The 139,114-nt window shown below is 49.5% G+C and overlaps 7 protein-coding genes and 1 long non-coding RNA gene across 17 annotated transcripts; 3 read left to right on the top strand and 5 right to left on the bottom strand.

Moving 5' to 3' along the window:
- The first annotated feature begins 5,227 nt into the window (after positions 1–5,227).
- Positions 5,228–9,804, top strand: LOC309678870. The gene is made up of 6 exons (XR_014269790.1): positions 5,228–5,266; positions 6,033–6,130; positions 8,001–8,067; positions 8,352–8,489; positions 8,651–8,733; positions 9,242–9,804. It is a non-coding gene; the product is annotated as an uncharacterized lncRNA (long non-coding RNA).
- Positions 9,805–9,912: 108 nt separating this feature from the next.
- On the bottom strand, positions 9,913–21,996 carry ST6GALNAC2 (ST6 N-acetylgalactosaminide alpha-2,6-sialyltransferase 2). The gene is made up of 10 exons (XM_082492049.1): positions 21,064–21,996; positions 14,699–14,791; positions 14,520–14,577; positions 13,697–13,871; positions 12,752–12,917; positions 12,529–12,667; positions 12,260–12,363; positions 12,026–12,109; positions 11,306–11,405; positions 9,913–11,097 (listed from the first exon to the last, which is right to left on the bottom strand). Exons 1-10 carry the CDS (start codon positions 21,186–21,188, stop codon positions 10,930–10,932), a joined length of 1,212 nt encoding a protein of 403 aa, XP_082348175.1. The 5' UTR covers positions 21,189–21,996; the 3' UTR covers positions 9,913–10,929.
- An 8,027-nt stretch (positions 21,997–30,023) lies between these two features.
- On the bottom strand, positions 30,024–40,053 carry ST6GALNAC1 (ST6 N-acetylgalactosaminide alpha-2,6-sialyltransferase 1). The gene is made up of 8 exons (XM_082492172.1): positions 39,295–40,053; positions 34,817–34,985; positions 34,449–34,620; positions 33,930–34,068; positions 33,445–33,548; positions 32,773–32,862; positions 31,385–31,484; positions 30,024–30,982 (listed from the first exon to the last, which is right to left on the bottom strand). The coding sequence occupies exons 1-8, from the start codon at positions 39,889–39,891 to the stop codon at positions 30,812–30,814; spliced, it is 1,542 nt and encodes a 513-aa protein (XP_082348298.1). The 5' UTR covers positions 39,892–40,053; the 3' UTR covers positions 30,024–30,811.
- Positions 40,054–61,786: 21,733 nt separating this feature from the next.
- Positions 61,787–91,598, bottom strand: MXRA7 (matrix remodeling associated 7). Of its 2 annotated transcripts, none has more exons than XM_082492401.1 (5): positions 91,086–91,598; positions 83,696–83,791; positions 81,250–81,310; positions 76,873–76,972; positions 61,787–62,268 (listed from the first exon to the last, which is right to left on the bottom strand). In XM_082492401.1, the coding sequence occupies exons 1-5, from the start codon at positions 91,512–91,514 to the stop codon at positions 62,154–62,156; spliced, it is 801 nt and encodes a 266-aa protein (XP_082348527.1). In that variant the 5' UTR covers positions 91,515–91,598; the 3' UTR covers positions 61,787–62,153. The 2 variants fall into 2 exon arrangements, with proteins under 2 accessions (XP_082348527.1, XP_082348528.1); XM_082492402.1 differs by lacking the exon at positions 61,787–62,268 and adding an exon at positions 65,399–67,184.
- Positions 91,599–98,000: 6,402 nt separating this feature from the next.
- JMJD6 (jumonji domain containing 6, arginine demethylase and lysine hydroxylase) lies at positions 98,001–111,398 on the bottom strand. Of its 2 annotated transcripts, XR_014269802.1 has the most exons (8): positions 111,147–111,398; positions 109,948–110,336; positions 106,054–106,340; positions 104,586–104,721; positions 104,339–104,477; positions 103,579–103,706; positions 100,630–101,919; positions 98,001–100,028 (listed from the first exon to the last, which is right to left on the bottom strand). XR_014269802.1 is itself a non-coding variant. In XM_082492186.1 (7 exons), the coding sequence occupies exons 1-7, from the start codon at positions 111,312–111,314 to the stop codon at positions 101,883–101,885; spliced, it is 1,284 nt and encodes a 427-aa protein (XP_082348312.1). In that variant the 5' UTR covers positions 111,315–111,398; the 3' UTR covers positions 98,001–101,882. The 2 variants fall into 2 exon arrangements, 1 of the variants encoding a protein (XP_082348312.1); XM_082492186.1 differs by having other exon boundaries at positions 98,001–101,919.
- A 37-nt stretch (positions 111,399–111,435) lies between these two features.
- Positions 111,436–113,644, top strand: METTL23 (methyltransferase 23, arginine). 3 transcript variants are annotated; one of them, XM_082492001.1, is made up of 5 exons: positions 111,436–111,985; positions 112,069–112,173; positions 112,276–112,513; positions 112,852–112,936; positions 113,035–113,437. In XM_082492001.1, exons 1-5 carry the CDS (start codon positions 111,899–111,901, stop codon positions 113,093–113,095), a joined length of 576 nt encoding a protein of 191 aa, XP_082348127.1. In that variant the 5' UTR covers positions 111,436–111,898; the 3' UTR covers positions 113,096–113,437. The 3 variants fall into 3 exon arrangements, with proteins under 3 accessions (XP_082348127.1, XP_082348125.1, XP_082348126.1); XM_082491999.1 differs by having other exon boundaries at positions 111,617–111,985; positions 113,299–113,644; XM_082492000.1 differs by lacking the exon at positions 112,069–112,173 and having other exon boundaries at positions 111,617–111,985; positions 113,299–113,644.
- An 814-nt stretch (positions 113,645–114,458) lies between these two features.
- On the bottom strand, positions 114,459–118,033 carry SRSF2 (serine and arginine rich splicing factor 2). 5 transcript variants are annotated; one of them, XR_014269784.1, is made up of 6 exons: positions 117,900–118,033; positions 117,319–117,727; positions 116,625–116,935; positions 116,161–116,264; positions 115,401–115,512; positions 114,459–114,893 (listed from the first exon to the last, which is right to left on the bottom strand). XR_014269784.1 is itself a non-coding variant. In XM_082492002.1 (4 exons), exons 2-3 carry the CDS (start codon positions 117,678–117,680, stop codon positions 116,632–116,634), a joined length of 666 nt encoding a protein of 221 aa, XP_082348128.1. In that variant the 5' UTR covers positions 117,681–117,727; positions 117,900–118,033; the 3' UTR covers positions 114,459–115,512; positions 116,625–116,631. The 5 variants fall into 5 exon arrangements, 2 of the variants coding, with proteins under 2 accessions (XP_082348128.1, XP_082348129.1); XR_014269783.1 differs by having other exon boundaries at positions 114,459–115,512; XR_014269785.1 differs by lacking the exon at positions 116,161–116,264.
- A 3,170-nt stretch (positions 118,034–121,203) lies between these two features.
- Positions 121,204–138,039, top strand: MFSD11 (major facilitator superfamily domain containing 11; the record flags this gene model as incomplete). 2 transcript variants are annotated; one of them, XM_082492170.1, is made up of 13 exons in its annotated part: positions 121,204–121,299; positions 122,851–122,906; positions 123,925–124,032; positions 124,461–124,540; positions 124,643–124,739; positions 126,672–126,730; positions 129,005–129,146; positions 129,988–130,028; positions 131,175–131,240; positions 133,966–134,091; positions 135,119–135,293; positions 136,299–136,434; positions 137,766–138,039. In XM_082492170.1, 13 exons carry the CDS (start codon positions 121,204–121,206, stop codon positions 137,931–137,933), a joined length of 1,350 nt encoding a protein of 449 aa, XP_082348296.1. In that variant the 3' UTR covers positions 137,934–138,039. The 2 variants fall into 2 exon arrangements, with proteins under 2 accessions (XP_082348296.1, XP_082348297.1); XM_082492171.1 differs by lacking the exons at positions 124,643–124,739; positions 126,672–126,730.
- Between the last annotated feature and the right edge of the window lie 1,075 nt (positions 138,040–139,114).

Raw genomic sequence — 139,114 nt, 5'->3', positions numbered from 1 at the left:
GAATAACTGCAGGCCTTTAACCGACTGCCCTCCATAATCTAGTGACACCTCAGTTTACCACTTTGAACTTGGTCAAATTAGGCATTTGGCCTGCTTCCACTGCATAAGGGCAAGGAAAATTACCCAACAGGACCTGAAATAATGTGACCTTTCATCATTTAAACATGTTCTTTCCCACTAAGCAACCAAAGTAGCAGAGATGCTATTCTTAAAAGTACCTCAAAACAATTATCTCCTCCTTCTGGTATAAACGATGGGAAGCAAGAGGTGAGCCAGAGATAGGACAATTGCAATTCTCCATTTTCAGCCTTCAGTAGGAAGAAATGTTGGCAATTTGTATTGTGCTCTGACACAATTGCTTGACCTCAGTGCAGCTTATGCTAATTACTTGCAAGAATATGCTTGTTCGCTCCGTGCGTGCCTAGCATATTTCTTGAATCTAAGCTTGATAGATGAAATATTGCTTATGTGACAGTGCAGACTGGGTTGACTGAAGCAACGGCTGGTTGGCCGAGGGATCCAGGCAAACAGAAATACTGTTTGTGATAAAAGAGGACCTGAGAAGTTCCTCGTTAATATTGCCTAGATATTTTTATACCAACTCACTCCCTTTCTGCTTACCATGCCTTTAATCTCTCGGGTAGACACAGAAAATAGAGAGGATCCATCTCTTTGGCCAAAGCAAGGTCAACTCGCAGTTCAGCTCAGCTTTTTATCTAGCTTGGCCTTAAAGACCTTCTGTGACGGAAATCTTACTCCTCGTTTCACGAGCCTTACAGTCTTAATTTTTTCTTACCATCTTTGAGTGCATTTGTGTAGCTCTAGACATCTTTCACCTCTGTGTCTGCTCTGAGGATATATATTTTAATTAAACATATTCATCCATGAAGAAGCTGGATTCCTGTTGCTATTGTTCAAAAAGTGCATATGTCTGGCCCCAGGTTTTAACTGTGCATGCACTGCAATCAGAACAATTTGTTGTGTGCTCTCTGTTCTGATCAGCTCCTCCGAGGAATGAAGCTGTGAATACAATCTGGCTAGCTTTGACAAGACGGTCACTTTGCCTAGCTGGGACATCAGACCAGAAGCGATCAAGTCAGCGGCTCAAGTTGCCATTTTGACTGCTGTTCGGCACCATCGGGAGGATCTGTTCTCCACCTGCAGGAATCCATACCATAGCCCTTCCTCCAGATACCACCACGCTCCCAGAAAAGCCATCCCTTCATTGCACAGATATTCTGTAAAGATAAAGGTTTTGTTATTCAGTGTACAATGTTCAGCCTTTAGACAGGCCCCAGTTACAGCAGAGCATTTCTGAGCCTGCTAAAATTCTACGTAAGCACACAGGACCTGCTGAGGAGGAATGGATTTAAGCGTGTATTTAACATTAAATGGAGGCTTAAGAGCTTTGCTGCTGGGAGAAGGGAAGGACGTTTTTGTTTGCAGTGTGCCTTGTCCTGTGGGGGAAGGTGTTGCTTGTCTGCTATTGAACTCCAAAGAGTTTTTTTGATATTTCTTGGGACTGATTTGAAGCAGCAGACACCAGGAGTTGGGGCCTCGTGGCAGGCTTTTTTTTTTTTAACACTACAGATCTTTCCTCTCAGAAGTCTGGCACCTGAAATACCAGCAAGCAATCTCCAGCCGTACCCCAGGGGACTGTTCTTTGTGGACTGCTGTGCACACAGGATATGTAACAAAGACAACCATCAATCCAGCCACCCCCTGCACCTCGGCGTCTCCTCGTGCTTCGTGTGCTCAAGCCATGGAGGGGGCTGGTGCCTGCCACACACAGTTAGCAATGGGGGACTCGCTTTTTAATGTGTTCAAATATTCTGGTTTTTTCCCCCGGCCATATGTCGAAGATGATAACCACAGTAGGGTGTCTCTGAATGAACGGATGCTTTGTTTCTCCAGGCTTTGTGGAACCCTGTCTGCAGGACAGGCAGAAGGGGAAATCAAAAGGAAATCAAATTGCTGTCAGTAAGCATGGGGAATCTCTCCCTGGAGGGACTTACAGGCAGCCAAGAGGGGAAATGGGTGGGAAATTGGGAGGAGACCTCATCTTTCAATTTAAGCGTGGGATCAAAGCCCAGTTGAAGTTGGAGAAGTTCTGTCATTGATTTCTGTTTGTCTTTCCGCCTTTCCCTTCTCTGTCACATATTCTGCCCATTCTCCTGTTATCTACTCTAGGGATAACCAAATACCCAACAGCAGAGCTCAGACTTCTCTGCAGAGGGTAATGCTGTGGCTTTGCAGGACAGATGCTGAAGCGCCTTGAGAAAGCAGAAAGATGGGGACTTAATGTAGCATATGATTTGCTGGAGGAAGTGATCCCCTTCAGATCCTCTGTCACGAAGTTGAGAGCAGCCCCAAAACATTCACATATAGAATATCTCCATGCCCTTTTAATAGCTTTCCTTACTTGCTCAACACAAACAGAAGTCCTTTCAAAGACTGGAGCAAGAAAATACTGTAACTGATGGAGAGTGGCCACAGGACATCTATCGAAATTGTGTCCAAATTGCCACTGGGACAGCATGGCAACTGCCCGAGGAGGGAGAACATGTTCAACCAGAACTGTTCAAACCAGTAACTCCCTTCACACCCCTAGGAAGGCACACAGACTCTTCAGAAGACCCACCACGTTCTGCTGACCTCTGGGAGGCTTTGCCTTGTACTGCAGCTCCCGGGTGAAGTTTGCACGCCAAATATGTGTGTGACGTGGACGCCCTCTAAAGGGAACTGCTGAGAAAACTTGATTCGAAGTTGCAGAGGTCTAAGAAACCATAGGCATAGGTGAGGCAACGACCATCTCCCTTCATCCAGAGTATTTGTTCTGCCTCTAAAATATGCTTGGAAACATCATCTATGCACTGCACCCATGAATAATGACAGCAAATCTACTGCTCACTTAGCTCACGCTGTTCTCCTGAGCTTTTAATTGTTGAGTCAGTTCATTTACTTGGTACCTTGCAGAGCTTACCCATTTATAGGCACAAGCAGAGAGTTACTCTATGGTCTGAGCAGCTTTCACCCAAAAATCAAGATGGCAAAACCCTCAGCACATCTGAGCCTACATCTTCTCTCCTTCCAGGATGTGAACTCCCCACAAGGGAGGATTTTAGTTGCTTTGTTTAATTTTAAAAACCCTACATCCCTTGGGGACTTAAAGGGATAATTCTAGTTGCAGGGTTTTATGTATTTGCTTATTCAGAAAACTAAAATTGGTCAGGCAGATTGCCAGCCACATCTTCACAGAGCAAAGGCCACTGCAGTGAAGGCTGTGTCAATTACTGCCATTCTGTATCATCATCCGCCTTCCCACCAGGCCAAACACCCATGCAACAAGCTCCTGCGGAGCAGGAAGATGCTGAAGCTCTCTCCTGTCTTCACGCCAGGGCATGGGACTCGCTGCAGGCTGCCGCCTCCAGGCTTCTGCCCAACCTGCCAGGGGAGCCTGCGAGGATTTCTGCAGCTACCAGAGGGCACAGAGGGCTGGGGAAGACCTCATAGTCAGCCAGTTATTCTGGAAGCTACTTATTTTTAACAGCGTGTTGGCATGTATTTACAGCCTTCTTGCACCACTGCAAAAAAAAAAAAAAAAAAAAAAGGGCCTTTTGCAGTCTGTTGACTTTTTAAGAGAGACTTAAGAAACTGTATCAGCCATTCTGGAGAGCAAAGGACTCCTGAGTTGTGTTAAATCTACGCTGTGGAAAAAAAAAACCAACAACCCATCAGGTTCTAAAATAGAAGCAAGGCCAGGATGATCCAGGCACTAAAAATAAACATGAAGTCACACTGCTTTTCCCTGGGAACATGACTGCCCTGCCCGGAGAGGGGCCTCCCGGGGCGCAGGGCTGACCAGTGCGGGCAGCAGCATGGAGCGATCTCCCTGCCCCGGGAGGGAATCCAGGAGCAGAGAGACACCCAGCTCCTCAGCAGCGCTTCCCTCCAGCTCACAGCACTCCGCTCTTCACAATGACACAAGGTGTTGTTTTCACAGGCTCGGCAGTCTGGGCAACCAGCTCAGACAACAGAGGAGTTGGTCACACCGTCCAACACTACCATAGGAAGCTAAGCTTACCCTTGCTATCACTGTGGGGAACCAGGCAACTTTCCACGAACACATCTTCAAGTCAAACACCCCAAGGGACTGTGAATACCCCACTTCTCAGATATTTCAGGGGTGACACCTGTTACATACGGGGGCTTTCATCTGTATTCAGACTTTTCTGCTTTCAGACTCAGTTTTGTCTATTTCCAGTCACTGGAGCTTTTTACCACAAGGGTGGATTAAGCTTTGGGGCAAGAAAGTGGATATTAGCTATTCTTATTACCCCCCCTGCCCCTTGGTTCCGTTTACACTTTGTGACTGTTCATAAGCTGAACAGGATCCTATAGATTTCATGGCAGTTTTTAACAGCAAAGGACAATCATAGTGCATACTGGAAGCATCACATATTCAAAGCACAGCACATACATTTACCGACTAATCTCTGACTAATCCCCAATCTCCAACTAATTAGCCTTTTTGAAGTCTGCCCCTTCCTACATGAGCTAATGCTTGTTCGGCCTTTTGAAGCATTTAGCGTGCTAAGTACAATCATGCACGTCTCCTTAGTAAACAGGGCACATGAAGAATGAATAAATGCAATTAACGAGCAGCATGACGCTGCAGAAGCTCTGTGCAGGGAACCCAGGCCCAACTGGGGGCTCACCAGCCCGCATCACCCAGGCTCACCCCATCCACCTCCATGGCTTCCCTGCAAGGGCTGCTGAGCCCTCCCGTGAGGTGACAGCCGCAGAAGCAGCCTCTGGAAGAGCCAACCCTCACTCTAGTCATAAATTACACACACTTATTTCTTTGCCTTTCTCTTATTTGGCACCTCCACCCAGGAGACAGAGGATGAAGCGAAGGAGCCGGCCCTCCTTATGGCTCCTGTCAGAGGAGCCCTGTCGCCCAGACACCGGCTGTCACACCCCATTCTCCCCGCCCCCCGACACCCCGGGGACCAGCTCGGAGGGCAGGGTGCCTCGAGCGGTGCCCTCCGGCTGTACCGGGAGTTGGGGGGGGGGTGGAGGCTACAGGGTTGAGCAGGGCCGGCGGTGGCGGCCGCGGCCTACCGCTGAGGGGCGGGACTGCACTTCCCATCAGCCCCCGCGTCTCTCGCGAGATTTGACGGGCGCGCGCGGCCCGCCCCGCCCCGCCCCGCCCCCTCCCTCTCTGCGGTCGCGTCGGGGCAAGATGGAGGTCTGCCCAAGGGCGGTGAGTAGCTCGGAGCGCCCATCGCCGGCCATCCGCGGGCACGGCGGTCCCATGGGGCGCGGGGACAGCGGGAGGAGGAGCGGGACACTCTTGCGCGCCGCCGAGGCTGTCTATAGGGGTGCGGTGAAGCCTCCATATCTGCCTGTGGGCATGTAATGGCGCCCCCCCCCGCCATGGCCTGGGGAGGGAGGCGCGGCCGGGCTGCGCTGGGCCCGGCGGCTCCTGCTCGCCACATGGACGGGGCTCAGGCCTCCTCTGGGTGGGGGGTGCTCCTGGTAGCACGGCCTGGCCCGGGCGATGCTCGCCTCGTAGATTTTGACTACGCTTGTACCGATTCTTCCCCAGCTGTGGGAGAGTATTTAATACTGGTGCAGCTCAGCCTGAGCGTGATGGTGCGGTATCGGGGCTTGTCCTTGAGCTCCCGGCGAGCAGCGAGGTGCCGCCGGCTGAGCCAGCATCGCCCGTCACGCCTGACCCAGCGCCCGCGCAGAAGGAGGTCGGTGGAACGAGTCATACCCCGGTGCCGTTGTTGCCCGGGTGAGGAGCACGCTAGCCACAAAGTCAGAAACAGGCTGGAGCTTTTGGGATGGCCCCACGTGGTCCAGGTTTGGCTGCTCTGGAAGCTGAGCTAGTGATGATATTATCCCTGTCTGAAACTAATCTTTCCTCTGTGGAAGCATGACTCTGAGGCTCAGCATTAAAGACAGAAAGGAAAAAGAATAGTGTGTTACATGAGCTGACTCTCTGTCCCCTTCGTCTATTTCAGAGCATAGCATGGCCTCGAGCAAAGGTAAAAACACTTACGTGCCTGGGAAGCTGATTCCATCACTGGACTGACAGTAAACCTGCACCAGCTGCACGATGGTGAGAAACATCAGCATTTATCTTGTCATAGCCTAGTTTTCACCTCTTGCTAGGCTTTGGAAGTGAGACTCATTCTTCTATATCACATGATATCCTTCTGTGTCCCTGGGGCTACTGGGAGGAGGTATAAAAGCCCAGTGGCTTGATTAATGTAATTAAGCCAATCAAGGCTGTAGCTTTGTTGCAGCTGCCACCTGAGTGTGCAGCTCTTTGCTGCCATGGAGCACAAATTGAAAGGTGGCACAGAATGAATGGGAATTGCACTGTTGTTGGTGCCCAGTAGAGCACCTGCTTGTCAGCGTGGTCAAAGATGAGCAAGAGTAGAAGGGATTACAAGTAGGAGGGATTGGATGACAGCCCATTATGGAGACACTTGACACAGCTCATCTCATAACTGTATTTGTCACAGAAATAGACCTAGTGAAAGAATAATTGTTCTGCTTGCCTACCTGGTGGTGCACTGGGACAGTTTCAAACTTGCATCAGGTTGCTGGGGCTGGGGACGTGCAGTTCATATACACCAGAGGGTCATCCTAGAAAGGACACGTCCTCAAGAATCCTTCCCCAGAAGGGATGTGTCTGTCTTATGTCTGCTTAAATGCATTTCTCAAAATAAACCTGTAGACAATTTATATGCTGGATGAATGGGTTATTCTTGTGTGCAGGGGGGGAGTTGCAGTAAGATGTTTCTGTATGATGATGAGGAGGATGACTGCTTGCAACAGCTAAAAAGGGTTGAACCACTGAAGTCTCAGAGGTGGTGGTTTTCTTTTTCTAAGCGAGGATTTAAATAGCATCCATCTCCCAAAGTTTCTTTTCTCTGAGACAACGCACTGGCAAACATGGTCCTTTGTCTTTTTCTTCTGTGCTAAGTTTGTGAGACAAAAATTGCTCCTCTCTGAATGAAAACTTCCTCTCTGACCCAATGCTGGTTTTTGTCAGAAGGGGTGGAGAAGAAATGAGCAGACAGACTATTTGAAGTAGGGTTGCTAACAGTGTTCAATGCAACTTGTATTTTGGAGGAAGTCATCCTGGAGAATCCTGGGGTTGTGCTGTTGCCCCCTCTTGACAAAGACAGCTTTGTCAAGAGAGCAGCTGCTAAGTTGGGGCTCAAGCTGGTCAGAGAATGGTTCAGTATTGCACACTGCTCGTTTTCAATTCATTAATTGTGTGTCACATCTGTGGGCAGCATGACTCATCTGAGCAGAATACCTGGTCTTTGAACACTTAACAGGAATAATACTAGTCATCAGGAAGAATGCTGGTCATTGGCACATCGGCATCTGGGTGTCTTTGCTGTATGTAATTTTGTAGCACTTGAGGAGTTTACATAGCCAAGGGCAGGAGAGTAACTGAGCCTGTGATGTGCTGTTATCCCTGTCTGACAACTCAGCTGTGAGGGAGAACAACTGTCCACTGAGGCTTATGTATTTCCCCTTAGCGGGTCTCCTACCCCTTGCAAAGACTCAGGTGACACGAGTGGCACCAGTAGGGCAAAAGCAGTGTCTCTCCACTTTCCTCCTGCCCTTGCGGTGTATGACCACGGCACAAGCACTGTCCCATCCACACAGGCTGTTCGGCACCCAGCTCTCCAGAGCCCAGATACAACAAGGCTCTGTACAGGGAGTGTAAGCACTGGCTGCCGTTGTCATAGCACAGTTTAGATCCATGAAGAGCTTTTAAGTTGCATGTCCAAACAGTGAGGCACAGCGGCAGGTTAAAGGGCAGATAAGAAATGCATTTTTATCTTACCTGATGTACAGTCACTGAATACACACGCTGTAACAGCACTTTATCTCCAGGTGGCTGACAGCTGTGTTCTGCTGAATAATTTCACGCTTTATTTAACAGAATTTGTATTTGTTTGCAGAAGACCATTAACATTCACTGACAGGCTGAACTGGCAAACTTGACGACAGTGGACTTAAGAAATCAAGGTTGGTGTGCAGAAGGGGAGGGAACGGTTCTACAAACCAGCAGTGAGAGTGGTTGCTCTGTCAATATAGCTGTGTTCCAAGTAGGACCAGTTACTGGGAAGAGCACATGGGGCTTTTGGCTTCCAAGGATTAAAAGGAAAAAGGTGAAGAGGCAGCCTGGTGATAAACAGGAAAAATAAAGGCTACTCAGTGCTTTGAGAATAGAGAGGGGCAGGAGTTTTTTCAGAACAAACTTGTTAAGGAGAGCAGTTACAGCATTGCTTTGTGGTGTCTCCCAACTCTAGAAGCAGCAGCAGGAAGATTGTTCTGAGTGGGTCTCGCAAATGGCCACTGAGATGTCATCCTGAATGGTGTGAAATGGCCACCTGTGTGTAACTGTGGGTCCTCCTCTGTGCTCAGCGGTTGCTGTAACTGCATCATGGGTAAGTTCCCAGTGAAGCCAAAGAGATTTGGGTACTAGTGCCATTGGCTTGGGGGGGTGTGAGTTTTTGTTTCCTGACACCTGTACTCTCCATGAAATAGTGCAAATCAGGAACTTCTCAGCTGACAGTTGCTTTGCTCTGACACTCTTTTTTTCCATCAGGACCTGATCTACAGCTGGCTGGAGGAAATAGTGGTTCCATTCTGTCTTCTGTTCCAGAATAAAATAGCTTATGGAAAAACTTGGTAATTGAAGTTGTTTTTTGTTTTTTTTAAAGGTTATCTACTCGAACAGAAATAGTTTTGAGCAGGTAGAAATAATTTTGAGTTAAAACTCTTTCTGCAGTTCAAACAGTTGTGAGCTTACCCTTCATAGCAAAACCTGCTCCTCCCTGAAACCTAAAGAGTGTCTGCAGAGGTTGAAAATGGAAGAAAAGCAATTCATGGTAACACTGTGGCCAAAACAGTTCTTGTAGCCTGTTTAGAAGCTCAAAGATCAGGGAGAAGTGAGGCAGTAGTATGGCCATAGGGTTCCTTGTCTGGTAAGTCCTTAAAATGGAGTATGTTTAACTCCAGGGAATAGGCTACACCCTTGGCTAGAAACCCTCCCTTTCTGAAATGGGAAAGGAGGGTGTGCGTCGTTCCTCATGTGCGCAAACAGCTCTGCCCATGAGCTGGATGGGATTCCTGGCAGGATGCTGCACTGTGATGGCGCTAATTTCTAAAACCTGTTCTTTTTGCCTTCTGCATCAAGGTGCTGCTGCTTGCTGTGTTCAAAGTCACCTTCATGGGCTGTGCTGAGGCTTGGCCAGAGCTGGTTTGAGGAGGTTTTAGTGCCGTCTTGGTCAGGTGATGCAAGGATCAGGCTTGTTCTTGTCATAAAAGAGGTTTTGCTGAGTGCGTGTGAATAAAAACAGGCCGAACAGGCTGCTTTGGTACCATTGTAAGGTGGCTCTGATGCGAACAAAGGTTAATTTGAGACCTGGGAACACAAGATGGGCTCCAAGCTAGAGATTACATCTGAAACAGGCTTACGGACTAATCTTCGGTAATGCTCATTTGAACTGGCTGAAAGCAGCCTGCTGCGAGCTTGAGGGGGTTTTGAGGTTCCCTGGCTCACGGCCAGGCTATCTCTTGCCATCTCTGCAGTAAATCGCTCCTCCCCGGCTGACGGTACAGCAAAACAGCATCCCAAGTGGAAAATGGCAGTGCTGGGAGCTGCTCCCACAGATCTGGCACAGCGCCGGGCACCAGGCCTCCCTGCCAGCCCCTCGCCAGGGTTTAACCCTGCTGCCATCCCTGTTCCTGGGGCTGTTCCCCTGTCAAGGGCTCACTCTACATGCGACAGCTCCTCTGCTGTGGGAGGTGGGGGGGGGGGTCCTCACCCCCACCCCTTTCGCTGAAACAACAGAAATGGGCATAAAAGAAAACAATCATTCAAAATTTATGTAATTACACAAAGTGGGAAAGTGTCTCGCATGACACCTCTCCCACTGCTGTGCCATATCAACCCTCCGGCTACCACCAGCTGGAGTGGCCTCTCCAGTGGGTCCTCTAGCAGCGCTGGCTTACATGGGATGGCTGAAGGGTTCAAGACCTTCACCTCCCAGGGTTTTTTGTTTTTTTTTAAGAAAAAAACCGAAGAGAGCGACAATCACTTAAAGTCCCCCAACGAGCTAGCAAGTTCCCTGACCCACCTGGCACGGGGCTGCCTTTTCAAAGCACTTAGAGGCCACCACATGGTCCCTGTGCATGAAAAACCCAACCACTCTGCTACCACACCCCCCAGGGCTGTAGGCCGGCTCTTATCTCCAGGCTGCCCAAGCCTGCCGAGCCGCTGGCTTTCCCACAGACCATGAGGGCAAACAGATCCTTCTGGAAAGTGTCACACATCAACCCGGCTGGAGTTTGGGCTTTCTGCAGTCCAGGAGGGAGGTGTTCACCACCTTCCCGTTAGCTGGATGATCTAGTCTCCAGTCCAAAGATTCATCATGCCCATTGTGGTCCCACCACGGCGACCAGCGTTTGAGCTGGGGCGTGACGGCAAGGTGAAGGGTGTTCTTCCAGCCAGAGGCCGCCACACATACACTTCTCCAGCATCCTCTTCCAGCATCACCCTGCCCCTTCTGTGCTTCCCAGCTGTGTTCACGGGGCTGGGAGGTCACAGCCACATGCCATGGTGCTTCTTGGTGCCCCAAAGGCCACGTTCAATCACATAAAGCCACGAAACTTTGCCAGAGATCCCTGAGGAAATGCAACATTTCTCTACCAGCTTCGGCTCACCCCTTGCCATCATACCGCCGCCGGCTGTGGTGTGGAGGGTCTGCTCCTCGGGCTGGCTGGCCACTTTGGGGAGAGCCCTCACGAGGGAGAAGGTGGCCTTTGGGAAAGAGAAGAGCCACAGGAGTCCTTGGACTTGCTCCCGTGGGCGACCGCCCAGCCTCACCGCTGGTAGAGGGTCATGATCCCTGCTCGGTGCAGGCTCCTCCACAGTGCTGCCTCCAGCATCATGTCGTGGTTGGCGTAAAACACCAGTGGTTTCTTCTCCAGCTCGTAGTAATGGTCTGAGAACTGCTCGTAGTTGGCGGTGATGAACCCGTAGGCACTGACCTGCGGGGAGGGAGGTGGGAGGTGACAGATGGGAGAGGGGGTCAGGGATCCACTTCAGGTAGTCCATGCACCATACAACCCCCGCCAGGGACAAGGGGTGGCAGAGGTAGGACAGCCACCAGGACACGCTGGTCCCCTCCGGGAGCCTTACAGCAGCTAGTCACCAGTGCCCAGCGGCCAAATGGGGGGGGGGTCTCTGATCTCTTACCTGGTCGCAGGTGTGGAGCGCGGTGAGGAGCATGAGGGCGCCGGTGCTGGGCATGTAGAGAGAGCCGTACTGCGTGTTCAGGAGCTCCGACCGCAGGAACCTGACAGTGGACACAGCACATTGGTGGGGGGGGGCTCACAGCTGGCAGGGCACCGCGGCCCCCAGTGCCAGACCCAGCAGCACCCAGCACCCGTCCAGCCCCCACTGTGCACTTGGTGACGCCGGTGCCCAGTAAAGGCAGGAGAACCGAGTGAAACGCAGTGCTCATGTGGATTCTCTGATGGCTGCTACTAAGCTTCAGCTCATTCACTGCAGGTTGCTGACGGGCACCTGCCTGCTGCTTGAAATCACCCCAACCCAGGCACTGCTGTCATGAAAGGCAGGAAAAGACAATCCCTTCGGGCCCTTCCTCTGCTCCTGTTAGTCTAAGTCAAAACTTAATTTATTTTGGGAAATTGGAGGCGAGGCGAGCACGGTGAGGCTGTGGGAGTCTCCCTGCCAGGGGATGACGTGAGCTGTGCTGCAGTGAACGGGAATGGCAGGGGACAAGTCTCTGCTTTGACAGCAGACAGCAGGACAGAGGTGGTTCCAGTGCCTGGGGAGGACTGGGACTGCGCTTTGATACTGGGCAGCCACCAAGAGCGTGGTGGTGGGAGGCAGGCGGTCGGTGCCCAGCCCGGAGCAGAGCCAGGCAGCAGCCATGGTCCTCATCATCCTCACCTCGCTGTCAGGTACTGCAAGAAGTCAGGATGCAGCAGCTTGAACTTCTCTGCAGATGCCCCTGGTCCAAAATACTTCTGTGGCCTGCAGCAGGGCGAGGAGAAGGACAGAATTCACATCTTGGGAGTCTTGGGGCTGCTTGGGGTTTATCCCACCAGGGACAGATGTGGGGTGAGGGCAGGCAAGTCATGCTCCCTCCGGTGAGTCACCAAAGGTGCTGGGGGGGCTACTCACTCGTCCCCCTTGTCCGAGCCCTCGGGTACTGGGTTGCCCTGGATGGCCGACTTCAGCATCATGTAGTCACGGACATCCGAGGGGATGAAGATGTACCTCAGGTCCTGCAGCGAGGACACAGACGTGGCACTTGGAGGGGCTTTGGGGCACTGCCCATGCCAGCAGGGCAAGGACTGAGGGCTCCTGAGATGGGGAGAAGGTTTGGGGGGCAAGCCCAGCCTCAGGGGACAATTTGGGGTCACCTCCCCAACAAGCCCTCGGGGTCTCACCTTGGCCTGGGGTATCTGGGTGAAGCCGTACTCCTCGTAGGCAATGAGGGAGTTCTTCATGGTGTTCACCGTGAAGCCATAGAAGGAGATCTTGGTCCCGACGTCCTCCTCAAAGCCTTTGATCACGGCACCGTTGATCCTGCGGGAGAAGCACAGGACACACGTTCAGGACTGGCTTCTTCCCAGCACCCATGGCCCCATCCTGCCCCGGACCCATCCGTACCTGAAGACCAGGTCGTGCGCGTCAATCGCCTTGCCCTGCCGCGAGCCGTTGAGGATGCCGCCGTTGCCCACCACGGCGCAGCGCACGCAGCCCCCGGGGAAGGCGTTCCTGTCGAAGAGGCGCCTGTTGGCAGAAGCGTTGAGGAGCCGGAGGGTGCTGCCCACCGCTGGAACGGAGCAGGATGGGGCCGGTCAGCGGGGAAAAGGTGCGCATCAGCCCGTGCAAGCGTGTGCACGCTTAAGCGTGCAACAGCACTCAGACAAGCTTGCACAAAAGCGCACCCGGGAGCATCACACAAGAAAGCTCATGCCCTCCTCGGGCAGGAGAGGGGTCTGCAGGTGGGATGGGGGGACACCAGCCAGTCCCTCCTCTCCCAGCCTTGGTGTCACCCCCTCGCAGCCCCCCGCGTTCCTAAGCATCCTCCAAACAGTGGCCACATCCGGACATCTCCAGCCCCAGCCCCGCGGATGCTGCTGCCCGCGCTGGCCGTGTCCCCTCCTGACAATGTCTCCTTACAACTGCCACCAGTCACGCACACCCCCCTCACCGCCCCCAGCACTTCCCAGCCCAGGGATTGAAGCCAGCGGCTGCCAGCGAGAGCAGAGAGTGGGTTTGGGGTAGGAAGGGAAACAATCTCCATCCACAACAATGGAGCGGGTTGTCCGAGCCCCTCCGGCCCCAGTTAATAATCATGCACACAATGGAGCTTTTCTTTGGGGAAAATGTCACAAGACGCAGCAAGCGGCGTTTGCAAAGCCGTCCCTTCCGCCCCGCGCCCTGGGAGGCAGAGTGGGAAGAGATCAAAGTTCCTGTCTCCTCTGCAGGGCTTCTCCCCTGCCCCATGTCTTCAGTCCCTTCTGCTGGGCTCCCCTCGAGCTGCCCCGCACCCTCCCATCGCCCCCCTGGCCCCATCTCCTGCCACCTCCGTCCCGGTTGGGTCCATACCTGTGTGGGACAAGCCTTGCCACCCATAGGGGACGTGTCGCGTCTTCAGCCTGTCCCAGGTTTCAGGGGTGAAGTGCTGGTCCCACATCAGCACAGGGGTGTCGAAGCGGAAGATCTCCCCAAACTTGGGGTCTGCCTTTGCTCTGGCCATCACCGAGCGGGGGCATGTGCCCGGCTGGGAGGGAGGAAGACCCCGGTTCAGTCTCCAGCCTGGGTCTACCTTCCTTCCGACATCTCCACCCCTCAGTGGGCACTGAGGGGAGGACAAAACCAGGGACAGACATGCTCCTTGTCCACCATTGTGTTCTGCTGGGTCACCCAGGCAGGGCACTGCCTCGTGCCTCGGTTTCCTGATGCAAAACACCCTTTGGTACCCAGTTCACCAGGGCTGGGAGGACCAGGGCTCACAGAGCCACCCGAGAGCATAAACCCCATGAAAGATTCAGCACCTTCTAGCGTGGGCATCCCGCTAAAGACCTTTGCTGCACGAGAACAGCCCCAGTGCCTGGGACCAGTCCCTCCCAGAGCTGAGGTCCATCCTCACAAGTCTCCAGCCTGGGTGGCCCAGGCATCATGGGGTTGGAAGGTCGGGGTGACGCTGACTCCAGCCTCCACATTTGGGAATTGCTCGGGGAGGGGCTGCAACCACAGCAGAGAGGCTGGGGGAGACCCACGTGCATGGACGGAGGAGGGTGCTCCTTCACACACACACGCGCACACGCACGATGCTGCTCCTCCTCAGCTTCCACACACACACCTTCAACCAACAAATCCCAGCAAGGAGGGGCACCGGGAACACCAATTACACTGTGCTAATGATTACCTGCTTTCTGCTGGGCTCAGGCTCCTCCAGCTCAGCGGAAGGCTTGAAGGACTTCCCACTGGAAAGGGGGAAATATACAGCGGAGTTAAAAATCCTTCGCTTGGGCACTGGGGAACCCCACGGTGGGCAGAGGGCTCCCAGCTCGTGCCAGGACGGCTGCGCACACCTTCCCCCCTTACCTCTCTAAGCCACCTTCAAGGTTCCATCTGCGGCTGCCGGCTCGGCGCGATGTCCCCGGCGGAGCCAGGACCAGTGGCTCTGGCTGCAGCAAGCTGGGAGAAGAAGCCGGTGGGGGCTCAGCCGGGGAGGTGACGCTGAGCCACCGCACCCTGACATCTCCCTGACCTGCGAGAGCCACGGGGCAGGACCACGTCCCCTCCACTTGGCGCCCCTCCACCGCTGCCTGCGCCCACCCACCCCTCGTCCGTGCACAGTTCTGCAAGCGGAGAGCCACGGATTTCTATGATTCTATTCTATGATTATATGATTTGCAAAATACTGGGTTTATACAGAAAACAGCCGCCGTCTACCGGTGGGTCCTACCTCCAGGACCCCCACGTACCAAAACCCGCACCCAGCCCAGCCTGCAGCCTCGGGGGAACCCTGCCGAGACCTCCCCGGCTCTTCCCACCATCCCACCCTTCCCGAGCCCGAGGGGAACAGGGCTGGGACGAGCTGGGCAGGCCAGCGGGACACATTTAGTTGTTCCACTGGAGAAGCAAAGAGCAACTGGGATCCGGAGGCTCTCGGGGCGTACGGGACCCCCCTCTGCCACAGGGCCAGCTGGGACAGATCCCGATCCTTCACTTCACTCTGGGGGACGGAGGCAGAGGTCTTCCCAGCCCAAGCATCTCGGGGTCCCCTGGGACCAGGCAGAGCAGACCCGGCCCTCTGGGGGGGGGGGAGTTTGGGGGGTGTGGGGCCGGGGGCCGGGCAGGGTCGCAGTCTGGAGAGCAGGAGGTGGGAGCCCACCGGAGGGGAACAGGCTCCCATTCATCCCTGCACAGAAGGGCCCTTCAGAGCGCCCCCCCGGCGCCGCCTCCAGCCCAGCCGGCAGGTGCTCAGGCCAGAAGGGGGGTATTGTGGAGGAGACAAGGGCCCCCTTGTTACGGGATCTCTGCTTGGGAGCCCGGGGACAGGTAGAGGCAGGTGGGGAGCGGAGCTCTGCCTCCCCCCCGGCCCCCGCCGGGCAGCGGGCATTTGGTTTCCATCTCCGCCACGGCTCCTGTCGACACCAGCAGCACCCACAGCCCTGCCCGGGAGCGGGGCCAGACCTATTTGCCACCCAACCCCGGCTCCGTGCCACCCCAGGGGCATGACACGGCAGGACAGCCCAGCGCCTCATCTGGCTGCTGGAGCATCTCCCCGGGGGTGGACGGGGAGTCAGGGCCAAGCGAGCTTTAGTCCCGGTTCCCTCCTTGCACAGTCCCAGCACCGCCAGCTCCAGGCAGGGGGTGCTGAGGGCGAAGGTGTCCCCCCTGCGCAGGGGGCTGAGCATCGCCAGCGGAGCAGGGCAGCTTTTAAATCGAGCCAGTGTGTCTTGCGTTGGTGTCCCATAAAAAGGCAGCTCCCCAGCAAGAGCTGCTGCCCCGCAGAGCCCCCACCATCCCAAACACACACACTCCAGCCCAGGGGCAATGTCCCCGGCTCAGCCCTGCCCCATGACCACATCCTGCCCTCCAAAGACGTTGAAAGAGCCGTCCTGCTGCGTACAGTACAGGAGTGCCGACACTGGGGCTGGCCCCAGAGCCGGGAGAGGGGTCAGCACGGCGCTGCCCCCACTCTCTCTTGCACCCACCGGCTCATCCCTGAGCCTCATCCCGGGAGCACCCGAGCTGGCCGAGAGGAGGGAGGGCAAAGCCATGGTGGGACTGAGCCGTCGTCCCAGGGGGATGCCAGAGCTGCAGCTTTCTGCAGGACCCTTCTGGTGTTATCCCTGTGAGCATCTAAACAAACCCAGCCTGACCAAACTGGCCGGTTCCCTCGGCAGGCGGGAGGGAGCGGAGCTGCCCTGGAAGGCTCTGCGCACGGCGAGGCACCGGCTGGGAGAGGCCATCCAAAGGCTGTACCAGACCTTTTGGTTTCGCTGGAGGCTGCTCTTTCAGCCCATCTCTGCCAGGGACAGGCAGAGCTCGCCCGTGCGGGAGTCTCCAGCAGCTACAAGGAGAGCTCTGCGCGCTGAGTCAGCTTACCTGCGCCCCACGGCCACGGGAGCTTGCCGTCAGCGAGCCACCCCAGCCCTGCTCGCTTCCTCCATCCCAGGAGGCAGGAGACCCCCAGCCCACACGCCTCCTGGGTAGGAGCTTAACGACATTACCAACACCTGAACGACGGACCAGGGACTGAAGAAACCTCCCTGCTCCAAACCCAGGGCCAGAACCAGCTCCTGCAAAGCACCAAGCTCCCTGGAGCCTCACACCCCCCTGCACCCAAAGCCCCCCAGTTTGGCCATCCACCCTTTTTCTGGCCGCAGAGGCGCAACCCATCACCAAACCCCAAAAGCCATTACCTTCACACACCATCCCCAGGCTCGTGCTGCCCGGGAGCCGCACACAGCCTCCCCCAGCCCCGCTGCCTCCCCAGCCCTTCCCCATCACGCTGATGAGCCCCAGCTGCACACCTCTGCCCACCCACCCACCCCTCCGAGCGCTCCCACTCTGGTTTCTCAGCACAGACCCTTCCCGTTCCCCTCCCGGTGCCCGCAGGACGAGGCAGAGACGCGGGCACTGGCAGCAGGAGGGTGCCCCTTTCTGAACTGCCAGGGATGCTGCGGCAGCGCCCGGGGCAGCGCGGGGGGCTCGGGGGGCTCGGGGGGCTCGGAGGAAGCGAGCTGTGCTCGGGCTGACCGGAGGGAGGTGGGCGCAGGCAGCCCGGCGGGTCGGCTCCTGCTGACCTTCCGTGGGAGCTGGGGCCCACCTCCAGCCGTGGCCAGGCACGGTGCGTGTCACTTGCTCGTCCCTTCTTCCAAGACTCGTGCTGACTTGATAAAGCCAATCTGTGTGTCCGCACCTCCCTGCAAGCACATCCCTGCCGGTGGCTGCTGGAGCCACCTCCCCGGCATCGGGGCAGCCGTCCTGGCTGTGGCTGCTGCCCAAACCCTGCCAGGGAGGGCATGGGGTGGCCAGGCCACCCCCCGGCTCGACAGCAGTTCAGCGGCACTTCGGGGAGCCAAACGCTTTGACGTCACCCGCCAGGATGTGGCGAAGCACCTCGTGATGCTTGGTTGACTCAGAAGATGACAACCCTCCCTGGGACCGGCCGATGCACAATGGGGCTCTAGGGAAGGCGTGGCCCCCGGCTACCAGGGCATTGGCCACAGCAGGAGAGCGAGCCAAGCCTGGGTATGCTCTCTCACTGCCGTGGCATTCACAAATATGCCATCTCTGGTCCATGGCCACCTCCCGTTTCCGGAAGATAACACCGTTTGCGAGTGTTGTGAGCATACACTCCGGCCTTATCTTCAGCAAACACTCTCAGGGCCCTACAGAGCCATCTGAAGGAGCCGAAGGAGCAGTGCTCTCGGAAGCCCTTTGCTTCATCCCACCGTGAAGGACCAAGTTCCAGAAAATATCTTCCTGCGGTGCGGAGCCAGAGCGGCACAGCGAGGCTGGGCAGAGCTCTGCACTCATCCCATCTGCCCTAATAATAAAGCCACAAGCGGTCCCGGCAGCAATCCGGCGGGGTTTCGGGGAGACGGTGGGGCAGGGAGCGGATGGGGCTGTGCACAGCCAGACCCGGGGGCTCGGGGGGTTCGGCTCCCTGCAGCCCCGCTGACCAGGGGGTGGCCGGGGGCATTTCACCCGTCTCCGCAGGGTCCTCTCCGCTGCTGCCAGCTCTGTGCTGAACCGGAGGGGGACTCGGCATTGCCATGGGTATCTTTGCAGCCCCAGCAGCGTGGCCAGCAGGGCGAGGGAGGGGATTCCACCCCTCTGCTCCACTCTGGTGAGACCCCACCTGCAGTGCTGCCTCCAGCTCTGGAGCCCTCGGCACAGGAAGGACACGGAGCTGTTGGAGCGGGTCCAGAGGAGGCCACAGAGATGCTTCGAGGGCTGGAGCCCTTCTGCTGGGAGGACAGGCTGAGAGAGTTGGGGGGGTTCAGCCTGGAGAAGAGAAGGCTCCAGGGAGACCTTAGAGCCCCTTCCAGTATCTGAAGGGGGCTTACAAGGGACTTTTTAGCAGGGCACATAGCGATAGGACGAGGGGCATAAAAGAGGAGGGATTTAGACTAGATATAAGGAAGAAATTTTTTACACTGAGGATGGTGGAACTCTGGCCAAAGTTGCCCAGAGAGGTGGGAGATGCCCCATCCCTGGAAGCATTCCAGGCCAGGTTGGACGGGGCTCTGAGCAGCCTGATCTAGTTGAAGATGTCCCTGCCCATGGCAGGGGGGTTGGACTCGATGGCCTTTAAAGGTCCCTTCCGACCCAAACGATTCTGTGATTCTATCTGGCCCTCGGGTGAACTGGTGCTGGCAGCAGCCAGCATCACTCGAGGGGTGTCAGCCTCCTCCCGACCCACTTCATCCCCCGCTAAGTCTGCACGGAAACACCGCTTACACAAACCTCCCCATCGCAACGTGGCTGCCTGCACCGAGGCGTGAGCACCTCCGGCCCCCCCTTTTCTGCCCTGACGGCAGGCAGAGCGGGACGTGTGTGCTCTGGGACGGCGCATCAGCTATGCGAAACACCGGCTGTCCCCGTTTCACCTCCGGACTCAGCCCCGCATCCGTCGGCAGGGCAGCGCCGATTCCTCCGGGCGCGGGGTTCAGGCTGGACAAGCAGCGATCACGAGGATGGGGGGAGTGTGTGTTTGTAAACACAGGGAATCAGAGCGAACAGGACTCGCTCTGGTTTGGGTCTGGCTTTCGCAGTTGGGTTAAAGCCAAGAGGAAAAAGCCAGGACAGCTTTGGAGCGCAGGGCAGCTCCCCGTCACCTTGCCCCGGGCTCCTCTCTGGGGCTGGACGAGCTGACCCTCCGTCCCAGCGGTCGCAGGGCAGGACCCCGGGCTGGGTGGGTGGTGGGGGGACCCGGGGCTGGGGCAGGTCTGGGCAGGGTTGGGCAGTGGCTGAGTTACCTGCAGGTGCCGTGTGGTGGGGGGAACCCACTCCTGGCTCCCATTCCATGGGTCTCCTCTTCCTGGGATGGGCCACGGACACCGTGCCAGGGCATGGCTGGTTTCCATTCCCAGCTCCAGCGGGATCCTTGGGCATGTCCCGCTGCCCTCGTGGGCCTCAGTTTCCCCTCTCGTGGACATCAAGCTCTTTGTGGGGAGCTGTTTCACACCCCAGCCCCAACCTGCCCCGAGCACCGTGCGGTATGGGCTAACGCTGCCGCCGCCGGCACCGCTGCGCACCCAGCACGGCCGAGGGTGGAAACAGCCAACCTCTGCCCTGGCTGCTGGGGACGCTTCTGCTCTGCAAGCCCAGCAGGGGAGGGGATATCTGCCTCGGGCAGGACAGGAGGGGACAAGGACAGCCCCCGGGTCCCAGCTGGGGAAGACAGAGTGTGTGGAGCCCGGGGCAGCGCAGCCAGCTTCATCCCCAGCCACTCCCAGCACAAATCTGGCCGCACTCAGCTCACCCCGTGCAGGACGGGCCGCGGTCCTCACAGCATCCTCCCTTGCCGGGCAGCACCCAGGCAGCTGGGCTCCCTCGCCGCGATGGCACTCAAGAGCACCCAGCGTGGAGGTGAGGGACACCCGTAGGACTCTCCTGGCACAGTACCTGGTGCTCGGAGGAGAGGAGGGTGGCTGGTCCTGTGCAGGCTCCCTCACACCCTGCCTGCTCAGCCGCGCTGCCCGGGGCGCCCTGGGGGACCCCAGCACCCTCGCCCGCCTGTGTGTCCCTTGGTGGCACCAGGGACCCTCGGGAAGGGGCTTGGGGAGGTTGGGGGATGCAGGGGAGGCAGATGTGACCGCCAAGGGGGAGATGCAAACTGCTGGAGTTTGGGAAATGCTGCAGCCCCCGGGAGTTCGCGTGGGGTGGGGGGGCAGCCCCAGGGATCCCAGAGGGCTGCGGGCAGCCGTGCCCGGTCTCTGCACAGGGGGGGAACAGTGCAGCTCCATGGGGGGGCCAAATGTCTCCCCCAAGGACAACCAGCCGGTTCCGACCCTCACTCAGCCCAGCGGGGACACGGGGCTCACGGAGGGTCTGGCCGCCTGCCGAAGGGGGGTTGATCCTGCTGGGGGCTGAGCGCCCTCAGCCGCCCCCGGACCCAGTAATGGTTTCTTTGCACTGTGATGGGCTGAACGGGGACCCCTGCAGCCCCCCACGGTCCCCAGGTCCCACTCTGGGCACCCCTGGGCTCGGCTGGTGGCCGCGAGCAGGACCCGGTGCTCAGGACACTAAGGGGGGGGCAGGGGCAGAGCCCGCTGCAAGCACCTTTCTCAAACCAGCCAACAACCGGGGGGCACAACGGGGATAACCTGCACTAAGGGACCCACACCGGCCCCCCCAATTCCCCCTCCCCACCCCAATGCATGGCACCTCATGCTGGATTTGCACGCGCCTGCCTCCCAGCCCCCCCATCCCCGTCCCCCCCTTACCTGGCTATTATCCTCTGGCTGGTGGGCGACTCCACCGTAGCGTAGTAGTGACCGTAGAGGAGCAGGGAAGATGTTAAACCCGCCAGGAGCAAAAGGCAGAGCCGTTTCCAGTGCGGGGACCCCATCCCGGGCACGTCAAGCACTGAAGCAGCACAGGCAAGCGGGAGCGTGGGAGCCCACGTTGCCCACACCGGGTGCGCTGCCGTCCCGCCGCTGCCTGCGAGGGGCCCTGAGAACTTCCCGACCCCTCTCCTGTCCCACGTCGGTGGGAGCAGACACCGCTCCGGCCTGGGTCTGTCCTGGTGTGGGTGCCCAGCTGCACCTTGGAGCGGGCTGGGATATTCCTCCGGAGCAGAGCGGAGCGGAGCGGTGGGAGGGAGGGTGTGAGCCGGAGGGAGGAGGCACCAGGCTGACTGGTTCAGACTTGCTGAGAAAAAAAGCACTTTTGAGCTGCTTTTTCTCCGAGACGGGGATTAAACATTTACTCAGACCAGCAGGGAAATGCAGGTTGGTGGGGTTTTTTTTTCGGTTTGGCTTTTTTTTTGTTTTTTTTTTTTTGTGCCTCCTTTTCATGCCACCCACCCGCAGCTCACAAAGCGCGGAGGTTCCCCCTTTCTGTTACTTTCTTGTTCAGCTAAAATACGCTCTCTCGCCACCCGGATAAAATATGCGCTCTCGCCGCCGGCTGCTTCGCCACCGGCAGCACGCACAGCCCACGCCAGCACCCGGCGACCCACGGTGCAGCCTCCGCCGAGCGTGGCCGGAGGCATCTGCTGTTTATTACAAGTTTATCAGAAACTCCCAGCTCCAAAGTGACGCCGGGCTCCGGCCCTGGGGCGCCCGATAGCAGCACCGCGGCACATACCCGCGCCGAGCCGCTGGCAGGCAAACCCGCCGCCCAAATCTGGTGTAAAAAGAGAGAAACTGGGGACACACACACACACCAGTTGGGTGCTGCCGCCGGGTCCCTGCTCGCTCGCTGGCTGAACAAACCGCTCCCCCACAACGTGGTTTTGCAGCGAACGAAAGCGTTCGGGGCTTTGTGGTGAGTTCAACAAATGGTTTGGGCTGGGGGAAAGGAAAAAGGAGGTCGGGGGTGGGGGGGGGAGAGGAGGGAGGAGGGAAATCCTAATGAAGCATTTTGACATTTTCGGAAGGGAAGGGCTGCAGTTTCTTTTTTGAAAGCGTATTTTGAGATTACTTCAGTTAAACTCATCTAAACAAAGAAAACAGCCCTGCGAACTAAAGGATATGCATACCAAAATGTTTGTTACAGCGGGGGAAGGGACTCAGCAAGGAAAACGAGCATTTTCAGTTATCTGCAGTGATTTTGGGGGGGTTGGATTTTTAGGAAGCCACTAGACTCGGGGAGCGGCAGCACGGTGAGCCCTGCTGCGCCCAAACCCTCGGCCCTGCACCCACGGCTCCCTGAGCACCCACAACATGTCGCCCCAGGGCGTCACCCACTTCCCCAAATATTACTCAGACCCCAAAACCCCGGGGCCAAACCCCATCCCTGCTCCCAAGTCCCACCCGCGCATCCCCAGGCCGCTGTATTTTCCCCAACACTTCTTATCCCCCCCGGATCCACCCGCCCCCCCACGTCCATTCCTCCCGCACAGACGAGTTCCCATCGCTGCTGCTCATTCAAAGGAAGATAAATGCAAAAATCCCCAAATCGTTTGATGTGAGTTTGCTTGGGTCGCCGTTTGCTTGCACCACTGCAAGTCCCCCAGCTGCCGGCCCCGCTCCTCCGGGGATTTTGGCCGTGCGGGGAGGGCACCGTGCGGGGAGGGCACCGTTCCGGCATCCACGAAGTGCCCAGGTTGCATCGGTGGCGATGTCTTGGTGCGAACACGGGAGCAAGGCTGCGACCTGAGGCTGGCAGCGGTGGCAGCGCTGGCCTCATCCCACCGGGAGAGTGGACATTGGACCTGGGTCACGGCGAGAGGATGGTGGCCGGGCTGATTTTAAAGAAAAAGTGCAGGGAACAAGCGTTATGCAGGGGCAGGCGGGCTCGGCTGGGCACAGAGCGTCTTGGGGAAGGAGAGAGCAGACAAGACGCAGTAAGGACAGGTCAGAGCACGGACGTGCAGGGATGAAATCGGGTCTAAATCCCAGCTGGAGCTAAAAGTACAAAAGAAGAGCAGGAAGAGGGAGTCAACCCGTACCTTAGTGCAGCTCAGAGAACGTGTGACTGCACTGATGGAAGAATTTGATGCTTTTTGCCTCTGTGTCCACCAGCAAAACCTGTTCCCAGCCCCTGGGGGTACCGGCACAGTCTGGGAGAGTCTCGGGGCCAGTGGAGGGGGTACAAAGGTCTGGGTGCTGCTCAAAGGTCCCCCAGCCTGGAGCGTGTCCCCACCCAGCGTGACCCGGGGATCCCCCTTGTTCCTCTGACCCGAGGGATTCGCTCCCTGCGACTCAGCACCTCGGCTCATGTGCTCTTGACTCTGGCCCTTCGTTAATCACAGCTAATTATTACCCACTCTAGTAAGTCACAAGGGACATAGCAAGGCTTGGCCCCGGAGGTGGCTGAGCGATGGTCCGGAGCGAGGGGCCTGGAGAAAGTCAGGAATTTGCCACTGGGAGACATTTCTGGCCCAATTATGCAAACGCTGGTGGAGTGGCAGCTTCGGGGCCCAGAGGGATGGAGGAGCTGGTTTCTTCACATCGCTCTCATCTCTCTGTTTCCATGATGTATGGTTTTCTACTGCTGGTTTGTGGTTTTTTTTTTTTTTTTCAAAGGGGTGAAAATGAGATGCACAGTTCTTCATCTGCTCTACTTCCTTTGTGCTACAATGCATTTTGGCCCATGCCCCAAAATTAAGTGGTGCTTAATTTAGAAGTTAAATAAGTGTGAAAACCTTTTAGGATGATAGTTGCCAAATACAGATTAGGAAAAGAACACAAAAGAAATTACAATGAAAACCAGCAAGTATCATTTTTAGCCTGGGCTTTTTATCCCAGTGATTACTTCTTGGAAACAAAACCCAAGCTATCCACATGGCTAGAGAGAGCGAGAGAAAAATAAGCACATTTTGCACCAGCTGGCTGCTGGCCACGGGTTGGTGGAGGAAAGTCTTGCGGTCTTTGCCATGATGAACTGGCCAGTTGGGAGAAAGAGATCTCCAAAAATCTCCTGGAAGATTTATAGATCCCAATTTGCTCAGCACAGGTCAGAGGTGCATTTAAGAAAGTGCCAAAAATCTGCTCATAGGAAATTTCCCTGAAATGCAAAGTCTGGACCTCAGAACGCGTTGCTGTGTCAGCCCCGCTGGAGAACATGGGGCCATATGGCTGCCTGCGGAGGCAAGGCCATCGCATAATGAAAAATTCGTCAGCAGATGTCTCGGGAGGCTGACGCACAGCCCCTTCCCGATGGGGCGGGGAGAGCAGCAAGAGCGTGCCTCGGCCAAACCTTGTCTCGCCAGGTCCCCCGCAGGAACGGGGTCAGGCAAAGCGCCTGCCCGCGCTAACGCCGCCTGGGAGGTGCTGTGGATGCTCCCTCATGGTCTCTGCTCAGATTTTCAGGTGTTACTGCAATCAAAGTCAGGAGGTGAGCGGGGAAGTGACCGCACGGAGGATGCTCGGGCATGGAGACCCCCAGCGCCCACGCGGCGCAGGACCCGTGCGGTGGCAGCACTCAGCTGCAGGTCCAGAGATGCTCAGGGCTGTGCTCAGCATCACCCCACGGCAACTGCAGCTCCGAGCGCTGGGCTCTGCCGTTCTGCCTTGCGCATAACCCCACGCTGCGGGTGGGGACAGGGGCTGGGGGATGCAGCTGTGCAGTCAAAGTGAGCTGACGTGCCCCATCTTTGTGACAATCTGGCAGGAGGCGGTCCCCCCCTTTAGTCCCCTCCTGCTCCTTGCAAAAGCAGCAAGACTGTGGGGACGAGCCACGGGCTGGGGTGGCACGTCGGGACCTCATATGTGGTGGCAGTACGCGGCTTACGTTGGCTGCCTCCCCTCGGTGCTCAGCCTGGCTCTTATCGCAGAGACGTCTGCACACGGCAGAGCCATTGGTCAGCCCTAGACACCATTGACCATGGCAAAGATAAGCCAAACACACAGTCCAAAGGCCATCTCCTCCCCACTAGCCATGAGGCAACCTGCGAGGCTCTGGGTTATGCCCTGGAGGGGTGCAGAGCTGGGAAACGTCTTTGAGAAATTGGGGTGACATAATACAAACAACTACCTTCCTCTTTCTTGGCTGCTCCGGACCGGGACGTGGACTGATCCTGCCCCGTTCTCAGCAGGGCAGACATCCCTGAGGTCTGCTGAAACAGGGGAGCGTCAAAGCCATGGAGCCAGGCTGTCCCCAGAGCACAAAGCTGGGGAGAGGGGACACCTTCTCTGACCGTGGGCTGGTGCCAGCCCCTTGTCTGCCTGTGCAGTCCCCACCTGATGCGGCACAGCTGCTGTGGGAGGGATGGAGGGAGCCTTGGGCTGTTCCCAGGACTCAGCAAGTGTCTTTCTGGGATTTACCATGCCAAAGACTGGGTCAAGCCAAGGTGGGAAAGCCCTGCAGCACCCAGGGTCCTGCTGCCCAGCCTGGCAGAGAAGCCCAGACTCTTACAGCTCCTTGGTGTGGGAACCAGGGGCTGCTGCAGCCCCAGGAGCTGTTTGTCTGCAGGGCTCTGCCCCACACCTGGAGATTAGGGCTCGCTGCAGGGGAGGACCTCGGAGGTCATCTGGTGGTTTTTGCCCAACAAAGCCATGGGCTGCTCCTTTATCTTATTCTCCCTCCCCTATTATCAATAGTTTTTCTGGTCCAACTGGATTTCCCTGCTGCCACATCCTCAACATAGAAAGAAGGTCCGCACAGCATAGTGGAGGTGAGGAGGGTGGGCCTCCCCACCCCTGCGCACTGAGCACCTGCCCCAAACCTCTCTGCGCTTGGGGAACGTAAATAGCATCTGGTTAGTCACCAGCATAGAGGTTTTTGTGCTGACCTGGAGCCAGCACACACCTCTGCTACACTCCCAGGGCACCCGGTCAACCATGGCTGCTTGAGAGCGACGCATCTGGAGGAAGCACCTGCTCCGTGCTGGGAAGTCCAGGCACTGGTGTCCAGTTCTGCCTGCCCTGTGCCTCAGTTTCTTGCCTAGGAACAAGAGAGACAGAAGTGACAATCTGGATGTACCACCATGGCACAAGGCTGCCCTGGAGCTATGTGTAGCACACGCAGTGGCTCCCTCCGGCACCTGGCTGGGTTTGGTCTTGGCTGCCAGAGCTAGAAGGCACCCCAAGCCCCAGGACACAGTGCAGAGCCCACCTCCTCCCCGCTCCTGGTCAGCCCAACCTTTCAGGTTTCGGAGAATGGGGTTGGGCTGACCAGGAGTGGGGACAAGATGGGCTCCGCACTGCCCGCTCATCCCCAAAGTGCATCTCCGTCCCCCAGCCCAGCAAGTCACATCCATCTGCTTCCTCCTGCTTCAGCGCCAGCCCCAGTTGAGGAGCTACGTGCCTGTGAACGTGCAGCAGGACATGGTCCCTGCTTCGTTCTGCTAGACAGGTGAGCAGTCACACCGCAAAAGGGGAAAAGGTGGAAACCAAACAAAAGATTCGAAGCCCTGCCAGGAAAGTGACACCGCAAGAGCTCCTGGGTAACAAGTGAATTTGTTTCCCGCAACCTGGCAGGGAATATTTAGAAGCTGTTAACTCCAGGGCAATTCAGGGAGGAGTCGGGCACAGCTTATGGTACTCACCAACACCTTTGCAAAAAAGCAGGGCTGACTCTACAGCAGCTTCCAGGCGCTCTGAAGCACTGTTATGTATTTCTTCCTCAAATCAGACATCTCTGTTTAAATCCTGAAGACGCCGGAACTCCTGGCTGGCAGTGGGGAAAGATGCTGATGGCCGCTGGCACTGGGTAGTGTGTCTACGCTCGAGGAGTCATCACTGCATCTGAGACATCTCTCAGGATGACAGACCCGATCCCACTGTTGGTCCCTCCGCTTGTGCTGCCTCCAGCGCTGTGCCACCTTGCACAAGCCAAGGCTGCACCTCCGCACACACTTTGCAGCTGTGAGAGTGGCACTTGTACATACCAAACCCCTTCCATGCATGTACCTATATACCCCAAGAAGCTCCTGGGCCACAAACCCTACGGGCAGGCGGGCGTTACAAAGTGAGGGACACTGGGGGACAAGAGTCTGGTGCAAAGTGGGGAGCTGCAGGGCTGTGCATGGCACTTGGACACCGCCTGTGCCAAACCTCGATGTGCCAGACACAATGTGTGATCACAGCCCAGATGGCCAACTGTATCCTGGGCTGCATCAGAAGTGTGGCCAGCAGGTCAAGGGAGGGGATTCTGCCCCTCTACTCCACTCTCGTGAGACCCCACCTGCAGTACTGCATCCAGCTCTGGAGTCCCCAACAGAAGAAGGACATGGACCTGCTGGAGCATGTCCAGAGGAGAGCCACGAGGATGATCCGAGAGCTGGAGCACCTCTCCTACGAGGAGAGGCTGAAAGAGTTGGGGCTGTTCAGCCTGGAGAAGAGAAGGCTCCGGGGAGATCTTATTGCGGCCTTCCAGTACCTAAAGGTGGACTACAGGAGAGCTGGGGAGGGACTTTTTACATGGGCATGTAGCGATAGGATGAAGGGGAATGGCTTTAAACTAGAAGAGGGCAGGTTTAGATTGAACATTAGGAAGAAATTTTTTACTTTGAGGGTTGTAAGGCACTGGAACAAGTTGCCCAGAGAGGTTGTTGAGGCCCCATCCCTGGAGGTGTTCAAGGCCAGGCTGGACGTGGCCTTGGGCAACCTGGTCTAGTAGGAAGTGTCCCTGTCTATGGCAGGGGGGTTGGAACTCGATGATCTTCAAGGTCCTTTCCAACTCTAAACGATTCTATGATGCTGACAGGTCCCTGAACAGGAGCTGCCACCTGGTGGCACTCGGACAATGCTGCTGGCCTGCCAGCCAGGAGGACCTGGATGGGGACATTTGGGGCGGCCCTGCACTGTGGCACCAACTGTTCAGCCATGCTGGGGAGGCTGAGGCTACTCCAGCACAGGCCAGCATTGCCACTTTTGCCCTGGGACACACAACAAGTGGGGGACTCACCCAAGCCCTGGATCCCGGCTCTTGCTGAAGATGCTCTGGTTGTAGCTGCCCTCTACAGGTTTTGCTACACTAGTTTGTGCCAGGCTAGAATGTGGCTGGGAAATGCCACCTCCAAACCACCTCGACTTCCCGTGGCTGCTCCAGACCTGATGCTGCAAGGTCAGGTGGCTCTGGTGAGATGCAGCTGGACTTCTGGTCCAGGGGACATGTCCCTTTGTGTGCCGCACCTCAGCCAGCCCATGGTGGGACGGGATGCCTTGGCGCAGGGAGGACAGGAACAAAGTGAGGAGACAAAGGGGATCGTTAGGTCAGAGATGCTTTTCTGGGGCCAGAGAGGACATTGTTTAGAGCTTGCTGGGAAACTCCAGCAAAGGGCCTTCTCCAACAAAGATTATCCCTAATAACACCAAACTATGTCAGCTGTGCTGAGAGGAGAGCCTGGAAGGAACAGGCTCTGCTGGTGGAAGAAGCCCCCCGCCCGGAAGATTCCTTCCCTTGACCCTGGGAAGTCTCAGCCACAAAAAGGAGCTGGGCACCAGGGGAAAGCGTGGGCTGGGGGCTGCCAGCCCATCTCCAAAGCTTCTTCCTCACCCAGCCCAGTCTTCTTGCTCAGCGGGACTCAGGCCCATCCCGCTTCCCAGAGGAGAGGAAAACAAAAGAGGAGGAGGGGGAAGGAAAGGGTCTAAGAGAAACTTCTTCCAACTTCTCAGGAAGAGAAAAGCCCTATTCAGGCAGGAAGAATACCCGTGCGGAGCTGGTCACTAAGCAACCCACAGCAATTTGGTACAGCCTGACACACAGGCAAGGAATAAAGCTGCCTTGCTGCCCACCGAGAGTCCAGCCAGACGAGTGCTGGGCAGGGAGAGCCTGCAGGGCCTGGGGACACCAGCTGTGCACAGCCACTACGAGGGACTGAGACACCCAGCGGGGTCCAGAGCTCCTGAGTGCAGGAGTTTGCCCTCAGTCAGCTCTGGAGGGTGACTAGCCTCCATGGGGTTCTCCCTCCACAGGGAGGCCATCTGCTGCTCAGGAAGGACTTCTGCTCTGTTCCATGGGGCTACATACATCATTCCCAACACAGGCACAGTGCATTTCAGATAACTCCCTGCTCCCATGGACACTGCAGGGATTGTATGGGCAGAGGAGCCAAATGCAGGCTACACCCCCTCCCAGATAAGCTGAATTCTTCATGTAGTTTATCAATGCGGGGGGTTGTTCTTTGCAAACAAGCTTAGCAAGACATGAGAAACTGCTTGGCCTCTCCACAGCACATGGAAAAAAGGGACAAAGGAAATCAGACACAGAAAACCCTGCTGACAATCCACGCTGAAATGCCTCCCTCGGAGCCCAGGGGGTCCCTGGAGACGCTGCTGCCCCCAACAGAAATGCTGCATAAAAGGGAAACTGCTCACAGCCAGAGTAGGTCCACTGGGACCAGTCAGTGTGCAGCTGGAACCTAGTCCAGGGCCTGATGAGCCCTTGTAGATTGGCTGGACTGGCCTGGACACTGGAAATGGCTTTTCGCCTGTGTAGTGTCACAGGGAAAACATCCAGCCCTCCATGCTTTTGTCTCCAGCATTTGATATGCCCAGAGAGCAGTTGCTGGGACAACAACAGACCCTCCAGGGGTTTACCCACTTCCTCAGGGAGGCATTTGGCCAGCTCTGACCCCACCCTGTGACAGCAAGGTGAACAAGTAGGGGATGCTCAGGTGTGTCCACACAAGCTGCAGAGCACCTGCAGATGGAGGTATTCTCATTAACACTCAGTCCTGCCCTTTCCTGGCTTCATCATCCACTATCTCAACCTTTAAGCAACTGCTTTGGGTGCACACTAAATAACCACATCCCACAAGGCTGCAATGAAAAATCAACTTGGCCAAAGCAGTGCCATTTATTTTATCTATTTATTCACATGTCCTGCAGCCAAGGGAGCCCCAGAGCAAGAGGCACGACATCCGGCATGCCTGCTGCACCATGGAGAGCTTTTATCTGCCCTTGAGCAGAGATGGTGGTGCTCCTTTGGAGGTGTCATGATGAGGTCACACTGGGAAGGAGAAGCGAGACTCATCCTCTCTCAAATTAGTCAGCTGGAAATGTCCAGTCCATCCTTCTTATCTGCAGGGAGCAGAGTGGAGCAGAGTGGAGGAGCACCTCCAGGAATTAAGTCAACCTGAGACATGATCTGTGTGTCCGCCTCCATCCACTGACTGCAGAGGGAGTTTGCCTTAGACAATACACCCAAAGTCCAAGATGGGTACCACTAATGGAGAGAATCCATCCAGAACAGAAGTAGCCTCAGCCTGAGGAGCATCTCCTTGCAAAGAGAGAAAGCCTGGATGAAGATGCGGGACACTGGACCATAGGCTACCCAGATCCATCCTGGATTCTCCTCTCCCAATACCGGTGCCTACAACCATCAGCAACAGTCTTACAGCATATCCAGATGGGACACCTTTGCTGGTGTGCTGTGTTTTCTTGCTGTTCTTCTCCCAGTCTCTAGCATTTGCACATTTTTAGAAACCTTGTGAGAGAATAGAGGGGCTGGAAGAGGGAAATATCTTTGTGGGGATGAAATGTGCCTGGAAGTCCAGAGCTAACCTTGGCTCTGGTGGTCCTCTTCTGTTCCCAGTGAGGTGGTGTTGAGATTTCCCAGGCAATGGCCCTTGCCACGCAATCAGGGTCTCTGGTAAAGCTTCATGATATTCTCGTTGTGAAGCTTTTTCCACACCTCCTTCTCCAGGTTGAAGTCGTGGTTAGTGTAGAAAATCAGACGTTTCCAGTGCTTGTCATAGTAGTGATCTGAGTACTTCTCATGACCTTCTGTGATGTAGCCATAGGCACTCACCTGGGAAAGACAGAGGGCTCACTGGGGAGAGGTACCAAGGATGGAGGGAGCTAAGTGAAATACAAGACACAGTTCCCAAACAGGAATGCCAGTCAGGGCTCCTCCGAGTGACCCTGTATGGGGGTCCAGAAGGACCAGACTGTGAACACTGGCTCCAGAGAGCCTGCTCTCCTCTCACTGCCTCCCTGGGAGGCAAGATGGTTCTCAGGCCGTAGCAGGCTTCACAACCTCTACGAAAACTATTTTGGGGCTGTTTCTCTTGTCTCAATCTGCTCCCTCATGGCTGACAAGAACCCATATACCCTCAAGGCAGATGTTAGGCAGGGTTGGAGCCACTCCTACTCTGCCCTGTCATCCTATATGCCTTCCAGACTCTGTGTGCAAGAATGATCATGCACTTACTTGGTCACAGAGATGGAGGGCAGTCAGCAGCAGGAAGGCCCCTGTTGTGGGCCTGTACATCCTCCAGTAGGGCTTTTCCAGAGTTTTAGATTTTAAAAACCTGCAGCAGAAGAAAAGAAAGCACAGAGCAGTTGCTGGGGATAGTGGTTCAAGCTGGGCACACCTTGTCCCCCTGTGGCCTGTGTGGCATCTTCCCTCCTTGCAGCAGTTTGTGGCCATACCAGGCATTTCAGACAAGCCATGACTATGCCCACATGTGTGGTAACTGCTGCATGCTCAGTAAAGCACAAGGCCAGCCCAGAATGCTCCATCACCTGCACTGCAACCTAAGCCCAGCTCTGCCTCAGCTTTATGGAAGTAGTAGGTCTTGAGGCTGTGGGGATAAAGAGGGAGTGGATTAAAGAATCTAGTACATTAAAGCCCACCCTTAAACCTGTCCTTTGCCTCACAGTACAGAAATAACTTTGAAGCTCCCTGGTATATCCCGCTCCCCACCACATTTAGCAGTGAAACAAGACAGAGGAAAGGTGCAGAGGAGGGTCACAAAACTCACTACAAGCTGCAGTGTTTTATGCCAGCAGTTGTTAGGAAGGTAGGAGTCCACACCAGGAAAAAATAGCATTTGAGCCCTCTTGGCCTTGGAAAGGACCCAAGTCAGAGGGGAGACAGCAGAACAAGCAGGGAGGTGCAAGCCATCTGGCACTGCATTTGCCTTCTCTCAGAGAAGGCATAACTCAGCTCTCAAGGAGACCGAAGGGTAAACACAGCCAAACCAGGCACAACAGGAGCTCTTCTTCCTATATCTCTTGGTCACGTGTGGCCCACGATTGGCACATCTTACAGTGTCAGTGTCTTGCAGGCTTGTGAAAATTATTAGTGAGGCAAAGAAGAGCAGCCAGGCCAGGCAAATGGGATACTGAAGAACTGCCTGTTACCGTGTTTGAGGGCACAAACAACCTCCCTAGTCAAGAAGGGATCTTGAGATAAAAGAGCTGTTAACAGAGCCTTCCTCCAAGGTGCTAAGCAATAGGGAACATGAAAGGTTGGTCCTGAACTAGATCAACTATTCTGGCACTATGGCAACACTCTTCCCACATCTAAAGTTGCCATTTGCCCAGGATCTCTTTTGGGTGCAGAAAGCCAAACTGTCCAACGGATGTTGCTTCTCCAGCTCACAGATGCTGGATGTCTACCCACTGCTAACATCCCACTGCAGCACCACAGAGAATTTTAACTGACTGCACACTGATGAAGCTTACCCCCAATCTGCTGCTGTGGCTAAACTGCAGTTACAAGGGAGTTAGGTAGGAGGAGAGAGCCTGGAGACAGACAGAGATGGTGCCGGCCAGAAAAAAATAAGCCCGTTAGAGCACATAACCCCAGCTCACCTGTTTTTCATGTATCTGAGGAAATCAGGGTGAACCACCAGGTACTTGTCCATCGTGAAATCTTCATCGAATCTCTCCCGGGGCCTCTGCCTAAGGACAGGAATGGGGAGACTCAGGACAAGCACCTATATTTCATCACAGCTGCAAAGCATCAGCCCTGATGCACTTGGTGATAAGAGAAAAACCACAAACACTGTTAAGCTATTCCGCAACACTTCCCGGGTTATGACAAGGCCTCCATAACCTGTGTGCATTGCAGAGGAAGAGATCAGGGAGGAGAAGGAACAACAGGAGACAGGAATATCAAAAGCATGTGTCCATAGACAAGAATTGGTGAAACCAGGCCTTTGTCCATAAGTAGGCCACCACGTACAGACACCAGACCAGACAACAGCACGTGTTCATCCCAGAGGACCACAAAGCTTTCTCCAAGCTCTGGCCACACATCAGTGAAATCAGCTACTTCTGGGAAGGAGGTGTATTGGTTACAGCAGTGCTCAGAGCTGGGGAGGAAATAAGATAATTCTCCAGATAAATCTGCAAGGGGAGAGAGGCTTTAACCTGGCTTTATGCTGGCCTGCACTTCAGCAGGGCTGAGCACTGTGAAGAGGAAGAGAGCACAGCAAAGCGCTCCAAACCAAAGGATGTAGAGGTGGAGCCAGTTTGTTTTACCCATAGTCGTTCAAGAATCCTTCCCTGATGTTCTTGTTCAGCAGAAGAGCCTTCAGCCACTCATAGTCTCTAGCTCCCTCCAGGAAGTGAATGTATCTGACGTGCTAAGAAAACACGTGAGCATTAATGAACAGCACAAGAGAGACACATCCCTTAAAAACAAAAAGCAAGCAGACATCTAGACTCACCGAGTTTCTCAGACACACATCTTCAGTTTGCAGCTTTTAACTATCCCACAGAAGCATCATGAAGATAACACCTCATGTGTAGCTACTTGTACATGTCAAAGGGCTGGGGTAGTACTGACGCAGCTTGCTGCTGCAAATACTCTGAGCCAAGCCGATACAGGTTCCCTCACCAAGGGTAATGCTCAAGTGTTAGCTCAGCCCCTTTGCTCATCATGCATGGCAAGACCAGAACTGAAGGTCACAGACTAACAGCATCCCATCAAAGCTATGCATGTGTACAGCATGGACCTGACTTACTTTTCCCCGTGGGATGTTGCTGAACCCTCTGTCCCCCAAGATCTGGAGCGAGGACACCAGGGAGTAGGCTGTGAATCCATAAAAGGAGGTTTTTGTTCCCACATCTTTTTCATAACCTTTGATTACAGCCCCGCTCACCCTGGCCATGGAAATCAAACAGAGGAGCAGAGTTAGCAGGTGACTGTTGAAAACCCTTGCATCCATGTTTATAACAGGAAAAAACAGTGTTAGTCTGGAGGAAGAGATTAGGCCCAGTTGAGTTATGCTTCTTGATCTGCAGGAGAGCCACTTCCCCCTGATTTGGAGATGGCTCTTCATGGCTCCTCTGTGAACCCAGGCTCTTCCTGGGTGTTTAGGAACTTTCCAACTCCTTTTTGGTTTTTCATCTCCTCCTGCCATCAGTTATTTTGGCACTTCAGAGCCAGTGCAATACTAAAAGCTGTGAAGTTAGCGAGCATGAATTATCTGCTAGCCAGAATAAGCTAGCTGTGTATCTTCTAAGAAGGAAGCCTGCCTTACCGGAAGACGTAGTCATGGGAGTCAATCTCCTGGCCCATCCCAGAGTTATTCAGTATTCCTCCATTCCCCACGACAGCACAGCTGACACATGTTGGCATGCTGCTGTTGCTGTTGGCCAGGAGCAGCTGCTGATGGGCATTTGGGGGCAGCAGGGACATGACCTCCTCTACTACTGTGAAGCAAAGATGGTGGAGGGTTAGCAACAAGAGCCTTTGGGGTGGACACAGTGAAACCACCACAGTTTCCACCATGAGATCCACCTAGCCTGATGCCTTTGATGTGGAGATGCTGCAAACCTCTAGCTACTTGACATAAGGCTCCTGTTGGGAGTTTGATGGTCCCATCCTGACATGCCCTGAGGCACTCACATGAATAATTCAGCTCCATGAAGCCATACGGAGGTGCAAAATGCTCCAGGCGTTCCCACTCACTGTCATTGAAGTACCTCTTGTCTGTGAAGAGCATGATGTTGGGCAGGAAAAGATCCCGTAGCCAGTCAGACTTGGCAGCTTTGGCCTTCACTGATTCAGAGCAAGTCTTGAAAAACAAAAAGAAAACAATAAGGGCTGATTACCAGGGAGCTGATAAACTTGACTGAGTGCCAGTGCTTGTGTGCCTGCGTATGAGAGTACCGGAAAGAAGCATAGAAACTCCAGTGGTACATCATCCATTCCCTTCAGTATCCCCATCACCACGTACATGAGGCATAATTTCAGCACTACATCAATAACTAGCTGGTGGAAAGTCACCTACAGGGAAGCCAGGATCACTCCAGGTCTCTGAGGCTTTCCTCTTCAGAACAACTGGCCTGCAACGTTCATATATTGTACTGGCTTTGGGCCTCATTAACTGATGCAAATCAATATCTGTAACAGGTCTAACCTAAACTTACCCAATAAGGCCAGCAGTCCCTGTTGGGAATGCACTTCACAAGGTCCTGCCCTCAGACTGCATATGAACAAACACTGAGGAACATGTGAGATCAGATCACCACCACCACTCCCTTTAAAGATAAGAAAAAGCATGCAAACAACTTGTTCAACATCATAAATGAACCACAGAGAAGCGTGCGTCTGAGAAGGGAACCCAAGCCAGCTTATCCTCTCTAAAAAGAGGGGTCTCATTGCAGCTGGCCAAGAGTTAGGCTGTGTGTGCAGATGGAGAGCAAACAACTCCAGCATGCTGGATTTTCCACTGAGTCAATTTGGGCTCTGCTTTCTTAGACATCTTCCCCAAATACCTACTGCAATACCTACTGAGAGACAAAACAGGAGACCAAGCGGACCCGCATGCTCAGACCAAATCCCCAGCAATGACCATACTGCATTGCCAAAGCCTTGCTGCATACTCCACAGCTGGGCTGTGCTCTCTGCTATGGGTGAGGATGACAACCCAGTCGCAGCCTGAGGAGACAGCCCTCATTCTGCCTGTCACAACAGGAGTGCAACCAGAAAAACATTGTGGAGGGTTTCATGTTGGCATCATTTCACTTGCAGCACATTTCACGTCCAGAGAGAGGGACATCCCCTTCCTGCTCAAGCTGTACTTTGTACTGTCCAAGGCCTGGTACTTCTTGTGCCTCCACAGCTAGACTGGATCAATATCAGAGGAACTAGGGAAAACTGATCATGTAGGAATTGAAGGAGGTGGGAGTGCTTCTAGGCAATCCCTTTGCTGAGTTAGAGATCAGGTTTGGGAGTAAGACTCATCATGTGATGTCTGGATCCACATTTTCACTAAAGACCCTTCTGCGTGCATTTTCTCCTCTTTTCCCTACTGAGGAAGGGTTTTCCCCACTGTGTCAGCTGTTCTGCATACCCAGATGCTCTGCAGCCCCAGTTACAGTGGAGGACGTTCTCAGCTTCCTGCTGAGAACCGTTACCTCACATTTCTCTGCCAGCTCCTGCTCTGCACTTCTGAGATGGCTGCACGTGCTCTGCAGCTCAGCAGATGAGAAGACAGCATCTGGCAGTTGATGAGCAGGATCCTGGGTGAGCCCACTGTGCCTACAGGCAGTAACACTGGGCAGGAAGGGGGAGGTACTGTCTCATGTGGCATATGCACTCTTAGCCACGTAATTCGCCCACTCCCATTTGTATTTTGGGTGCCTCGAGACCACAGGGAGCCCAGGAAGAAGGATGCACATCCTGCACCACAGACTGGATCATCTGCCAGGCCCTTCTGCTATGACTCAGTCAGGCTGGGCCAGTGCATGAGCTCAAGCGTTTAACAGCCAAGTTCCACATTTAACAGTCACAGATCTTTGGATAACAGATCTTTGGGGCCAGCTGCTCCTCCCAAGAGGTTCAATGCCACACTGAAGAGCACATCACATCAGCAAAAGAATGGCTTACACTGCCAAAAGGGGTAATGGGGAACAATATCAAAATACCACAAGGGAGAGAGAACTCAAAAATAAAACGTCAAAATAATAAAACTCACCCTAAGATTTTTTTTTATCAGCCCAGATAATTTCTGGGAGACCTCTGCTCTCTGCATGTCTCCCAGGGCCTCCTCCCACCCTGGGACTGGGGAATGGGATTAATTTTTTCAAGAGTAGCCCCTGCTCCACCAGGAGAGGTCTGAGCAGAACAACATGGTGCCTGCAGCCCTGACAATCTCCTGGAGCAACATCTACATTCCCCCTAATGCCACCAAAACAACACACAGCAACAGTGGAAGATTGCGGCACTGAGACTTTCAATAGGTAAATGACTCATCTAAGACCACCAAGCTAGAACAAATGCTCCTGTCCTCTGCTCACCTGTCTAAACTCTCCCTCCTCCCTGACCACGAGCCAGGGAGGCCACTTACACCCATGTATTAGAAAGACATTTCTCACTCTAGAGAAGGTTACCCGCTTGTCCCAGCCTTCCAGCAACAGGGGTGCCAGGGAAAACTGCTCTGGGTAAGCTTTACAAAGAGTTACCAGCATAAGATGGGGAACAGAGACAGTATTGTGCACCACAACCTGCCCCATCTGCTTGCCGAGAACTCCGCTACAGTTTATGACTTTCCTAAAGGCCCTGTTCTTGGACCCAAGTAATTATGAGATGCTCAAATTTAATTTTCAATTGGTTCCAAACCCTCATAGCTACAAAGAAAAGGTCAAAAATAGGGTCAGAACAAGAGTTCAGTGCAAAGCAGAAAAGAAAAAGACAGGCTTTCAATTCCACGGCTGTTAAGACAACCTGATGGTGGTCACCAGACTTAACATTTCAGAAGATCACATCAGTAATATGATGTATACAAGCAGAGGTGATAATGAGAACTAACCTACAGAACAACACTTCCAACAAACAGGACCTGTAAGAAAACTTTGAAGCTGTAGCTGTGCAAGGGCTACTGCCTTGACAGGTACAACTGTATCATTTGAGATTCTCATCTTCACCTCTACCAAAATATTTTACCTGTGCTGACCAGGTCTACAGTTGTTCCTATTTAACAAAGAGGAACAAAGCAAGACTAGTTGAATGCCAGATCTGCTATGAATTATTTGCTCTGCTGTAATGATGGTTCAATGCACAGCAAGAAAATCCTAGATAGCAACTCAACATGCTGGGACCATCTGAGTCATAGAGCTCGGAATGGGTAAAGAATGTGTTTGCTCACTACAAGTCTGTACGTACAGGGTGGAAAAGGTGAATTGGCAACACCTGGGAAAGACTCTCCTCTTGTTGATAATAAACCACAAGAACAGTAAAAATGTTACTTTTTAACCATCATTTCTCCAGTGGGGCACACATACATATAGTTGAATATTCGCCAATATTGACAGAAAACCTTGAAGATGGGAACAGTCCCCACCCTACTGTCTCCAAAGCAGGCGGGTACATACTTATCAATTCTCATCTAACCCTTTTTCTTTGACCTTATTTTGACTTTAATACAAGCAACTAACTAAGTCTCTGTTCCTGTGCACTGACACCCTCCTCACCATCACTGCCAGCATCATTCTTCACAGCCCAGCGCAGCATAAGCATCACTACTGCCCCACTGCTGCCAAAGCTTTTGACTCGCTTTGGTGCGTATGTGCTTGGGTGAACAGGCACATGGAGGTATTCCTATTCCTGTTCCCTCACCATAACCTTGCTTGTTTTCTTTAGGTGGGCTGCATAAAACAAAGATCAAGGCAAATCTAGGGATTGTTAACCTGAGTCTTCCTAGGAATGCAAATGTTCAGTTTTCCAAGAGATCAAGTGAGAAATGGGACCCCTGTATGAAGACTGCCATTTAGTGCCAGACACCTCACGCCTGCCCATAGGCATCCCAAGACTAGGAGTGACTCAACTTACCTTAGGGTGCCACGTTACAGGGAACATATATGCTGCATTGTGTGCCTCAGTCCCCTATGTAATGTATCAAGGCACCTCAGAGTGGGACCACCTTGTAGCATATCTAGAAGGAGAGATATTTTCTCCAGCTTCTGATGCATCTGAGCTCCAGAAAAGGGCTGCTAGGGCTGACTTTCAAAGGAACCCATGGAAATGCATGCAATTACAGTAAGTTCCCATACTGGAGCATGGTGGAGGATTGGCCAGGCTACTTGAGTCATACATATAAGTTTTCCTCTCTAAGACCCAGCAGCATCTGCATATAGCAGTGAGTTGCCCTACCAGCTTGGAGATCATCTTCGACTGCAAAGGGCACATGAGCCCCTTCAAAAGTGCACGACAGAAGATTGTCAAAGAAGAAAGTGAGGATGAAAGTAATGATGACGAAGATGATGAAGAAGAAGAATCAGAATCAAAATAAGTGAAAGTCAAAATCAAGGTAAATAAGAAAGATGACAAGAAGGTTAACAACGAGGCATCACTTGGCAAACACACACGGTCATCACACCTACCGATGGTGGAGATGTGTTGTCCAGCAGGTACTTGTCCTCAAAATCCCACCACGGCTCAGACTTGAAGTCAGCAGCCCTCAGTTTCTTCTTTTCTGTCACTGCAGCAGCCTGAGGAACAGACCTTACGCTTTTCTCTGGTGCAGGAGGCTCTTTTGGCTTTGTTTGGTCTTTGGATATGTTGTTTTCATGAGCTCTCTTCACCCCATAGGATGGTTTCACTGTTGCCATCTCCTTGGCTCCCTCCACCCTGAGAAGTGGTTTCGCTATTGTCTTTTCCTTGGCTTCTTCGACCCCTGGGGTTGGTTTTACTGTTGTTTTCTCCTTGTTTCCCTGCACCCTGGGGGCTGTTTTCACTGTTGTCTTCTTGATTCCCTCCAACTCGGGGGGTGGGTTCACAGTCATGCCCTCCTTGGCTTCCTCCACCACGGCAACTGGTTTCATCATTTTCTTCTGCTCCTCCGTTCTTTCCCATCTTGACGTCCTGTCAGCCATATCTTGTTTGAGTCTTGTGATGTCTCTCCCCAAAGTCACCTTTAAAAAGCTCCTTGAGTTCCCATTATCAGAACAGTTTAAACCCTGTTGCTCTTGGGTCTCCATTTGCAGTATATCTGAGGCACGCTGGAAAATGCTCAACTGCCTGAATGCAATCAAAGGAAAAGCAGATACATCACACGCACTTTCCACTGAACACCTTTCAGCCCATTTCTAGTGCTTTTGACTCTGAGGCCCTCTGTGCTTCAGATCAACCGCTGCATACGACCACCACACTCAGAGGACTTGCCTTGGCAACTGCCACTGAGTTTCTGCAGGATGCTGTATGAATTCAATTTCGTTTTCAACTTTGCCATCAAAGCCTAATTCAACTTCCCACACTATTCTGGCCTGAATACCGCTTATCTCTCCACTAAGTAAATCCCAGAGGCTACACACTCCTCTTCAGCACTTGGCTCATGAAACATCCACACTGGCAGTAACTGCAAACCAGCACAGAACAACTTTGCCTTGCACTGAGCAGGACCCCTGGCAATGTCCTCAGAGCACTGCAGGACTGTTTTGGAGATCCTGAGTTTAGGACACAGCACACACCATGGAAGCAGCCATCTGGCTCTCTTCTTTGCCAGCAAAGCCAAGTGCTTCAGCAACAGAGCATGAAGATTTTCCAGAATTCAGTAAGGGAAGTCTAATAAGAAATGAAACTCACTCATTGAGCATTTGGGGCCACAAGGCACTTTTTCCTCTCCTTCTCCCCCTTAGCCAGCTAATGCAATGGCATCACACAGCACTCGGCAGGTACTCGTGCCTTAAGACAGGCACTTTGAAGCTATTACAATACACTTGGAGGCTTAAAAATGTAAGATTTCTGCATTTTCAGCAATCGCCTCTAATTTGCAGCTGCCCTGTTGCCTGATTCAGAGGCACAGGCAGGTACAAGGACATCATAGCAGGATACAGCTGCCAACAGCAGAAGAGCCACCTGCAACAAGACTGGGCTGAAACCCAGCAAAAAAAAAAAAAAAAAAATCAAGGCAGAAGTGGTAGGTTTTTGTCCCAAACACGCATTCTTATCTGCACATGGCTGGAGGGCGGAACAGGAAAAAGGAAGGTGAAAAATTTTTGCAGCTGACCTTTTATGTACAGCAAAGCTTTTCAGGATAAATCAGCATAGTTGTGGCATTCTGATTTCATCCTTACATTCACCCTTTGCATGATGCATTTGTTTCGGAAAGCTGTGGATTGCTTCCGAGGTGACAAATGGGGAAAAAAAGCACCTCTGCAGATAGCAGGCTGTAGATAACAGTTTAATTGTTGCTGAAGCTTCAGAGTGGTACGGTATTCATTAAAGTGATGAGGAAATTACCAACTAAAGAAGCTTTTAAAAATCATTTTGTATTGGATGAATACTTGAACCTTTCCAATGCTATTTCTGAGAAAAAGAGGTTGTGGTGGTAAACAGCCTATCAGCTCTTCCTCTACTTCTCAGAATCATTAGCCAGTTTCAAGTATGCAGCAATTGCTTTCTATCATAGAGCTTCATGTATAAACTTGTGTTGTTGTTTACTGCCTAATAAGAGGAAAGACTTTATATATACACTGTAAGTAAGGAGAAATTTGGTAAGGTAGCCCAGGCAGATCTTAAATCCCTGGATGATTTTCTGTCGCATTTTTAAGATGATGTTTAAAATTCTGAAATTAAAGGGCAGAGAACAAATGAAACACGACAGTATGAGAAACCACCCCCCACCCCAGACTCTCCATATTTGCTGTCTCACAGGGCACAGATTCCACCCCAGCTCTATTACACTTTAATTTCAAATACTGTGCCAAACATACAGAGACCAAAACGTAAAACCGAGGGCACTTCACATACAAAACCTTGCTCCCTGCAGTCAGACCCACATGGCCAGGCACTTGTGCCTAGACAGGATCTTGCTCTCCTGATGAGCATTTTAAATCCAGACAACTGGTCAAGCAGCTCATCAAATTTCAGGCTCTAGAGTCCAGCTGGCAAACAACTGCAGAAGCTCAATGATAGTTACTGTCATTTTCCTCTGCATTTACAAAACCCTAGGACAAATAGAGGATAAAGCCATGAAAATGCTGCCTCATGTATTTTACGTTGCATATAAAAAGTAAGGAAATAGAACCGACACAAAGATAACCACATACAGCTCATGCCTAGTTGTGTTTTACTTAAGTTGCAAAAATATGGCTATTTCCATTATCCAAAACTACAGCAGAATGAAATGGTTTCAAGCAGCTGTGCATGGAGAGCCAGTTCTTGTCCCACCTCTGCCACTGACAGGCTCTGTGATCAAGGACAACTCATTTCACTTCTCTACACCTTTTCCTTCTGCCCGCCTCCCTTGTGCAGGTTCCAATCTCTCCAAATTCATAGCTGTCCACAAGGTGTGGTCTCAAGTCACTGGAGCTGAGCTAAACTCATCCCACCTCCAAAAGAGAAGTAGGTGTTCCCAGCCTCACCACTCTCGCCTGCCCCCACAGCATCAGCCCTGAGAAGTCCAGCTGAAAACTAACCCCACCAAGAAAAGCCAGACAAGCTCATCAGGGGAGCTGGGACCTGATGGTGGGGAGGCTGCAGAGCGGTGCTTCCTACACACAGCACAGGGCACTGACGCGTAAGCGAGCCATGCTTGTAGTAGGAAAGGCTGATACCTGCTACATGCTCATGGCAAGGAACAGTGCTTCCTGCCAATGATGCTGGAGACATTTTACTGCAGTCTACACTGCAATTCCCTCCACACCCATTCTTGTAGGATTTACTTGACCACTTATACAATAATAATATATATCTTGATCATGTCTGCATTACATTGGTCTCCCAGCATGCAGCATATTTGTATTAGAAATCAGGTGCTGAACTTGCATTTGAAGGTATCCCACCAAATTCAATGTCCAGCAATGCAATCTGGACAAGGGCTGAATGGGGTCCTTCAGGGAGCCACCAGGAAAAGCAAATACTATGTAGTGCCAAAGCATGAAAACAGGTAGCATTAATACAGCAAAAGCTCCTTTCTTAAACAGCTACACAAGGAAATACTAGAAACTGCAGAAGCAAGCTTTTGACTGTGGATCTTCCAACACCGTGCTTTGATTGTACACAACATGGTCTGCTAAAGCAAAGTGGCCACCTAACTCAGATCAGATGTGAGTTTCAGGGTAAAAACACACATAGACAGAGAGAGAGAAAGTGAGCACAAGCACTCTATCCAGACAGTGCATATCACAAGAAGCAGGTCTCTTACCTGAAAATCTTAGCCTTTGACAAGCCAAACAAGGAGTTGAAATTAGCAATGAAGATGCAAAAGTTTGTTAAAACAATGAGCCAAATTAGGGCTCTGGGAATTTTAGGAAGCTTTCTCCTGAAAAACCACATGGTGAGATGCCCGAGAGCAACAGAGGCGCTGCTGCTGCTGCCTAGAGGTACTCGCTAGGCAGTGCTTTCCAAAGGTGTGTTGAATGAGTGGGCTGGTCTTTTCTCTGGATTTCCCTACAAGAACGTGCACGCCCTCTCTCTCAACATTCCCAGACACTCTGCATACGGATACAATTTCTCAGAAAAGACAGCAGCTTTGCACTGTTCCCATCTATCACCCTAAGCTTATTGCAACACAGAGTGGGAAAAGAAACACCTTTTTCTGCAAACAATGGAAGTTCCCTGTATTTTCCTTAATGAGCTAATTCCGGCGTAAGAATGAAACCCTTCACCTCTAATCTGGTGTAAGCATCACTGGGAACATTTGTGCAAATTATGGAAGTAACCATAGCTACAGTCAAAGAAATCAGCTTTCAGACCGCTACCTGCCCAAGGGCTCAGGCAAGATCCTAGGCACAACCATAAGCAGATACTTATTTTCTTCTTCACGTAGTATTTGCTTTTAGCTCCAGTCGAGAAGCAATCCATAGCCCCAAAAGCTGATGACTAGATACAAATCCATTTTACCTTGTGATTCCGTTGAAACAAGTCAAAGTAAGACTCCTTGCAAATCCACCATAGAACAGGAGTTTGAGTTTAAAGGCAGATTAGTGCTTGGGTAAAGCATCAGAGGACAGGACTTAGAGTCAGACAGTCCCCTCCCTCTCTAATAAAGCTGACCTGCCTTTAGGGCAATGGGAAAAACTTCAATTGAGCATTTCACTTGTCTGAAAGATGCCAGCTCCATTACCATCTAACCCTGCTATTGCTGACAAACTTGCTACACAGGCCTGCCTGCAGCTCAGGTTCCCAAACTGGCTCAAGAGTGTGCCACTTCAGCTCTGAGCTGCTTGTACAGACAGCAGCAATAGACACTCTTCAGCTGCTCTTCTTTGTGAGGTCTCAGTCAAGTTTCCTCCAGCATCAACTCTAGGACTGGTCTTTTATTTTTGGCTTTTGAACTCTTGCTCCATCACTTCACAGGGATCACTGAGTGGCCAGGAAATGATAGCTATGTCAGCTCACCGCTAAAACAGGACATGGGTGAATTTGAGTCTGTGGCTAGTTGTAGAATTTAAAAGAACTAGATCACCCTGGTGAACCCCACAGTACAGCACCTTGAAATTCAGTTGTTTTCAAGGAAGCATCTAATATACCTGAATTTTTATTCCATGTAACATTAAAATATATTTCAGGTTTCTCATATCTGTGAATCATGCCATCATAGACAGACAATTGCCTTCTACACTACTGCCCTTAGTGGGACCCTGGTCATTTGGGGTTTGCACAGTACAACCAGGCTTTGCTTGTCAACAGTGTCAGTTAAAACAAAGCTTCACCAATGCCATTCGCACATGAAACACTCCAAGGATAATGAATCCTTGCTGCAATCCCAGAGGTTTGCACTACACTTGATTTGAGCCATGAGTGTATTCAGACCTGCAATAAGTTGCTTCTTATTGATAGGTAGCACCTGACAATCTCTCTCCCCACCCCAAGTTCCACAATACGTATCTCATCCTCTCCTCTTCATGAAAATCAATGGTGTGCCTGGAGATTGACCTTTTGCAGTCCAGAATACATCTCCCCACCAGCAGAGGGAAAGATTAGCAGAGACGAACACCACAGCCAGAGAAACACTTATCTGTACCAGAGATGTAGTTTTACATGCTACAGCAAAGGGGTATTTTAATTCACAGCGAGCTGTTAAATATTAACCCTGACAGTTCAAGGGGAGATGGCCATATTGCTTCTTACAACACAGGCTGCTTTTGCATAGCTCTTATAAAAAATTAAGCTCAGATATAAAAAAGCTTTTGTTGACAATATCACAGATCTCAGAAGCTAGCACTCACACTGCTACTGAATACACAGAGAACATAAGACATTTGCTCTAAGTTACAGGAAAGCCAGCGAACGTATTTCATACCTACCCTGTACCCCTCAACACATCACAGCAAAGAGCTGTACGGACTCCCTGTACATGGCTCAGCAGTAGCTGTGTTTCTTTATTGTCCATACTTCCTGACAAGTTACTCTCTCCAGATTTAAGTGCAAGACATGGGTTATCAGAGGACCTAGGAGAGAAAAATGAAACAATACCACAGGTTTGAAAAGCCCTTGGAAGAAATACAAGGGAGGTTGTTAGCCCAGGGTACAACCCTGCCGCCATCTATAGCAAAACTTTTCACTGTAGCTCAAACTGAGCCTAGGATCAAAGGAGACTCGTTGAACAATTACAGGCACTGAGAAAAGGATCAGCCAAGGTACTGCCATATTCTGCATCTGCCCTCATTAGCTCCAGGCAATTCTAGAGAGGTGGGCTACAGGTCTGGGTGTGCAGCAGGCAAGTAGCAACTCTGTGCCCACAAGACCTCCAACAGGACATTCTTACAGGAACAAGTATCAGTCCAGAAGCACTGATATGCAGCATACATAGCAATGACTTCAGGCATACTGCTTGGAAGAAGCTGCTTGTGCGCGACTACAAGGCTTTTTTTGTTAATAGGATCCCAACAGGAAATTCTGGAGACAGCAAACATTTTACTTCAACCTCCTCCATCTAACATTACTGCAAATCCTAGAGCCATAAGGGATAGCAAGATTCCTACAAGCAGAAATAGACAGCTTTTCTTGCTTTTAAGGAACTGTGCTGGCAATTGTGGAGAACATGTCTGTAGTACTCTGTGTTCAGGAAAGACTGTGCTTGGGGGAATATCCAAATCTCTGGCAAGCACATTAGCCAAAAGCAGGCTTGCTATGCAAAACACACAGCTTTTCACCTTCTTGGTTTAAGAAAGGAAGACCTAAAAAACCCTTTCAGAGTACTGCCTTTCACTTCCTTGGAGTATTACTTTATCATCCTCCACCCCCACTGCTGAAATCAGTCTGCCAGAGCTCGGGCAGCCAGGCTGGTTAGCTCAAACATGAGGTCAGATTGGGAAATGGGGATGTATTGTAACTCCTCAGGGATGGCCTGGTGAAAACTGAGGCCAAGAGCAGAGCTGCTCCCTTGTAAAGCTCTGTAAGAAGTATGATTCCTGGGATATACAGGGCTCCCAGCCCACAGACTGGGAGATAATAAGCAAAGACTACACCTAACACAAGGGCTGGCAACCTCTCAAGGGCCACAGGCCAGATGCCACCCTGCTTTTCCAAAGGAGAGGTTTTGTACATTTCTCTGGCACTCCTACCAGCAATCCCAGGAGCTGCTGCCTCTCTCATGGTGCAGAGACTCCGAGCTCAGCACTGCTGCTCCATAGTCAGCGTGTCCAGCTACAAACATCAGTGCCCACACCAGAACTTCTATTCTTCAGTGCTGTGAAAACAAGACCTTTTTTTTTTTTTAAGCAAACTCCACCTGGGACCACCAAGTGAAGATAGTTATCTGTTAGCTCTTTTCCATCTCTAACAGTCCATTTAATTCCGCATCCACCTAATTACATCCTTAGTTACATCCTGGACAGATAACAGACCAATTTGCCCTTCTGTCTTTTTTCATAAACAAACGTTATCTCCATTAGATCTTATGCTGTGTGTGTTGTGGGTGTTGGCTAGAGTCTGAACTATGCCAACAATTTATCTGTGTGCATGTCCTTCAGAGGGCTATATATCACATCTTGCTTACTTGCTTGTGCCCTGTGTGCTTTCCACTTTCCCATGACTCTGGGCTAGGGAACAGGGCATCACAAGATGTACTTTAAGGACACAGCTGTTCTACAAATTGATCAAGTTTCACTGTAGGACAAACTTGTGTTTCAGTGACATCCACAACATACCAAAACCAATACTTGACTGGAAGCCTGTGGAATAAGGACCCGCTAATGAAGCTGGGGACGTTTGGATCTGTTCACAGTATTACTTGATGATACAAGAACTGAATGAGTTATAACTGGGAGAGAAAAAGAATGACATTGTCTGCGCATGCAACTTATCAGTGGTCATGCCTGTGGGTTAGCAAAGGCTAAACTAGCAAAGGCTTGGCTTGGAAATGTCAGGTTCTTGTTTTTCCCTCCCAGTTCAGTAGTCATCTTCAGAAGCACGTGCTTTCGGGTTAGGAATCCAGGGAGGGAAAGAGATTACAAGAGCAAACTCTGCAGAGCTATTTGTCTTGCTTTCACCAAAAAAGCCTGATAGCCCAACAGCTCCCAAGCTTGCCTTAATTCCACACTCACTGGCCTTTTTCCAGCAAGTCCCTTCCCTTCTTCACCAAACCCTCTCTCAAAAACACACACCCAGAGACAATAGCATTTATCAGGGCAAATCCCTCACCTCTTCTACTGCTGCATTTGCAAAAATATCCACAGTTTTGTCACAGAGCAAAGCCTCAGATAACTGCGCCAGGAGGTTGGAAACAGCTTAGTGAACCAACTGGTTTATGTTCTCCACAGGCTGAAATGCCCCACGAGACAGAGACAGTGGCTTTCATGGAGGAATGCTAGCAAGTGCCTCCTCAGTGTCCACACAGCAGAGTTGCAGAGAATGGAAAACTTGGGTTTTTATTAGTGCTGTTTTGTCTACTTGGTACCCAGCCCCACCCAGCTAATGCCCCAGTGAAGAAACTGCCTTGAATCTATTTCATAGCAGCAGATGATATGGGTCCAAGCTGGAATATTTCCCCCTCTCCCACATGGTAATGGGAACATAGGCAGGCTCCTCCAGCCAGCTCCCATGCACCAGGGAAAGTCCTTGCCTGAAGCAAACACTGGGAGATGGAGTATAAATGCTCTGAATTTGGCCATATTACAGCTTCTGGTCACTGGAACTCAATTTAGTTCTTTCTGCAAGCACAATGACTACTCAACTACTAAGCATGTTCCCTATGGCCACAGCTATAGGTGTTAACCTCACTGTACTGAATGAAGCAGACCAAGTCTTCCATCACACTGCTTTTCTGCTTTTTGAGCTTTTCACTATTCACCCCATCCTGCTTAAGATGCCACACTGAAATGGCTCTGGTCCAGGCATTCCTTTCTCAGATACACAAAGCTGAGAAGACTGATGAGCCACTTCATTTGAGAGAATTAAAAAAAACATAAAAATACACTCCCAGCAACAATGGCTGGAAACATCAGCTGTAGTTACACAGGCTGGAAAGAACCAGGGCTCCTTTATCCAAATGCCTCCCTCAATAGCCTTTTGTCTGTGCCATCCCAGCAGGAAGCCTAGCGTATCACCCAAGAGCTGACAGACAGAGAGACAAAACTGACACCACTTCAGAGCTGATTTGGATTGTGGGGTTTTTTTCCCTTTAAAATCTATTTGATGGAAAAGAATAAAATATTCTGATCTTTGACTAGGAATCTCTCAAACAGCTGTTCCTCCAAGGAGCAGGGCAGTACTGCAGACAGGTGAGGAAGTAATTCAGTAAACTCATGGCTAGCTGGCCCCCCATCAGAAAAGCAGCCACTCCAGCTCCTGTCTCTGGCAGCTGCCAGGAGCAGGAGAGTTCCAGGATCCTCCACTGCTACAGAGAGAGAAACATAAGAATCACAAAGCCCAAATCCCTCTGTACCCCTGGCAAAAAAATGCAGGCATATTACCTCAGCACTTCACGTCTGGCTGCAAAAATCAGGCCCTGCACAGATACGAATTACAGGATCACATCCATGCGGGGATCTACTAATTTTAGGGACAGAAGTGAAATATTTCTTGCTAAAGGTCTTTCCCATACTCTTCTCACTGACTTAACAACAGAAACCATCCCTCTTAACATCTGACAGGACAAATGTGCCATTTGGCATCCTATGGGTGAAAAGTGCTACAGGAATGCAAGATGTAAGCCTGCTTCTTGAGTGGTATAAATCACTGTGTCCCCAGCTTACACTTGGAAAAATGTGACCTCACAGTGCCTCCCTCTCTGTTCCCGACTGACAGATGCACTGGAGTAGTGCAGTCACATTTTTAGCTGCAAAGTAGCATAGCCACAGGGTCCTGTGAAAAGCAAGATGGATTTACTGCTGCAAATCACATGCTTCTCTTCCCTTCTCTCTCTTTTGTCTACTGTCTTCTATTTAACAGTTCTTCTCATATCTTATTTAGATACCTAGACAGTCCTGTGCTACTTATCTCCATCCTCCTCCTATTAACTTAACAGAGGCTTTTGCCTGCTACGGAGAGACGGTAATTCTTTGCTACCCCAGTTGCACAACACCTATCAGCCTCATACTGGGAAAACCCCAGGCAAAGTAATTGCTGGGCAGGAGAGCAGCACACTGTGCTATTGTAGTGGAAATGTGAGATCCTTGAGCTCAGGAAGGGCATGTCATTCTCTCCTGGTTCCCTGGGAGCTGCTTAGCATCTGTTCAATTGCAGTTTGTCTCACAGGCCTTAGATCTCTGGGAAGGACACTCCTGTTGCACAGTCTCAGTCGGGGCTGAGAGGATCAGCCTGTCTGATTCTAATAATGCTGCACTGGAGCAGGCTGGAGGAGCCTGCCGATGTTCCCATTACCGTGTGGGAGAGGGGGAAATATTCCACCTTGGACCCATATCATCTCCTCCCATGAGCTGCACTTCCTAAAGATGGGCGCCACTCTAGTTAAAAGCATGGCACAGAGAAGTCATGCAGGACACACACTGAGTGTGTTTGTTCCTAGCTCTAATTACCATTACCAAGGCATCTCAAGCCTTGTGTCCCCATTTTTAGTTATGAAATGAGAATGATCAGGCCTACGATAGGAATAGTCTAAGCTGCGCTGTTAACATGATTATGTCAAATTCAGGTAGTGTCCAGCCCTTGTCCTAATACCCACTAGCCTGCCCTTACAGCGCTCTCCTCTCTGTAGTGGGCATTTTGCACTCACTGAGCCACTATGCGTTCTTCTAACATGAGTTACACTGCAGAGCCACAACAACAAAGGCTGGAAGAGACATCTTGAAAGGTCATCTCATGCAGCTCCAAGCTTCAGTGATATCTAAACCAACTCTGTGACTCCAAGCAGATGTTAGTTGGGGCTTGTCTTGTCTTTCATGCTTGAGGTCTCCCTCCCACTCCCTAAGGGATCTACACCTCTGTGTCATACTCCACTGACCGTTATCTAGGGTATGCACCCTTTTTGCTCCACCCAACCTTTCAGCTTGGTCAGTGTTTGAATTCATATTGACCCCTTGATATTGTAACCGTAAGTAAACACAAGCCCAGTTAACTAAAATAATTAATATCTTAAAAGTAAATGCATAAAAAAAGTCAAGAACAAGAGGATACTGAGACTTCCATAGAAAAATAAGGGCTGTGGGAAATTACTCTTCTGGTTGTTTAACTTAGGTGTGCTATTCTGTGAAACCACATAGTAAAGCACTCTGAGAACCCAAAAGCAAATAACAAGCCCTTGCGTTTATAAACTTTAAGTAATTTACCCTAAAGTACTTGCAAATTACCTTACTGTGGTTCCTTCAGTTGATACTGAAAGGCAGTCATTGCTGAGAGGAATATGACCATCGAGGCATGCTACAGCACCACACACTTTTCCAGACAGAAGGTCTCTGAAATAAACAGAAAGGAGACAGAGCGGTAAAAGGCAGTCAATCACATGACTTAATGGGGATGGTGCCAACAGTCCTGCTTTTGCCGGGAGCTACATGGATATCTTTCTGTTTTCAGCTTCATCTAGACACTGGTGGGTCCACCTCAATGTCCTCAGAACCCTGATGACTGAAGCCACAATGCTCCAGCAGCTCACAAGTCAAAGTTGGGCTATTTGTTTTACCACTGCCAAAGTATTTCACTGTTGTTCAGGAAGTCAATCTTTTAAAAACATTTGGATATGTCAAGTGCCCCACAAACACATTCAAATAACTACACTGTTTCATGGATGGAAGTTCAGTTTCTCCCTAAAATACAATTTGATTTGAGAATTAGCTTTATCTCACTCGTAACTCACATCTACAAAATACACATTGTCTCTTTCAAGGTAAATAGGCGGCATTGTGGAATTTCACATGGCTTGCTCTCTAACCCATCCAGGAAAAAAATAATCCCATCTTGTCATGTGGTTAGTCTTTGGGTTCTCTGTTATCCTGTAAAATAGCTTATTGCCTAGGGATTGCAGCTGAATTGCAAGACAGTTTTTCTAGAAGGCCAGTTCCTTCAGTTGTTTACTGTTCCCTGTAGAATGCTGTATTCAGCTAGCCTCTCACTTCTCTTAATATCAGCGTTTGACAAGGTCTGCCCTTGCAACTTCAAATAAACCAGAAGACTGCAGTTCCATTTATGCATAAATAAATAGCGCGTCCTTCACTAAAAAGGCCACTCACTGTACATACCCCAGGCGCAAGTGTATCTGCTACAAACTCTGAAGTGCACCACCAACGTGGAAAGTGAACAAAAATGGTATCTTAAGGCTGCATGATCTTGTGCTTGTGACTGTTGGTTAGATATGCTCAGTCATAGATACCTGTTCTACCTGTCCGCTCTGCTAACTGCACCCGAAACATCAAAATCAAGACAGGCTTGGTGGTCACCAACATTACCAGGGTTTTCCTGCAGGCCAAACTGAGTCAACTCGTGCCTGCAAACCCTTAATCGCCAGTTTTATTAACCTGGTTTGACTCAGAGCAGAGTCCAGGTGATCAAATTTTGTTTCAACACTGCAATTCACAAGTGGAATTCATGCACAGAGAAGAAATGAGCAGAACTAGCAAACAACTAAAGCCCAGGCTTTCACCATCCCTTCCTACATGCACCAAAATACAACTTCAAACAACATACTTGTCCATACCATCAGCTAAGTGACCCGAGGAGCACACTCACAGTACCCCAGCCACCTCTTTCTCCGAAACTAGATGTACACGTGACTATTTTGTTATATTTTGTGCTGACAAAGAAGGAAAAATAATGTCTTGCCATCTGGTAGATTTGTTCAGAGAGAGAAAGGTTTGTATAAGGGACTCTTAGATCATAGCTCTGCTATCCCACCACGTGCTGATGACCCCCCTAGGCTGAGGGGACAGAACCCTGTCATTACCAACACCACGTGCTCTCCCACCTTAGGAAAACATATTGGATCACTCTTGGGCTCCCAGATCCTAACCTCAAGTGTTTGCATGGTGTGTGCCCCCACAGACATTGAAACAATCACTTTTTCTCAGCTGAGTCAGTCACCTTGACTGCAGAGGGCAGGATAAAGCCCATCATATTTTGATACAATTAGCAAGAAGGCATCTGTCTCATCTCTTGTTGCAGAAAGGTGAGCAGGCACATCGACACCATCATCATAGGCTTGTCAGTATAAATATTACCAAACTGTCATGCACAATGCAGATCATTCCTGCGTATAGAATATCCACATACAAACAAGGATAATCCATCCTTTGCTAAGAAACCATTTGCCACAAAAGGCTACAGGAGAAGCTGGCAAAAAGGATGGTGGGAGCCAGAGGGAGCAGGTGATGCTCCCACAGCTCCATGGGATCCCACCCAGACAGGCAGCGTCACTCAGCTGCAAAGACAGACCTTTGTCATGAAGGAGCCTGGGAACAGAGAGACCTCCCAAGACAGCACTTCGGGAAATCAGTATAAGGGTACTGGATGCAGGTCCATCATCTTCTTTGCCTGTGCACCCAAAGTTTTGCTGTGATAAAGATGCCATTCGCACCAGTACCAGCAGCGGAGCAGCTCCACTAGCAGCCTAGCGCGGATTAAGGGGCTTCTCGTATACTTGCAGCATCTCTGCCAAGATGACTGCTGAGCTGCAGGTGAAATAGCAAAATGCAAGAGAAGAGGGACCATCCCAAATTTTGTCTGCACAAGTTCTCAGCTCTCAGAACACGAAAACGCTTGTTCACAGGATCTTCACAGCCACAACTGCACTATGTCCCAGGCAGAACATTTCAGTGGTGATAGCTTCCCAGGAGACATTTCCTCAAGGTTTCACACAGATCCAAGAGCCACTGGTGCAGGGCTTTCTTTTTATGACTTTGTATCACACAGGATTTCCTCTCTGCTGCAATAAGTTACATTCTCACTTATATTAACATCAGATTTTCTCCCTTAGTTTTGCTCTCTGATGTGGATGTTCATCTGTGAGAACTGATACAGGGGAGAAGGGAAAGCTTGGGACCAGAGTCCCTTGCAGATCTCAGGGGCAGCACAAAGGACTGATGGATCTTCCAGTTGCCTGAATGGTGTGTTAAATCAAACAGCCAAACAGAAAATATCCCGCCTCAATGGCGCTGACAGGAGGGTGGTTTTTTTTTTTTAAAAAAAACAACAATACAACCAAAAGAGGCATGTAGGACAGCATGCAATTTCCTCAGGACATTTTAGGGAACCATCTCATCAAATCACTCACAGCACCGCCAATTTAACAGTTTAATTGTAGTGTTGTTGAAACTGTCATAGTCTACAAACAAAATAAGAGTAAAGGACTGAAGCCCAACACTCTTGGGTGTTCATGGGGAGATTCAAAATAGCTGGAAGACAAAATTTCTCCCTAAAAACAAGTTTTCAGAATGTCTCTGCTCCTATCTCAGTGTCACTGGGTTCATACACGGTGCTACTCCCCTTCTTCACTAACGTCATATACCCCTATCCTGCCACAAAGACAGCAGATGAGATGCAGAAATCCCTTATTGCAGGACAAAGAAACACAGTCCATACAGGAGAAAGAATTGGCAATACTCAACCTACAATTTTCATGCAGTGCTGCCTGAAATAAAGTCGTCTTGCTCATGCCAAAAGTTAAACTTCACCATCACAAAGCTGATTTAATTGTGTGGGTGTGAAAATTTCAGCATAGTCTGTACACAGAAAAGCTGGGGTTTCTATTTTCTCCATCCAGTTTCCACTGGTCTTTCTATTGCTAATATGCAGGTAACACCCTGCATTAACTCATCCAATAGCTCCACATCACAGTGGAAAAACAAACAAAACAAAGACCACAGAAGAGGAACAGACAACATCTACCCAGGCTGATCAAAACTGAAGTGCATAAACACACACAGAGGAGATCTTTTAACAAAAAGCCAAAACAAACAGTAATTTTGGAGATCAACAGGTGTGAGTCTTTCTCCCAGCCACTCCGACCACACATAGATGACATCTTGGAAGTATCCAGAAACTGTAACTCCTCCATTTTTGAAAAGACTTATCTCTGACTTTCAGGACAAATGTCAGATGCTGGGACAAGCCTAGGCAGTCAGTAATTCTACCTCCCTGCAAATCTGTTTCCCCAGGTGGTCCTGGTTTATCCACCAGTCACATTTTCACTAAGTTCCTCTTCCCTCAAAAGGTCATGGTCATCTCCATTAGCTGCTGGGCTATAATGTATCTCCTCCAAAATAAAACAGATGGATTTTTAAATGGTACTTGGGGACACGAAAGGACACACTCCACACAAACAGACTGGCAGCTAAAGGGAATTCAGGGTGACAGGAGGGATTAGAAAGATCCTGTGCTACCCTGAGTCCAAACCAGCTTACAATAAGGTGAGAAATCAAGGCATGAACCTGATGCTGTTATTCGTCTGAAGTTAGGACTTGCTTCATGTATGAATCACTGGCATCCTCAAAGTAAAATACTCTCTCTTCTGACCTCTGCTTTCCCCCCACATTTGTAGCAGCCAGTCTCTAGACCCTGATTAGTCACACCTTTGCACATGCCCCACCAGATCAGCTCTCGATTAGCTCAGACATGGGTGCTGCAGGAACATGGGTACCGACGAAAGCCTTGCCAGTGACATAACGCTCTGCGCTGAACCAGTGCCAGCACACAGGGGTTTTCTACCTGTACTCCAGACTAGCAACCATCGTCAGAAACATCTACTGCCAGCAGACTGCAGTTTTCTCTGCAAAGTTCCCCTCTGCTACCAGAATTTGGGGTATCTGGAAACTGATGGAAGCTGATAGCCAGTCCTATGATGCTGGAAGGCACTAAAAATTCGAAGTATCGCCTTTCAGAAGAACTACTGAACCAATGTGGTCATCTTCACTTACTACAAACTGAACACTTTCACCACTTCCTTTCCCACCCTCCCATTTCCTTAAAACCAGCACCTTGAGTTAATTCCTACTTCCATCAATTACCAGTAGTAGAATGCCAACAACTGAGTCATAGGCAGAGCTTGCAAAACAATTTCTCACACCACACAGGCTACTGTTCTTTGTTTGCTTTCCAATAAAAGGCTATAACAGTGTTGACAAGGAAGACAAATTACAGACGCAATGATCCAAAGTCCTCTCCTTCGTAAGGATCGCAGTTATATCTTTAAGAGAGTTATAAAACAATACAATAAAAAGTTAAAAAGACATTAAAACAATGTCAAATAAGTCACAAATACCTACTTCAGATCTTATCTCATGCTATGTGAGCTGATGCTATGGCAGGCAAACAAAATTAAAATTCAAGTCCTGGCCTCTGGAAAGGTAGTTTCATCAGAGGAACACGTCTTCTCTTCCCTGCAATGAAGTACAACCCCAGATTCTGAAAACAAGCTTTTCCTCCAGCGGCTCCTAGCTAGCTTACTGCACTTGACTGAGCCAACCATTACTCATCCCGCAGGTGAAACAAAGCTTAACTCTTGGGGGCTGGGGGATTGAGGGAAGTTTTAAACGAGATTTTTTAGAAAAATTCTCATCCTGACCAGGAGGAATTGCTCAGAAAATATTAGTTTTCCCATCTGTAGTCATTAGCTAAGTTTAGCCAGTCTCAGAAACTCTGGATAACAGGGGGATCACAACATACAGGATTTGTGAGAGATTTGCTAAGGAGAAAAGGACTGTGCACATCCTCCTTAATTCTCTCTGAAGTAAAAGAATACTTGAAGTCTTCAGTCGGAGCTATGCAGGACCTCTCTGGTGTTTGTATAAAACAGCAGCACCATCCAGTGGATAAACTGTATTTGCTTTTCCTCTCCCACCACCTCACATTTACCTAAATTTATCTACAGAAAACACAGTATTTAAACTTTCTTCCCATTCTGACTGCTTTAGGGTTTCATTTTCCTTAGCCTTAGGTTAGAAAAGGTGAGACATTTCAGGAGAGCGGTAAAAAAAAAGCTCCAAAAAGAAACATAATTTCTACTGCCAGGCAGCTCTGAAAGCAGCAGCCTCTCTCTCCAAGTGTTACCCTTCCTTGCACCAGGGCTGCAATCTCTTAACCACCGTAGAGGCAGAAAAATTGACCTCAACAAAGGTAAGGACTCATCATACCTCCTCACCCTTGGATTTTACCACTGGAAACAACCTTGCAGCCAGACATGCTGCAATGACTCCACGTGTGACCACAGGGAGAAGGCACGCAGCCTCCACTGCCATGTTTGGCCCAGTTCACACTGCCAATTTTGGAGATGTTAAGACTGCTTAGGATTCCCCAGGACAATGTCGGTTGGCTGTTTCATCTCTTTCTATAGCATCATCCCTAACAATTCGGTTTAACGCGTAAAAACAGTTGCAAACCCTACAGTAGGTATAACAATACCCTCTCACGGAAAACAAGATCAATTATGTTCTTTCTTTGAGACAAATGAAGATGAAACAAACTATGTAATACCTCCTCTTTGTTAGTTTATTGTTCCCAATACAATTCAGCAGTTAACAAATGCGAGCAGTACACAGCATTCCCAACAGCTGATCACACCATGACTCACTACACATACATATCTCAATGACTGCATTCCTGACCTACTTTGGGAATTAAGAAAGCATTTCAGACAACAGATTTTCCCCTTTAGAAAAAGGAGCGTCTCACAGCTATTCCAGAGTTGTTGGCTAGGATAAGTGATCAGATGCATTTGATGCGCAAGAGATATATTTAAAGTTTATAAAAGAAAAAGAAGTCACAAGGACTTCCATGTTTTGCTCTGTTCCCATCCTAGCAGAAAGCCAGGTCCATATCCATGGTACTAGCACTCCATCACCATCTCCTACGTTTATCTTTAGGAATTCTTACTATCTAGTGCCGGTTCCTGTACTCATAGATCAGAATCTCTGATGCTTCATTTTATATTTAGAGAGGACTCACAAGGAAGATCACATTCCTGGAAAATGTCAAAATCCCTATAAAAACTCACCTTTGTGAGAAAAGCTTAAGCCGTATTATGGAGAAAAGAGATTAAACCAAAGTACCATTCACTTGCCACAAACAGAAGGCAGCAGACACCACCATACATTTTCCATCGCCTCTGAGGTTATGTTGGTCAGACAACTTCCACAGAAACGCAGCTAAAAAAGGCTACAATATCAAGGGGTTTATAGATATTTGTTTCTTTGACCCCTTTTTATATAGTCCTTATATCAAAACGTGATTCACCAACAAAAGTGTGGGTGATAATGAGGGTGAAGCTGCCTTCTTAAAACAGAAGATACTTATGCCACACATTCACAGCTTGGTTACTACATAAATTCCTTAGAGTCACCAGTTACTGCAAATTTCAGAACTGGTTATTTCACTCTTCAGAGGAAATTATATTCTCTAAAATGGATTGTTATCTACAACATGATTTTTGAACTTTTTTCCCACCATTCTTATGGGAATAAGCCCAGTCTATCATAAATTCAGATACTGTGGATTTAATTCCCTGTCAAATGCATGTAGCCTAGATACAGTGATTAAGAGACCTGAGGGACTGGAGTGGAAAGGAGTGTTTTTTTTTTTTTTTTAGTGTTATGATAAGTCCAAAGCTGGTCTGGAAACTCCTACTTGTTCTCCTCTGGTAGATATTAATGAGGACCTTTGCCTTTGATTCATTCTGAGAAATGCCCCAGAGGAATTTATTCAAAATACTTGACATAGTTTGCAAAAATCCCATAACTCGCCTTAACAGCGCAGAAGGCAATGTAAGATGGAAAATAACCTTGTAGGTGCAAAAAGCAAAGGGTTTATGGTGGATATGGGGCCACATTCTTTCCCATCTATAACCATCCCAGTTTCCTTCAAAAGAAAGGACAGTGGAAACTTCTCTATCAGATACACTCAACAACTTCACTGGCACGATTCCTCATACTGTTGGCACAGCCATCCACTTTGTGTACACTGCTAATGCACTGTGCTAAGCCCAATTTACATAACTTATAAGAGTTCCAGAGTGCAAAGCAGACACTATCGCATCACGGAGCATAAGGTTTATCAATTCCAGAGGCAACCTATGCAAAAAAGCTCATTTAAAAGATTTGTAGAGAAAATCTCCAGACATGAAATCCCTATCAAAACTACCTACAGAACGAGAGGAGGGGAATTCTGCCTTCTCTTTCCCCTGCCTTCACCTCCCCTACCTACTAGAACTCCTTAACTAAATCATTACAGACTTTTTTAAAACCTGGATCCCTGTTTGGTGCTCAAAGACTGCCTGAGCTTGACTGAGAAATGAAACATGTTCAGTAACACTGAGGATGTGGAACTAAACACTCTCATTCTCTCATCTCCCCAAGATTACATCAAGACAACGCAATCCATTCCTCATCCGCAGGATCAAGAGTCGTGACACTAGATTACACTAAAGCATGCTTAGTAGGGTGTCAGGAATACACTTTTAAGAGCATCATAAAAACCGTGGCTACAAAATATCTTGTCAAAGATCTACGATGAACCGTTCTTCCCAAGCATGCCAGTGGGGGCAGCAGCAAACACTTCACTTTGATTTGGGCTCTTTTAGATGAACCGAAGACTCACTTCCCAAGGTGCGAGCACAGGCAGATCTCAAGACCATCACTGAACATGCATTCACTAAAGAACAGCTTAAACCATGGTCACCTCTACTTATCTCACTGCACTCCTACTCCAAACCAACTGAAACGAACGTCCTAACAACTTCAATGGACTTTGGGTGAGGCCAAACAGCCGGGGAAAGCTATCGGTGCCCAGGCGGGTTAACCTGGATGCCTCACAGAGCCCGGTGGGCTGCCTGTCGGCTGGCGAAGGGCTGGCAAGTAAGGCCTAACCCCCCTGCCTGCCCCACGGGGGGCCCACCTCACAGGCACCCAAACGGACCCTCCGAGCGGCCAGGGGCGCTGCCGCGTACCCGCTGGCCAGACGCTGACGGACAGCCTCCCCGCCGCCGAAGCAGGCCTCAGCCTCTCAGCCAGGCCCGCTCCGACCGCACCCCCGCCGACAGCAGCCTTCAAGTTCACCCACGACCGCCGCCGCCATCTTACTGTGAGGCGGGGTCCAGCCCCGCCTCGCGCATGCGCGCTCGGCCCCGCCTCGTGCTGGCGGCCGTGTGACGTCATCTGTGGCGCCTGACGCTCAGGCAGTGCGCATGCGCACGGCACGGTAGCGATTCCGGCGCCGTCCCGGTTTGCCTCCCCCGCCCCCCACCGTGGCGGGGTACGGGGGCCGGCTAGGGACAAGCCAGACCCGTTTCGCGTTGCCGTACGGGTGCCACACGGGGACGCGCCTGTCCAATGGCGAGCGGCCTGCGGCGGTTCGCAGCAGCGGGGTCCCTCGCCGGGCCCTGCACGGGCTCCACCGGGGGACTGCGGCCTTCGCAGCCACGGGCACCCCCGTACCCGCATCCCCTGGTCGCTTTCCCGAAGAGTCCGCAGGCAGAAGCCATCACCGAGGCTGGGGCTCACGGGACACCAGGCCTCCATGTTACGAGGGCCGTGAGGGGCCCCTCATTGCCGATTTGTGATCCCCCCGGCCGGTGTTGGCGGCCCCAGAGCTCGTCAGAGGGGAGAAGCGTTCCCCAATGGCTGTGTCCCCCGCCACCCACCCTGCCTTCGCATGGCCACGTCTGCCGCCTGCAGCCCTGCGTGAGGCCGAGGAAAAGCAGCCAGTGTTATTTCAAGGACAATACCCAGAAGGGGCGATCCTGCCATAGCAACTGGTGAAATTTCCTGTATAAATATTGATGAGCCCCAGAGGGAAAAGGAAATTAGAAGCCGGATGGCCAAGTTGAGACGTACTCCACGGCTGCAGGTCCCAGTGGCAGCCTGCGGCCCCAAAGGTGGCCTCTGAACGCCACCTCCCCACTGCCGGCCACAGACTCACAGACATGTCCAGCGGGCTCCTCTTTTTTCCAGCCTTGCGACCGCACGCCGTGAAAATGCACCTTGTAAACCCCATGGGTTTTATATGTACACATCCCTTTGTTTCATACCTTGGGCAGAGGCTTTTTTGCTTAGCTTCATTTCTTTCTTAAATTTGGGCCTAGTAAATGACAGGTCTTCTACCGCTGTCCTGTCATGAACAGCATCTTAACATTTTGGTGACACTGCTCAGAGTTGATATGGACAGGACGTGTTTAATGCCAGCAGCTCTGACTTATTCAGCATTATTGTTGCTGGGACAATGTGAAGCTGAGGAGGTCAAGGAATATTTTTTTTTTTCCAGAAATGTTCCTATTCAGAGAAAGCCCAAATGTAAAAGAAGAAAATATTTTGGAAATAAACTTTAAAGTCTAACTAAACCTTAAATCTCCTTTGCTTGCTTTCAAGAAGAGCCTTGGAAAAAATCTTGCTTTCGGTTTTGAACTAGGGAGAAGTCCCATATACAAATTTTCTACATTTCTCCCAAAGGAAGTTGTGGCCTAGGGTCACAGCAAGCTAGCATTATGTTTCACATCATGAGACTCCTTTTTCCACTTAATTCTTTCACGTTGAATAAGACAAGGTAATTTTCAGACATTAAATTTAGATTAAGTCATGACGGGTAGTAAAACCAGCTTGATCCCATAATAAATATGCCTTGACCTAAACGAAAACAATTAGAAGATAAAATGATTCTTAAAAGTCAAATAGCATGGTATTATAGAATATACTGTATTGGGAAACAGTGACCAGATAATGACATATTTGGTTTCCCAGACTCAAAAGGATTACACAAAATAAAGCAAACCTAATCGTTTAAGAGATCATTCCCTAAAACTCGGTCAGAAAATGTTGCCTCCCTTTTTCAGTGGTTATTAAAACTGAGAAAATCCTTCCTGATTAATAAAGTATTTAACAGGATTTCATAGGAGAGATAAGTACACCAGAAGACATTCAGTTAAAATTAGGGATGCCCATTGATTACTCTGTTTACCAGACCACCAAGGGCTGGTCAAGACTGCTCAAAATACTTGATAAATTCACAGAGATCTCCTAAGTACCTAGTTTCCCACAGCAGTTTTATATTAGGAGAACAGGATCTGAGTTAGATGCAATCATCCTTGTAAAAAAGCTGGCCACCTTTCTGTACTGCATTTACCAGTGTCAAGAGGTGAAGAGATGTTTGTGTTTCCAGGTTGAAGTTAGCTGCTGTTTTCTCAGGCGTGAAGATGAGCTCAGCGAGGTCAGCCGGAACCGCCTTGGATTTGTTTCAAAAAACCAGCGTGAAGGAGGATGAAGTGTTCCTTCCAAGGAGATGAGCACAGCAATTCATCTCTGATCGGAGCACTAATGCCTTGCCTTTGGCTATTCGTTTTCTAACTGTAGGATTGCACGCCTCTCTGCCAAGAGAAGTTGTGCGGTCTCCATCTTTGGAGGTTTTCAAGACCCAACAGGATAAAGCCCTGAGTTACCTGGCTTGGTCTTATAGCTGATGCTGCTTTGAGCAGGAGGTTGGACCACAGACCTCCTTAGGTCCCTTCCAACCTGACTTATTCTATGATCCTATTATTTTCATTCATTTTACATCTATTATCTTTGGCTTTCTTCAGATATCAAACTGATATAAAGACTAGATTTGAAAGTTCATTTTTATAAAGCATGGCCAGAAAAAAAGTTGTGAGTATAACTGCTTTATATGACTGAGACATATGACCCAGCCAGAAAGAGGTAAAAATCTCTGTACGAGATGAAAATATCATGATAGGTCTTCAAGGAAAAACGATAAAAAGGGTGAGAAATTTCAAGTCTTTTGAAATACATATTACGTGCCTATGTGCGTTTGTAAAACAAACAGGAACTGCAAAATAACTACCAAAACATGTTTATAGCACTACAGCCTCCAGTGTCCTGCATAATAAGAGCAAGATGACTTTCGGGCATAGTCTCCGCTGGCTGCAAGGTTATATATCATACAGTCTAAGCTGCTCCTTCATGTCTCCTTCAGACATCTCTCCAAATGTGTCACTTTTTTCCTTCATGAGCCTGAAGATGGCAGCCAGCTGCTCTCTCTGAACCCTGTCAAGAAGAAAAGGAGAAGTAGGAATAGCCAGTCCCCAGAACGCACTTTAGGCAAGAACACCACGGTCAAATGAAACACGAAGCCAAACAGGTCATTTTACAAGCCTCACTGGCTGCAGGAAATCTGCCCATGTGAGATAAGAAAGAGATAGTCTCTGATTCTCCTTCTTCCACCTTCCCATCTATCTGATCATCTTGCACGACTCTCTGCAGTTCTTTAAATAAGGAGATAAAACAGGCTACTTCAACTCTAGCTTCGGAGCTCCTTAAGGCTTATTTATGCTCAAAGTTTCAAGATAATTCGACGTGTGGAATTTCATAAGACCAACATGTCCCAGTTTAGCAGACTCCATAATGAAACTGGATTAAATTTCATTGGGACAGTGTCCTTTCATTCGGTAATGAGAGTATGTAGATACAGAGTAATTCAGGAATAGCTGTTAAATTTTAAATACATACCCTACCTTAAAACTAGAGACCAGACTACCTTCCAGTGTGGACATGGCTTTGATCAGCCACTGGAAGATAAGATCACAGACAGAAATTTGCTTTGATTTGAGAGTTCATCTGCCAATGCCAAATGGTGAGATGGAGTCATGTAGCCAGTCCAGCAATGAGGTGGTCCCTGCGTGGGCAGAGGCTGACCAGGAGACCATCGAGCTCAGATTTCCATCCCTAGAAAGCCCCATAGTAGATTATTAACTCTCTTCTCCTCATAACAGATGATACCCTGATCTTTCCCTAACCTGAAGCAGTTAACCATTGTTGTATGTCCTGCAGCACAAAGATTGTTTATCTGTCACAGGACTTTATTTGAGGAAGCTTCCTAGGAGGGCTTATCTTGGTCATACACCTACTGATCATCGCTCAGGGATACAGAAGGGTGGGCAGCACAGGAGTGTCATTTGTTCACAAGTAGCTCGTGAACTGATGCAACTGATTTTGATGTCTACAAAATCCTCTTTTAGGGCAAAATGAATGTGCACCTTGGCTCCAGTCAGGGCTGGCTGTGGGCTGGTTCGTTCTCATTGCCAGACCCCTACCTGATGGGGACCAGATTGGAGCATTGCCTGGCACACCTCCTCCCTGACTCTCCTATGTGAGATTAAAAGAACTAATGAGGTTGTGGTGCTTTATGGCTGTAACAAGGGAGAAGCAGTTTCGATTACCTCAAGGCTCATTTTGCCCCTCTGCGCCTGTGGGGCCAGAATCAGCGATAGCGCAGCAGCTCAGAGCACAGATCTGCTGCAATCCCAGCTCCTCCTGCTTGTTTAGCATCTGCCCTGGGCTAGAAAGACCGGCTCTGGCTTTTACTTCCACACGGTCACCCTGTCAAGAGGCCTCTGTCCCCGTCACAGCCAGCTTTCCGCATAGGACTTTAATACACTATAATTAATCCCTTTAAATGCACGCCATTAGTTAACCTGGGGTAGTCTTCCTGCAAGTCCTGTGTGGACAAGCTATTAGCTGTTCCAGTAACAGGAGGGGTAGAAATACCTATGGACAGGCCATAACCTTTGCTCGCAAGGAGAGAGAACAGCATCAACACATCAGAAATGACTACACCATGAACAAGATCAATGGCAGGAGACAGTCAGGAAGAAGCAGAGGAGCCTTCGCGTGCTGAGCTCCTGCCGAGTGGGGCTCTGCATTTTCCGCTCTCCTGGGCTAAGTCCCAGCAGAAGCAGGAACACAGGCTGTCCTCCCAGCACCGTTGCAGCAGGCAGGGCAAGGAAAAAAGCAGATTCTGGCAATAAAGAAAGCTCATTTGCCACTTCTTTTCTATTGCAATTAAACTGCAGTTGTCCTAAGGCCAAACATATCCTGATAACATTGTGGGATCTTTCGGTTACGAAAGCTCTGGCCACAGGCTGTCAAGCTCCTGGATTTGTCTGTCTCTTCTGTAATCTTTTTGTGCTCCCATGAATAGCATCCAACTGCCCTTTCCAGATGAGAGGAAGGGAAGACAGTCGTTAGTGATCAATATTTTATTTTAGATCACCGCTGGGCCCCAGAGGGCACATTTCCAGTCTGGTGTGGAGAAATTCAATACACAGCTTTGCCTCACGTGTCTGAAATGCATGCCAGCCGGGAGCGCTCCACGCAGGTCTGCATCCCTTGCTTGTTATTTCACAGACATTAACACTGCTGAAACCTCCCCAAAGGCGCATTTCCTTGTCTCCAAACCTCCAAAATCAAGATCACAGACAACATTCACTCTATTTTTTTAAGCACAACATCAATGCATTTTGGCTCTCCCCTCGACTTTAAATATCATGACTACGCGCTTGAAAAACAGAAACAAGAAAAGAGCTGTTACTGCTCTTACTTTTCTGTACTACATAATCTACAACAAAGAAAGAGCAAAACAAAGATAAAGAGAGAAAAGAGCCTGGGAAGGAAGAGTAAGGCATCAAAAACATGAAAGTGATTTCAAAAAGGATCTTCTCCTATCAAATGCGACCTTGCAAAACAACTTTGTAGTGCTCCAGGTTGTTTGGGGTTTTTTTTGATGATTTCAGCTCAAACCTACCCCATTCACAAGTAGAATCATTCTCTCTTCCCATAAGTGCCGTCCTCAAAACTACTCAGATTCACGAGGTCAAACAGGATTTTACTTATTGCTGACAAAATAGATTAATTAAGGATTTTCAAAGCAGCCTAATTCTTCTTGATAAGCAATTGAATTTGCATATTAACTCCCTTAGGCTCTTTTTAGACATTTCAGTCCAAGAGTTTTACCATTCACCGGAGGTTGGGGGCAGTGAGCCATAGGTATGTTAAAGGAGATCTCCGTTTCAGGAACGGCTATGCGCCTGTGTTCACAGCCGCTGAAGTCCTGGGCAGAGCTCGGCATTGGGAACCTTGCTAATTGCTCTGCAGCCAAACGAGACCAGGATCCTGCTGCACCACTGTGTTGCTCCAGCAGAAATAAGGGAAAATCCCTGACTTTCGCCACTGGTCTGACTCTATTGTTAAGGAAGCTGGTGGAATCGTTTATGGGGTAAAAGGCATATGAGGGCAGAACGTACCTCTAACCTAAAATCCGTATTTTCAACACAAATCTCTTGAGAAAGAAGTTACAAGCTGCTGGAAGCAGGGAGAACAAGCACAAACCAAATAAACTATTCAAAGGTTTATTGGACCAAACAAAGGCAATTTTTACAGATTCAAGCCACTAGAATTACAGTCCTTTGTGTAAGAGCCACCATCAGATATAAAACAAACAAACAAAACAAACAAAAGTAAAAAATACCCAGACAGCCATTTGAGTTGAAGAAATAGTTTGACTTGCTGCCACAAGCAAAAAATCTGGACTCAACTATAGACTTTGCTCGATGTACATATTGCCGTGTAACTTAAACACAAGGTATATAAGGCATTCTTTGCATAGTTGGGTGCTCGGGACACAGAGTCAGCCAGCCAGCACCGAGGGGAGACAGCGGCTGTACCAGCAGGATGTTGAAGCAGAGGGTCCAGATGTGCCTAAATTCATATGCAAACCACTGAACACGCTTGCAGTTGTCAGCTGGGAAGGGGCAGCCCAGCCTCTTCTAAAGCTGACGCCTCCTGCTGTTCTTTAAATGAGCCCTTTTATTAAGAATTTGCCAACCTCAGGCGCTGGAAAGGACAACTGTGTACAAGGTTTCAAGTATTGTCTGCATAGGAATTAAAAAGGAAAAAAAAAAAAAAAACCAACCAAACCAAAACAACCAAAAACAAAAGCAGCCTGTTGGGTTTCTGATATGTTTGCAGCGTTAGCCAAGAGGCAGTTGCCCGGCAGTGAAAGAGAAATTTTGAAGGACACATCCCCACCCAGCCTGGTGTTTCTACAACATCGCTAGAGGACTCGGACCCTCTTCTCACTCTCGCAAACCAGCTGGGTTTGATTTGGAACCTGCTATGTCTGAAGCAGGTATACCCGCCCAGCCGGATTCATCTTCTCTATGTGACAGCTGAGGAGCAGTGCTGAGCTCTGGCTCCGGTGGACAAGCCGCGGGGCTAGCAAGAGAAGAGGGCACTGGAACAGCAAGCCGGTAGATGAATGGGGAGGGTGTCTCTTCCAGGACCCCCACTATCTCATCCTGAGCCAGAGGGAGCCCCTGGTGCCATAACTACCTCCTTGGGTCTCTCCTCTTGGCAACTGGAGTAGGGAAGAGCGAGAATCCAGATATTAACAGCAGCCAAAGTGTGGTCTCCTAAACCTCCACCACAAGCAGAACAGCTAAACTATCAATCTCTGCCGCTTCTCGAGTCTTCTGTCTACCTACAGAATCAGCTCTCTGCTAAAATAACTACAGAAGCAAGATTTGAGTCAGTCCAGCTACCACCTGCCGTCCCTCACCTGGACCCCACTTTGTCCCTCCACCCCTCAGAATAAAGCAGCGTTGCACAACATTTGGAATCACGGGCAGTTCCCGCTCCTAGCAATAAAGAGGAGTTTGGCCCCAAGAAGAAACAACACGATAGCCTGGTAGAAGGTCCAGGTTGGTCTGGGATAACAGTTGTGGTTTGCCCACCCCAATAAAGGAACAACACAGATTTCATGGCAGGCCTAATACACGGTAATGAACACAACTAATAGACTTGCTGCATATTTAATGTCCAATTTGGGTTCTGTTTTGGGGGAGAGGGAGGAAGGTTCATCCCAGCCCCCCCCAAACACAACTGAAGTCACTGCTTGGGCCCTGCCCCACTCCATGGAGCCACACAACAGGATCTCCTCAAACTTGACACCACAGGAGTTTTTGAAGAACTCAACTTCAGGCCAAGAGGGGATCCCAAGTTTTGAGGGTTTATGGATTTCTCTTATGGGTGTGTTGGGTTGGTTTTGGTATTTCTCTCAAGCCTTTAAAGATGCCAAGGGATGCCTTTAGGAGGAGGCTAGGGACAACTTCATATAGTCTTCAGTTCTGCAAAGAGAAACAGGGAGAGAAGAGAAATCATTTCAGTCATTTCACCCCTCAGGTTGGTTCATTATTATTCACATAAACGAGCAGGGGGAAAACTCTGTGTGTCAAGGGGAAGACGAGGCAACTTCCCTCCTCGGGGCAGAACAAGCCACAGTTTGCAAACCTCACACCTCTAAGAAGGAGGCACTTTGCTTCATCAACTGCAGCAGGATAGTCGAAACCCAATCAGAAGTACCAATCCTCTCATCTGGCACCAATCTAAGTTATAACCCTCCTGACCTACTGATGAGAGCTGGAGAAGCCCAGCTAATTGGAAGCCTGCGTTAGCTCCACAGGTTACTGCCTCACTGTCCTGTGCAAAGCCTCCCTGCGCTGCTGGCACCCTTGTCCAGCCCAGATTCCTCTTCCCGACCTGCAGCCAGATGAGCTGGGAACAAGTACGGACTTCACAGCGCAGTGTGCCTGAACAGGTCGACCTTTCTCAATCTTCCTACAGATGTGTCTTGAAGGGAAAGAGGCAAAAAACCCCCGAGACTCTGCAGGTCACAACGCTTCCTTTTGATAGGAAGCTCTCCCCACATCCCAGGGAAGATGATTAGATGTGTTTTATGGGTGGGGACATCCAGACACTCCCTGAGGTCTTGCAGCAGGTTGTTAGCAGAGCCAGGGCTCGAAAATGTGGTCCCTTGTTCTCAGCTTGAACCTTTCGGACACTCCACCCTTACTGCCCCAGCATCTCTCATGGCCCGACCATCCACAACGGGAAACACCTGACAGTAGGCTGGGCAGCTGCCCATGGACACAGAGACCTGCACTAAGGTAGAGGGAAGCTACAACACCCCTTACCTGGGCACTTACACACACAGCTGCACCCCAGCCTACCTCCCTCGGAATTCAATTTGGTTCACTGCCCATAACACTGAGCCCCATTTGAAAGTCCCCTGCTCCCGACAGCCACAGCACGAAGGCACGTTACAGCCTCAGCTCTTCCTCAAATCCTCTGCAAGAGGTTGCCTTCTCCAGCAGCCTCACCAGTGCAGCTGGCGACCCGGATCCCGGATGGGAGATACAGGCTGAAGCATCACGTGGAACGGGGGTTACTCAAGCAACGCTGCGGAGGCTCAGTAGCCGCCCCATTAGGACAAAGAAAGGAAATTCTCCGGAGTGGATAATCGCTCTGCAAGATTCGCAGCACTGAGGATCGGATCATCCTGCTCAAGTCACGCAAGCATAATCAGATTTCACGCGTGAGGGCATAAGCTCGTTGCCACGGGGGCCCAGAAGGAGAGGTCCCCTCCAGCATGCCGCAGTTGGAGCGGTGAGGGATGGAGGATGTCAGGGAAGGTGGATAGGGCTTGGCTGCAGCCTCTCACAGGGCTACTCACCTCCAGGACATGGCCAGGCCGACAGCTGGGGTGAGAAGATCTTAAACCAAGCATGAACTTAATGGAGGGTGTCCGTCAGAGCCATGAATTCCCCATCTGCACAACAGGGATACCCCTTCCTTACTGCTCGTGGAACAAGCTGTGAGGGGGATTAGGCTAAAGAGCATGAGACAGTCTGTCACTGGGGACATTAGGGCCATATAACCCCCCCCAGGCTGAGAAACTCTGACATTGCTGCCATGGAACCTGAGAGACTTAATTAGCTTGGGGTGGAGGCCGAAAGCTTTAAGCCACTGCTTATCCTTAGCTCTTCCCTCCTTTCCATTCGCCTTGGACGACGAGATCAGCCTGACTGGCATGCTTTCTCCTAGAAGTACATCAGTCAAACCAGGTTAGAGTCTTCTTTTGCTGGAAGTCCATATCCTCTCTTCAGATACAAATTATCCAAATATCTCTGTTCCGGCCCCAGCTGAAGGCCAAGTCAGTAAATCGTACGATTTGTTATCTGGACATGGTTCTGTGCAAGGAACAGCTGGGGATCAAGGAGCTCCGTCAAGGGCAGGTCCTGGCTTATGAGTGAGGCTCAGGTACTGATTGTGTCAAAAGACCATGCTTCTCCTGAAGCATGGAAACTGAACGTCCTTCTGGTGGCCTCAGAAGCATTTCCCCTCGTTCCAGCTCAGCCAGGGCATCAGCACAAGGGTATGTGTTTCTTGCCTTTGAGAGCAGACAGCATCCCAGAACTGACAAACAGGGTGGGCTGGTGGCATTCCCATATGCGTTTATCCCTCACACGAGCAAAATCCACAGCAGGAGGTCAAGAAATTCTGTAGCCCATCCATAGACTATAGCTTTCCAAAGGAGTCCTGACCCATTCCAAGGAGATCCCAGAGCATCTTGTTGTAACCACCTCTGGCAAACACTTGTGCCCTTTTCAGGAACAGTTTGACTCAGAAAGCTGATTTTCTGAAGAGTGAACCATTCCCAGCTCCTCCCCCTGGCAGAGGGCGCAGGTGCTCGGCTTCTTGGGAACATCAGTCCTCTGGTCTGAAATCCTGGCAGGAGGGCAGAGAGCAATCTGGGTCCAGACTTTTTTCAATCCAGGCAGGCTAGGATTGACCCTTGAGCATCAAGGGCAGTGAAGAAAGGCCCTGGGCGCTGGGCAGACCTGGCAATGGGTGGTCAAGCTCTCCCCAGATCTTCCCTCTGATCTCACTGCTGGGGATGGTCCCATCACTGCTGCTTCCCAGTTCTCTACCATGGGGACAGCTGCCATGTCATTTCTGGTAGTGACCATAGCCCGGTCTTGTCCAGGATTGGGGTATTGCAGGAAGAATATGAAGAACAACATACTAAATCTAAGTTTTCCCTATGGTCCCAAAAGTGTGGGCCAGTTGCTTCAGCCAACAGGTAAAACAGAAAGAGAGAGAGGACTTAAATACAGAACAGGGAGAGACAGTCAGTGCTTAGAAGAGAGAAGAGCGGACAGTGAGAGGTACCAAAGGAAGCTTCTATCAACACAAATCCAAAATTGTTCCACTGGGACAGAAAAGCTGAAAGGTGCACATGACCTCAGGAAATACCTACTGCTCCTCAGGAACACCAGGAGTCGAGGCTGCCGGAGCCTGTGTGACCAGGGAGCACAAGTCCCGTTGCCTTTAGGATTGGAGCTGGCAAGGAGTTGGTGGGGGTGAGGACCCCCAAGCGGACCTTGTCCACCGCTGTTTCAAGGCAGAAGCCTCCCGCGTTTCCCAGCCACAGCAGCAACAGCCGAAAAGGCCAGAGCACAGCCAGGAAGGTGACTCAAGCTCCCGGCCAGCTCAGCCGAGCGGCCGTGGTCACCTCCTTCAGTCGTGTGCCCATCCCTGTGTCCCTGTGCGACACTCCTGACCCCCCCAGCCACCGCCGCAGCAGTGGGGAAAGCCGTGGATGGGCCAGCCCGCGCTTTCCTCCATCGCTCAGTGTTTGTGCTCCAGCTCACTACCAGTTTCCACCCAGCCTGGTGTGATGCCTCGCTATCCCGCAGCCCTCGGTCCGCCCCGGCCGCAGGGGAGCCGCAGGGGAGGCAGAGCCAAGCTCCCAGAGAGACAGCAGGTAGAGAACGGCAAGCTGCCCATGCCGCACAGGATTAAGCGGAAGCAGATGAAGACAAGTTGTGAGCGTTGGGTGAGGGAGACACAGAGAAGCAGCCACAAGCTAGGACAATTCAGGACCTGAGCCAACAGCAAAAACCTGGGAGCTCAAGCAGAGTCGCAGTCCGGTCTGAAACCTCACGCCAGGGCAGGGTCAGAGACTCACACCCTGCAAAGGCTTCGGGGGAGCTTGCAAAAGTTTCCTCACTGGGACAGGAGGGGAGAAGACGGGGAAGGGGCTTCCTGGCCTCCCCTCCCCTGGGTTTCTGAGGGAGGCATCCTGAGTTGCTCAGTTTTTAAAGCTGCTGGGGACTCACGACTCAAATCAGATGCTCTATAAATAGGGCCAGAGCTCAAGTCCGCTGACATCTCGTAGGTCAGAGGACATTTCCTCGGGGATATGGTGGAGGCAGGGAACAGCACTGGGCCACCAGGAGACTCCCTCCTCTTACGAGCGGAGTCTGTTACAGACGGAGGGAACATCTGAGCAGGGGGAGCTCAGCAGGGACGCCCAAATGCACAGTGCCCTTTTTCTAGCAAGAGGCGGGTGGGAAGGAAACGTGCCTCATGCGCTGGGGAGTTTGTGGCTGAAAGCAGCCTTGCCTACGCTTGGTGCCATCCCCATGGCTGGTGACCACAGTGAAGCAGTGGCCAGCCTGACCTGAAGAGTCCCATGGCCCTAGGATTTGCAGTTCCTTGCTGCTCCTCCTCCTCCTCCCTCAGCCCGGGATGACTATCGTGCTGCAGAAGATGAAAAGCAAACAAATAATAAAACCCCCAAGCAAGCCCAAACTTACCAGCTTCCCTCATCCAAAAGAAGCACCATGCTGGACAGGATAGGACAGGAGAGGACAGCAAAGCCGCTGGGTTGGGGGTGAAGGTTAGCAAAAGAGAAGGGAGGAGAAAGAGGCCCAGATCCCATGCTGTAACAGAGGGGGGAGCAAGCAAGCGAGCCAGGGCTATGTGATGACAATGCGGGGGGGTGGACAGGGACAGATGCCGATGGAGAGCTCTCCCGAAATGCAGCCTCCCCAGCCCAGTCCACCCACTTGTTTTTGGAGGCCCAGTAATGGAGATGTTCGAAATAGGTCAAGGTCTGTCAGCACAGTCATTAAACCCCTGCAGCTGCTTCCTGCCCTTGCGTGCTCCAGAGTTGTCATCACAAGCACTGTCTCCTTCAGCACCGTTCTCCCTCAAACCACAGCTGCATCCCCACTTTGATCTGGGATGTCTGGCAGAGCAGGGAAAGGTCTCTCCTCTCTGCCGTTGTTCCCTAGAGCCAGTGTCCATCCAGGGCACCCTGCCTTGCTGAAACTCCAGGGTCTGAGCCCAGTTTTATTCACTGCCTTGTAACCAAGAGGTACTCTGAACCCAACTGGGGAGGAGACAGGTTTCCATTGCTAAATTACCGTCAAGAGAAGGACTGAACATGAGATTTACAGCCATCCAATTCCCCTTGCATGAATTCCAACTTGCAGCTGAGCCTTAGGCTTAAATCTAGTCTGGATTCAAGCAGTGCCTCATCAACCCATCCACGTCTGGGCAGGAGATGATAGGAGAGGATTGAGAGGCAAGGGGAGAACTTGCTCCTAGAATGGTTCACCTGGCTATGGGAACTGCGCCCATTAGCCAAAGAAACTGGGCAGCTGTCCCTACCTTCTCAGTCTTACAGAGACTGGACTGTGGTCTGGGGGATCACCTGCTCCATCCACGAGTACCTTTCACGGCTCTACAAACAGCAGAATGTGTCTGAGCCGTTTGGTGCCATTCACTTGGACCCTGCTCAAGGGGTCTGCAAGGGTGCCCTAGCTGAGGCCCCATGAGGCAGCTTCTGGCTCTCTACCCTCACCTCTTTCTAAATCCCAGAAACAAGAGAGAGGACCGAGAGGAGAGACCTTTCCACAGACTGTCAGATGGCATCGGCTCTCCTTTCTCCAGCCAACGCACCTAGCAAAGAGTGGCAAGGACAAAGCACAGACAGCTCAACCCCTCGGCATCACCGAGGCCAACCGGGACTTGGCTGGGACCTGCTCTGCCTCGTGGAAAGAGAGAACTGAAAGCAGAGACTCAAGGGAGTAATTTCTCCGGATTGTTATCTGTTTTACTATGAGTGGAGCCTTGTTGCAGCTGTCAACGCTCAACAGAGTGCTGATCATACTCCTAACTGAAAAAAGAACCCGCTAACCTCTTGCAACCTCAAGGGAGGTTTGAAAAGCAGCTGGTAGAGACCACTTCAATCCATCCACGCAAGCCAGGCCCTGAAGGCACACTGGGGAGCGCCTCCTCTTCCTCCCTCATCTGCAGAGGGTGCCCAGCCGGGACAGCAACACCTAACAGTCAGCCCGTGGGGGCTGTCTCCTGCCCACACAACTCAGCCCTGTCTGAACGGGGGCGAGCTGCACCGCTACCAGTCCTATTTCTGAACTAGTGCTTTGCACCGTGGCAGCTGCAGTTGGCAATAGATGGCCAAAAGCCTCGGGTGCAGAAGAGAAGGATTTGGGAAATACGCTGTGCTGGCTTGACTAAGGGCCCCATCCTTCCCCCGCACGCTTCCCCTTCCTGCCCAGACTATTTTTCTCCCCCCCAGGGGAGCAAACGCTACGTGCTTCTGTTCTAGAAGTACTGCTGACCCACCAGGTGTGATCAAGCATGGCTACCACCTGAGCAGATGTATTTGCCAACTAGGTTTACTGTCGTCTTCCTTCACTGAGCAGTCCCTCTGTTTTTTAAGATTGAAGTAACCAGAAGCAGGAAGTTGCATCACTCAGTAAAGGTCACATTCCTTCCCCTTTTCATCCAGATTTAGCACCAGTTTGGAGCCACAAGACTCAAGTGAATACTAGGCAAGACAACCACAACTTCTGGAATGATGCAGGTTAGAGCAGAAGTGGGTCTTTGGTTAAATACCCAATCTACTGCATGCCTGTCCTCTCCTCTCTGAAGTCCTGTAGCTCTTCCTGAAAAATGCAAGTAATTCTTTCACCTCCAAAATTAGGGATCCCTAAATTAAGACTTGGGGACTACTGATCAACACAACAAGTACTCTCAAGGGGGCCTGGGGGACCCACTTGTGTTTTTGGGATGTGGCTTACAAGCTGCTTCACATGGGAACCTCTTGGCCCACGGGAAGACGGGAGGGCTGGCAGCGCTAAAAGCAAAGACAGTCTGTCTCAGCTTTGGCAACACACCTCAGGACTAACCACCCACTCACTCAGCAGCCCTAATTTTCCAAATCAGTAAACAGAAGTGGTCGTGGGATGTCCAGCTCCAGGCATCCAAGATGGAAGAGGTAAGCATCCGAATGTGAGAGCCCCCGTATTCCTGGAGCACTCATGGAAGGTGAGATGGAGGCAGAGGGGAGCGGACTCATTAATCTGTTATGAGCAGGGAAAGAGGAGGGAGGTGGGGAGGGAGGTGGGACAGGCAGTCAACTGCAGCTCAGAAACAAACTCTCCCCCAAAAAACGAGACCCAAAAGCAAAAAAAAACCCAACACATTAGCAGATGTTATCAGTAGTACCACTACTTCTAAGAAACAGTGTGTCCTTACCAAAAAGATTTGCAAGAATGTTTGTGGCCGAGGACCTAAGGTACTTGCTACAGAGATGTGAGATCAGAGGTCAGCTCAATCCTGCAACAAAAGGTGGCAAACCTGGGTCACAGCAGATCAGCAGCACATGGTCGGGGCGCATGGAGTCGGGGAGAGGGATGGGACTGTCGAGGGAGAAGGATGAAGGATGGGGCTGAGCCGCTGCGCTCAGCTCGGCCGGGAGCTTACCTGGCAGCAGCCCTGACCCCTTGAGCCACCTGCGAGGCCTGGAATGAAAAGCTGCTGATGCCGCAAGTGAAGATTTGGGAGGGGGGGAAAAGTAAGCCAGCAACAGAGAACAAAGCAAGACATAAAAAAAAAATATTCACAAAGCTGCGTTGAAGAAATGCACAACACAAATATGGAAGAGAAGAAAATAAAGGAGCAGTAGGAAAAACACATCTGCTGATGGCCCTCACTGCGTAAGGCTGCTGAGAGCCTCCAAGGGACCCGATGCCCAGGCACTGTCCATCAGTTCTAGGTGGACCTGCGACCGCTCCAGATGGATGTGAGCGACCATGCCTGGGAGGTCCCATGTGCCCAGGAAAGGTCCATCACCCCCTGCAGCCTGTTCTACAGTCCTGAGTACAAACCCCCATCCCACTGCTGTCCATAGGCAATGTCCCCTCAGTGTCCCCAGGTGAAAGCAGAAGCATTTGTTGCCACAGAGGAACCAACCCAAGGCCCTACAGGACTCCTGGCCCTGAAAACCTGAGCAGCGATTGCTCAGCTGGTTTAGGTGGAGCTGTTGGTGCAAAGGGTTTGAATTTGCCTGCTGCAGGTAGATTTTTGCATTGGTGCTTCAGGATCCTGAAAAGCCCAATTCCCATTGAGCCCCATTGGTTTCTCTCACATTCACTCCGTTCATTCCACCACCACCCTCCCCAAGTGAAAAACACAATGACACTAACAGACCTGCTCAGCGCTTCACAGGTTGGGGGCCTCAGGCATGACAAAGAGACAACGAAAGGAAGAAAGCAAGCAACATTTTTCCTGATGCCACCAACGCAGAATCATCCTCGTGCCAGAGGAAACCAGAGCTCGTTTCAGTTGCTGAGCCCAGAGCACACAGCCTTTGCAGATCTTTGCTCCTGGCAGTGCTATAAGGCAGGTGAAGCCCAAGATCTGAGGACAACTGGGAGCCCGGAAGCCAGGGGAGAAAAGGAAGACATCTCTTGTTGGGAAAGTCATGTTTGACATGGAAAGAATGGCTGCAGGCTCGGCTGGTGAAGGCAGCCTGTACGGAGCCCCGGGCACCACCTGAGTCTTTCCCAGGACCGGAGTAAGTGGGATTTATGCTGCCAACCACCGTGCCCTGTTCATGCCACAGAGACAAACCTTGGCCAGCCCAGCCGTTGGTAACGCTGAGATGTTGCCCAGGGGCCTCGAGGCAGGGCTCGCCAGCAGCAGCATGCCTCACCCAGGGGCGAGATGCGATCCCTCCATCCTTGCATCTCTGCTGCGCTCAAGTTTCCGCTTGGTCCGTGTCAGACCTTTACACCATGCCAGTTGTGGTGGTACTTAGACCGCAGCATCACAGGGAAGGGGTGACAAATTCCCCCAAATTATTCTAGGAGGTGCACACCACTGGGTGGAGGAACTGGGTCCCACAGCCCTTGGGACAGCAATTAGAGAGAACATCTCCCAGGCTTGCTGAGACACCACTGGGAAATCGGTCGCCTGCAGCTTGCCCAAGGTGGAAGGGGTACGAGCTGGACACATCTGCTAGGGAACAGTCTGCCACAGAACCTGCTTGTAGGGCGAAGCCCTTGGCTGTGGGGTTTGATATCTCTGGTTTAGTGTGGGCTCTGTGTGCCCATGGGCTGAAGGACTCCCTCCACATGTGGGCAGTGACTTCTCGCTGACAGCACAGACTGGCTTTGGACAGGGCTTTGCAGCTCGAGGTGCAAGGTTGGGGCTGATTTCCCTTGTATAGGCTGGGAAAACCTGAGCTAGAAAGCTTGTTTTCAGTACCAGGACGGGCTCTTCCTTCCTTCATGGAGGGCTCAGGCTCAGGAGGAAACTTGAGCAAAAAGCGCGAGATGGACAGCTCTCCATCTCTACCCACTACATGGCAAATCCCCACCACTTACAGCTGAGGAGCCAGCCCTGGGTACGGACATTTCCAGTCTCAGCCCCATCACAGTGAACTCTAAAGCTCCGCACTCACTTTGCTCCAGTATTTCTGAGCTATGCCTATGTCCCCGGTTTGGGGCTGGACCACAGGGTAAAGGGAGAGGAAGTAGCTAGAGATCCCCAACAGATGTTAATCAGTGCGGTGCTAATGGGAGCAGGGGAACTACATCAGCTTGCATCAGCTGGAAAATTTGGGCTAAGCATCCAGAGAAGGAGCTTGAACGGCTCCAAAAGTATATAGTGCCACAGTGTCTCCGTCTCCTAACCCAGCATGGCTTTGGTTGCTCGTGTCTTCCTGGGTGGGAGAGGTCTGCACCACGGTGCAATGAGATGTTGAGCCCAAGGCTACCAAGGTAGTTTTGGGGAGAGAGAGGTCTGAACACACCCAGCTTGCTTCAAGAGGGTGCCAACCAGATGGACTTGGGCAAAAAGAAAAAGGAAACTCACCTTTGTTCTTCCTCGAGTTCTTCTTTGGTCATCATTGACTTATACTGGTTTCCCCTCAGCTTTCCAGGACTGTATTTAAAAGAGAACGTCTCATCTGCAGCTGGAGAGTGGGAGAGGGAAAGACAAAGAAGAGCAAGAGATCGTGTGAGCCAGAGGCCTCCCGAGAGCAACAATCAACGGCAGTGGGCTTGTTCCCTTGAGCTTCTAGCTGACCCCTGCTCCTGCACACGCATCCCAAACACCATGGCCACCCCAAAACACTCTTCCCCAGTCAGCTCCAGTCTCGGGAAAGCCTGGGCAGTGGCGGGGAAGCTGTGTGGATCGCAGTGGAGAGCCAAGGTGTTGCTGGCCAGAGGATGGCAGGAGTCCCAGCTGCAGCCGGCACTGGAAATGGAGAGGACTGCTGGGAGCGAGCAGCCCTGCTTGGAAGCAGATACAAGTAAATCCTACAGCACGGGAACCATATGCTATCGCTGTCTTTGGAATCAAAGCCTTGCAGGCCCATCTTGGCTTATCGAGACATGCTAATCCTGCCCCGATTAGCTCGCAGCATTTTCCGCTTCTCTCCAGACTTGCATTCCTCCTCCCTCTCCTCGTCCAGGGGCCCTTTCCCGTGCTTGGGGCTCAGGGATGGTGCCACGAGCAGAGCTGTCCCAGGCCACACAGCCCAGCAGATCCCCGCAGCCCTCGGCAAAGCTTGTGGGAAAAAAAAAAAAAAAAAAAAGAGGTGCCACACTGCAAATCCCGGGACTGGGAACAGAGCTGAGCCAAGGCAGCCCCAGGAGCACCAACACAGCCGGGTCCAAGTCCCTCTGTCACCAGCTGGCAGACCTGGAGAGGAAACAGGGGTTTCCCTCTCCGGGCCTGGGTGCTCTCCTACCCGGCTCACCAGCCTTGGCCCCGTGCTAATTAGAGCACCGCAGCTCACGGACTCTGAGCCAAAGCCGATCCTTTTCCAATCGGATTTTGTTCGAGCGCTATTTGCTTTTAAAAACCTCTCCTCTGCTTTATCTTCCTGCAGATGGGAGAAAACAACGGGAGTGGAGGTGAATCCAAAGGGCAGCCCGGGAAGAGCGGCTCCTTCGGGTAGTTGCCTTTATTGGTTATCTGTGGGCTGTTTGTGAGCCTTTATCGCCCAAGGACTGCAGGGCTCGGCTGCTTCACGTCGAGCATTGCTGTTTCCGCACCCACCCAGAAACATCTGCTGCTTCCACCGACCCTCGGAGTCCCGGGGATACTTCTAAGGGGTCCACAAAAGGAAGATGGTATTGTATTATCTGCACAGCCCTGAAAAATGGCCCGTTATCCGCCAACCAAATATCCAGGATGATACCTCCCAGCACCAGCAAGACCCCAAAAGTGGTGAAACTCCCCTGACTCCTGTGGCAGGAGAGAAAGCCCCAACTTGTGCATAACCCGTGGACCTATCGCCTGTCCCCAGCCACCTAGGAAGCTCCTTCCAATCCTTGCCGCTGCTATTGCGGGCACCACATTCACGAAAGTCTTTCCTACTCCACCTACCCAAATAAAAGACACCCCACAGCCCTTCTCCCTTCCTCACACCCGGAAGGATTCAGCATAGAATCACAGAATGGTTTGGGTTGGAAGGGACCAAAAAGACCATCCAGTCCCACCCCCCTGCCCTGGGCAGGGACACCTCCCCCCAGCCCAGGTCGCTCCAAGCCCCGTCCAACCCGGCCTTGAGCACCTCCAGGGATGGGGCAGCCACAGCTTTTCGGGGCAACCTGCGCCAGTTGCTTTACCACCCTCAGAGTGAAAAATTTCTTCTTAATATCTAGCGTCAGCAGCTTCCCTCTTATTTTCTGGTCAATACTGCCTTTAAGGATTTTCTCCCCGTGTCCAAGGTCAGCTGCTCGATTTAGCAATTCCTCCAACCCCCAGCTCACCTCGCACCCGCACAGGCAGCCAGAGCTCTGGCAGACCTTGGGGACCCCCACGCAAAAGGCAAGTCAGAGCCTCATTTTGTAGACGGGGAAAATCTCAAAACCGAGCTGTGCAAGGCTGCGCGGGCAGGTACGGCACTGAGTATGCCGGGCACTGCAAGGTCACTGCCACTGGCGTACGGAGTGTGCCTGGGGAGGTATTTGCGGGGTGGGAATTTAACAGAAACCTCCTCCCTGCAGATATCCACGTTTCCCTCCCTTTACATCGCTGTCTCCCTGATTTTGGGAAGCTTCCCTGAGAAGTCCTGGTGGATTACTGCTCAGTTACTGATCCGGAGTGTTTCTCTAATCCCAAAACACCGTTGGTGCTCCCAGGGGAACAAACCCTTTCCCTTCCCATCTTCACAAGTGTCTGAACAAAAGCACCCCGATGCTCCGGTCCCCCAAACATTCAGCTCGGCCGTATCCCGCTTCCCTCGGTGGGAGAACCCTCCAAACAGGCAGGCAAACAAGTCCGGCCAGCTGGAAACAAGGAGTAATGCTGCGGCTTATCAGCCCTTCGGGTGGCCGTAAAAGTGTACGGAAAGAAAATTCAGCTGGCTGCTGCTTTGGGAGATATTAAGAGAAAGAAAAAAAAAAAAAAAGAGGGTGTAACATCCTGTTTCTTACCCTGATGCAGGGCAGGAGCTGTTTTGTTACCTTTGTATAGCTCGCCCGATTTCAAGGACAATTAAGATCATTTCCCTCACGTGGTTTTCTGCCAAGTAAATTGAGATTTGGGATTTTTGCCTGTCCCAAAAAGGGCAGTTTAATTGCCACCCTGCCAGAAAAGAATAAGGGAAGAGGGAGGCGAGGAGGCTGCCCATCTCCCTGCCCACGTGTTGTGGTTAAAAAGGAGCCAGTGTGCGGTTTTGGAAACTGCTGGCTGTTTTCTGAGCTCGGGAACTTTCCTTGCAGACCGAAAACAAACTTCAGGAAACACACGGAAAAAGAAGAGGCCGAGTTTTCACATGGACAGCGAAAACACTACAGAAATATGAGGTGACCTACTTACTCACAGCCTCCCTGAGTTCCTGTTAAAGAAAACATTTGTCTTTCATCTCTCTGCCCTCGCGTTGCCGGCGCTGTGACCCTGAGCTCGCGGGGTGAAAGCAGCCCCTCTGCTCCGCACAGGCTCCCGCGCACGCAGCGAATCCCTGCCGGCTCCCCGCGAGCCTCGGGGGAGAAGGCTGCTCTGGTGGTTTTGGCCACCACGGCAGCATCCCGGGCTAGCGACAGACTGCCTGCATGATCCCCACCTGCCCGAGGGGAATCTCGGCTCGCTGGGCGGCAGCTCAGTGGCTTGAGATGGGTCAAGACGAAGAGATGCGCAGGAGAAACGGTGAAGGACAGAGCGAGGTTTCTCCCCAGCAAAGCCGCGGCACCACCGTTATTCCCAGCTGCGCACCACTCGCCTCCTCATCATCAACCTGAGCCGTTGCTTTACCCAGTCCTGGTAAAACACCTCAGAAATGGTGTAAATAATTCAGGAGAAGAGTCAGTAGCCATCTGCAGGAGATGCTTAAGGAGGACGCTGAGCTAGTAACGACCCACGGCCAGGGACTGTCATCTCCATCTGCTCCTGGGCCATGGCCGCTTCAGGGTGACGCACAGCGGTGCCAGAGCAGCCCTGAAACAGAGCTGAACCAAAGGAGACAGACCCTGGCACAGCAGCGTTACCGAGCATCCATTTGGCAGGATACGTCCATCATTCCTCAAACCAGGTCTCCTGCAGTCCCGCACGGTAACATCCCCGGTCACCAGCGCTGCGAGGAAGCCCGACCGGGAGGAATAAGTGTCTTTTGAGAACCTCGACTCCAAAGGCGCTTCCCTCACCTTGCAGGCATGGAACCAGGATTAAAATTTGATTCTCTGTGGCATTAGGCGTAATCCTCCCGAGCCAGGGGATTGCCAAACAGCGCCTTAAAAAGGGCAAGCGGAAAGTGGGGCAGGGAAGGGGGAACACCCCAAGCTCTCCAGCTCCCCCAGCTGTCCCTGGCCACCCTGGGCAGGGGCTCCTGGGGACATCCCAGCATCTCCAGGGCTGCTCAGGAGAGCAGAGTCCCCTTCAGACACACACTCTCACTTGGCACCATCTGTTTCATTTTCTTATGAGCGCAGCGGTTGTCACCCCAATTAGTCAATTAATCATTTTCCAATCAACTAATTGGCTAATCAGTTAAACACGGCTCTGACTAAAGCCCCTGGAGATCGTCCTGGATGTGTGCAAGGAGCTTGTGGGGTGGCTTCATCACAAAGCTACCCCATGGCAAGCAGCCCAAGGGCATCTGGGGAAGCAAAGAGGGGCTGCTGCCAGGTAGGAATTTCTTCTCCATTTCCTGGAGGAAGGAGAGCATCCCCAAGCATTCGGGGCTTCAGCCCCTTGGACCCATCCCTCCCCTCCCCGCAGGGTGCTGGCTTGCTCGGCACTCACCTTCCTCATCCTCTGGCTCTCTCACCACCAGCTTCTCGTTTTCCGAGTCTGGATCTTCCTCCTGGAGGAATCAAAAACAGAGGAGAAGACGCTGCATGAAATAACCTATGCTTGGCCGGGGCACCAGAGCCCGCAGGGCAGAGACCGGAGCTCCCAAGACAAGGACTGGGTGCTCCTTCCCTGCCTCCTTCAGGGAATGGGCCAAAAGGATGCTTGCTAACGAGCCAGGTTCGTTAGTCTGCTTTCCTCTGGCTAGTCAGTGCGGGGGAATTGCCCTTGCTTACGGCACTCCCACCCAAAGGCTGCAAAATGTGAGTGCCTCCCCATAATCGAGGGGCTATTAAGGTTTTTAAGAAGAACCCGCTCTCCCAGTGTCCCCAGGCACAGCCGCGTGCCTGAGCACCCTCCTGGGCTGACACCCTCCGCCAACACCCCCTGCAGCCCCCATCCAGCCCAGGGACGCGCAGGGGACCGAGCCACGAGCTGTGGGGACTTCTCCTGTGTGCCCCCAGGCCAGGCTCGGAGGGACCACCTCAGCCCAGGGAAAGGCAAGTCCCCAGCAAAAGCCACCTCGCAGCCACGGGCCAAGCGGCTGCTCCGAAGCATGGGAGCACTCGCCAGCCGGGACCAGTGGTCGAAAGCAATGCTGGGGGGTCGTGCTGGGACCCCACCCGGAGCCCTCCCAGCCTTGCCTGGCATCACCCCCCCACCCCCGAGACACCGCTGGCCCCTCGCTCCTCCAAGACGTGCCCACCCACACGCGCTGCGGTGGCACAGACGGTCTCTGCAGCACAGACAGGAGCAGCAACAGCACGTTTTGGTTTGGTTTGGGTTTGGTTTTGATTTTTTTTTTTTTTTTTTATAAAAGCAAAGCCATTTGGGGAGTTTTGGGGCTTGCCTCCTACGAGCTACAAGTTTTATCAAGCCCAGATTCCTTCCCCTTGTGGTACACGCAGCGGAAAGTCACGCAAACGGCAAGCAGGGAGGGAAAGGAACGTTCCGGCTGTGGAGATGACAGGGATACCACGGCAATGCTCCTGTGTATGTGCCTTCTTCCTGCAAAGCGCAGCACGCGGCACCCTGGCTGTAAGCCCCCAGGAGCCGAGCCCGGAGGACAGCAGCACCCCGGAGCGCGTGTCCCCCGGCATCCTCCCCGGCCCCGTGTGTCCCATTCCGAGCAATGGGGCTGGCGCGCGAAGGGCAAAGCACACGGCAGAGCGGGGAGGGAGCACCGAGGGAGCCTGGCAAGGCACCATGCTGTTTGAGCACCCGGGAAAAATCGGGATGAAGGAGACCTGAGGGAAAGAGGGACGGTGGGAGAAGGACCCCACGCAGAGCCGAGGCTTTGCAATGCACGGCTTCAGATGAACTGCTGGAGCGCGGTACGCAGCCCCGACCCAGAACTAGGTTAGTTTGTCATCGGTGAGGAATGCGCATTATTCACAGCCATTTGGCTTCTTCTCGCCACCCTGCTGTCGGGCTCCCCAGAAGGACACACTGCCAAGACCCCCACACCCCCTGCCCCAGCCACCGTTATTTTGGGCCGTGCTTCTAAACATGGGCACTTCCCGCCGGACACCCGGGCTTTCCCTGGGGATGGCTGGGAGTGGGGCAGCACCCAAAGGAGAGGCCACAGGGAGGGGATGCTCAGCCCTGGCTCCAGGGACTCAGCCACGAGCCCAGGACAGCACTTCCCCATCACATCTGTCCCCCCCTGTGAGCCAAGATGTCCCCAGGGAGACCCGACCCCCCAGGAGCTGGCACAAGAAGGGATATTTTAGCCTGTTCCCTGCCCAGGCATTAGGAACTGAGCATTTAACAATGGAAACAAGTAGGAAATTTGGGTGCCAAACCTCCAAGGAAGGGAAATATCTGCGCTCCAACTCAGAGGAGGAAACATTTGGTGGGAGCCGAGAGGGAGCAGCGGAGATGCCAGGCTGGCAGGCGATAGCAACGAGCTGTGGTCATGCTGGGAACCTTCCCCCCCCCCAACTCGTGGCAGCCGGTAGCTCGCCGCAGCGCAACATTTTTCTGCTTGGATGGCTTAGAGGCAGATGCCAGCGCCTCCCTTCCCCCCACGCTGCAGCCGTGGCCTCCAGGTCCCCGTCTGTCCACCTCCCCGGGGCCGCTCGCTCTCTCGCACCCATCGCTGTGCCCCCACCAGAGCCCCCCCGGGCTGCCGTCGCCTGACCCCCCGCAGCAGCCAGGCATCGCTCCCTGCACACCCAAGCAGCACGTTTGCACCCAGAGCACTGTTTTTCTCTGTTTTAAATGGACCAAACCATTAAAAGCCCAACCAACCCCCCCCCCCCCCCCCAGGGGAACACAGCGGGCAAGCTTCGTCCCCTTCCATGGCCACTGCTACCCTGGGATGATGTCCCAGCCATGCAGGGACACCAGCACCCATCGTGCCACCCTCCCCAGGTGGGCTCTCCATCCCACGCACCTCTGCCTTGCCGGGAAGCGCTGCGTGGTCACATCCACCCTCCGCTTGTCCCGTGTGCCCGAGGCTGGACCCAGGTGAGGCACCCAAAGGTGGTATCTGGAAAAAGGCAAAAACTTTGAGCACAAACACCCCTGAGCCCTCCCCACGCTTAACCAACCCGCCCTGGCAGTACCAGGACACGCGGCCAAATCTCCGGATGTGGCCAGCAGCACTCCTTGCCCCGGTGCCCGAGCCCACGCTGCCTCCGATCCGTGTGCCGAGCCGTGGCACGGCTGCTAGAGGGAGGGACGCCAGAGACCTTCAACCCCCAGCCCTTCGGCCAGGGTTTGGAGCACGTGGGCTGCCCTCCGCAGCAGCCCCGTCCCGCGGGACCGGCACCCTTGCAGGGAGCCCTCGGTGAGGGGGAGCAGCTCGGCCAGCGGAGCCCTGGGAGGGAGGGAGGCTGCCCGGGATGCTGATGCAGCAGATGGGGGTGAGCGGGAGGGGAGAGGAGAGGAGAGGAAGAGCGTGATATGATCAGTTCATTACCGCTTGCGGGGTCTGCACTGCCTGCTGCCTTCTCCATCACTAGGTAGTACCCCCTCGACACCCTCCTGTCCCCCCGCTGCGGTCGCGGAGCTGGGGCTTCCCTGTCCTCTTGGCCCCACATCAGCTTTGAACGCAGAACGGCCTCGACCCCCATGCAAAGCCTCCCCTCCCCTGCCCTCTCCCAGCCCAAACCCTTCTCAGCGCCGGGAGGGCGGCCGTGGAGGAGGATGTGTGTGGGCAGGGAGCTGGGACATTGTGTCCGTGGCCTTGCAGCGAAACACCAGCGCTGGGGCTGGGAGCAGCCTCCGGGCTGGCTTGAAAAAAGCTGTCAGCGGGGACAAACCCCCCCAACCCCCTCCGAGCCTGGCTGTGCCCGCAGCCCCTGCCAGCCGGGCCGGAGGGGAGAACCCTCCCTGCCTGGAGCATCCCAACACCCCCAGGGAATCTGCCCCAAATTTCAGAGCTCCTCAGCCCCGCCGTGGCCAGTGGGTGCTGCTGTGCCGGTTCCCCTCGCAGCCGTGGGGCGAGAGCGGCTGAGCCGGGGGCTGCCGTGCCGCAGCCGTGGGATGCTCTGCGAGAGCAGGGCAGCGTCCCGCAGCTGGAAAATGGAAGGGGAAGGTGATGGGGCAACGCTAAGAAACATGACAACCAAAAAGGACACTATGGCACCCCGGACACTGCTCTTCTATATGAAGCACAGCCCAGGGACAATACAGGCAGGCTGTCCTGAGCGGTGGGGAGGGAGGGAAGTGGGGACCAGGGCCAGACGGCAGCAGGAGCTGCTGGAGAAGCAGAGACTCGAGTGCTCCGGCCGCCAGCCCGCATCTCTCCGCAATTGCACACTGACCAAGAAAGCCTCCCCGCAGGAAAAAAAGAAACCAAAACGGGAGACAAGCAGCACTGCAGGGAGACGATGCACGTCATTATCCGGGAGCATCTGGAGGAGACTTGACACGAGCCGCCCAAGCCAGCTGCTGCAGCAAACAAAGATCGCATTGCCGCCGGCATCGGCGAGGGGAGGCGTTGGGCGGCAGCTGCCTGGCCCCGAGGCCACGCGGGGCCGGGAACGCGCCCCAGGCTCCCTGCCTGCTCCCACTTGCGGGCGGGATGGACCCAGCCCAGTCCACGGCACATCCCGTGCCTGCTCGTGTCTGAGCCATCCCTCTGCACAGCTTGCCAGGGGCTCTGGAAAGCCCAGCGCCCGCCACCGCAGGGTTAAAAAATCCAACAAGTCGTTTACCTTAAATACCAATGCGGCAACACATCTGTCTGGGCTTTAGCGCTGAAGCATTTGTGAGATGATCAGAAACACGGATTTGCCCTTTCGTTTCCACAGCCAACAAGCGAGATGCCTGCCTGCGGAGCTGGCTCTGGCAGCCGAGGCTTTGGACCAAAGCAGGAGCGAGGACAAGACCTCCAGGGACTTTTTGGGCATGGGCAGCACCGACCACAGTCAAACCTGAGTCACTCAGGAGAAGACAGCTCAGACGCAGGAGGCTGATGTCATCCCCCCCAAAATCCCCCCTTTGTGGCTCTGCCGCCGCGCGAGCCCTCTCCCAGCCCCACAGGAGACAGAGGCCGGGCTCCCCATCACACCATCATCTGCTTTTCAGCTCGTTTCGGGCCATTTCCTTCCCGCTTCCTTCATCCCCGGTGCAAACCCCTCCGAGCGACAGGTTTCCCTTCTCAGAAGGGACACGAGGAGGCCGTGGGGCTGGTGTGTCCCTCTCCCTTTCCTCAGGCAGGATGGGGACAAATGAGCGTCCCGCTCCAGCTCCGGGAAAAGGGAAGATCCAAAGCTGAAAAGCAGAGGGAGAAAATTGTCTTGGATTAAACTCCCGGGCCCTGCGCGTTGCCATTTATGGCTGCACTTTCTGCTCCAAGCCTGATGCAAGAGGTTGCAAGAGGGAAAGAAAGCAGACGGGAGACAGCCAGCACGAGAAAAGCCAGGAGGAAAAGGGGAAGGAAGAAGCCTTTAAAAAAAAAATAATAAAAAAAAAAATAATAATGTTGGGCAGAGTTTAGCAAAGCAAAGCAGCTGCTCTGTCGGCAGCTCCTTTCCACCCCACTGCTGGGGCTCTCCATCCTCCCGCCAGCCAGAGGAGAAGCAGCTGCTGCAGAACCGGAGCAGTTTTCCTGCCCCGGGCGATGGTGCTGCCAGCCCCGGGCTGCCCGGCGGGGACATGCCTCATGCAGGTCTGACCCCCCGCCCCCAAAGCGGGGGAGGCATCTGCTCCCACCATTTCCCCCCTCCATCGCTGCTGCAGGCAGAGACGAGCCACAGAGCGGCCAGAGCCCCGCCACCGCTTCGGGGCCATCCAGTCCCCGGCGAGGGCTCAGGCAGCGCCAGGTCCGATTAGGAAAACACCGGCACATCCCACGGGAGGGTGAGGAGTCCCGGCTCAGCATGGCCTGTCCCTGCTGGCACCGTCATGCCGCGGCGCAGCATCCCCAGCGTTGCACCCAGCTGGCTCCTCCACTGCTCTCCCCTTTTTTCCCCTCCATCCTCTGGCAAGCAAACGCCACCGGCACCAACACCGGGATGTCCTTTGGTGCCATGGATGGGCTAGATGGCATCCTCTGGCAGGGAGCAGGGACAGACAAAGCCTGTCCTCGCCTTGGAAGCTTCCCCGGCTGGCGTTCACATGGCACTTCAGAAGGCAACGAGTCCTCGTGGCCTCTGCCCCAGCGGCACGCTGGCTCTGCGCAGGCTGCCGGGGCCGTACCCAGCCCCGCCGGGACCGGGCAGCAGCCCCCAGACCCACTGGAGGGGACACAACATGAAGCCCCCACACAACCGTGCCCCAGCCCTGCTGCTGGGATGCAGGGGAGGGATGCGCACAGGCTCCCGGGGGGCGACACTCGTCCTGCCTCACTTCCTAATGTGTAAGCGCCGCAAGGGATGGTGCATTTGTTGGTGGCACAGACTGCACCGGGTGAGAGCCGGGGCACAGCCGAGCAGTTACGGGTCCGGCAGGAGAGCTCTGCATCCCGCTGGCAGGGGCCCGTGCTGCTGCCAAGGCTGCGACGAGGGGTAACCCATCATCGCATCCCTCCCCACCGCGCTGCGGGACCGCAGAGCTCCTGTCCCAGCCCTGCGGCAGCGCGGAGGCAGCCTGCGCAGTCTGCAATTAAAGCCAGGCTAATTAGACACCCTCTCCCCTCCGGTGCCGGGAAGGCAGGCAAGGAGGTATTAGAGGGGGAGATGCTGACTTCTGAAATTTAAAGAGGGTCCCTGCTGGGAGCTGGGTGGTTTGTCCTTCTGCCGCCTGACATGTCCAGGGGTGCTGGGAGCCCCGGGAAGGCACAGATGGGGGTGAGGGCACAGGGAAAAGGCGCCAGGAGCTTGGCAGAAGAGGCAGGTGACATCCCCTTCGTGCCTTTGCTATCCGGGTGACAGCACAGCACAGCACGCTGTCCCAAACAGGCAGGGTTTGCATAACCTTCCCTGGCCAGGACGAGCTGGGCACCTCTGAGCGCGAGGTCCCCCATTGCTGGATCACCTCCAGAGCTGTCCCCTCTCTCCCCACTGTCACCCCCTTGACCCTGTTCTGTTTGAAGCCACCAGCTGCGGTTAACCCTTGGCAGACCAGCCAAGCTGCCGTGCCCGGCAGAGAGCCTGGCACTGCCCCCTCACCCTCCCCATCTCCCGGATGTCCTGGCCAGGAGGGCATCCCAGCGGTGGCTCTGGACCACCACTGAAACCCCTGCCCTGTCGCTGCCACCTGCCATTTCCAGGGCAGAAAAACTTATTACAGAATTGGAGTTTTCCGACCATTTCTCACAAGAGCCAGACTGGGCAGCCCCAGCAACGCTGCAGTTCCCACCCAACAGCTTTTCATTAGGGGATCGCTTTGACAGCCCTGCCTCATCTGTTAACAAGCTGGGGATGGGGATGAGAACAGACAGCGACACACTAATTAACTTTTTTTCAGTGATGGGAGCTAGCAGAGACAAGGGGAACCACTACCAGCAATTAATGGAAACAAGGACTCCTGGGCTCCTTTCCCTGCTCTGCCACTGCTTCATTTTATAGCTGCGGGCACGATGCTGCAGCAGTCCGTTCCTCGCAGAGAGGGGCAGGGAAGCCTCGACCCACACTGATTTTAGCAGCCGGTTGCACATCGCGGGCTGCGCTGGCGGGAGGTGGGAGCAGGAGGGAGGCTGAGCCCCGCAGCTGCCCCAGCTCAGGGTGCTCGGCAGATACTGGTTTGCACGGGCAAGGAGAAGGGCAAGAGGGAGGCAGCGGGGTGCAGGGCTCCAACCGCCATTAAACACGCCGAGGCTGCTCTCCCCGGGCAGGTTCATCATCCATCAGCATTTTGGTTGAGTGGTTAATGGTTGCAGTGAATCTGAACCAGCCCGGTGCGGTACGTGCTGAACAAACGAGGGGGGGAAGGAAAGAAAGCTTTCCGAAGGCTGAGCACAGCCCTCCCCTTGCCGATGTACCGAGTCAGCCAAGAAGCCCTGAGCCCGCAGCAGTCCCGACGCTGCGCGGGAGCTTCGTCTGCTGAGTCACATCAGGGGACCGCAGCCCTCAGCGGAGCCAAGGCGGGTTTGATAGGGCACGTTTCCATCAGCAGCTGCCTGCAAAGCACTCGCTGCTCTGCCCAAGGCCAGTCCCATCCCTGCCTGTAGCATCTGCTGGGCTTTGGCCGAAACAGCGCTAGAGGAGGAGGAGGAGGAGGAGGATGAAGCAACTTTGGGGATATTTGTAGGGACCACCTCGCAAAAACAGGGAAGCCAGGGGAGAATCTGCAGACTTGTGGATGGTCTCCCCCTGCTCTGCCCGCAAGATGGGTCCCTGGATCAGCAGCCCGGGCGCTGCTCCCCGCTCACACGTGTGCGGTGCCCGCTGGAAACGCACGTACTCCCCGCGCCATGCCACCCAGCACCACGGGGCTGCCAGCCTCGGCCAGGCAGCCTGCGCTGAGCGGTCCTGGCAGCCGCGAGATCACGCGCGGGCCGGCGCTCCCAAACACTTACTCAGCAGTGAGGAGCATCCCTCCCCCCCTTCCCACTGCTCTCCACCACCACCCAGATCGCAGCCACCGCCTGGTCTCCGTCCTTGCCCTGCCTCGCTCCTACACTGAAGTAATCATTTCCCAGGAGGAAAAACTGGCCAGGACCCTATTTAGCTCCAGTGTCCCCTTTGCTCTGCTGCGAGAGGGGCCGAGGGCAGCGCAGCGGAGACCCCAGTCCCACGGGTCTCAGCCAGGCTTCTGGGGGACCCTATGCCTTGAGTACCGGCTAAATTCCAGGCATGCAAAACCCTGTTACCACACCTGTGCTGAGTGGGGATGAAGGAGCTGAGCCCGTCTCCGAAGGTGATAAGCATTGAGCAGTTCAAAGAAATCAGGGCCGAAGAGCAGCCAGAGGGGAGGGCAAACATTCCAGAGAAGACTCAAGACACGAGCTCTGGCAGCACAGCATACGGCCATCTGTCCCGATGGGGTGCTCCACTTCATCAGAGCGTGTTGGGTGTGCCCCAGGCCCCACAGCAGCTCCGGCTGGGTGGCCAGCTTCGCTGCTGAGCTAGCCCAGCTGCGACCCAGCCAGCTAACAGCAGCCCAGGGGCCATCCAGCTCGACAAGGAGCCTGGTGCTCACAGTCACCAATAAATCACACGGCAGAGGGACAGATGTGGCTTCCAGGACACTGGGATGAGGGAGGGGGGCTGCTTGAGAGCTGTACCCACGGCCAGGGGTGCTGGGAAGGGGAGAGGGAGAGCTGGGAGGCTCAGAAACGACAAGGGGAGGTGAGGAGGTGCACAGGGAGGGAGACTCGTCCCAGCCCCGAGAACGGGTCAGAGCATCACGGTACGAATGGGGGTGCGCAACCCCCTGGGACCTGCCCAAGGCCGTCCAGTGAGTCAGTGGCGATGCTTTCCAAGGCGAGGGCTGTCTACGCACTGCCCGGCAGCCTGGATACAGTCGCTGAGGATTACAAATGCTGCTAATAATAGCCAGCAGGCGCCTGGGCCCCAGGCCTGTGCTCCCCAGCCGAAACATGCTGCCTGCACACAGACGACGCATTGCTCCTGGATTTCTGAGCCGCCCCATTACTCACTTCCCTGCATTGGGACAAGGGGCCAACTGGGACAAAAGCCACCAAAACCCAAGTTCAGGCACCTTAGCTTGTCACCAAGTCCCATCTGAGCCGGGCAAGAGCAGGGCAAGCTCCTTCCACAGAGGCTGCGTCGCCCTTTTATTTTTAAACAAGATCCGGCGCTGGAGGAGGATTTATGGGGCATTTATAGGCCTCGCTCCCCCCTCCAGCCTCCCCAGTTCAGCCGGGGGTCACACCTTAGGGCCAGTGTCCTGCTGGGGCTGGGAGGGAGGGGGAAGCCAGTCCCTTCCCCTGGGGCAGGCAAGGGCAGCCAGATGGGGACAGCGTAAGGGAACCCTGCGCTGGCAAGGGGACAGCTTCCAGCAAACCACAGAAAGATGATGCAGATGGGGAGAATAACCACCGTCACCACCCCCCTCCAGCACCTGGATTAGCTCTTGGGAGAAGGAAAAGACTCCCAGGGCGGGATGTGCGGACAGGAGAGACTCACGCCGACATACACTGCTCTTCCCCTTAAATCTTTGCTATCTTCGCTATTTTTAAGAATATACCTTGGGGGTGGGGGGGCGGTGGTGGAAAGAAGACACCCCCCCCCCCCCCCATCACCGTTGTCGCTCTCGGGGCCAAGGGGCTTGTCCCCACCCGAGGGCAACCCCCCGCTTTTGCCGGGACCTCCCTTGTTTTAGAGGAAAACCCGGGCGCTGCGCTCCCACCCTGCCACACGCGACACGGGCTGCGGGGACCCCAGCGGTCCCGGGGGACGGGGAGAGGGTCCGCAGGGAGCCGGCCTTACCTTGCTTTCCGCATCCTCCCGGTTCCCGGGCTCCCGGGGCTCGGCGGGCGGCTGCCGGGGGATGCTCTCGGCCGCCGCGGGGCTGAGCTCGGCCACCGGGACCGGCTCCGCCGCCGCCTCCCGCTGCTCGCCGGCCGCCTCCTTCCCCTCCTCGCCCGCCCCGACCTCCTCCACCGGCACCCGGCCCCCCTCGTCCTCCGGCCCCTCGGCCGCGGCCGGTCCCGCTCCCTCCGGCGCCGCCGCCGCTTCGCCCCCGGAGCCGGGGCCGCCCTCCCGGGCCGGCTCAGCCGCCGCCGCCGGCTCCCGGGGCCGCTCCGCCGCCCGCTCCCCCTCGCTTCCCCGCAGCCTCACGAAGACGGAGGCGAGGACGAGGGCCAGGACGGTGAAGAGCAGCGGGACGGCCAGGTACAAGTCCACGGCCACGTCCATCCTCGCCCTGGCTACCCGAGCACCGCCCGACCCGACTGCGCGGCCGCGGAGGGTGCGCGGCCAGCCCGCTCGGCCTGCGGCGGGGCTGGGCAGGCTCTCAGCCGGCTTTACCCGGCGTCATCTGCCGGGGCCCTGCCCACAGCCCCGGCCCCCCCTCTCTCCCCGGCCTCGGCACCCCCCTCCCGCACGGAATCGGCAGTCAGAGCGGTCCCCCCCCGCCTCTTCCCGCCCGTCGGGGATGCGCACACGCACCCACGGGTGGGATTTGGGCAAGGCGGGGGCGGGTGATGAGGGCAGGGCTGCAAGCAGCCCGGCTCTGCCTGATGCATCTGGCTTGGGACAGGAGGATCTTTCATTAGACACTGCCCTATACTCAAAAAATAATTCCCAGACCGTTCTGCACAGTCACTCACATCATTCGTAACCATTTGACGTGGAAAGGTCTTCGTCTCTGTCTCCTGGGATGCTTGCCGCAGGCAGATGGGCACCCACAGCTTGGTAAGCTGGGAAGGGTGGCTGTGCAGGTTGGGGTGTCAGCTGGCCTCCACGTACTGCTTAACGAGCATTTGCACCTTGTTAGCCCTTGGCTGGGTAGCGGAGGAGCTGGCAGGGCAGGGGAAAGCTGTCCCGACTCTCCTCGGTGAGGAGCATCTGGCCATGCATCTACGCCAAGCGTCGCTCCACCCTCCCCAGGAGCTGCAGGCGATATCGGTGACACGTTTGTGCCACAAACTGCTGTCGCACCCACCAGGTACACGGGTGCTGAGTAGCTGGGCTGTGAGAGCCTCCCCACGAGCACCACTGTGTCTGAGAAACAGGAGGCTCAAAAAAAAAAAAAAAAAAAAAAAAAAAAGGGATGCGCCCAAAAGCCATCACAAATTGGCAAGGAGACAGGCCAAGGGGTTGTCAGGTCCTTCCAGACGCTGCCACCAAGGATTTCCTGCCTCTTGAGGCTGCTGGGAGGATTAGCCAACCTTTTACAAAGCAGGCTGAAATTAGAAGGCCTAAGCTATTCCTGCCAAGGTAAAACCAGCACGGAGCTTTCTCCCAGCCGCATGCGAGGGGAGCAGATACGGGAACCCACCCCCAAAGTTTCCTCCAGGGAAAAGGCTCTGGAGATATCTCCGGGAGCAGAGATTTTTATTGACCGGCTAAAAACAAAACATGAACAAAGACAGGATTAAATCCCCGGGGTGGGAGGAAGGAAGCGAAGCCATGATCCTCACTGCGGTTTGTCTTTATTGGTAATCCTATCAGGCAGGCAATCATTAGCGTATGGATAATTGTATTCTTAGTAACAACCAACCATGGTACTTATCTTCCCTTCTCCTGCACAGCTTTGCGTTTCCTGGGCCTGATCATCAGAGCTGCTCTAGAGCACAGCCAAAACAACCAGAGAAGGTAGCGTCACACCGCTGTCTGGTTCAGCACCTTTTTTGATGTATATTTGGTCCCTTCTCCTCCCTCGCTGCCCAAATCCATTCTTCTCCTGCTGGCTTCCAAAAGTGTGACTTGCGAGATGGAAGTAGTGGAAAAGCACGAGGGATGTGACAGCCAGGACTGCTGCACCAGCTGAATACAAAGGGGTATAAATAGGTCCGGAGGACAAGACGACTGAAATTCTCTCTCAGGCAGCTTCTGGAAGAGCCTTCCAGGGGCAGAGGGAGCAAAGAGCCTCAGTCAAAGGGTGTACAGCAGAGCCTGTCCAGCAGGACGGGGTGGTCATTGCTGGGAGCCTGGCACAGCCTCGGATATGTGATACGTTGCTGTGTGTGGAAGCAGTTTGGGAATCAACAGCTAATCAGGTTTGATTGTATTTCTTCTGATTTTTAAGTAACCTTGGAGCTGAGCTGACCACCTGCAGTAGCCATGAAGGCATCATCCCGAATCCAGTGCATCACTTGCCTTCTGAGATTTCTCCTGAGCCCTGGAGATTGCTCACAGCTAGAGACGGCCAGGATGGGGACACTCATGGGACTGGGTCTTTGCTCCTGTGCTCACACGGACCATCAGTTTTGGGGATGAAGAGGAATTTTGGGCGAGACTGCCAGAAACTGGCCACTGTGGCCTGCTAGTGGGGTGACTTGGGGTGTTTTGGCCTTACACACAGATGTACACATTTGCAGCGGTCACAGTGCCCTCAATTACTGCTAGCATTCCCGACATCTCCTGCTCTTCTCCCCTGGCACCGTGCGTTTTCCACGGCTCTCAGATGGAAGCCTGCTAGAGGGTGTTTGCCCGCGCAGGAATGCAATGGCATGTGGCTTGCATTAACCCAGCACAGAGACTGAGCACTTCAGCGAGCACCCTCCCAAGCAGGATTTATCACCGCCTTAAAAGACGAGGTGTTGGCCCTCACAGCTTCCTCTGAGATCGGGATCGTGGATGGGGAAACCAAACAGGAGCTACAGCCAGAGATGACAGTTAGCGACTTCTGCCTTTGGACCTGCAGTGATTCACTATCAGGTTGCTGGAACCTGCTGCGCTTGTAGGAGTCGTGAGAACTGCAGGGCTCAGACACGTCTGAAAAACAACACTTCCAGTCTTGAGAGCAACAGCCAGGAGCATCAAGGACACATCTGCAAGAATGACTGCTCTAAGTCAGATGATAACTTCATGCAGCAACGAGGTGGCAGAATCAGCAACAGGGCTCAGCTCCCCACGTCCAGACCGGGGGCGAGAGCCAGAGTCTCCTGCAGAACACGATCTGATGGGGATGATCCCCCAAGCAGAAACCGGGCCCAGCAGGTCCCATGTGATACCCTTTTGTCCCCTCTGTGGCTCTCCAGAGGCAACTGGATGGAATAAACTTGCCCTGATGCAGCAAGGCTCCCACCGGGAGGGACAGAGGGTATCTGCATGGTTCCCCCATCAATTTACAAGGCGAGATTAACGCCTCTGGCTCCTGCCACGCAGCCGCACGCTGCGGGATGGATTCACACGCCAGGTCGGCCAGGCGGGCTCCCAGCCAGGGCTCTCTGCCCTGCTCCTGCCCGCCAGCTCCGGGAGAGACGAGCTGTTGCAGGCTCTGCACAGAGACCGGGGGCAAGGGGGGTAAGGGGCTCGGGGAGGGCAATAATCCGCCCGCCGGGGGTGCCAGCCTTGCCCCGGGCAGCTGAATGAGCGGGCTGCCCTCTCCCGGGAGGAGAGCAGCTCTGCAGCGGCTGCGACCAGGGACGGGGTTTGGCTGGCAAACGGCTCCCGGAGAGCGCCATTCCCCGCACAAAAGCCGCTTGTACTGACCGGGCTGTCAGCTCCGGGCTGCCGCGGGGGGAGCGGAGGACGGGGTGACAGCTGAAGAGCTTTACCAACAAAGGGGGGATTCAGGGGAGCAGCGGTGACAACTGCGCCGGGAAGCATCCCCCGCCACGGAAAACGCTGCGCTGCAAATCTGCCTGCAAGAGGGATTTAGCTGGCTCGGCTGCCTGCGGCCCCGGCGCTACGGCCCATAGCCCCACACCGCTTGCAGTCACACACAAACAGCCGGGAGAGCCTTCGGGAGGCACAAAAAAGACCCCATTGAGCAGGTTGAACGCTCTTGCTCTCCCCCAGCACGTGAACTGTGCTGGCAGCGGCTGTACCAAGGTCCTCTGCTTACACAGGTAGCGTCGCTCCCACCCCAAGGGCTGAAGCAAGCTGGGTTTCAACACGCCTCTCCTCTGCAGCTGTAACCCATGCACGCATCTACAGGAGCCTGTGATGTGAGGTGAGCAGATACATGCTGGTTTCTAGCAGGGAAAATAGCTAATTTGCACAGACCTTAGTGACTTCAGACAGCACCTGTTCCAGACAGACGATTCCATGTTCCCATGTCCTCCAAGAACCCATTTCCCCCTGAAATAAAGCCTGAGCACAGACCAGTCCTGTAACTGAACTAAACTCGGATCATTTCTGCAAGCCCGTCATGCTCCCAGTCACTGATACCATTTATTCCTTGCCAAGAACGGCAACGTCCTCTCTGCTTTGATAAAGCTATCTCAGGAAATGCCACTGTACTTACCCTGTTCTTCAGTTGACACAGTCTCGGAGGTCACTAACCTCATCTGGCTGTTCTTCATTTGCTTTTTCACACCCGGCTGCGTGCTAGCTCTGACGCTGCAGTGATGCTCAGAGAGCTGGTTCCACTCACAAGGGGCAGAAGACTAAACAAGAGCTCAGCTCACCAAGAGGTCTGAGCCAGCACAAGGGTAGGGATGGCTGTACCTCGCTCCCACTGAAAGGGATGATCCCACTGAAGAGCTCTCATGTGAGTGCTCGGTTCTACACCTTCTCCCTAAGCTCCCTTTCCCAGCCCCTCTGCTCGCTAGGCCTCTCGTCTCACCCAGAACAGCTGCTCTTCCGTCACGTTAAAACTCATTTTCCAGCCTAATCCCTGAGCTAAGGCAAGCTCCGAGTTGTTGTTGATGGTCTTCAAAGTTTGGAACCAGCTACACAATTGGCCTTGCCCTTGAAGACAAACAGATAGAAGCCGATAGTCCTAACAGCGAACCAAAAGCTCATGGAGACTGCCAGCCAGTCCACTCCTGACTGGAGCAGAACAGCTGACAAAAGACTCAGCCTTGAGTCTAAACAAGGCAGCACTGCATTAGAAAAACAATCCTTCTGAAATTCTCCTCCAGCCCTGGGACGCCTCCCCTGCTAGCACAGCTGGGACACAGCTGGACCAGCTGCTGCTCCTCCTCCTCCTGCACAGACGCTCGCTGTGGTGGCAACCCCTCAGTTTCAGGTCCTTCTGTTGGAGAAGAGGACACACAACAGTTATGGACATCACATACAGGTGGGAGCCAACACCTCTCAAACCGGAAGGGACGTGGAATGATTACTACCTTTGAAACACATTTCCAATCAGCTCTATCTGCCTCAATTTACACTTCTCTAGAAACAGAGGAGGTGCAGTCCACAGAGGAGTCTTTACCTTGAAAATAAGGTGAGATTCTGCAATATTAACATACTAGTTCAATCCCAAACCAGTCTTAAAACATGTAGCTACTTAGTGCTGTGGCTAACACGCGGGTGGAATGCAGCCCTGTTCTCTTTGTGACTTGCTTCCTAACTGCCACAAAAGAAATACCAGTAGTTATTTGCTTTTATGTCAAACCAGAGGAAAGGAGCGAGAACATCAGCAAAGATGCAGCTTAGACAATCCAACCACCACATTCCCACTCAGGTAACCATGTCCTGTTGGCTCCCTGGTAGCAATTAAAAAAAAAAAAATCAGTATGCCATCCTCCTTGTTGAAATGAGGTATTAGGTTGCAATTGTCACAAAAAGGAAGACAATTAGATAAATCAGAGGAATAAAAATAAATCAAGTCTCGATTGCAAGGCCACAGTGGCACTGAGGGAGGTACCAGCAGTACCCGCAAATCAGGAAGAACAATGGGATTCTTAAAGCTGGGAGCACACAAAATCACCTCTCTTGGGAATGAAAAGCAGGAGATACGTTACAAAAGCATTTGTACAATGGCTCTAACATTGCTTTCAGCCACCACAATTTATACCATTTTCTGGAATTGGGTTATGTTAAATGCCAAGCACCGACGCGCCTGGAGTGCCCACACAGGGAGCAGGGACTTATTTGCTAATTGTGACTGCCTGGCTGCATGGAGCTATAGCATCTAGCAGAGGATGTAAATAGGGCATGGGGAGAGATCTTCTGAAGAGCAATTGGAAAGGAGAAAAAAAAATTGGTTTTATAGGTGACAGTAATCAAGAAAAGTGTTTACATGAGTGTTTGGGAAGGACAGAGGTTTATGCAGAAATCAGAAAACTTTCTGCCTGCTGCCACAAAACCATTTACTCTTCACAGTGTTTCATTCTTCAATATATGATCTAAATATTTTAAAAGCCTCCAGGCTGCTGTCCCACACTCTCCTTCAGCTTATTTACCTACCATTACTGGTTTCAACAGAGCTCAATAACAAAATATACAAGGTTTTCCACTTTCCCAACCCTTGTTTCACTACACAACCAAATTCATTAAGAGGCAGCTCTCTCCCTGAACCCCCAGGCATGAGGGGAAGGTCCGTCAGCTCTCTGCTTGGAGTCCGTCCCTTCACAGCCACTCTCTGCACCGCGCATCTTATCTAAAAGCTAAGCCAAAAATTGTATGCAACACCTGGAAGATGAAACCCCCTCTCACCAGTATGAGGTAGTGAGAGAAATACAACAGAAGGAGTCTTGTAATACAGCCTGGGGAGGAGAGGGAAGGGGCAAAGGCGCACATTGCAGTCTGGTAACAAAGCTACTGACACAAACCTTCTCCCAAAGCCACCACAGTCCCAGCAGCTTCCAAAACACACCCCACCATACAGACATACTAATCACATGCAAGAGAGAGCCACAGAAAGTTCCCAAAGCACTCCCATAGCTGTTACCTGAACACCATTTAGCATACTGTCATGCTCTGGGAAACAGGTGTACATCTGTAGGTTTTTTTTCAGATCACGATAGGGAAAAAAGTGACTAGCCGACAGGATAATGCAAAATAATTGATTTTATTTAAAATAAAAAGCAAAAACACAATCATCCAAACAAGACAATTAAGAATATCCCAGCTCTGCTGGATGGGGTGATAAAAGCAGCTAACGGCAGTGGCAGGGCTTGGAGCTGACAGTGTGACTGTCAAACAAATCACTAAGCTCTTTCCTTCCCCCCTTTGCAAGGGGGATGCCAAAAACCTCCCATTACAGTTATCCCACACAGACATTTCAGATTTGATTCAGTCAACAGTCTTGCTTCCTGCCCCACGATGGCTGGGGATTCAGGGAGGAAAAGGGTCTACGTTAATTATGAAAGAGGTTGCTGTCTTTCTTCTAAGCATTTGGAGAGGCTTAATGTAACTGAGAAGACAAACTGTAGCCAGCGTACCCGAGCTGGAAAGGGGAGGAAGGTATGCCAGTGCTTCCTCGGCGTCACCTGCTCCCAGAGCACTTGTGCAGAGAACAGGTGACGAGATCGGCGTGCCTGTTGTTCACATCTACAGTTCTGACAGGGTATTTATTCATTTACTCCTGAACTGTCATAGCAGACAAGCCTGCATTGGTTACTAGACTCAAAAGCACAGCCAGAGCTCACAAATCCCTTTACCTCTCACCAGAGCAGGCAGGACAATGACACCGATACGAACAGTACAATCGGGAAGACCATGGTCCAAACCCAGCACGCGGCTCTCTTAAGCTGTCCCTGGGGAACAAGGCAGCCCACAAAGTACCATGGGGCTGACAAAGCGCCAGCGGGGGCTGAGGCACAGCAGCGCTGCTGCTTTGGGGCTCAAGGAAGTGAGGGGCCCACTGGGTCTGGGTGCTGGACCACAGCAGCCTGCTACATCCAGGGGCTTTACAGTACACAAAAGCAGTGGGGTTGGAACAAGAGACATGGATGCCCCAAGAAGCACAAGCCTGGAGAAGCGAGAGCACAAAACCCACCCTCCCCAGTCAGCCTCTCACGAGCACGGAGCTAGGCACAAGGGGACCACAGTTTTTAACTTTATTCCCCATTCACCTGGCCTGGAACGAGGGCCTGGGAAGCACCAGCTCCCTCCCTTCCTGTACAGCCAGTGAAGCCAACTCCCTGATGAGAGATGATTTATGCTAGTCCTATTCTAAAAAAATCCCAGTCTAGCAGGACGTCCTCTTCAGAGCAGGCCATGAAATGCCAACAGTTTAACTCTGGTGAAAACAAAAAGCCTTGTTCTGCTACAATTTATGTACCACACAGCAATTCTGGAAGAGCCACTGCAGAACACCACGTGGCCAAGACTGCTGAACAACATCCCCAATGTTTCCTGCTACGGAAAGCTAACACCAGGTTAGGAAGTCTCAGGCTGATTAGGATGTCTGGAACACTTTTTGTGGGAGGACGACTTCAAAGCATCTTACACAGTAAATACATCTCAGCCTCACAACACCCCTGTGAGGTAGGTATTTTCCTCATCTACTAAAACAAAGACAGAAGTTCACCGATTCAGCTGAGGTGAGAGCCTGTAAGCAGAAGAACCAGAGATCCCAGGAGTCACGATGCCCAGGTAGCCTAAACATTGTGTTTCATATCAGAAACTGCCTTGTGGAGAAGTCAGTTTAGCATTGCTGGTATCACGATACCTGCCGTCCATTTCAAACACACTGCTTTTCTGCGAGCGATGTCAAATGAACACAGGCTTCAATCTGAAATTGTTTTATTTCACACCATGGAAGAGTTCATAGGCACGGAAGAATACTCTGCACTCTCGATCTTCCAACTGTGCTTCTGGTGGTAGAGGTGTGGCTTTCCCGGCACGGCAATCAGACTTTCACGCACATGTAAGATTTTTAAGACTGCAAAACTGAACCGTACATGCCAAATGCAATTGCAAGCTACAGCATAAGCCATCTTACTGTACATACTAACAGTCAAGCCACCAAAGAGGGCGGTGGACAGTTCTCTAAGGGCTCCCCTCATGGTGACAGAGCTGAGACTTCTGAGCCTTCACCTCTCCAGGCCTCGACTTTCTTCCAAAAGCTGCAGCTTGCTCTGTCTGAGAAGACACACAGATTGTGCAGGCTCCCAGGCTGTTCAACTGGGCAGGAAAAAAGGCAACCTTGGCCAGAAATGCCAGGAGTTTTTTTGAAAGGGAGGTTTTTTTTGAAAATGAAGTAATATTGTGGAAGAATCTGCAGCAGTCTACAGAGCAAGCGTGCTCACTTATGCCTGGCTATCACAGTAAATTCAGGAGTCTGGTCAGCTAAGGAGTGTACCAATAAACCTTTCAATTTTTTCCACCACCACACTGCTCCTACAAAAAGTGGCTGGCACAGAAGATTTGGAAACAAGAGATCCTGACAAACGTATTTAAGATTCCCTTGTACAACGGGATATGGCCCAGTCTCCAAAAAGGGAGAGAGTGTTTAAATAGGAAGAGACAAGGTTAAAAAAAAGGATCAGAAAACCCAGACAAGCAATGTTCCGAGTTCCATCCAACCTAACGTGCGTAAGAAAGTCACAGTTAAGGCTGCCAATCTTTTTAATTCCGCTACCAGTGCCTGGGCATTATTGCATGTTTACTACAGGCATACTACTTCTGCTTTCAAGTTTCTTCTCCCCAAAGAAGAACAGCTGAAGTGAGATCTAATACCCACCTCCTAGGTCCCAGGAGAGCACCCAAGGAATCACCACAACCTGGCTAGCTTCTGGCTGTGCTGTTCAGATAGAGACAAAGGATCATTTCCTTGCAGCACACCTTCAGCCAGCCAGACCTCTTCACTGACACCACCAGCACAAGCCCCTGCTAAAAAAAAAGAACAGTAGCTCCAACAGATCCCTTGGGGATGAGAGCTTTACCCAGCATAATACAAATGCATCTACACAGACTTAAGCAACACATTGCATTTTTAAAAAGCATAAAACAACAATATGCCCCCCTCCCAGTCCTTTAAAATTGGCACCGCAAGTTCCGGAAACATCTGAACCCATAACCTCAAAGAAAAGCATGTGAAATGCACTGGCCTGGACAAGCCCACGACCCTATGACTGCTTGATATTTAAAGCCCAGCAACTGTTGTTATCATGTAAGAGTGAGACTTTGTCAGTTGTTGCCTAGTGCTAAACATCACGCCTGCACCTCAAGGATTGTAATTACTGGCAAATGCTGACTTTCCCCTCCCAGTTTTTGCTGTGCAAGATACTCCAAGATTCTCCTGCTCCATTGAGCTTCCTATCGCAAGGTGCTAGTGCATCTTTGTTACCACTCATCATAACGGACACAGAGCAAAAGTAAATGGACTGTTGCTGGTTAAGGTGTTGCACTTTAGATGTATGCACATAGATTAAGACCACGAAAGATGCTTCAGGTCGGTGGTCACCTCTGCTGAAGTTGCTTCAATGTTTGGAGCATTCATACCACCTTCCCTTCCTGAAATTCTGGTGCGAGATCCGCCGGACATTCGGATAGGCCAAAAGGGCTGGTGTTCCTTTCCTCAAGTGTACAGGACAACATGTAAACATATGACAGTGTCAAAGCAAAGCAGGTTTTTAGATTTACCTGCTGTTTTTAAAAAGAGTTCTTTAAAAACTGACCGTCGTCTTCCTTACCAGTTACGTGAACCATTAAATACTTGGCATGTCCTTACCCAAAGCTGGGTTATTAGTGCACTCACTTGGGGCGCAGAGGGGACAAAGCATTGCACTATAATGTAGAGTCGGGTCATTCCCCTAGAAGTTATTAAGGAGCCAACCTTCGACAGCACATAATGAAGACGGATGTCTGGGTCGAGGAAGAGTGACAAAAACTTAAGGACTGTGAGAAATAGAAGCAGAAGGGGGTAGAACAGAGCTGGCTGGCTGCTAACGGAGCTTCAATCGGCAGCTGCCTCTAGGCGGGTGTTGTTATCTCTCAGGGGTAGCTGCGGCCTCCACAAGACTCCCTAATCCTGTCAAAAAAAGTACAACTGCCTGTCAACAACTATAGCATTTCCCCTCATATCAGGACAAAAGATCACAGCATGCAGGTTAATTGTATGCTTACTTTTCCTATAGAATTGTACAAGACAGAGAAGATTTTATGTTTGGAACTGTTTCTATCAACTAATCCATCACACAGCTGGGGCAGAAAGCCCACCCATCCTCACAGAGCAAAACAATCAACATACAGGAGGAAGAACAGTTAAACTTGGAAAGCAAGTGTTCTGGGCAATGTGCTAATTTGTTATACTTAAGGTATTATTTTCAAAATTTGAAGTGCAACAGCCTAAAAATGCACAGGATTTTCAGAAGAACAGATCTACATTTTTTTTTTTTTTAAAAAAAAAACAACCAAAAAACACCACAAGATCTGCATTAAGGTTTGTTATCTCCTGCTGCTCATTCCCTGCCTGAAGTGACAACTGGCTGCTGAAATGGGATTTGACAATGTCATAATAAACAAATTGTTAAAACCTCCAGGGGAAAATAAGCAGTCAGTACAGTTCTCTCCAACTGTTTAATGATGCTCTGTACTTGTAATTCAATTGTACTCAGTTATGAGCAACTCCTGGAAATGACAGCAGTATATCACAGCAAGATAAACAGCAACATGTACAGGAGCAAACAGGTCTTTAGGCAATACCTTACACTGGGAAGTCAGGCATGATAGAATCCAGACTTCCTCAGGTAAGTTACTATTGCACACCTTCCTTCACAGGCCACACAGTAAGTCACCGCAGCACTTGCATCCATGCCAAACTCAGAGTATCCAACAGCTCAAGAACTAGACAGCACCCTAATGCAGGCAGGCAGCTAATACAACAGCATCGGTTAAACAAACTGCAAGGAGTTTGCTTAAGAATTTCTGCAAGCCTCTGCTATATGAGAAAAATGCTTAATTTAGCAAAGAATTTCTAAGTCTCTCCCTGCAGTGTACTCCTAGATTCCCAGTGTTTCACTCTTTTTAACCTGGCAAGTCCAGAGACCTTCCTTCCTTGGCAACTTTACCCTAAGCAGTATCTATTCTTGGTTCTGCAATATTAATGTTAACTCCCTCCCTCCCTCCCGACTGACTAGAAACTTTTTTTTTTTTTAAATAGGTAAAAACAGGAATTTGTGACTTGTGATGAATTTTGCCTTTAACAGATAAAAGAGTGGGCCAAATTGAAGTAATGCAAGCAACAATATGAGAAACTGTACAACTTGAAGGTTTTCCTTTTGGACAATAAGGCATTGAAACCCGAGTCTTGCCTGATCATTCCTCATCTTTAACTGTTTACTATTCATTTGTGCTCTCTGGAGAGCACGGTTAAAATATCCCACCTCTCCCACTACAAAAAAAATAAAATAATTGCTCTATTAAAAGAGACAACTAGGAAAAGCAATAAAACCGTTTATTAAATAAAGTAAATCACCTAATTTTTAAAAAAATATCAAGAATCTCAGTTTTCAGTTGGAAGTGATTAAAATAATTCATGGAGGGAAGATATCACCACTGGCCAGCTGCTTTACATTCTGTAAGGGACACCCTTGCTCTCCATCCCTCTGTCCTGATGAATCACCCTATCTTAACTCTGCTTTGTATTGTCTTTTGCTTGTTTAAAAACCAACAGTTGCCATCAGGTCACCTGGAGGAGCTGCGTTCTTTGCTCACACAGTCGTCCTGGGATGTTGTATCACCGTTACCCATCATGCTGCACGTTCTCCTCTTTTTCCTCCGGTGCATCATCCCCTCTGTCTCAGAGCCAGAGTCACACTGAAGTATGAAGAGATGAAACCAGAATTCAGAGAGACCTAGTAAACTGTTTGTGCTGTGGAATTCACCGTAAGAGCTACCTCTGCAACCCTGAATAATCAATATTCAAAGAACATGCTATTTTAGATTAGACACATGAAATAAATTTTAAACTTCGATTTCATCACTGATTAAGCTGGCTTGGTGCAAGATAACCTATGCATTCATTTTGGCTCCCAGAAGGGCCTGATTTTCTGAGAGCAGGCTCAGTGCTTTCTGAAGCACTCAGGTGCCTAGAAAAGTCCCCTGTCATAACTGACAGACTCAGTTTTGGATCTTGTTCCCCCTCCACAATTTTAAAAGATCCATTTTGCAGCCATTTTACACAAGCATGGCTTAGCTAAATGGGTGACAGATTTATATACAATATAAACATGGATCAAACCAACCAAATCCATTTAGCAATACAAAGAGAGGCTCCAGCAAACAGAACCTGCTAAGACCACAGGTTCCTCCACCATGTAATTTGTTTAGTTGCTTTCTATTAATTTCTTCAATAAGACATGAATAAAAGGATGAGGACACATGATCAGATATGGAAAAGACAATATAATTGCAGGATATGGATCACCTACTGTACTAAAAAGCATTACCTCTGAATCAGAATCTGAGGAGCTGGAACTTGAGGAACTGGAAGAATCACTAGAACTATCGGAAGCAATACCAGTCGATTCCTGCAGGTCAACTGAATCAGCCAAGGCTGCTAAGTCAGGATGTTCCTGCTTTAGGATCCTAAATACAGTTGAAATTTCAGGGTTAGCCTTTGAACAGCAACACTGCACAGAAACAAATAGGGTATTTTGGGGGAGAACACGAAAAGAAAGCTACTAAACCTCTTACCTGTACCACTTCCGTGACAATTTGGGTCTCCCTCTTACTGTCTTGTGCCACACCACGGGGAAGTTGGTACAGCTGGCAAAGTTTTGCGTGATGGCAATAGTCGTGTCAAGATTGAGAACTACATGCCACCAGCCACCTGCAAATATGACACGAATGATCAGTTCTGGCTACATAGCAGAAAGCAAGTTCAAGAACAGCTGTTAAAACTTTTTCCATAGCACATGTGGAAATTAGAACTTATCTCCCAAACCCAGGTGAGTTTGCCACCACATCATCTTTCCTCAGTCTTATTTCAGCATTCACTCCAATGTTTTACAGATTCTTGTTACAGAAGGCTGCTCAACGCTCTGACCAAATTATCCAGCTCACGAACAGTACTGAAGATCTGATTTGACAGCAACATACTGGCTACTGACGGCTTATTTAATAGCAAGAGCCATTGTAACCCAGACCACACAGAGACCCTCTCTGTTAAGCTGGAGAGCACTTTCCATGCTGATTTAGTAAGGTTCTTATGACTACAGACTAACCTTTCATTTAAAAATAGACGCAAAATTGTTTCCCCACACAGGACAAAAATAGACAGTGGTGTTCTTACAACCCACTTATAACCTCATAAAAAGACTAAGGAAACAGTTTAATGGAACCCGACAGCTACAAAATCTTAACAGAAGGTACACAGGAGTCACTAATAAGTGCCAAGACAATCACAAGGCACTCTTCAAACATGAAATCAGCTGTATGTTAGAGACAAGCAATGTGGATAGAAGCTATGGGCCATGCTGCACAAAAACGACACAAGGTTTAGAGATTAGAATTTGGCACTCTACTCACCCGCTTTATCCACTAGCCACCTCACCTCCCCGCTATAATGGGGACGCAGTGTGCAGCCACTCAGAGAATGGCATCTTTATCAGATCTTTCTTTAGCTTTTGATTTCAAATGTGAGATGAAGCATAACCACAGAGAGGTGGGTGGAAAGCGTCAGTGCCTTTAAGTAGCTCTTTTCCCACAGCTAAGAAAAATTCACAGGCAGTCAGACTACCCAGGCTACAAAATTCAGTCATGAATTTGCTACAGCGTATATAAACTTAAGCATTTTTATCTAAGAAATACTAGTATTCAAACACCTCTATTATTTTATGCTTTGATAGTTTCTTATTACTGCAATTTATTTCAGGACCAAATTCCCTTGATGCTGCAACTCAGGTCCCATTTGTTTTGTCACCTGTGCCACATGCAATCCTATGCTACAGGCCATATATGTTTCAGGACATTCAGCAAATAACTGAATAGTCTCAGAATGTGCCTCGCAATATATATATCCCTTTTGAAACTGCTCAAAATAGTTCTTTTGTAAGAGATGGGTCATAAGAAAACTGAAATCTTCTCTCATCTCTACTACACGCAAGTGTTAAAAATATGCTTGTCTATCCCAGATTTCCTTACTGGAGAGATTCACGCATACCTGGCACAAAGACTGTCTCGCCTGGTTTCTGTAAGATTTCCAGGGGTTTGAATTCAGGGGGCCAGGTGGGGAGCTGAGTCCTAGGGTATATGACATTGAACCAAGTGATAGCCTCATCCTGCTGGTTCCCTCCCTCTTCTCGTGTCACTTTGATCAGCTCTCTGGGAGTGCTGGTAGGGAACAGGCACCAACGCTTATGTCCTTGGACTAAGGCATTCCACGCACTAGTTCCCAAGGGATCAATGTGAATTCCTGTTCCAGAACGAGGTGGGCCCATCACAAACCATCTGCATAGGGGGGAAAAAAAAAAATAAATCATTTTTAGCTAGCTTCTCTTTTCTTCACATTAGACAGAAAATTACAGCTGTTAATTTCACATACAGTTAGCAATCAAGGTAGTTACAGTTTCTTCATTTATCTTCTTGAGATTGTTAGGCTCACACTACAGCAAAAGATACAACACAGGTTTAACCTAAAAACCAACATGAATTGGGACAAGAATGACTCTGGGACAAGAAAGCAAAGATAACTTTTAAAAACAAAATATAGCTATGGAATACAAACAGTTCTTCAATAAAATATATATTTACTTCAAGGTTTACGAATGTGATTAAGTCATAACAGCCTGCTTTAAGATTCTTACTATGCAGGGGGACTCTCCTAATCCTATGTTTTTCTAAAATACTCTACTCATAAATGGACCCAGAGCTGCAGAATGAGGAACAAACAAAAGGCAATACAAGTAAGGAACAGAACAAAGTTATGCAACCCTGGCGTCTCTCTATGCCTTCTGTTCATTTACAACAGGCTTTTCATTCTAACATTTAACTAGATGGAGCTTATTCTCCAGTGACCATTCAGGATTTGGTGCGTATATTCTCATTCTCCATTTGCAAGGTTTATTTCTCCCTATGGAGAACTTTATCTGCTATACGTGTTTAGCAGCAACAGCACCTTCAATTGATCATTTCCACTGTAACAGAACAGTAAGATCTACTGTACCAGATAAAGCAATGTAAGCGAGGTGACTTAATATCAGGCATCAGGAAGACAAAAAAGGTCAACAATTGTTAATGGGCAGCAGAGAGGGTAGAAACTAAAGCACCAAGACCCCTCCATTGCATGGCTAACAGGCAGGAGCTACCCAGCAAGAGGAGTTCAAAGGTTCAGAAAATATCAGAAGTCCTGAGGAGAACTTGGTTGATGAGAAGCTCAACATGAGCCAACAATGTGTGCTTGCAGCCCAGAATGCCAACTGTATCCTGGGCTGCATCCCCAGCAGTGTGGCCAGCAGGGCAAGGGAGGAGATTCCGCCCCTCTATTCTGCTCTGGTGCAACCTCACCTGCAGGACTGCGTCCAGCTCTGGAGCCCCAAACATAAGAAGGACATGGACCTGTTGGAGCAGGTCCAGAAGGCGGCCGTAAAGATGATCCGAGGCCTGGAGCCCCTCTGCTGTGAGGACAGGCTGAGAGAGTTGGGGTTGTTCAGCCTGGAGAGGAGAAGGGTCCAGGGAGACCTTATAGCCCCTTCCAGTTCCTAAAGTGGCTACAGAAAATGGGGAGGGACTCTTTATCGGGGAGACTGTAGCCACAGGACAAGAGGTAACAGTTTTAAACTGAAAGAAGGGAGATTTCAATTAGCTATTACAAAGAAATTCTTTACGCTGAGGGTGCTGAGACACTGGCCCAGGTTGCCCAGAGAGGCTGTGGATGACCCATCCCTGGAGGTGTTCAAGGCCAGGTTGGATGGGGCTTTGAACAACCTGGTCTGGTGGGATTTGTGCCTGCCCAGGGCAGGGGGATGGAACTGGATGGTCTTTAAGGTCCCTTCCAACTCTATGATGATTATATGAAGTCAGCAAGGTCTCTACGTCCCCTTTCCAATGCAGATGTAAATTAAGCTGGTTTCCAAGTATCATTTGCTAGCACCAATTGTAGGACTGTAAGTTTGGTTATCAAGCTGCACTCTTCCTACATCACAAAGGAGCCATAAAAACATGAATAAGCAAGCAGGTGTTTGTCACTTCACTCTTTAGACTCATATTAGCCTTGGAAAGCTAATTAAACCACAAGCAGAACAGTCGAAGCTTTTACTAAGAAGTCAGAAGAAATTAAACACAAAGATCTGTCTGGTACACAGACGGACATACTGTTGAATATCAATTTTCTGACTATAACTGGAATCTACAAACCCAGAAGATTTAAAACCCCTTATTTAGTGACACTATCATTTTCCAGCATTTTCTTGCAGGTGTTTAATTTACAATGAACAAAACCCAGTGTGCAAGAAGGCATCAAATTTACCATTAAAGACTCCACATCCTGTAACTTCTATTTAAAAGCAAACCCCTCCTCCCCAACTAAAATAGTTGCTTCAGTAAACGGCTTCCAAAAATTACTGCCCTTATTTTGAAAATAAACAATTCAAATAAAGATGGTCTTCTTACTTTAAGATCTATACACTATCACACTGCTAAATCCAGAGGTCAATCTGTACAGTGCATATCCTGATTATATGATTAGAAAGCATCACTTCCTGATGGATTTTCAATGGTGCTCTTAAACTACTGGATACTCTTCATCTGTTTCTGTACTGAGATGAAACCCTTAACTCCAGGAGGCATCACTGTGCTCTCTTGCATCACTCATCTCTCAAAAAATGGTAACAGCCTCAAACAAACCTGCATTTTCCAGAACAAAGTACAAGAATTGTGAACACCAAGATCATAAGCAAGGAGGTCAGCATGTGCTTGTAGGTGGGGAGGGTGTGGGGGAAAGAGATATCAATGTAAGTGAGTCACAACCAGATTATCTAGTTTACCTATAACTTGGTCAAAAGATTCCCAGTTCTGTAAGCGTATTTGGTTTCTAGAGACTATACCTGGTGTGCTTTTGCATTTGATCACATCATTGTACTTTCTTCTTAGAAGCAAATTGTAAAAAGGGTCTGTTAGAACACTGTAAAAACACCTACTTCAGTGATCTTAAATAGAATTAGTTTCATGCTTCACTCCTGCAAAAGCACAACTGTACTATAGACACATGAAAGACTGCAGAGAGAGTATCACCATTCATTCCTTGTTCTACTTTATTAAAAAAAAAAAAACAAACCAACAATAAAAACCCCACATCACAGCCTCACGTCACTCAAAGCGCAAGGCATTCTCTGACAATTATAATGTAGCTGTAAAGACTTTAATTACTTGGGAGCATTCAGCTTATGCTCATTGCTGCTATGAAGCATTATATTAAGATAGCCAGAAATCCCTTTTGTATCTAACAGCCCAAATACAAGGTTGTTGCATCTGATTTCAGGAACAAAGTGTCATTTCAATCCTTTTTCAATAAGATGCAAATTAAAAAAAAGTTGAAAAGATGACATAGATGTGAAATATTGTTCTCTCTCAAAATCATCTGAAGGGGAGCTAAGAACCAGTCTCCACACTTCATACTAATCTAGCTTAAGATCTTTACCTTAAAAGGACTGACTCATAATTAAACAAAATCCCACTATGTACGTAAGCCACTGGTGCAAAACCCAGGAGCTAGACCCGAGGTAGTGAAAATTTGAAAGCCAGAAGCACACATAGCAAGAAATTAATCTTCAGAACTTTCAGTAGCTATGTGATTTTTTTTTTTTTTTAGATCTAAGAACTGAGGTAAACTGACTTAAAAAAGAAAAAAACCAAACTTGTAGCAAAACACTGGTGGCAGGACCAGAAATTGTGATACACCAATCTGCCCTTCCCTCCCTCTGGGTTACGTATGTACGCTCATTTCAAAATAGCGGACGTAAAGCTACCACTTTGTTTTATACAAGGCAATCACACCTATATAGGAACAGCTAATGAGATGGAAAATACCTATTTTTATCTTGTTGTCATGGTACTATACCTGTAAGGAGGCCTTCGCTTCTCCCCTGCATACTGAAACAGATCATCAGTGAAGAATTTGGGTACTTTGTAGTCCTCCAGGAGTTTCCTACGCTTGGGATGCTCTCCGTAACTGCTGTCAAAGATGTAGAGTGGGCTGTCATCGCGTGTGGTTTCCATATACTCTATGTAGTATTTCATCTTCATCTTCACAGAATAACCGTCATTGTCCTCCCCACATTTGAACTTCTGGTTCCTATACTTGCGTTTCAGTCGTTCCAGAGTCCACTTCTCTTGGGCAGACCAGCCCACCTGAGCATTCAGCAAGACTACAGGCTTGTAAGGTTTTTCATAACGCTCAACAAATTCCTCCACTGTTAACTGGAGTGCATCTGCCCTCTCCACATTATCCTGTGAAACCAAGAGAGCAATACAGAACAAATATTAGGACAGATTAATGTCCTAGAACCAGAACCACGCTTTTTAAGTCGGCGTGGAGGAGCTCACTCATGCTTTGCTCCATACACCACGAGGTCATCAAGCTGCCTACGTGGTATTTTAAGCTCCCCGAGGCTGCAGTCCTATTTCTCATGCTCTGCTCCTTGCGCGCATCAGTAACACCAGCAGCCTAAAGCTGTTTGGCACTCCTTCCCACCAAGGTAATTCCCCGGGGGGCAGGCCTCCCCTGTTCCTTCGGCTGGCACATCCCCTGCTGCATTTCACCCCTCCCTTCGCCGCCCCCGGGACCCCAGGGAAGGCGCCTGGGAATTGCGTGGGCGCTCGGGCACCGAGGGTGCCCATCCCACCCCGACGGGGCCATGACCCCCCCGCACCTCTCGCCACGTGGAGGAAGACGAAAACACGGGTCCTGATCGACCCCCTCCCTTCTCCCCTCTTTCCCTCATGGCCCCCGTCCCGGCACCCCCGCCAGCTCTAAGGCAACCTCAGCCTCAAGAAAGGCCTCAGACTTCCCCCAGCCCCCCCCTTCCCCTCAGGCCTCCCCGAGGACCCCCTCAGTGGTTGTGTCATCATCTCCCCCGCCCCCTTCCCCTCAGGGCCTCCCTGTTCCCCTCTGGCCCCCATTCCCCCCACGTTTCCCTCAGCCTTCCCCGCTGCCCTCAGGGCCTTCCCATTCCCTCAGGCCCCCATTCCCCACCCCGTTCCCTTCAGGCCCCCTCAGCCTCCCCCGTTCCCCTCAGCCGAGGCGGGGCCGGAGCACACCTTGCAGGCGGCGGGGCTGAGGGGGAAGGTCTCGCAGTAGTTGTGGCGGGTCCAGTCCAGAGAGTCCTTCAGCTCGGGCCGGGCGCTGCGCTTCGCCTCACGGATCCGCTTCTTGCTCTTGTGATTCATAGCGGCGGTGTTAGCGGCAACGCTTGCAGCCCTCACCATCCACTGCCGCTGCCCCCGGCGTGGCGCTCGCCCCGCTCTGCGCCCGGCCCGGCCCCGGCTCCCGCTGGGCTGTCGGCGGACCCGGCCCGGCCGCACCTTCCAGAAATTTCACCCCCTTGCCGCCGCTGTCGCCGCGGCCCCGCCCCCGCCGCTCTCCCATTGGCTTGCTGCGTCTCCATCTTCCGCCACGCCTCGCGCGCCTTCCGTCGCTGATTGGCCAAGGTGGGGACGTGGCGCGGCCGGGCCGCCATGTTGGGAAGGAGGCGTCAGCCTGGGAGCGCGGGCGCTGGTCGCCCTTGGCCGCGCTGCCCCGCGCCCACTCGGCGGCGGGGCCGCACTGAGAACCTCCTGCTGCTGCCTCTCCCCTTTCCCCCGGCGAGCCCGCGCTCCGCGCCCGCTCCTCCCCTGGCAGCGGCGAGCCGGCCGTTCGCGCGGGGCTGCGCGGTGCCCCTCACTGGCCCGGTTTAACGGCGCCACTTGGGACAGGCCGCCCGCCGCGGCGCTCCGCGTGACGCCATCCCCGGAGAAGGCGCTGATTGGTCCGCGTGGCACACGTGGCCGCCCGCCGCTGGGCGGTGGCTGCCATGGAGGAGCCGCGGCGGCGGCGGGGCGGCGTGCGGCGTTACCGCTTCGGCGAGGGGCCGGCGGCGCTGGTCCTGCGCATCCCCGAGGTACCTTCCCCGGGGGGGACGGGGACACGGGACGGCGGCGGAGCGGGGCCCGCCTTTCCAGCGCTGCGCCCGGTGTGTTTTAGGTGCTGGACTGGCAGTACGGGACGTACGTGTGGCCCTGCGCCGTGGTGCTGGCCCAGTACCTCTGGGTGCACCGGAGGAGCCTGCCCGGCAAGCGGGTCCTGGAGGTACCGCGGACAGGCCCCCTTCCCCATCCGTCCCCGCCATCCCCCAGCTCTCCGGCTGCAGGGAAGGGTTCCCCCCGCTCCATGATGGCGTTGTGGTTTCAGGTGGGCGCCGGGGTGAGCCTGCCCGGCGTGGTGGCTGCTAAGTGCGGTGCCGAGGTGGTCCTGTCCGACGGCGAGGAGCTGCCCCGCTGCCTGCAGAGCTGCCGGAGGAGCTGCCTGCTGAACCGACTGCCCCAGGTCCCGGTGATAGGGCTCACCTGGGGGCGGGTGTCTCCAGAGCTGCTCTCTCTTGCTCCTGTGGATATTATTTTAGGATCGGATGTCTTTTTTGACCCGAAAGGTACGTGAATGTTCTCAGGTATCTCTGATTTGTGACAAACTGCGAGGACTCCGTGTCCAAGGAGTGCTGGGAACACAGTCAAGAGATTGAGTGACAGCCTCTGTGGTGACACTGCTGCTGAACTTGTCATTCTTGGGGCAATTCTAGTATTAAGCAATCAAATACCACTGGAGGGTGGGTAGAAACAGAGTAATTAACTGCTTAAGGCCATACTTCTCCAGCTTCCTGTACAGATGTTAGTCTTGTGTTGATTTTTAATTACCATTTCATATAACCAGGCATATTTAACTAGAATCCAGAGACTAACCAAGACTGCTTAATCTCCCCAAACTACATAGACTTTGAAGATATTTTAACTACGATTTACTTCTTGCTGGAAAAGAATCCACAGGCTCAATTCTGGACTACTTATCAAGTCCGAAGGTAAACTCTTTAGCACATTTAAGAATCAAATCTTAATTCCTGTCTCCCTGTCTTAGCTCTTTTAATAAAAAGAGCTTTTGATTTGATTGATTTCCCAGCAGTTCCACCACACTGATTCCAGAGAAGCTCCTCACAGATGATGAAACAGGCTGGTATTAGCCACATAAGTCCTAGGGGTAGCAGACAAAAGCAGCCAAACCAGAAAATAATCCAAGAACGACAAATTTACTGTTAACTAGAAAACTGTTACAAACTCAGTTTTGTGAACTGTTGTATTTAAGTTTGGTGACAGTCTCCTATAATTTCTGCAGAATTTACAAACTAGGATTATGTTTTCACCCAGTGGTGTTTCCTCCCCTCAGTGCTGACTGGTCTATCGAAGCTTTGCTCTGCAAGTGGAAGCTGAAGAGCATCCTCATTCCTTTGCATTCCTTCAGTGCAGACAAAGAGCACTTGGCCAGCTCTTCTCTACCAGGAAGACATACAATTGAAATGATGATCATCTCACTAGCACAATCAGATGGTACTTAAGTTTATTCCGCTTGTTGGTTCCAGTACAAGATGACACTTAACTGTTCACTGTAGCATGGATCTGCAGAAAACAGTCCTGTTTACAGCAAACCTCATGCATACATTTTTGGGAAGCAGATCCTTTTGGCAGTAATTCTTTAAACATGCATTGTAAAAATAAAGCTGTTAAATTGTTTAGCTATGGCTTTTGAGAAATTTGTGCTCCTGCCCAAAGGCCACGTAATATTTCAAAGACTCAATTCCATTATGTAAGCCACTACACAACAGAGATTAACCCAACAATCCACAAGATCCAACTTAAATTCACAACTTCAGCAATGAAGAGAAGTTAACTGCGCTCTTTCAAGGTAAAAAAATATCCCCACAAGGTCTGTTTCCCAGGAACAGAGACTTTTTCCCCAAGATTCAAATACAAAAGCCAGCCCCTTTGTTTTTAAACGAATCTGTGTAGACTGCGGCTAGCCCTGCAGTCCCAGAACATACAAACTCCAAGTTTGTAGAAAAGTACTTTTAATCCTCAATCAAGCCAGATTGCAAGTATTCAGATGTTTCCATTCCCATTTAACATACATGCATAAAGTTAACAAGGCATTACAATAACCCTTGACACGTGATGGTTGAAGTTACAGTTCATTTGGTATCCAAATCAAGAAAAAAAAAAAAAAATATCATCACTGTAAGATTAGCTACCATCAAGCAGCAGCCTGTTGAGCCAGGGCAAGCACACAGCAAATGCAATTAGTACTGCTCAGTGTGGATCTTCCATAACAATGTCTGATTCTGTGTTTATAATCTGGTGTGCAATACTTGCCATACAACATTTGGGTTAGTCACAATACTAGTTAATTTGCCCATAGTAATTTAAAAGCAACCCCAGTGGATAAAATTTATAAGCAGTAGAATGCATTCAGTTACTATATAGAAGTTAAACATTGACAGTATAATTGCAGAAATCTTTTCAAGCTAAAAATAAGCTGACTCAGACATTAAGTTGAGAAAAGTTAACACAGAAAAATGTTTAATATTAACTACAGAGACAGTGGGTATAGTACAGAATGTCTTAAGCAAAAGATACACCAATCAGTACTTACAAAGGAATGAACCATTTCTTGTCTTAACATTACATTTCTCATATGTAAGTTCATATACGTAGGTTGGTAAGTTTTACCATTCTGGAAAAAATAAGGTGTGTATATCATCAGCTAGATGTGCTCACTGTATGCTCCGTTATTTTTACGCAAGGCCCGGGTGACTGGAAGTGCAGTTGTCAGGCATTTTAATTAACTGGACAGCCATTTGTTTCTGCACGACAAGGCATCGTTACACAGGAGCAATCAGGAGAAAACAGGAAACAGCCAAGCACTCTGCACTGCAACACGCCACCTTAACAGCTAACCAGCATTACTCAACTGCTACACAACTGCGCCTAGTGCACAAAAATACATAAGAGAAGAGATTAGAATTGAGTCTGATAAAACAATCCTTTCAAATATCAACTGTCACCTGAAAAGATTTCTACCAATTTGAATTTGAAGATACTATCTGAATTCAAAGTAAAAAAAAAAAAAAAAGCATTTACAGTAAGTTTCAAATTGAAGTTTCGCAGAATTTATTTCAGGAATGAAGACAAAATTGAGAATACTTTTCAACAGAGTTAGCTACTCAGCATATAATAGCTGCATGTTTCCTCAGTATGAAACTGGAGGCAGCAAGTTACCATCAGTTTTAATTTCAAATAAAAGTCAGCACTATATAAACAAAAATGAAGTTTTACCTCAAATATCCAAGCCAATAATGAAATCGGTAGTCGTTCACTTCACTAAATTACAAGAAATTTGAATAACAGCAACAAAATGGCACATAAAATGTAAAATCTGCCACTTGAGGCGCAACTTAAACAAGTAAAAAGTTAGACAAAATGTTACAAAATAACCTTTTCAACAGCTGGTTGCTCGTGCCAGGGGTCTCTCCAATGGACTGAAGACTCAAGCGATCTTTTCCCCCCAAAGGCTTCTTTTATGTAGATTCTCATTTATCTGATGCATCTAGGTTTGAAGAAAGAAAAGTTCAGCCAGGTTTCTACCTTGTCTCTTTTGGTTGTGTGGATGACTTCAGGTATACTTCTAGTTGTGTTTCAACTGGCTTTGCCTAATTTAATTAAGTTTTAGGAATTTCCATGGTGTTCCACCTCCCCCCATGTGTTGCTTTACTTCAGAGGCCAAATGTAAGGTTGTGTGAAAGTACTTAGTTACAAAGAGGAATAAGCATCAGGCTGTACATCAAGCCACCATTAACTTCAATTCAGCCTGTTCAATAAATTATTAAAAGTTATATAAAAGTTATAAAACTAGTACTTCTTCATAAAGACTTAACTAAGCTTTAATTAGCATTCAAAACAAAGTGTGACTAATTTTGCTACAATTATCTAACTTCAGAGCTAGCTTAGGCCCTTTCCTTTTAAAAATAGGACCAAACAGTTTGAAGGGTTAAAGACACACTATCCTTTCCCCACCCGGTGTATCCTTAGACGCCTCTTCCAAGATGTCGACTTGAGGAAAAACTAGTTTCCATGGTTTTCTCGTTGCAAGGAATTTGCCACTTTTCTAGAACAGTTACCTCCAGTCAGTATAACGGCCACTGAACCGATCTTCTGTTATAAAAGGATAGTGTATCTTTAACATTTAAAGACAAACCTGCTCCAATACACGCCCACAGAAACTGGTCCCTGGAGGATCAGCCAAATCAGTTAAAATCTGCAATACTGGCCAATATTCTTTTAGCAAACAGGAGACCGCAGCTTTAAAGGGGAAAATGCAGATGTTGGATAAATACAGTAAGAAATAGTCATTTTCATCATAGGTTGCGTCTCATACAATATTTTATTAAAACCAAGCCATTAATCTCTCAATAAAACATTTTCTCTGTAAAAAAAAAAAATCTCCGTAGAAAGCCCTTTGGTATTAAATTTCCCTAAAACAATAACCAAAAAGCACTGCTCAAGAAAAAAAAAAAAACAACACGAAACAGAACAACTAACAATGTGCCCCGTTAGGATTTGCTTGGTTCAGGCTATTAATATGCTAAGAACTACCCAACACCCCACCTAAGTGCTATAATAAAGTAACATGCAACATGTGCTGATCCCGAGGTACATTACCATGTTCCTAGGAGGATACAGCTCCTTCTTCTTCCGGCGACTTGGGAGGGCTCTTAGACCTGGATCTAGAGTTGGATTCCCTCTTTGAGGCAGGGGGAGGGCTTCTAGATCTGGACCGAGATCTTGACCTGGACCGAGATCTGGAGACAGACGAGGACTTTGACTTGGATCTCCTGGCAGACCTGGACTTCGAGGTGGAGCGAGACCGAGAGCGTGTGCGAGACCGGGATTTGGATCGACTGTAGCGGGACCGACTGCGGGATCTAGAGCGGCTCCTGCTTCTAGACCGGCTGCGGCGGCGTCTTCTGGGGCTAAAACGTACCAGAAGAGAGAAAAAAAGCACGTTAAAAGTTGAACACGGGCGGCGCAATGAGACTTCAGAAACTACTTCGGGACAGGGAGGGCGGAACGGGACCCACGTGCGCAAAAAAATGAGCGTTAAGAGGGCGCCATTGTTCAGAGTGAGTGGCCGGGGGCTAAAACTACTACGGGGCAAACCCTTTGCTCTCCGAGAGAACTCCACGTGCTTTTCATACTAAACCCCTACTCCCCGCTCCCAACGCCGCCGCAAAATTCAGTCGGAAAAGGAAACAAAACCGAGCGGCCCCCGCTGTATAGGAGCACACCTAAGCCCCGTCTCCCTGGCTTACTACCGAAACTCCGCTGCCCCCCCTGCACCCTTCCAAGCGCTCACCTGCGGCTGCGGCGGCCGTAGCCACTGCTCCCGTAGCGGCGGGGCGGCGGGCCGCGCCGGCTGTGGTGCGAATCGGGGGGACGGCCGTAACGGGCCATCTGCACGCGGAGCTCCCGGCCATCCAGCACGGCCCCGTCCATGGCGTCCATGGCGTCCTCGGCATCGCGTTTGTCGTGGAAACGGACGAAGGCGAAGCCGCGGCTCTCCTTGGTGTAGCGGTCCCGCGGGATGTAGACATCACCTACTCGGCCATATTTCTCGAAGACTCTTCGGAGCGTGTCCGGGGACGTACGGTAGGTCAGGTTGTCCACCTTGAGGGACGTCATGCCCTCCACGTCCGGCGGAGGGCGCCCGTAGCTCATGGCGGGCAATAGCCCCCGAGGGGCAGCAGCGGCTGAGGAGAAGAAACCTGAGGGAAGGGGGGCGAGTCAGGAGGCGGCGCGGCCCTGAGGAGAGGGGAAGCGCCTCACACCGGAGGGGGAGCGCTGAGGCGGCCCAGCAGAGTCCAGAAAGGCGGGGAGCTACAGGGCATAGGGGAACGCCGCAGGGTCCTCAGCGGGGAGGGAGGAGCAGGCACCCACCTCTGGGGTCCGGGAGAGAGGAGGCCTAAGGCCGGAGCGGATACGAAGCGCCAGCAACGGCCACCCCCGCCCGCCGCTGCGAGGAAATGAGGAGGGCGCCGCCCGCGCGCGCCTACTTAACGCCACAAAATGGCCGCCGGCGACCCGGAAGTGAAAGCGCCGCTCGGCGCGCACCGCCCCGCGCCCGGCCCTGTCCGTCTTTTTTTTTTTTTTTTTCCTTACTGGCAGCGGATGGTGGAGGCGTCCTCAGAGGGCGCAGGAAAAATCGCCTTTTAAATTAATAACTTGCCAGCTGTTGAAAGTGACAGTTACGGTGGCTCCGCCGTGACCCGGAAGGACTCGGCGGAGGCGGGGAAATTTTGAACAATGTGTGCTGAAAACGGTAAAAAAAAAAAAAAACACCAAAACAAAAACGGAAATAAGGCGAGGCCCGCCTTTGCTGGGGTGAGGAGGGGCGGGAAACTCCTGCCGTGTAGAGAGAAAAAAAAAAAAAAGCGCGGTTAGGGAAGGCGAGCGCCTCTCGAGCGGGCGGGAGGTGACGGTTTAAAATGGCGGCCGCGGAGGGAGAGCGCTGTAAGGGGAGGCGGGTGGGGTCTTCAGCTCAGGCTGCCGCCGGGGCGTTTCTCCCGGGACAGCTGCTGTGGGAGCTCTGCGCTCTCCCTGCGCCCGCCGCAACCGGTTGTGTGTGCTGCGGTTGTCGCTGTGTGTCGTGAGGGGGACTGGTGGGCTGGGGAGGGCTCTCCGCCGGCTCTCCTTCACCTTCTGCCGGTAGCGGTGCCGGGTGAAGCCTCCCCGGTCCGCGCCGTGATGGATGCAGGCTGTGGAGCGGCGGCAGAACGGTGTAGGTGCTTCTGGGGCAGTCGCTCCCTGCCGGCAAGGCGGTCTGTCCCCCCCCGGGCTGGAGGGGTGTCTGTGAGGGAGCTGTTGGGCCGAGCTGGGAAACGTTAGAGATCCTCCTTTACACGCAGCGCTCGCTGCAAGTTCGCGCTTTGGCAGCGTGCGTGGTGAAACGGGAACAAGGGTGAGGCTTAGCACAGCCCTTGCGTAAGGGTGGCAAGCAGATTCCCTGAATTTTGTCAAGGGAATTCGGTGAAAGCTGCCTCCCCCCGTCCCAAAAGTCGTTGCTCTGTCATTTCAGGCTCTGAGTAAAAACTCAAACTCTGCCTATGAACTATAACGCCTAGTTCTCATCTTGCAACAGTGATAAATGTTTCTACCCATCTGTTTCGTAATACCATGTTAAAAAAAAAAACACAACAGAAATGAGACAGTTCTCTACTGATTTGTTAAATGCAATGACAGTATCAATATGACAAAGCAAATTCAGTATTAGAACTTTTTATTCCTACTGTAATTATGTTTAATACTTTTTGTATTGAAGAAGTATCAAGAGAAGCAATGACAGCAATACAAATGCAATCTAGAAGCAAATCTGTTTCCTGCTACAAAAGATGTAAGAAATCAAATAAACTAGTACTGTGCATTTTGTATTGCTTTGTGCTTTATTCATTATTTTTTCCCAGAGGATTTAAAAACTTTTATTCATCTGCTGAAGCCCTTTCTCTAAGGAGAAGTTTGAAGCTTATATTTACAACGATTTCCCTAAAATGATGGAGTTTCCTGTGTCCCTTATTAAATAGTTTCACGGGCACTTCAAATCGATACAGGTGGCTGCTGAAAGAATTGGTGTGGCACAACAGCCCAGTTTGCTATGACCGCTTATGCTGGCTCAAGGGGAAGAAGGTATGAGTGGGACATGGTGCCTAGAGGATCTTAAAAACCTGTTACTATAAATTCATAATATAGGAAAGGAAGACGAGAGCTTTGCTTGTGTTAAAAAAAAAACACCTTGGTATTCTAGTTCGATATTTGTAAAGCAGCCTCAGACTCTCTTCCACAAGTGAAAAATAAATCTACATTTTTAGAAAATACAGTTCAGGAGTTAAAAAAGAGTTAAATATATAACAATAGCCAGGATATGGATTTTATTAAAAAGTCCTTTACTGTAGATAGCAGAGGTAAACTTTGATAATTTACTTCAATTGGTTCTGTATTTCCTTCCTGTCCTCTTTGGCCATCAGTTAAGTGGAGCTGATTTAGCCAAATGCTCCAATCCTGACTTGGAGGCCCAACAGGATAGACACAGCATAGTAACAGTAAAAAGCCACCAATCAGTCGATACAAGGTGTGTGATCCTCTGTCAGTTTTGCTGATGCTTTAACAGAGATCGTCAAAACTTAAAAGATAATTGATTTAAAATTTATTATTTAGAAATACTGCTAAGTAAAATATTTATAGAATCATAGAATCGTTATGGCTGGAAAAGACCTTTAAGATCATCAAGTCCAACCATTATTAAAGGTATGTAATTACTAAAAATGAATGTTATTCCTTGAGACAAAGCGGTGAAAGATTATGAAGACTTTCGAGTCATCGAGACAATGAAAGGCGGAAGCACTGTGCAGAGCATGTGTGTTGGTGACACCGAGATACTTAGTTTCTCCCAAGTGGGAATAATTTTCCCTTTGGAATGACTATATGTGTGTTTGAATTGAGGTAATCAGACAGCTTTCTTAGGTGACTTCCTAAGACTTTTTTTTTTTTTAATCTTGCTGGGTATTATTTACTGGATAGAGATTATAATTCTTAAAAACTAGTACACATATTTTTATTTTAAGGATTAGGAGAGTCTTTCAAGTAGAAAAAGTGTACTTTCCTAAAACTGCATTTCCCATAGTGCACAAGGGCTTTCTAGGTTGGGTCAGCTGATCTAGATTGTGAAATGTTCCTTATTTCCTGTCCAACGTTCATGGAAATGACTGGTGTGTATGAATGTCTCATCTTTCCTTTGTCAGGTGATTTAAAGGCTTTGGACCAGAATTCTGATTTAGACCAACAGCAAGAAACTGAGGTGATTAACTAGCTCAGTATCTGGAAAACTGCTTCCTTTGGGGGAAAGAGATGTCGTGAAGAAGTAACATACTGCATTCTGCTCTGTTAACTTCATGGGAAAAGGTAGAATCTTTTGTACCAAACCTTTATCTTTGGTGTTTGGTTTGTTTTTGTTTTTTTTTTGAGTTACTGATTTTGCTGTACATTATTTAAGAGAGTCACCAGATTTCTTGATTAGTTGATGTTTATGTTCGAGCAGCTAATAAGTAGTTCTAAGTAACTTTCATTTTTGAAGCTTTCTTTTGTTATTTTTGCTGTTTGTTTTTTTTTTTAACAGAGGTCAAGAGGAAACTTTTAAAAGAAAATAGAGTTTTTCCAGCCTGAAGCTGAGGACTTGTCAAGAAAACACAAAATGTCTCCTGAATCAAAAAAACTTTTCAACATAATTATTTTGGGAGTCTCATTTATGTTTATATTCACTGCTTTCCAAACATGTGGAAATATTGCGGTAGGTGTGAATTTCAAAACATGCCACATTTCGATCACAGTTATTCATCCTTTCTTCTTTGGTGTACTCTGATGTAAGAGTTGCTTTACTTGGGATTTTTTAATGTGCAAGACACCTTGACATTTTGTCTCCTTTCTTTCAGTTTAGTGTTAACTAGATTAAGTTGGTTAATTGGATAATTAAGCAGTTTATTTCTTTAAGATAGCATAGCTACATGTGTAAGTGTGCCTGATTGCTTAGAAAGTAGAAAATTAAGGAGTCCGATCAAATGTTTGAACTTTGAGAATAGTGTCTGTTTTGACACTTGCAGTATTTAACAATTGAATTACATTGGACCTTCCATATTTCTGATTATTCTATATAGTCCCTTTCAAAATATTTGCCTAAGCTGTTATTATTAACCATGCCTCTATTTTTTTGCAGAGTGTTTTTCCTAATCTAACATATTTTTCTGTTCTAAGAAACTAGACATTGAGGGGGAGTATGATGATAACATCTGACAAGTAGTCAGACTTCCACAATTGCTAGAACTGCCAAGTCACCTTCCATTTGATTAATTTACTGCTGTAGTATCGTGTATGCGTGCTGAAGCAAAGTTGGGCATAACATAATCCAAATTTACTATTAAAAGTAGATTGTACTCTTACTACTTAAATTTTTAGAACCCTGCTGCTGACATACTGAGCCCAGATCCTCTAACTTACTGAGCTGTTGGTGTTGCTTTCAATATTAGTTGTATGCCAGTTAGATTTCAACATACCTCTTGAGCCTACAGGTCTTACAGCTTCTCCTTTCTCGCATGCAAGAAGAATCCTTTCTGGCTTCAGAGATATAAATGTCCTTCACTGTGGTATAGAAATAACTATTTAAGATAGTTTTTCTAAAAGTCATTGTGCAGCATGATAATGGTCGTGAGTATATAAGTACAGCCCAGCAATCTTAGAAGTTCTGCAATGAATGCACAGCACCTCACTGAATTGCACCTAGCGATCATGAAATCCTGTAATTTATTGTCATTAAAGTTGTTACAAGTGACTTTCAACCAGGTCTGCCTGCTAGTCCAACTAATTACGTGGTCTCATGATCACTAATGCTGATTCAAGGGGAAAAAAAAGGAACAGGGAAATAACGGGAGACCGAGAAGAATGGAAACTCTTATCATAAGTTCATAGTTTGGTCAAATTAAAAGTATTTTGAAACTTCTCCTTTTTTCCCCACTTTTTAAATTAAGGTAGTCATACATATCTACCTAAGAGAGGTGTTTTGTGAAACAAAAAGTTTTGTGAAATATTTTAAGGTGCCTGATGAAATCATGATATAATCCTAAAGTAATAATTACTGCTTCAAACATAGATGCTTCCCTGCCAAATGTCTCCTTCAGCTTCATTGTGAAGGTGCTGTGAGTTATAATACTTTAAATTATCTTAAGTACTTTGTAGAGTTTATTAATGATTAATTCTAACATTTTAGTACTGCTTCAAACTGATGCAAGTGTTCTCAAACTAGAGGATATGTGCTAATGTATTACAACATATGATTTTCTCCTCACAGCAAACCGTTATCACAAATTTAAACAACACGGATTTTCATGGCAGTGGCTACACAAGGTAACTCCCACAGATCTTCTAATTACTGCACTTCTGGCAGGGTGAAGCTAGTTATTATTCCATCTGGTAGAGATATACTTTCAAGAGATTGCAGTGTTCTGCTGACTTCACAATTTAGTAACATGCTTAAAGCAGCTTAAAACACGGGCTTATCACATTCACTCTAGTTCTACTCTGAATTATTTCTAGTTGAACTACATGTCTGTTTTGCATTTTTTCTTTGTAGGGAGAAAAAACACCATATGGTCATCACATTCCCAACATTTTATCTTAGGAGGTGAAGAATGTAGCAGTTTTAAAATAAATAAAACTGCTAACTAAGGCCTCAGTTGTTTGCCCTTGTACACCTCCGTGTGTTTGTGTAGGATAGGTGGTGTGGATCAACTTCCAGCAAACACTGCCGTGTAAATGTGAAAGGAGCAGTCAGAAAGATGAGAAGCAAAGCCATGAAAAGCCATTCTGTTTGTTTATTCCACTGGCATAGCCAAACTCGCCAAACACGATCAGGGACCTTTTGTGCGCCAAATTAAGCTGTCATATAGGAAAACCTGGTTGATGCTTTGAAGGGTTTACTGTCTTAATGTAAACTAGAAATACAACTGGCACAAAATATATCTATCTATAAAATGTCTGTGGCAGAAAATGAAAACGTCACTGATAGACAAATGAGGCTCTGGAACATTCTCCTCCAGAAGTACTGGGCACAAACAATAACTATTGTTAAGGCACAGTTTGACAAACATGTGTCGTAAATTACAAGGTGTGCTTGGCTGTGCTAGTTTGAGACGCTGTTCAGCAATTTGGGAAACACTGTACACTCCTGTATTCTCATATGAAGTGCCATGGGAGAAGGTAACACAAGAAGGGAAGGAAATGTTTGACCATGAAAGTTATGCGGTTACTTAAGTTATGTATGTACTTGATACTTTGGAATCGACTGAATATTCTTAAATCAGTTGCGTGTATACCCTATATTTTAGTTTAAGTACTTAATCATCTTTGGTGTTTATTTATGTAGCATGTCCATTATTTATGGAGTATTTTCTGCATCAAATCTTATATCACCTTCAGTGGTTGCAATAGTAGGACCTCAACTCTCCATGGTTGTTAGTGGCATATTTTATAGGTAAGTATTAATTTTGAATATTTTTCTTCTTCCTTTGAAATCTTTTTTTTCATTTTTTCATGCCTAAGGCTACCATACCATACATGAAATTGTACTGGCTAAGGCAGGCAACTGTCTGTATCAGTAGATGTGTAACTGCAGAGTAGTTCAGCATACGTAGACAGAGTGTATTTTTTCCACAGCATTTCTCGACTTTGCTGACTGTGGAGTTCAAGTTGTGGTCTCAGATTAATGACTATATAAAAAAACATTCTACATGCTTAGTGAAGTAAAAAGATTACCTTTTTTTCACATATGACCTTAACTATTTTGCCAATGTCATTTAAAGAGAGAGTAGCTGATTTAGAAGAAGCTGTGAGATATCTGATTGTTATAGAGCATTGTCCACTTTAAGTCTATGTTCAATAAACCAATCTGTTCTCTTCTAGCCTATACATTGCAGTTTTTATCCAGCCTGCTACATGGGCTTTCTACACTGCTTCTGTTTTTATTGGCATTGCAGCTGCTGGTAAGCATTGTTCTTACCCTGTTTACTGTTCTTTGCTACATTTGAACATATGCCTGAAATGTTTGGGTTTTTTTCCTGAGCAATATATTCTGTATATTTCAGTACTCTGGACGGCACAAGGAAATTGCTTGACTGTAAATTCTAATGAAAACACCATTGGAAGGAACAGTGGAGTATTTTGGGCACTCTTACAGTCCAGGTAAGCTTTATTTGTTATTGTTTTTTTAGTTGTGTACACATTCTACTTTTTACATTTTTTGAGAAGTGGGAGACTACATCTAAAAATACCCCACTGGTACCTTGCAGTCAGAGAAGTGGGAGGGAAGGCTGGAAGCAACATTGCTGTTGCTCATTATAGAATAATGAATGAAAGTTACACATTGCAAGCCTCTGCTCTCAATACGCTAAGAAGATATATTTCTGTTAGGGGTGCATTTGACATAGGTAACGGAAATCTTGTTGATTGTGAGGGACTGTGCTAATTTGTGTCAGGATCCTGAGTGCACTAATAAGCCCTAATGGCCTTGAACAGCCTCACCTGGCACCTCCACCACACCCTTCCCATCTGCCCATGGGACCAGGAGCCCCATTTAAATTCAGCCCTGGGCTTTCACTTCTAGAGCTATGTTGGAGGAATGTCTGGCTCTGGCTTTTGTTGGTCTTTAGCTGATGAGGTGCCTTCTCTGCTGGATGTGTTATGTTCCTTGGCCCTCCTTCTCTGAGGGAGCAGCTGGACCTTGCTGACAAGCTGAAGTGAAGATACTAAAGTTGGATCTGGTGGTCAGAAGTGAGAAAAGAGATTTTGTTGTTAATAGTTCTCTAATGTTAAGTTTTGAGTGTTGCATCAACTGAAAAAGTCAACAAAAGGCTCAGCATTGAGACAGGCAGTGAGAACAGGGTGGTGGATGCTGTGTTGCTGCCATTGAGTATTTTGTGCAGCTATGGTTTATGCCTTTTGGGAGAGTGTAATGTAATTAGGGTGTAGGGAAAAATAACAAAAATGCACAAGAAGATAGAGCGGCTGACTTGAAGAGAGACTGAAAAAGCTGGCACTCTTTCCTTTGGAGAAACAGCCTCTGAGGAGGATTACACTGATGGGTTACTAAAACACAAAGGCAGTAGGAGAGCTGAATGTAGGAATGTTGCTCACCAAATGCTGCTGCACTAGAACTCAGGTCACTTGGTGAAACTAGAAGAGAATTTGTTTGAAACAGAAAAGTGCTTCTTCACACGATGGATGATTAAACTTCTGGAACTTGCTGCCAGAGGAGGGTGTGAAGCTGGATGGTGTTGCCAGGATCAAAAAAGGGGTCAAAGAAATCTTTTGGCAACAGGTCCACAAATGGTTCTTGAAGAGGGATACCTTATACCACCCCTAATGCCGCAATTCTGGATATTGGAAGATAACGAGGGGAGTGAATCACAGAAAGTGCTTAGGCTGGTGAACCTGCACTAAATGGCATTGCTAATGCTGTTGTGTGGACAGAACACTGGATTAGTAGAATGTTGGTGTGAACCAGTGGCAAACTTCTTGTGTGAAGTTTCAGGTTCAGGAACTAATGTATTGATATGTTACCAGAGTAGCGATTTCCACAAACCCAATTAATTGTGTGTTTTATAGTGAGTAAAATGCATAGTTTTGTATGAGGACTCTGAGGCTGTTTTGAATCACTATTTATTCAGAATTTATTTCAGGAAACTGTAGGTAGGAACACAGAATTTCCATGGAGCTGTTAACAACTGATTTAGCATTGCTGGGGCAATGCTTCAAGCAAGACACATGGCTTTTCTAAGGAAGTATTACAAAATCATCTCCACAAATACAGCAGCTTTCTAACCTATACCCTTCCAAAATTAGAGTTTGGCAACTTAGATGCAGATTTCCTCATTTTTGCTACCACCTTGTGTTTCGATTCTTGAACATGAATAGCCAGCATTATGGGGAAGAATCCTATACTGTGTTTGAAGTTTTATATAGAGTAAGCAGTTTGCGTGTAGAGTGACTAGTGTCTTTATTTTATTTACAATTGCACAGTACTGTTTTTTGCAGAGAATAGTATTACCGTGATGCTACAACCTTAATCTTACCATAAAGAGTGCTGTTCACCTTTGCTGTCCTTTTTGTTTACAGCTTGTTTTTTGGAAACCTGTATATATACTTAGCTTGGCAAGGAAAAACTCACATATCAGGTGGGTATTGCTTGTTTATATGGGAGGCTGTCCTTTCAAGTATGGTAGCATGACTACACAGATGAAATAATGAACTGGAAAGTGGCAAGAAACTTACACAATACCAGACAATTTTTTTTTTTTCATTCAGTTTTCTATGTTACTCATGGTCCTTGTATTACGTATGCTGTTTTCCTGCATGCAATGCACTTTGAGTACCTTCTTTTAGGATATTGTTTATAAAATTCTGCAGAATGCTAGCTTAGATTAAGGCTTTCCACCATAGCTGCTCTGGGTTTTTGACCAGTGCAAACATGCTTATGCCAAAATACGCATATTTTGGGGGGAAAGGTAATCTGGAATGGCTGTATGTTTAATATACATGCTGTCCCATTCCGAAGTAAGTTCCTGATGTAGATCATCCTTCTAAATCAGAGTGGGGACTGATTAACCTATGAAATAAAGGAAAATAAAGGAGAACCATCTCAGTTTACTCCATGGCTGTGCTAGTCACTGTGCTGGCACAAAGTAGTGTAGGAAGACAGAGACGGAGATGTGCAGCTGGACTGAGAGTGGGCAGCTGCTGCTGCTTAAACTGGCAGCCTTGCTGGAAGTGTGTAAAGAACTCAGTCTTCCTGTCTTGGCATGTTTTATGAAGACTAACTTCCTAGTGGGGTTGTAATTAGAACTGTAGTTTTTTTGTTTAACATTGTGCTAGAATGGTAAACAGCGGGAATTAATGAACAGTGGACTTTTTAATATTCTTAAGAAGCTGAATAGTGGTTGAAAGTGATTTTAAAGCACAGACTTCTGGCAACTGTTTAAGCAAGGCAAGGTGGGTGAGTGTATCACCTAATAAAATGGCAATGGTGAAAGTAGAGCAAAATGATTAAGATTTTAATTATTAAAAAAAAAAGTATTGCTGGAAACACAACATTTTGCAAATAAACGGGGTCAATTGTGCTGTTATAGTGACTATGAAAGTTTTCTTTATTGTAGTCTTACAGTAAAACATCTGCTAGAATGGTCAGTTCTTTCAACATTCAAAAGATGAGGATACTTCTGCTGTAGTCAATCAGGAATAAGATGTTGACTTCTAAATGGTGGTTATCAGGCTTTAGAAATGCTGCCCTGTTGAGATGAATAGTCCACGTCATGCCTCTGCTAGATCAGCCTTTCCAGGTTCTCCACAGACATGGGCTTGGTCTAGCACAGGTTCATTTTTCAAGATCTTTCGCATTACTTCACCTGTAACAAAGGTTTAAATGTTATTGAAAGTATCAGAGATGCTTTGAACCTGGTGGGTCTGAAATTCTGTGCTTTCTAAATTTCATTCCTTTTGCTAACCACAAAATAGGGCAATTAACTATTAAGGGAGTTCTACTGTTACATTTTCCTCTACCTTAATATGTATTGAGACTCCTCTTTATTAAAAAATGTTGATACCAGAAGGTTTAGCAACACTTAAAAATCAATTCCTCCTTCCTTTTACTACCTATGTAAAAGATATTACAGGCATTTCAAGGTGAAGCACATATTCTCTTTGATATGTAATCATGCAGAGATTTTTAATTGATGTAGAACAATTTTATATTTACCTTTAAGCTGAAGGGGAAGTAAATACAAGCGTAGGCCGTATCTTCAGAATCGTACACTAGTTCAATCACAACTACTAGCCGTTTTTTGGTGCTCTTTACCCACTCCCTCCCTGCTTAAGATTTGTGAATGGGAGTGGCTTTCGTATTACAGACTTGCCCGTGCCAAACAAGTTGATTAGTGCAGCAGCTCTGCTGCATAGGGCAGCAGTTCCCTTCCTCCAGCTGCGGTGTGCGTAGTGTCAGTTAGTGAGGTTTCAGGGGTTTTAAGGCCTTTGTAGTTCACAGGCCTACCAGTTTATGACATTACAGCACTAATATTTCTGATGCTGGTAAAGAGCTTTTTTTGAAGGGTTTTGGGATGGTTTTCTAAGTCCACTCTGAATTATAGAAGTCTTGAGAGATGTACTTTCTTTTGCTAATAATTTATTTTGTTAATTGGCTCCTCCTTGGTCATAGCCTTTGCATGGCAGAAAATGCGAGTGACACTGTTAATTATGCCAGTGTTTTATTGGCATCATAAAACTGAGACAGGAATTTGCCAGCAGCTGGGTACCTTTTGCTCCACGTGAAAGGTAAGTTAGAAAATTAGTATGTGTTTTAAACACGTAGTATGTCTGTGTTAGTTCATGGAAGGTAGTTGAATTGGTTTGAGTTGCTTTTGCACATCTGGTTATGGCTCTTGTTTGTTTTTCCACAGAGAGTGATCGCAGAACTGTCTTCATTGCTCTGACTGTTATCAGTCTTGTGGGCACAGTTCTGTTCTTTCTGATTAGGAAACAAGAGGACACAGAAGCTCCAGGGGAGGAAGATTCTACTAATGAAATCCTGGGGGACAGCTCGTAAGTGCTCATGGCAATAACATATTGTCACAGATACTTGTTTGTGCTCCTGCTCTTCAATGGAACGTAATTCACTTGTCCTCTGAACTGGACATATAAATGTTATGAACAACCTGTAGAATGTACAGATTTAATAGAAAAGTGTCGGTACCCTAACAAGCGATAATTAATGTTCTTTATGTGATGTGTTCTCAAGGGTGGAGTGCAGTACTGCACACTAAGTTTTTCCACTAATGAGTAAGCGCCTTTGGAAAGATAGCATTTACCTCTTTCCTCCACTGATTATTATTAGACAAGTATCCGTCTTTCATAGTCTGTCTTGCCCTCATCAGCTCATTTTAAAGGCTGGAATAAGCAGAGATTACTCCCTTTTTATAGGTTATCTTTTAGATAGTGAAACATGTTTTTCATATCTTCTCTAAATATATATATATGTGCCACCCTGATAAATACATTAGAAATGTATAGGTACACAGATAGGTTCAGTACAGTTTTGCCTGAGGCATTAGTTTAAATATTTTTGCTTTGTTTAAAGAACAATGAAAATGTTAGAAAAACGTCATTAAGTATGCCAGAGAAAAAATGTTCAAAGCTAAAAATGCTCAGAACCTGTATTAAGCAGGTTAATTTTTAATGGCGTTCACTAGCCCCAAAAGCAAATAAATGTTGTAGTTAGTAGTTTAGATGCTCAGAATCTTTTAATAATATTCTAGTATATTCCAGTATATAATGCTGAGCTTAGGAAATGTAAAGAAAACTTGAAAAATTAAGCTGCCTCCCAGCATAGCGATACAACGTGGTTATTCTTTTTCCATTTTGACTAAGTAATTTGTTTATCCAGGTCTGCACAAAACAAAATGACAAGAGCAGTGGCTGCCTTCAGTAAGTACTGTTTCATGTAAAAGTTGTTTCAGAAAATCCTGACGTATCCTTTCCAGCTCTCTGTGGTTCTGCTGATAATGTGATCATGTACAAATCACTAAAAAACAAAAATTGGTGAATAAGGTCTTAAGGCATTTCAGTTATTCCATTTCAAATATAGACCTTCAGGGATGACACGCTTGGAAAAATGACTCCCAGATGGCAATGGTTTTCAGACCAGAGATGACAGTTCATATAGGGACACAGGACTGATGAATTTTGAACTGAATAGGAATTCAGTTGTCTATGTGAACATTGACAATTTCAAGCCGAGAGAAAATGGGGCTCCCAACTGGAAAATCTTGGGAGCCACTGAACTAATGTGTGGGCAAATTACTGTTGATGCGTGATCAGTGTGAGCTTGCTGTCTGCATTTCAGAAGTGCTCCTTTCAGGTGATGGTATCGTAGAAACAAAGTTTGACTACAAGCCAAGAAAGCAAAGCAGACCACTTCAGTTAGATACCAATATAGTCCAGGAGTACTTCCTTGATGTAATTTCAGATCCAAGCTATTTCACAATAGCTTCCTTCTGTAGACAAACTCCAGAAGAACAGGTCACCACTTCAGAAAGCTAGTGCATGAAAGTTTAAGGGGAAAAAAAAAAAAACACTAACAATAACAAGATAAAGGACAAGTTACATGTTGTTTTATTTTGTCACCAAGTGATACCACTTAAAACCAACAAGTTTGAACTGGAGCATCTGCAGTTTCCATTGAAGTTTGATGTGGTCTGCCTCTGACTGTTAAGTTTGTTTTGAGAATGTGGGGATCTTCACTGAGAATTTATTTATCCTTTTAGGAGACAATCACCATGAACTGAGAGAGAGTACAAGAATACAATGAGCAGAATATTGTCTGCTAATTGAAAACTGTGTATCCCCTCTTTAATATTTCCCCTGTGGCATTTCTTACAAAAAAGGATTTCAGATCACAGCATTTCTTTTAAAGGGCAGGTGAGGGTTGGTTTGTTTAGCATTCTGTTTATTGTAATAAAGTCACAGTTTGCATAATTTTATCCTGGTTTTGCTTTAAGCAAAGGACAGTTTAGATTCTCTAAATAGCATTATTAGAAGTTTATATTAATTTCCGTTATTATGTCTTTACAGAGAAATCTATAAAGCTGAGCTTCACCAAAGAGATTATGCTTCTCAGTGTTACAACAGCTTACACAGGTATGCAGCAAGCAGAGTGTATAATCATGTAGCAGTGTCAGGGCGCTGTTTGGAATTTTAACCCCACAGCAGGATTGCAATTCTGTATCTCTGCAAACATTACGTGAGTTTTTCAATTAACTTTGAATGAGTCAGTCACTTAGGTCACTTGTGTTCTGCAAAGTGTTTCTTTATAGGAGGAGGAGAGCACCTAAATCTGTAAATACTGACAGATGTAGTAATGCTTGGTTCAGTACAGTCCTGGGTCACCCAAACTGAGGGTTAGGGAGAAATTCCGTAACTGTTTTTTGGGTGATTTGGCATTACACCATCAATAGATTGTAGGTTGTTTAATGCAATTTGAATTAAAGTTACTGTTGCAGAATATACTTTCAGTGTCCCCTCCATTGAGATGTGGAAAGTTACTAACAGTCTTCATTTTAGTCTTGGTTCTATTGGGAAAAAGTTCAGCCATTTTCAACTATTTTTGTCGTTAGCACTTGCTGTGGCAAGAGCTCTCTTTCTTTTTAGCAACTTTAGTTAAGCCTGGTCTGCTATTGTTAGATGAAGGTATGAGTTGTAAAATAAAAATATGCTTATTTTTGCCATATACTAAAGTGATTCTTCCACAAAAACACTATAAAATGTTAAAAATGTTGCTGGGTTCCTTTAATGGATTTGGGGGGGGGGGTGGGTGTTCTTGCTCCTTATTTGGCTTCAGATGTAGTTCTGTTTATGATCAAATTAAGTTTTAGGAATAATAGATGCGTCTTCAGAACCTCAGCTCCAAGTCACCATTACAAAAAATTGTTCTTGGCTCTTGTAGGTGACAAGAAAAACTTTGATGTGAGCAAATTATAAAAAGTACCGTAACATCTGCCAAAGCTTCTGGAGAGGAATAGCAGTAGTAGCCATGAAGTCAGCTCGCACCAGCCACTAATCTGAGTTACAAGTTACTTCACAGCATCTTCAGTGTTGTGTTAACCCAAATTACCAAACTTGCATTCCTCTTAGATTTTTAGCACAATGAGAATGCGAAGCAAGATAATAAGGAAAGGGAGCGAATCATGTATTGCCTGATTAATCTGAAACTTGGTTTTATAGGTAGCAGAAAAGAAAATATCAGTCCAGCTTGGAAAAAATAGCTGCTGCCATCTGGTGGCTCTTGATCAATATTGCCACTTTGTGTAGGAAAATACAAAGTCCCATAAGGCCAACAGCCAACACAAACTTTTATTTCAAAGACTGAAGGTTGGATTATTAAGACTGCTCGAAGCTCACCACTTCTTGAGGCTGTGCAGTTCATATACCGCATTAGGTGGCCTACTACGTGTAGACCAGAATATGGCGTATCTTATTTTTGCAGTAGCAAAATGCAAAGGAAGTCAATTAGAAACAGTTCTATTTTTGAACTGTGTTTCTTTGTTTAGGCATAACAATTTGCATTATTTTAAATATAATTTTTATTAAGGAACTGCTGTTTTTACACTGATGGTTGCTTATTGTTAAAGGAGAAGCTGTTGCTGGAGCATTCACACTACATTCAAGGAGTCGCACACACAGCACCGGAGTCTGTCACTGCTCGGACCAGTGTCCCTTCGCAGCTGGTGACTCCAGTGAGCTGACCAGTGCCCCTTCCGACTCCTCACTTACTCTTGGGGCACGCTCCCTCCTCCTTCAGGCTCGACCCTAGGTTTCCTGCAGCAGAGTTAGGTGTCAGATTTAATAAAAATGAATAACTTGATCAAAAGGTACAGCAGCAGGATCAGCCTGGGCTGGGTGCCTCCAGAGAGGGACGTAGAACAAAGAAATCCCTGGGTAATGATACCCTCGCGATCTATACACCCGTCCCTCATGCGCTCTTCACGCATCTTTAGTCCAATGGTGATTTTTGGTCTGGGGTCTTCTAACACCTCCTTGGATTCTCTCCGTGTCCAGGTGGGCCAGCTGTTGACTGCTCTTATGTCGTTGATTTGCAGTCTCTGCTGACAGTTGTAGCCTCTTTATCTTCTGGTTTGCGCTCCTTGTGTACCTGTGGTCGCTGGTAGAGCATGGGGAACTGAAAAGTCCCAGACTTAGGGAAAAACACTTCCAACACATCAGTGTGTTATTGACACTTTCCTCATACTAAAGGACTAAACACAGCAAGTCCAATTAAAACTTAAGTAAGTTAAACAACTAATATCTCTCAACACTTACAGTCACACTAATTGGACTCAGCTGTGTTACTGTTCCTCACAGTAGTGGCAGCAGAAAGAAAGAAGAGTTTAGGCAAATAGCAGTTGTTTTTTTTCTCAGTTTTAGTTTGTTATGTATAGAAAAGTAGCAGTCCATTTGAGGAATCTTGGCTCTTTTGGTATTTGGAGGTGCAGGGAGTCTTTCTTAGGAATGCCATAACTTTGGGGGGAGAACTTTACACTTAAAATTCCAAAGCTCTTGAAAAGCAGAAATATAAACTATAAGTAGAGATTGTGTCAACAGAAGTAGTACCGAACCAAAGTGCATGTGACAGTGATTAGTGGCACAGTGGTTTTCTTCTAATATAGTTTTTGTAAACTGGTGTAGGAGAATATCGTAATTACATAGTTTAAAATTCCCTAATTGCTTCTACTATACATACCTCATTTAAATATATGTAGTTGAAAGGTATTTCAGGGGAAAAAAAAAAACAACAGCCTTTAAACATAAAAAGTTATAGTAACTTTCATAATAGTTCATTATCAGTTTTGTTTGGTTTATTTCAAAGGTTTGGAATTAACGTTCTTTTCTGGAGTATATGGAACATGTATTGGTGCTGTGAATAGGTTTGGCAGAGAAGAGAAGAGCCTTATTGGACTCTCTGGTATTTTTATTGGTGTTGGAGAAATTTTAGGTGAGTCTAAGTTTACTACCTTATAGGAAAAAAAAAAAGGATTAAGATGATGTAGGTACTCAATGTGTTTTTTTTTTTTTTTTTATTTTACTGAATAGTGTCTTTCAAGCTTTCAGCAATGATTATGTAAACAAAAAATGAAAGAAATAAAATTGTAAATGTCGTTCCTTATTGCACTGTGAATTATACATTACATGGTGTAAAGTGAATGCGGACTAGGATGTGAAATACAGATGGCTATGAAATACATAAGACTGACAGAAACACTAGGCCACAATGTTATTGGGGAATTTTCAGCATTTTGATATGATGTTTTTAAATAGTATTCTGTTTACATTGTTATTATTCTTAAGTGATATAACTATTTTAAATTTATTAAAAAATGTTACACTAAAGATTTCTTTCTTTAAAAAAGCTAGGTTGTGTTAAATGAGATCTGATATTTGGATAAAATTGAATACAGGTAATGTTCACTAAGTAATTTTACTTTTTTACTTAAATACTGCAGTTTGTTTTGTGTTTCTTTTAAAAAAAAAAAAAAAAAAAAAAAAAAACAAACCAACATCATGACAAACAACCCACAATTTCCCCCCCCCAACCGCTGTCTTTGTTCACTAGCAACTCGTGTCCCTAGAGATGCATGTTTTTGCAATTAAGAGCTAAGCACAAGGCCATCCATTTTCACTTAGTACTGTTGCAATACTGGAGGAAACAGTGGTTGCTGGGAAAATATTTCCAAAAAGTTTCAATTTCTTCATCGACAATCATCTGCGATCTCCTGCCTGCATTTCCCAGACATCTCTAGCAACCCAAAGGTTCTGTCATCTTGCAAACGGGGCTGGCAGGTCTGGCAAACTCCTTGGGACTGTTTTCATGTCTGTCAATCTTTTGGTTATCCAGTACAGAGAATCTTCTAATCTCAGGTTTCAGCTTTTTTTTTTTTTTTTTTTTTGTATATTTTAAGCTTGGTTCTGTTCTTTACACCTTCAGTTCTGATTTAATTATCCAATCTTTTCCACTCATACAGGTGGAGGAATCTTTGGTTTACTGAGCAAGAATAATCGCTTTGGCAGGAACCCTGTTGTGATGCTAGGCATCGTTGTCCATTTCATTGCCTTTTATTTAATTTTTTTCAACATGCCAAATGATGCCCCTATTGCTCCTATGGAAGGAACAGATCATGTTGCTTATATGATTCCAAGGTATGTAAACTTCTTTCTTTGTCTGGTATAACTCAAGATGTATGTAAACAGATTGTTCCTCTAATAGAAAATTCTTTGAAGCTGCTTTCCTGTGTGGTAACTCCATAGAAAAAGCTTTCGGGAATTCTGGTTTTATTAAAGGCAGATATTCTACCAGTGCACACTCAATTTAGGAACTTAAAAGGCATAAGAATAGAAAGCACAAGGATGTTTGGCAATGATTCTGTCACTTGAGAACTGATATTCCTGACATGTAGTACAATAGTGAGACCAGCAACCATTGTACTAGGTGTCAGGAATTCAGTTTATTTTAAAGCAGTGTTGGGCTCAGTTTTACTACAGTGGGGAGCACCAGCCTTGCACTGTTGCACTGGTTGCAATCTTTACACTCAATCTTTATTGTCAAAGTCCTCTTGATCTAATTGGAGCCATTCTATGCCTGTCTTACACCACTCAGTGTTAGGGGAAGAATATAGGGAGCTTTCTTACCTCATCATTGCAGCCTTCTTTTGGGGTGTATTTTTGCAAATGTGTATGAAAATAGTGTTGTCAGTTTGTGCAGATGCAGCTGCTAACTTGCAATTATAAGCATTTGTGCCTGTGCAGGTGACTATTCTTTATTTAACTGGGAGTATTTTTCTGCAAAATGAATTGCTATTTCTCTAATATTCCTGCAGTTTTTATGAACTCGCCATGTGTGTCTCAGCTTTTAATCACTGCCTTGTGGGCTTTGTGGCTCCAAGCACCAAAATGAGTTCTTCTAGTGGTTCTAATCCAGTGCAGAATTGACTGCAGGTAACAGAAGTCTTAGCATTCAAGAAATTAAAATCTGATGAAACCATTCTTTTTGCCAAGCCAAGCGTTCCCAATTCTTTTCCAGTGAAATTTAAAGCCTGATAACTTTCTTCAATTCTCAGTTTCCAAATAAGTCTGCCAAAAATAGTTTATAGATGTGTCAGCTGTTTGAATGAATGGCTTTTAAATTTGATTCATTTTCTCCTTCAGCAAAGAGGTGGCCATATTCTGCAGCTTTCTGTTGGGCCTGGGGGACAGCTGCTTTAACACCCAGCTCCTCAGTATTTTAGGATTCCTGTATTCAGAAGACAGCGCTCCTGCCTTTGCCATCTTTAAGTTTGTTCAGGTATTACATGACACAGCCTTTTGAAAGTATGACTGTTGGAATGTTATGGAAATACTGGGCTGGGTTTTTTAATGAGCTGAGAAAATCTGTGTTGTTCTTACAAAGGGTTTCAGCCTGTTTTGTCGTTTTTGTTTTGTTTTGTTTTTTTACCTTTCACAGGAGAGAAAAACATTTTTAGGTAGGAGTAGCTTGATTGTATAGCTTGGTGGGATTGTGTCATTGAACCACTATTCCTTTGAGTTTTGAGGGAAGTTAGGAGTGTTGAGAATTGTAGTTTAAAGTCAAAGGGCTAGTACAGTTAACCAGACTTGTTTATTTAAATACTCATTTACCGAATTTGTTTACTCAAAGTCTTTGACAGAGGGGGGGTGAGTTAAAAGGAAATGAGTTGTGTGAATAGTTAAAGAGTTTGTCGATGTTGTACTTTATCAGTAGGAGTTATCAGGTAGGCATGCAGGCAGAAGAAGAATCAAGTAATGTTGTTTATCTGCCCTTAAGTTGTCAGGCTTTTTTCTTGCCAAAATAAATGCATCTCTGCTAGCTGGAGACTCAATGAAAAGTCTTCATACAATGTGAACACAACTGCTGTATTTTGGACGGTTCACTCACAGGCATTTATCTTGTTTGGTACTGAACTTTCCAGGTCAAGATCTGTGTTGATCAGCAGTATTAGTAGAAAAATAGTGGTGCAAAGCGTCGAAACTGTTCGTTCATGGTCACACCAACAGCAAGCTAGTGCTGGGAGCAGAGGTCAGAGTGTGTCTAGTTTAAAAGATGACAGCTGCTTGCTTCAAAAAGATATTTTTTCCATGTGCACTGCTCCATTTTTATATCATTCTCAGTGATAGGTAAGAATTTGAGATAGGTGTGGAATATAAAGATTCTTTGTATGAGCTCTAATGAAAATTTTACCCTTAAAGGACAGATTGCAACACTGCTTGTCAAAGCCTTTAGCTATTTTGTTATAGAATAGCTTGTGACACTGTAAAACCAGAAATAGTCTTCTGGGTTTTGTCTGAAAGCATTGGCAGTGTTGTTCCTAGACAAACTGTTTTCAAATACCAGAGAACTGCACTTGTGATGCTACAAACACTCTTGAGTTTTGCGTTTGCTTTCTGCAGTGAATACTAGTTAAATAACAAGTAAAAACTAAATCTGTTGTATATCATATCGAGACATATGTTAGTGTATAATGAAGTTTGAAGATTATATAAGCATACCACTGAGTTGCATATTAAACTGTGTGTATGTCAAATTGATAATCCTTGTATAGTAATACTAGGCTGGATATCTCCACTAATAATCTTTTTACACTGTGTTTTTTCTCTCAGTCCATCTGTGCTGCAGTTGCATATTTCTACAGCAACTATGTCCTTCTGCAGTGGCAACTCCTGATCATGGTGGTTGTGGGCTTCTTTGGAACAATTACCTTCTTTACAGTGGAGTGGGAAGCAGCAGCAGCTCTTGCTGCCCGTGGCTCGGACTACAGCAGCATTTGATGTAGATGCCACACCTAGTCCAACATACAGAGAAACACAGGCATGTTTATTGTGAAGTGAGAAGGTGAAAAGATGAAGGTGCTGCAGAGGTTAAGATGGAGGAAGCTACTCCTAAATCGCCATCAGTCTAACTGAATGTGAAACACGCGAGGAAAAAGTGCCAACTACGAAAGGCTTTTTTTTCTCGCTTTAATCAACAGAGCGTGGTATGCGTGTTTTTAAAAATCTGGTGTTAGAAACGGAAGGGAATGTAGAGATCTATGTATTGAACAATTATGTTCTGAGATGTACCTTTCAGAATGTAATTGCTTAATTTCACTCTACCATGCACTACAGAATTGCAGTTTCGTTTTTTCTCTCTAAATTATTTTTCCTATATTCCAGTTCTATAGACCCTTGAATTCTTGTATTGAATGAGTGATGTTTTTATAAGGCACATTATATCACAGAATGTGTCTGCACAACTGAGGAAGCAATTTATGTCACTGCCCTCTTCAACAATTAGATATGCAGAAGTATTTCTGTGGGAAATGTCGCTGCCTTATTCTGTATCGCCCAGTTCATTGTTTCACAGCCATTTGCTTATTCATCTATTTGATGTGCTTAAATTTTGTCAGATGTGGGTGGGTGTTTTTGTGTGTGTTTGTGTTTTTGCTTTTTTGTTTTTTGTTTTTTTTCTTTTGAAGAAAGAGAATCAGGTTGTAGCGTGACACGAAAGATTTTACAAGCATTTGAAGAAATTACCCTTAGCCATCTTAAGGATGTGATCCTGAGATCTGTGAAGGAAATGGTCTCTTGGTTCAGCATCTCGGAATTGAACTGTGTTGGTATAGCTGCTGAAACTTGCTCAGGGTAATGCTATATGAAGAACCATAAGGCATGGCTTCCCTTTCAGACTCCCAAGCGGTAGAGTTCAATGCAATTTGCATCATAATCTGTGGTGGGAGCATTGTCTAAGATAAATTTTTAAAGTACAAGTAGACTCAGACTCAGAATATGAATTGTAAGAATAATCTTGCAGTGTTTATTCCACTGCATGGTCTAAATATACCTGAAATGCTTGATGTACTTGTTTTATTCAGCATATTTTGGGACAACTGTACTGTAATCTTATTCTGCCAAATGCGAAAACAAGGATACTGCTAGCGTAGTTAACTGACTTTTAATGCAAAACTGTTAAG

The sequence above is a fragment of the Vanellus vanellus genome (genome assembly GCF_965231255.1).
Source record: "Vanellus vanellus genome assembly, chromosome: 17".
Lineage (NCBI taxonomy): Eukaryota > Metazoa > Chordata > Aves > Charadriiformes > Charadriidae > Vanellus > Vanellus vanellus.
This window is presented reverse-complemented; position numbering and strand designations above follow the sequence as displayed.

Bases quoted from the DNA above. Each gene is read 5' to 3' on its own strand.
- ST6GALNAC2 (XM_082492049.1), bottom strand. From the start codon at position 21,188: ATGGGGTCCCCGCACTGGAAACGGCTCTGCCTTTTGCTCCTGGCGGGT. The intron at 12,364-12,528 runs GTGAGACCCCGA...TCCTCGCTGCAG, and splicing joins CCCAGATACCCCAGGCCAAG to GACCTGAGGTACATCTTCAT. The intron at 11,406-12,025 runs GTGAGGATGATG...GTCCACTGTCAG, and splicing joins TTGCAGTACCTGACAGCGAG to GTTCCTGCGGTCGGAGCTCC.
- ST6GALNAC1 (XM_082492172.1), bottom strand. From the start codon at position 39,891: ATGGAGACCCAAGAGCAACAGGGTTTAAACTGTTCTGATAATGGGAAC. The intron at 33,549-33,929 runs GTAAGTCAGGTC...GTGTTTTCTTAG, and splicing joins GCAACATCCCACGGGGAAAA to CACGTCAGATACATTCACTT. The intron at 30,983-31,384 runs GTAAGTGCATGA...TGTCTTTCCCAG, and splicing joins CCCTCCATCTCTGTGACCAA to GTGAGTGCCTATGGCTACAT.
- MXRA7 (XM_082492401.1), bottom strand. From the start codon at position 91,514: ATGGACGTGGCCGTGGACTTGTACCTGGCCGTCCCGCTGCTCTTCACC. The intron at 83,792-91,085 runs GTAAGGCCGGCT...GCCTTTTTCCAG, and splicing joins GGGAGGATGCGGAAAGCAAG to ATACCACCTTTGGGTGCCTC. The intron at 62,269-76,872 runs GTGAGTTTCCTT...TCTTCTTGACAG, and splicing joins GAACTCGAGGAAGAACAAAG to GGTTCAGAGAGAGCAGCTGG.
- JMJD6 (XM_082492186.1), bottom strand. From the start codon at position 111,314: ATGGTGAGGGCTGCAAGCGTTGCCGCTAACACCGCCGCTATGAATCAC. The intron at 104,722-106,053 runs GTATGCGTGAAT...TCATATTTGCAG, and splicing joins CGAGACAGTCTTTGTGCCAG to GTGGCTGGTGGCATGTAGTT. The intron at 101,920-103,578 runs GTGACCTGATGG...TTTTTTTGACAG, and splicing joins AAAGAACGCAGCTCCTCCAG to GATTAGGGAGTCTTGTGGAG.
- METTL23 (XM_082491999.1), top strand. From the start codon at position 111,899: ATGGAGGAGCCGCGGCGGCGGCGGGGCGGCGTGCGGCGTTACCGCTTC. The intron at 112,174-112,275 runs GTACCGCGGACA...TTGTGGTTTCAG, and splicing joins CCGGCAAGCGGGTCCTGGAG to GTGGGCGCCGGGGTGAGCCT. The intron at 112,514-112,851 runs GTACGTGAATGT...CAAACTACATAG, and splicing joins TGTCTTTTTTGACCCGAAAG to ACTTTGAAGATATTTTAACT.
- SRSF2 (XM_082492002.1), bottom strand. From the start codon at position 117,680: ATGAGCTACGGGCGCCCTCCGCCGGACGTGGAGGGCATGACGTCCCTC. The intron at 116,936-117,318 runs GTGAGCGCTTGG...GGTACGTTTTAG, and splicing joins TACGGCCGCCGCAGCCGCAG to CCCCAGAAGACGCCGCCGCA.